Genomic DNA, 132050 nt, shown 5'->3' on the forward strand with positions numbered 1-132050 from the left:
AGAAGGGTGCAAGTCACCTCTGCAGCTAGTTTCCCTGCCCCAGCTTTTCCTGGGCTCCATCCCTCGAAGCTCCGGGTACCCCCAGCAGGGCATGACCCCATCGCTGTCCCAGCTGAGGGCTCCAGTAGGTCTCGTCTGCCTTTTCAGTTCGCTGTTTGCACCTTTGCGTGAGCAGTGTCGGGGCACAGTCCGCCTGCAGGGGCAGGAGCCCCGGCCAGGTATTGCAGGGGAGAGCGGCGCATTTGGGAAGCACTGGCAGCCGCTGGCAGCTCGGCTCTGTCCCGGCACTGCCCCGGGGGTCAGGGTCACACCTCAGCCCCTTCCCCTCGCTGTAGGTCCCGGAGGAAGCCCTGCCCTGCCCGCAGCCCTGCTCGGGTCTCGCCGGAAAGTCTGGGCTTCGCGCTGGGCGCTGCACGGGCCGGCCCAGCGCCCCGGCGGCCGCATTCGCTGCAGCCTGGCTGTGGAGCAGAGGTGCCCCCTCCTTCTCTCCTCTCCTGTCCTCTCTTCTTGCGGCTGCCGGGGGAAGGTTTCCGAACTCATTCGCTCCGTACGTGCGTGCGGTTAACCCCTTACTGCCCGTCCTGCAGCCCCCATGCCCCGCAGCCCCGCGCTCCCCTGCCGCCTGGTGCGATCGGCTCCGCCACCCTCGTGCCGTAGAACAGATTGATTTCCACGGCTGGGGACGGCTCCAGCACTGGGCTGGTGTCACCCAGACACCCAGCCCCCTGCGAGCAGCCTTCGCGCTCATCTCCTTCGTTCCCCGCGCTCCAGCTTGCTGCTTTTTTTTTTCTTCTCCCAGGAGTAGTAGCGAAATGTCCTGTCCTGCCTATTTGGAAATGGGAACAAATTGCTCCCCCGCCTTACCTCGCCCATCGCATCCCATATATAGTCATATCTACGGTCAAATGGCAGGCGGCAGCGAATGGGAAGGCTGTGCCTCCCAAAAAAACCCGGGGGGCAGTGAGACAGGGAAAGGGGTAGGGAGGGGAGGAGGGAGGGGAGGAGGCAAGGAGGGACGGAAAAAAAAAGGCCCTTTCCAAAAAAGTATTGGATGTCTTGAGGAATGCAGTCAGCCCCCTGGGAAAGTACATATCTGTGAGGCGCTCCCTGCCCGCCGCTTGCACTCGGCTGGCGCCCCGTCCCGCACGGATCAGCCCCGCCGCCCGGCAGCTCCGCTCCGCTCCCCCGGGGGCCGCGCCTGCGTCCGGACTCGGGGTTGTCCCGCAGCTTTTTAAGTTTTTCTTTCGGGAGCAGTTCGCGCGGGGACGCGCCCTAGCACACCGCCACCATGGATGCCATCAAGAAGAAGATGCAGATGCTGAAGCTGGACAAGGAGAATGCCTTGGACAGAGCCGAGCAAGCCGAAGCGGACAAGAAGGCAGCGGAGGAGAGAAGCAAGCAGGTCTGCACCGAGGGCCCGGACAGAGCAAGCGCCGGGGCGCAAGTCTTTCTAGACGACTCCTCTCTTTTTTTTCCTCCCCTCCTCCCCTCTTCTTCCCCCCTCGCTGTACCTTGTTGTATTCCACCCCCGCGCCCCTGCAGAACTGGTTGAACTTTCCTGAGGCAGAGCTTCAGCCTGGCTGCCGCCGGCTGAAAATTCCCGGGGGCGCGGCAGGAGGTCCTTCCCCCGTCCCCACCATTCCAGCTGGGGAGCAGGGCCCTGGGACAGCCGCGTGGCCTCTGTGCCTTTGTCATAGGGGCACGGCTTAGAGAGGCTGCCTGGAACACCTAGTTAGCACTGAACAGATGTGCTGCGATTTGGAAAGGACAGTTAAAGCTGTGTTCGCCCACTCCAGCATCACTCAGCAGACTTATCCAATTCTAGCTGCACCCCCCCACACCTTCTCCGGATGCATGTCCCCTTTTTTTGCCCTTCTCCAAGCCCCCTCCTTTACACCTGGGGCTTTATTCGACTGGGGAGGGGGACATAGTTTGCACGCTCCTGGGAGATCCTGAAGGAGGAGGGAGGAAGGGAGAATTATTTATAAATTAATTTCCCACTTTTCTAAGCCCAGGGAGAAACATATTTGTGCGTTATATTTCCTCTTGTGCACCTAGTTAGAGGATGACATTGTGCAAATGGAAAAGCAATTGCGTGTGACAGAGGATACAAGGGACCAAGTGCTGGAAGAGCTACACAAGTCTGAGGACAGCCTCCTCTCCGCAGAGGAGAATGCTGCCAAGGTATCGTGCCCTTGCCACAAGCAAAGAGGATCTAACTGTCTCTCCTTCTCTCTCTCTCTGTCCGTCTGTCCTTTTCTGTCTCTTCTGCACTCGCACCTCTCCCTTTGCACGATCACGCTGCCTGCTGCACCTTTTCCTCCCCGCCCTCCCCTCTGCACCACTTTCCACCCGAATCACAGCTGGAGGACGAGCTGGTGGCTCTACAAAAGAAGCTGAAGGCCACTGAGGATGAGCTGGACAAATACTCCGAGTCCCTTAAAGATGCACAGGAAAAGTTGGAACTGGCTGACAAAAAGGCCACAGATGTAAGTTACCACCATCCCTTTCACCACAAGCCCAATAGAGAAACCACAAACACCCTCTGCTCAGGACAGCCTGGACTGCTGCCCAGCAACACTCAAAAGCTTTGCTGATGGCAAGGTCCAGGCACCTCCTGGGCAGGGAGGTAGGAAACGCAGCACTGCCTCCCTGCATGAGGTTTGCACACTATCAGAGGCATTTGATTGGGTTTCTGCTCACTTGACATGTGCTTTTTGTGTGTACTTGCCACTCCAGACGTGAAAGTAAAGACATGGTGATTTATCTGTTCAGGTGATGGGTGAAACGGCTCAGGCTGGAGCAATGCTGTCTTGATAGTGAAACAGAATCAGAGAGTTAATGGCAAGTAGGTGCAGGAGAGGGAGATCCAGAAGAGCAAGGGCTGCTAGTTTTGTCTTCAAGAGAGCTGTTCCTTGGCATGCATGTGTTAGAACTGCTGCTAGAGACTAGTTTGGCTAACTGGTCCCTGAGATAAAAGGACCTGTCCTACTTTTTTTTTGTCCCTTGGAAATCAGTGGATTTTCTTGTCAAAGAAAAGTTCAGTCTTGTGTGACAGAAAATTGTCCAGAAGATGATCCTTGCTAGTTTTGCAGTTCAGAGGACAGGGATCCTGGGAGCAAGCTGGGAGATATATATAGCTCAGCACTTTATATGGTAATAAGGCAAGAGCTTGTGCCTCTCCCAGGCCCTCATCCCACCCACCTGTCTGTCCCTGACATGCATTTCATGTATCACATGCATGGAACTTTAAGAGTATGTTGTCTCTGCAGTTAAGGTCCTGGTCCCTATTGCTGCTGTTGGACAATTTGATTCTCCCTGAGTAAATCTCAGGTCTGAATTACAGGATTAGGTGAAAACACAGTATTTCCAAAGCAATGACCCTCCTTTTCCTATAGCTCAGCTTTAAAAGTCAACCTCAAAGCCATAATGAAAAGGAGTTGCCACAAATGGAGGAAGCAAAGGATTTCAGGGGGAGGAAGGATACTTTTGGAAAGGGAAATGTTACAAACAACAACTTTCCATGAAAGACAGCATGCTTTTATCTTGCTTTACTTCTAAAAGGAAGAAAGGATAAAAAAAGGTTTCGCTTCAGTGTAGCAATTAAGCTATATAGCTTTGAAAGAGAACCCAAGAACTTAACTAGAATTGTGCAAAGGAACAGGGGAGAGGGTTCCGTGTGTAATGTGGATCAGATGTCTGCTCTCTGCATGGCTGCCATAGGAGAGGCAGCTTCCTAGCAGGACGTTTATTTAGCTTGTTCAAAGGAACCGCATATAGATCCAGGGGAGATATTCCTTATATGGAAAAGTATGCAGACTATTTGGAAATAGCTTGCCTAGGATGAAGGCAGGAGAAATGGTACTAGATTCCCGTTTTGAAACTAAGGATCTTCCCAACTGATTCCCATGCCATCTTCCCCTGCTGGAAAGCAGCACTTGGAAGCTAGTTGAGGGCAATGTTATTTGCAGTCTTCTCTCAGGTGGAGGGTGGGAGAGTGTCTGGCTTGTTTTCATTGAGGTAAATGCCATATTTATTCATATGCATGGAATATGTCTGACATTTTAGGGACGTACTTCTTTTTTGGCAATGCAAGGGTATCTCTGGGGCATTGCAGCAGACCCAGTCACTATATGCCTTATTAGTTTGGATCATTCCAAGCCTTAGGAAGAGGGCACGGGCAGGGAGGGTGTGTCGGGTCGCTGGGATGGACTCGCCTTAGAATGGGATGAGTAAATCTTACCTCTGCGGTGTGACTCATCTCCCAAAAGCCAGGCACATCCCCCGAGCCAGCCCACCTGGGAGAGGGCAGCTGCAGCCCCCTCTCCCCTCCCCGTGTGTCAGGAGCCAGGCCGGGTGCAACAGCACCTGGCGGGTTGCTGGGTGTCATTTTATTACGCTGACAGGGGGGCGGTTTGCGGGGACAGAGGTGGGTCTTGACCCCGGTCCGGTCCGGGGGACCCCGCGCGGTGTGCCGCCAGGCGGCGCTGCTGCCCCAGCACATCCCCCGGGCACGGCCGCGCTGCCGGCCCGACCGACCCAGCCCTGGCCACGACCGGCCCAACCCCGGCCGGACCTGGCCATCTCCGGCCGCACCGGCCCGGCCCGGCCCAGGGTCGGCCCACTCCCTGCCAGGACCGGCCCATCCCCGGTCCATCCCCAGCCACGTCCGGCCGATTCCCGGCCAGGACCAGCCCATCCCCAGAGCGGCTGGACCGTCCTCCGTGCCCGCCCCGCTCCCAGCCCGGTGTCGGCAGCCCCGCCCCGGAGCGTTGCGGCGCGGGGGGACTTCCGGGGCTGCGGCGGGCGGAGGGAGGCGGCGCGGGCAGGGCGAGGCGCGGGCATGGCGGCGATGAGCTCGCTCGAGGCTGTGCGCAGGAAGATCCGCAGCCTGCAGGAGCAGGCGGACGCCGCGGAGGAGCGGGCGGGACGGCTGCAGCGGGAGGTGGACCAGGAGCGGGCGCTGCGGGAGGAGGTACGGCAGCCCCTCGGCCCGGCTGGGGCCCGCGGCCCGGGGGAGGGGGGGGGGGGCGCCGGGCGCTGGTGCCGCGTTGCTCCCCGGCCGGAGGGCGGGCGGCCGCTTCCTTGGCCGCCGTGTCCGACAAGATGGTTGTTAGCTGGCGGCGGGGCTGGGCGCGGGGCTCGGCCCGCAGTGCTGCGCTGCCCGGCTCCGTAACCCGAGCGCTCGTGGGGCGGGCCCAGGTGTGCTGCGCAGGGAGACTGCACCAGGTGTGCTGGCCAACAGCAAAACCCCAGCTGCAATGAGGTTGCACTCAGCGTAGATGTTTGAGATTACGGGTTCTGTATTAGGCTCCGAGCAAGCTTTTATGATTTTTTTTGTCCCTCAAGTCGTAGTTCTCTTATCCCGTCCAAACGAGTTCGTCTGTGGGAAGTCAGCATGGCGACTCTTGGGAAGTACGTAAGACTGAACCTGAGCTGGCCCATTGTACCTGACAACACCACAGTGTGAGCGTACAGCCCCAGTGGTTGTACATCTGTAGTGTGTGGTGTTCACCAAAGCTGCTCGCCAGGAGGGGAAAGGAACAGTAGCTTTGGTTTCAGGCAGCGGCAAGATCAGGTGCGAGTAGCATAGGCTTACGTAGCAGAGAGGTGTAATTATGGGTGGCAATCACAATAAAAAACCTGATAGGGCTATTGTTTGTCTTGCCACTGACCTTTGGGAGTTCCAGCAGCTGTAACTTAATGTTTCCTGCTATAAAATGTACAGTGTTCCTTGAGGCAGTTTTAGTGTCTTCAGTGGTTGAATAAAAGCTAAGCAAAAGAACAAATTTCTTGTGTAATTTATTACTTTAGAAAAAATGGTGATTATTTGATTTTCTTATACTATGGGCCTTTCTGCACATTCTGGGCAGTAAGTTCAAAGGCAGAGCCTCCTGATTACTTGCAGGTGATCTTCTCTATGGAGCAAAATGTGGCTACTTGGGCTTGTGCAACTATTGCATTCTTGCAGATCACTTGGCATATCCATTTTTTTCAGTGAAGGGCCATAAGTCATTAACTTATTTCATAAGGGTTTCTGTTTTTAAAAAACTTGTTCTTGTTTTCTAAGCTTTGTGGAGTAAAGGACACCAATATTCCTACTTTCAGTAACGTGTATTATTCTGAACAACGTATCAAGGGATTTCTATTGAAAGGGGAAGCTTTGCTGTTACCTTTTGTGGCAGAAGGAATGGTGCTGGAGAAGTGATTACAGCTTTCTGGTGAAGTCTTCCCTTAAGAGCTCAGCTACGTTGCAATAAAGCTTAGGACCCTAAAGGTTAATGTTAGTCTCTTCCCTGGAGTTGGTTTATGCGGATGATGTGGATTTCTGCAGAGTACATTTACATGGTATTTAAGTTTCTGTGTGGAGGGGTCAGTGCTGAGGTGAATAAAAGCAGAAAACTGAACTCCCAGGCACATGTAGACGTGTGCTTTTTCTACAGTGCTGGCTATGTATGAGAGTTTTTATTGCTGCAGCTGTATTTCTTGCATGCCTGAGGAGGGAGGCTGTGAGAGCACTGCAGCAAGGGAGCTGAGGTGTGAATCTGCCCCTTCCCTCAGTGTAATGCCTTACATGTATGCCATGTGACCAGCTAGGGTTGTTATGTGGGTTTTTTTTTCTTCCTGTGCAAGGTACAGATATGCAAACAAGGAAAAAGCTACAGCTGTGCCCCAAACATAGCACAACCTCCAGCTTTTGATTGTTAAACCAGATTGCTAAAAGTTTCAAGGCTGTGATTAGCAGCCATTCCCTTAGAAAATAATCTTCTGTTTGAAACACATGTATGTCAAGGGACTATTGGTAATTTTCAAAATGCATTTTTCTTCCTTCTGCAAAACAGGATCTCCCTTATAATAGTCGTAATTAACAGCCAATGGAAACTTATCCATGTCATCGCTCATTGTAAAAATATGTAGTTATAAGTGCTGTGGCAGAAACACAGGGTTGTGTTTGCCTGGTAGCTGTGGGAGTGCCCCGAATGTCACTGGGGTTTTTTCCTTCCTTGCCATATAAGGAGAGAAGTCCTGCTCTGCAGAAGAATAACTTGGGCCATATAAGGCTGGTTGGTAAATCCTTAGTGAGTTACTGGAGCAGGAAGTGAAAACTTGAACTTTAGCCACCCTCTGTTTTCAAAGCACATTTTATGCTCTTATCATGATGAGGAGTCTTGACATGATAATAATTAACTTATAACATTACAAACTTCCCTAGGGTTGCCTTTATAAAAGGTTATTTTCCTTCTCTCAATCTGAAAGTTCAAATTCTTACTGTTTTAAAGCCAGAAGTCAAAAAATGCAGGTTTGGAATAGTACTGTATGATTACATAGCTAAATGTTTTATGTTTGGATTAATGTGGATCTCTAAGGATGAAGTCTCTTCTCCTTCTGGTTCTGTGTGTTCACTGCCAATGTGTATTCATGTTCGAAGATAAAATTACTTCCCTGCTTATGTGTTACTTAAAATTACTTCCCTGCTTATGTGTGACTGAAAAGTCATTCTAGCAGGACATCGTTACTTTTATGCCAGAGATTGCTTTACCTGTCTGGCCTGTAAGTTATTCTTTCTTGTGTTATGGCCAACTATATCCAGCTACCTCTGGTTAGAAAAGAGAAAGTACCAAACTGATACCTGGGGTATCTGCTTTTGCCAGAGGGTTGGTCACCCCTTAACTAGACATCATAGGAAATTCAGATCTATACTTATATAAATCTCATATATGTTAGTTTTCAGTATTGATTGTTATTCTCTGAAGTAATTAACTTTTTAGAATAATTACCTTTTTATATATATTTTATGCTTAATATAGTTTTGAAAGAAAGTAACTTTAGTAATGAGGTTACCACATGAAGGCTGTTGCAAAACTTACTCTGCAGCTTAAGCAAGTGTAGGTTTGAGGCTTCCAGAAGTAAGAGCTTGTAATGATAAGAGGCAGATGAGTTGCAAGTGTTACACTGAAGGTTAAGTGAACAGGTAATTCAACAGAGGCAAATTTAGGGGAAGTTTGAGGATGGCACTGTGGGAGAAAAAAAAATGTTTTAAGCTATTTATGCCTGTACCAGGGCTCTTGCTGGTGCCTTTTTGGTCAACTCTTGCACAGCTTGCCTGTATACAAAGCGTCTGGTGTTTGGGCACTTCATAAATGTTCTCATGCTCTCTCTGTGTCAGCTGTCTCATTGCGAATTCTGATCCAGGTGTGTTTTTACATGTTTACACTGAACCCTTCTTATTGAACTCAAGGAAACATTGGGACAATTCTTACAAAATATGGTGAAAGGTCATAAACAATTGGGGTAACAGAAGAATTGAGTAATTAGTTTGTGTTGATTTGATTTAAAGAAGGGGAGGTCTGTAATTAATGTCTGCAAATACAATAACAGAAAATATTTGGGTAATGATGTATAATTTTTCCCATGCCATTCTTTCTAGTACAAATTGTACAGTCCTTGATGTGCTTCATTGAAAGGAAGCATTAATCACTTTTTTCCTCTGTTAAGCAATAACCTCACAGTTCAATCATGAACATCTCTGTGTATGGACTTTTTAGTGGATGAAGTCAGCAATTATGGAAGTGCTGTTAAATGGCACTAGCAGGTAATGGGGTAACCTTTTGCAAAGGAAGATGTTTGCCTTACTATGAGTTAATTGCTGTTCTTCCTGTGCTTAGGCTGAGAGCGAAGTAGCTTCTCTGAACAGACGCATCCAGCTGGTTGAGGAGGAGTTGGATCGGGCTCAGGAGCGCTTGGCTACTGCCCTGCAGAAGCTGGAGGAGGCTGAGAAGGCTGCAGATGAGAGCGAAAGGTGGGTGGGGCCACGCCTGAACGGATCGTTACCCTTGTGACAAAGATCATAATTGCCAGGGTGTGGATTAGCGAAATAAATGAAACCACTCCTGTGTCTCTGAACATGTGTAATCTGCTCTTCCTTGGCCTACATGGACTTCAGTTACAGCTTGCCTGTAGAAATGTCCAAAATATCTAGGCTTGGATTCTTTTTCAGTTGTGAAGGTGAGATTTAAGTGTGGTAGGTCTTTTGATGTATCATGTCACATCCTGTTCGGCCCAGCCCAGACTTCTCTAATTGGGTGACAACTTCTTGAGATACTCTCGTACTGTTGGGTGATTCTTGCTTTCATTGTGGGTAGAAAATCTAACCTGGAAAATAGCAGAGTGCTGGAAGAGGCTTTGGTTCTCCTGTTGGCAAGATTGGTACATGAAGGTGAGCAAAGGAAAGAGACTGATAATTCCTTCAGATTCCCAGAAGTCTGTAATGTAAGTTAGGAACTCAGGATTTGTGACTTTGGAAGATCTTCTCTCTTCTTCCAATTGTATTTTATACCTGTGATAGAACCTTTTATTGTGAAAGAAACCCACACATTCTACACATGTATTTCTACGTTACTAAGGATGCAGTCTGTTGGTAAGAAATCTGCCAGAGACTCACAGTGTGTTTTGAAACATCTAAGATAATTTTGGGTCAGACATGTGCAAAACACGATGTTTCTTGTTATGACCTACAGTAAGAGCTAAACAAATAAATCACACTTTTTCTTTCTTCCTTTCTAAGACATGTTTCATTCCCTGAACTTCTGAAATGTGAGTGCACAGGACTAATCTATGGTGTGAAGATTCAACTGTCTGACATGCTTCATTCACCTGAACACAACTGTCTGAAAGTCACATACCACAAGTAGTAGAGCTGGAGATAAACTGGCAAGCCCTGAACCTTGCATTTCCTGTTTTTCATGTTTTTCAGAGGAATGAAGGTCATTGAAAATAGAGCCCAGAAGGATGAAGAGAAGATGGAAATCCAGGAGATCCAGCTTAAAGAGGCTAAGCACATTGCTGAAGAGGCTGACCGCAAGTATGAAGAGGTCAGTTCTTGAGTGCAGGTCATCTTCTTCCAAAGCCCATTAGGCTGTGCCTGTAATTTTGTTTTTCTCCTTTGCCTTTTAAGTTCAAAAGATCACAAACACCACTCTTCACAGCTGTGGAAGGAAAACTAGGCACCCAGATACCTCAGGGAACAAGGCGGCAGAAGATTTGTGCTTAGATCTTTGCACTGAGATGTTGAGAGTATTCCCTAAGCTCTTAGGGAGAAACATATTTTAAAGTTGCCTTTTGGTAAATGAAAGGGAGATCTTGAAAAATATCAAATAACTAAGTCTCAAATGAATAATGAAGATGTCACATAATCAAAACTCACATGTTGACCATAAAATGACAACAGGCCCAGCCCCCTGCTCTGTGGGTTCTAGAAACAAGTGGTGTATACTGCAGCCACATAATAACCATGACTGTCCCTTGCCTGTCTTTGCAGGTGGCTCGTAAGCTGGTGATCATTGAGAGTGACCTGGAGCGCGCTGAGGAGCGTGCTGAGCTATCAGAAAGGTAAGTGTGGAACTGCCCTGAGATGTATGTGAGATGCTAGAAGAGAACTGTAACTGCATGAAATGTTGGCAGCACACTGTGTGTTCAGCTCAAAGCTATGTTTTGCTCATTTACTGTAATTGTTGAAGTAAATGGTCAGCGCTGAAGTAAATGTGTTCCTATGTGTGTGCGCGTGTGTTTTGTCACTGCATGCTGTACCTGCACACTGATTTTGTGAATGGCTTTTGTGCATTTCATGTGTTCACTAACAGCCAAGTCCGACAGCTGGAAGAACAGTTAAGAATAATGGATCAAACCTTGAAAGCATTAATGGCTGCAGAGGATAAGGTACTGATACTAATAAACAGTTTTTAGGTTTAACTGCAACCCAAGTCTTTCAGCTTCCGTAGCCAGTTAGCTCACTCAGTAGTAACAAATAAGTCCTTGCTTTGCTCTTTACTCTCCTTGCATCTTGCTTTGGTGGTTTTCTTTGGTCTCTTTTTTTGTTTATTTATTCATTTTTACCTTTAAATCTGATCTCCTGTGCAGCCAAAAGAAGCTGAACTGTCTCACGTGTAAAAGCTCTGTAAAAGTTTCTGTGTAAGCCAAGAGCTGTAGATAAATTTCTGTCTGGTCATCGTCTTAATGTGCACTTGAAGTAGTATTCGGCATCAGAAAGAGTTGCTTTCAATCTGTGATGGATCAGCTGCTTTTGACGCCATTCTTTTGCCCTGTAATTGTTTTCATTTTTCTCTATCTTTTCCCCCTATTTTCTCCTGTTTCTTTTGCTTGACTGAATCTTCCATCCGCCCCTTTCCTGCCTTCCCTCCGAAATAACAGCAAATGTGCTGAGCTTGAAGAGGAGTTGAAAACTGTGACCAACAACCTGAAGTCGCTGGAGGCTCAGGCTGAGAAGGTAGGCTAGAGACTTATGTGAGAATGTGTCCCTTACATTGTCATCTGGCCTGTGGGGTTTTCTTTATATGCTGGTCGCTTTGCAGCATTTCAGCAGGGCTGTTGTCAGTAGAGGCATTGGGATTTACTACTCAGTTCATATTTGGCTCTTGTTGGAACATAGCATATCTTCTTGTTCCAAATAGGTCAGTATTATTTGGCCACATACTCTGATGAGTACTCTGACAGGATTAAGTATTGCTTTTACAATGTCCTTCAACATGGCATTGTGTACTAACAATAAATTTCTCAGAAGGACTTTCCTCTTTAAAAGTGTAGTACTAATTTCTCCTCAAAGTTCCCACCATATTGCACTGGAGCATAACTCAAGGGAATTTTGACTCTTGTAACAAGTCCTATTACCACATGTGCACAGTTTTGCACATGGAATTAATTTAATTTTACTTATATTAATTTCTTGTGTACAGATGATCTATTACAAGAGTTTCGAATGTGGGGATATTTTGGTATATTTAGAATAGCCATCTAATACCCATGATGCTCTAATTACAGTACTCACAGAAGGAAGACAAATATGAAGAGGAGATTAAAGTTCTGACTGACAAACTGAAGGAGGTAAAATTAGAGCTGTTCTTTGCAATATATCTTCCAATACACCTTTGGTTTTTTGAATATAAACACAACTTTGATGCTGTAAGGGTAAACGTGCCATTTTGGAAACAGTTTAATGTTTCAGGAAACAGCTTAGTTTCCAAACCCTAGAAATTGGTTTGTATTAGCCTTACTATTTGCCTCCTCTTGTTGTACTCTTCCTCATTTGAACTGCTGCTCCTCTATTCGTAAGTACTGTATGTGTGTCTCCTAAAGTAGTCTGTGTTTGTCCTGACTTCAGGCTGAGACCCGTGCTGAGTTTGCTGAGAGGTCAGTAACCAAGCTGGAGAAGAGCATTGATGACCTAGAAGGTATGGGGGTTTGTTTTTCTACTTACTGTGAAAATATATATCTCTTGTTCTTCTCTTGTGTTGGGGTTTTTTCCAATACCAAATTTTACTGGGCTGACTTGTCCCACTTATATAAATGGGTCTGCTTAAAGAGTAAAGGAGGCAAAACATTTTCCAGATGAAATGTATTGATAACTTAAATGCTTCAGGTGAACAATGTTTTGCTCTTGCCTGTTTCTTTTTCTCTCATGTTCTAAATACTCCTTTCATTTATTGCTTTATAATCTTCTGCTTGGAGTATATAAATGTATAGGGTAAATGATCAGATGACAAGTGTTATTATCTTCTTATTAAAAAGCTTACAAAGAGCTGCATTATGTTTGCAGTAATTGGGAATGTAGTTATTGCTGTGGTAAGTGTGGGTCAGGGCAGGCATTTTGTGGCATAGACCAGTTGCTGGGTTTTGGCAAAGCTAATACATTCTATACATAATCAAAAGGACAGCTTATTTAACTTCAAAGAATTTGTTTTAAAGTTTTGATAAACCTTTTAGAACTGTAGCAGAGTAGTAGAATGTGCTTTCTGCCTGTGGAGAAATTCAGTAGGACTTTTTAATTAGAAGTTAATGTGGATTTCACCATTTAGATGCATTACACTGAGTCTAGGATTTTAAGAAGCTTAGTTGCTTGGCGTGGCAGGCCGGATTCTCCATGAAGGCTATGATATGCCTAAGTAGCTGCTGAAAAATTTATGATCCCTGACTCAGGAAGGAAGAGAATGAAGATAAGTGTTTAGAAGGAATAAAAATTGCTGTAAGAAGCTGAATTTATGACATCACACAAACCGGAGTGGTTTAAAAAAAAAAATGTGGTAGAAAATGGTAACATCCTCCTTGAGCCTCATTTTTTGGATCTTTTCTCCCTAGCTCCTGTGTGCCCTCCTAATATGCATTAAAACAAAAATCCAGGGCAGTGAAACATGGATTTTTGCTTCTTTTATACTCTTTCTTTTCTTGGTTTTCTTTGTATCGCAGGTTGTCCTATTGGCAGTGCAGTTAATGAACTTGTTGCATAGAACTGTTCACTATTTTCTTCCTTTTATTCTTCTCTAATTTTGTTTCGTCTGTCACAACACTTCTTTCTGTGCGCTCTTCCCATTTCCTACGGCTTCTGGATGGTATCCCATGCCACCACCTTCACCTTCCATCCCATGATCGCACTGCATTTCCTTGCACACCTCTGCCTTCCCTGGGGGAACATTAGATGAGCTCTATGCTCAGAAACTGAAGTACAAAGCCATCAGTGAGGAGCTGGACCACGCTCTCAATGATATGACTTCCATGTAAATGTCTTCCCAGCTTGTGCCTGCTCCTGCTTCCCTTCCCTCACTGATTGCGCAGTACCGGCCTTGTGAAATGATGCTCCCTGGGTAGTGGGAGATGCTTTCCTTTAGAGAGAATAGGTGTACAAAATACCATGAACAATTGCTTTACCGTGGCAAAGTGTGGGTGAGTGTTGTGCCAAGCCTGGTAAATACTCATGGTGATTTTGTAAGCTTGTGGTTACTCGTCCATTCTCTGTCTTCAATCCTTGTGTGTCTTGTGGTTGTCCTTTGTTTGCAGCTCTGTGTTTATCATTTCAGTTCACCTCTGTTCAGTCATTATCTACCAGGTCCATCATGTGCATTTTACCAAAGAAAATTGTCTTGGACATGTTGCATTCAGAGTGTATTTCTTTGCCTGCTGTCACACTTTTTGCTCTGGCAAAGTTACTACAAAAATGTCAGAGAGATTTAGCTGTATTCTCTGTTAATGACAGTAGAAAGTATTTATCTGAATTTCCATAACTGCTCTGAAAATTTCAGCTGTTATCACTAAATTAGAAGTGTGGAAATGGATTTAAAGTACTTTGTAATTTAAACTTATAAAGGTGATAATTGAATTGTAGGTTGCTTCTGCATATTTTGTGGATAGCAGTAGTAATTTCATTTCCATACACCAAAAATGGGGTAATATCAACTTGAGTCAGAAGGGGAAAAAGAAGGAGTGGCAGGAAGGCAGGAGAGTCACCAGCTGTAAGGTGTGACTCATTCTGGCAGTGTTGGGCACAAACTGACTCTTCCTCCATGGACTCTGAACAGAGGTTAGCTGGGCTACCTCCACCTTCCCATGATCAAACCCTTCACTTGCATGAACACTGTGCAGCTGACATGGGAGAGGGGAAGAGCTGTGGCTCTCAAGTGCTTAGGAGGTGCAATATTTAGTCCCAGAATTCCCTTTTGGAAGCCCTGGCATGCTTTCAACAAGGCATGAGGTTTGCTCAGAGCTTGAGACATATTTTGTGTGCACCCGTATTTTAAATGTTTTTTTCTTCATGGCTTTTTTGTCCCCATGTCTGTTCATTACTTTCCTCCCTCTCTCTACCAGCATTTTAGTAGAGGTCTAATGTTGCCTGTTTTGTATGCTTTGATTTTTTTTGTTTTTAAATTCCCTCCCAACATATGGTTTTGCTCAATGGCTTATCAAGCAAATGGATTTCTCTTTTCCTCCTCTGTGTACAGAGATTACAATATTTCTTGAATTTGGGATATTTCTTAGTGGAAAACAGACTTGAAATTGTACTCTGCTGGTACATGAGGACATGACTGTAGCATTCCAGTCCCAGCATGGTGTGCTGTTTCTCTAGCATAGTCATCTCAGCATGCTGGGCTCTGCTGTGCCATTGCTGCTTTTTTGGAAGTCTTTACTGCACCTTTTTTCATTTTCTACCTTATCTCACTTTTCTTTTCATGCAGATAATTTTCTTTGCTTCACTTCTCCAAAGACATCTCCATCGGGTTGGATAAAACATCTTTCCAAGCTTTGGATGTTTCATGGGTTCATTGTCCTGTCTTCTAGCTTAGTTGACTCTTCCTCTATCACCTGTCTCAGAACATGCTCTGTTTGTGCTCTGCTGTACAGAAACTACATTTCTCAATGTAAAATAAATATCCCAGCTGTATCCCTTTTGCTATTCCTTTGCCTTTTATTTATTTCAGTAACTATTTAAGTTATTAATAAAATTTGTGCTTTTTTGCCATTAGGGATTTCATTTTTTGATATTTTCATTTTTTAGCTGAAAACAGTTTTTCCTGAGTATTGACAATGCCAAGCCAGTGAGTGCAGTGTGGGGGATGGTGTAAAAACTGACCAGTTATTATCTTAGTTTTTCTCAAACTGCTGCAGATAAAATGACAAATAGATGTAATAGGAATTTTTCCAGTTGTTATTGTTAGGGCAATTTGCAAGGACACTCCTTCTTTGGGGTCACTTGGTCGTGGAAGCATGGCTGAGAGTGCAGTTACATCCTTGATGTAACCAGATTTTTCACTTTAAAGCCTGAAATCTCTTCCTATCTTGATGCTGAAAACTTCTTTAATTAAATGTGTTTGTTCATTAACTTACGTATTTGAGATAGATTTAAAGAGGCAGCATCAGAAACTTTTTAATTTTTTCACCCAGAAATAATCCTTGAAATGTCTTGCAAAAAAATTTCCCTCTTTCATACCTCAGTTATTCAGCAAAGATGTTGCTTGCTAACATTTTGGGGGTTTTATTATATGTTTTTCTTGAGTAGCATGATAGGATTGGAAGTTCATCGGGGAGGTTTCAGTAGCTTTCCACTTGTGCTTAGCTCAGGCTTGTGAGTTTGAATTGCAGACTCGTGAGAAATGTTCCAAAACTGGAGTGGAATTCTCATGATTATACTATTAATGAAATTATTCTGCTGCAAAGTGCAACATAGTGGATTTCAAGTTTGAAAGCCTGAACAGTGGCTTTCAGCTGATTTGTCAGTGTCTAATTAAGGATGAAGCATTAAATACTATCATCTTGTGCTTTTTTGTACTGTTATTTGCAACTAGGGAGCTTATTGGCTTATTTTAACTTTATTTACATCACAGTGAAAGAAGTTATTTTCTAGTTCACGTTAAAGTGAATCAGTTTAAACTCAATTGAATTTTGGTGATGCTCTTACTCTATGTATTGCTAAAGTTCTTAAGTCACCAAAGCTAAATAAATTCTTTATACCATAGCTGAAGTGTAGTTTTTAACCTGTAGAATAATGTCAATGTCTCTTTTAGCTTCGAGATTATTCAACAGTGCAGTCTAAACTAGATTTTTCTCCCCTCCTCAAAACTTGTTTTCCAAATAAGGCTTGCAAATGGATGCATTGCCTTCCTGGCCTACCATCCTTGGAAAATTTTGATATATCCCAGTTTTCTAGCCTATGACACATCCTAATGTTGCTGGCTGTGGGGAGAAACCCAAATACAGAATATATATCAGCCATCACAGATGGTTCAAGTAATAAAGTTCAGTAATTTGCTACTCCTCAATTGACTTACAGTAAGTGGCTCCATACACTGTGTGTATTGCAGCTGAAAAGCAATGTGTTGTGTGCAGAGGGTAACCAAATAGAATGGGATGTATCAAAGTTAACCAAATAGAATAGGATGAGCATTTGTAAGATAATTGAGGCTAAGAAGTTTGACTTCACAAATGTAAGAGTTAGGGGGAATGTGGTTGACTGTTGGTTGTCTGCTGAGCCAGAGTAAAATATGCTACAGCAACTCCAACTTCTGGTGTTTCTTAAGAAAAGTAAACAAAAAAGCAAAATCTGTTTTAGGAATCTGTCAATTTTTAACATAATGATTTTAAATATCAGTATTTTGCCTTTTGTGTCAGTCATCCATGATCAGCTCTCTGCACTGGAGGATGACAGATTGCAGATGGAGTCCTGGAAATGGGCAGTGCAATGCAGATCCCCAGGTATCTGCATATTAGAATTCCTGGCTGGTCCTGCTGCACTGATCTTCCCTCCAGGGAGCTGTTGTGGTTTACCACTGCAGTGTGGATCAGCACTCAGTAGTGATGTTCTATCTCCCATGCCTGGCTGGTTCCTTGCCTGAGGCTTCTTGCCAGGAGTGCAGAGCTTCCTCTGGGCTCTGCTGAGCAGAGGCTGAGCTTTGCTGGCTTTGCAGCAGAGCCAGAACTCCCTGCTGGGCTGCTGGGGCTCCTGCAGAGCCAGGCTCTGCCTCTGGAGGAAATGGACACACTGCCCAGGGGGGATCCAGGGCTCACTGTACACTCAGGAAGTGCTTTCCCTGCTTTATGAGGGGGGATTTAGTCATTTGGGAAGTCAGGAAATGCTGGAGATCTCTGCCCCAGTTAGAGAGGAGATTTCTGTGCTAATGGTAAGCGTAAGTTCACATTGTCATTTCTGAATAACAACTTTATACACTTTGCCAGACAAAGTGAAATTTTAGTTACTCTAAGGTTTTGATGGCTTTTTTTTCACGTATATGTGACATTACCCCAATGAGAGGGACAAGATCCATTTGTTACTGGTGCAGGAGCAGGGCTGTGAAATGTGCCCTGGCTTTACTGGGCTGGCTGTGGGAGTTTGGGCTGGGGAGGAAGCTGGGAGGAGTTGCTCACCACACAAGCATGTCCTGCAGACCAGCTCACTGCACAGCTTTGCCTTTGCTGTGTCCAGTGCCTGCAGGGAAGAGGATTCCTGTGGAAGCTGTTAGGCAGCTTGTGGAAAAGAATCAGAAACAGTCATTTCCTGTAGGGGAGTAATCTGGGATCAAGAGGTCAGGGGTGCAGTTGGGCTGTTGAGAAGAAGATAGACAGTTTGAGAGCATAAGACAGTCAAAAGCCATCGTGGAACATTTTTTCACTCTGTAGAGCAACTCTCACTAAGTGTGCTGTCACAACATGGCTGTTCAGCTGTCCTCTCTGTTTGCTGTTTTTGAGCAAGGTGTTCATCATTTTCATTTTCACCAAATGTGAGTCTGTTTTCTTCCAAAGTAAAGCTTGGCAATTCAACGGTTTCAAAATGTCTAGATTCCGGTAACGCAAGTATATTTTCCTACCAAAAATAACATTTCAGCCATTAGATTCCCTAGGAAAGGCATATGGGCTGAGTCAGACTGGGTGGTACTTGCCTGCTAGCAGCTCTCCTGGTGGTACTAATGCTGGCTGTGGTGCAGTTGCTTTCACTCTACTGACAGATGAGGTTCCACCACACCTTAAATAGTGTGCAGAGAAAAATGGCACGTGTAAAACAAATCTTCCACACACTGTATGGAAGACCAAAGCAGGACTTGCTGCTTCTAGGAATATAGCTGCAGTTCTTCCATTTCTATTCCAGTTTGTGTCTCACAGCTGTTCCCCACAGCAGGATTCTTAGCCAGTTCTTCATATGGTACGGTAGCTGTTCCTTGGAGTAGCTATGTAATTACTAGAGTTCTAGAAACAGAGGTAAAATGTTTCTCTGTATGTTACTGAACTGTCTGTCATGTGACCAGTTTCTTTATTAACTCTTATTTAACTGTTTTCTCTGTCTAATCTGTCTTCATTCTGCCTCTTTTTTCCCTTCTAACCTGCTTGCTGCCTGTACAGACCAACTCTACCAGCAACTTGAGCAAAACAGTCGCCTAACTAATGAACTAAAGCTGGCATTGAATGAGGATTAAACTTTAGTGTGACTATATTGTTAACTTATTTCAAAACACCTTCTTCCAAATTTCCTTTAAGAATTAATCAGTAAATGTAGAAATAAGCAAGAAACATAGGAATTGATTTTTTTTTTTTGAGCTCTTGATTCTGTGGCAAATTAATAGAAGAAATTCTCAGTTTCTCTTGGGAAAATATGAAAATGCTTCTTCTGGATGAGGCTTTTCATTATATATCTGCACACCTATTTTGGAGGGGCACTGAGCTCTTTGGCTGTGCAGTAGCTTCTTTCCACTTAAGTAAACAGCTACAGCATTTTGCTAACAGTATCCAAAAAGTAACAGCCTGCCTTGCAGAAAGGCACTCAGTTTATCTGACATCATGAATTGGCCCTAAGATTTTTACCACAGTGAGAGAAAAATATTCACCAGGATTCATATTTCTGTATTTCAAAACCAACTTAAAGGAAACTTACAGCTGTTTTGTCTGGAGACTTTGATGTGATAATTTTGCCTTACTATGAATTGGGCTTGTTTTGACATTAAAAAAAAAAAAAAAAACCAAAAACAAAAAGAATGGGAGCTCCATCTGACAATACCCGATCAGTTTAAAGGTATGCTTGCACAGTAGTATGAAGTTACTATTACTGGATCCTGGTAGGATGCACCACCAGAACATTATGCTCATTTATTGTATCAAATATGTGTATTAAATGACTGTCCTATAAAATGTGCATGCAACATAAAGCTACTAACTTTGAGTTTATTTATTTTCTAGAAGAGTTACATTTCTTAAAACTATAATAGTTTTAACTTTTTTGTTCTTAGTGTTTCTGAATTCTGTGAAACTTTTAGTTGTGCAAAGAAATTATTTATTTTCTTTATAGCCTATTTAAAGAAAAAAAAAAGCCATTAACTATCTCACATTCCTATAAGCAAAGGAATTCCAGAACATTGTGTCTGTTGGCAGTGCATTTTCTTAACAAATGCAGCTGTAAACAGTTCTAAACTTGCATTACTTGCTGTTTGTTTTATTAATGTGGAACTCTCTCTGGTTGTGTTACCAGGGAACATTGGTATTTATGAGCATGCACATTTCTTAACTTTCTAAACCCTCTGAGAGAAATGATGATTGCATGCCTTCATGTTCTGAGAATCAGTGCCTCCAAAGAACTGCTATTCATGTTTTAATTTTCTAATCCCACAACAGAGAAAGTGGCGCATGCCAAAGAAGAAAACCTTAGTATGCATCAGATGCTGGATCAAACTTTACTGGAGTTAAACAACATGTGAAAACCTTCTTAGCAGCAACCACACTATTTGTTTTTGTTATTTTTACACCTGCTTGCCGTGAAGCCCCATAAACATGTCTTTATTTTAGTTTCACCATAGTCACAAGGACATCTGCTAAATTATCAAGCAGGGGTCAGGGAAACACCAAAATGGGCAAGCCATATGCGGGTTATGCTACATTACATTATGGTTTAAACGTGCCATTTCCCAACAAAAATGTTACCTACACTCTGTAGAGAGTTCAGCAATTCAGTATGCTTAGTCTTTAAAGAATCCTGGCTGTGGCAGAAAGTGTCCCACCTCAAGTGCCAACTACAGTTTTTACGCAAGAAGAATGATTCCTGTTTAAGAGAGATCAGGTGGCAATGGTGCTATTTGAACAAAAGGTTCTACTTGGAGTCTTTTGTTTGATATCAGACAAGTCGGGAGTTGTCCAGCGCAGTAATTTATTTTTATCTGAATTTTATTGATCTGTGAGAATTTGGACTTTCTGTGCCTTCTAATTCAGTAAAACAAAGGTATGTAAGCAATGGAGACATATGAAGGCTTCTGAAGGTTTTAAATTGTGTTCTTGAAACTCAATACAGAAGTGTAGGTCAGCATTTCACCTTGAGTATTCATTTGATTGTATTTTTCATGTTGAAATGAAAGATTCAATAAATTCAGGACAAAACATTAATTTGGAAGAGATTGTTTTAAAATGTATTTTATTTGTGGGGACTTGGGGTAGGGGAGGAATTTTTAAACCGATATTCGCCTCACTTTTTTCACACTTTCTTTGAGCAGTCTTAAAAGTATACCTGTATGTAAACATTGTATAATGATATGAAATAAAATGCACATTTTAGGACATTTTTTAAATTTTGTTCTCCTGTGGTTTGTTTTCCATCACATGAGTTTCCTGTGCATCCCTGTGTAAACTCTGCACGTGTGCAGTGTCTCTCGTTGTGATACACTTAACACACTGGTTTTCAGTCTTTTCTGTGTTGTTGGCCAATGTATAGAAATGCAGTGGTTTGCACAGATGTGGGTCTGCAGCTGCTAAGAGGCCCCTTTTGAGGGCCATATTGCAGAGCCTGTCCCTGTCACTTGACTGCATGCCCAGGTGGGTGCAGCATGCAGTCATCCCCTAGCAGATGATGGAGCTTTCCAGAATTACTCATTGTTGACCAAAACTGTTTCGGGTAACACCATTGGAGAAACTCCCATAGACCTCTTTGGGAAATGAGTCCTAAAGGCCATGCTTTTGGAAACACTCCCATCTATTTGTATATCTTACCTGATAATATGTGTTAATTTACTTCAATACAGTGATAAACCTTTTAAAATCATGTATTATATTCATAAGAAGTCCTTTCAACTTTTCACTACTGGTTGTTAATTTCTACATGTGTATATATCTTTATTTGAATTGTGAGGTCTGTTAGTGGGCAACTTCATGACTTGAAAAATAATTTTTATTCCTTCTTTTTCTGTAGTACATTGCTGAAAGTTGATGCTGTTCATCCCTCTAGCAGCAAGGAGCTTGGTAGGAGACAGATACAGATAAGCTTCCAGATAACCAAAGAATTTCCAGTAGTGGACCCTTAGCAAGCAACAGAAAAGCAGGTGACTTTATCAGCCACTGCTGTAAGCTGGTGAAAGGGTAAAGTAATACATAATTTCAGGTTAAGTGGGAGTCAGAGAGGGAAAATATAGTGGTGTAAGTCTGGCTTTTTTTGATTGTGTTTAAAGGGAGGAACTTGGTAACATTACAAGCTTTTGTGTGATATACTGGCTGCTGCCAAGTCATCCCAAATGGAAAGGATTAAATCCCTGCCTCCGTGTTTCTCTTGTAAGTGTTTTGGGGAGAAAAACATACGTTACAAAGCTCCTGCAAGGCCTTAGCTCATACTGGAAGCTGACAGATAAAGCTCAAACACATTGTGCAGAGGTAAGTTACTCCAATCTCTTGCTCATTCCTCGCTTAGCACCAGGATGCAGTGTCAGGTAGTTGAGCTTTGAGTCCCCATGCACACGTGGCTTCCACTGGTGCTGCTGGAGCCAGGAGGGCTTCTCATAAGGAAGTGCTGTGCTGTGCTGTGCTGGGGCTTGTTTGTAGAGTAGGGCCCAAGGCCACCCAGAGAGTCAGAGGCTGTGCAGGAGTAGAACAGAGGAGTTCTTGGCACTGGGCCACCAGTCTTACACAGCTGAGTGTGCTGCCAGCTCCAGTGGATCGCTGTTATGGTCTCGTGGTATGTGCTTGAGTCCTAAACAATGTGTCTGAGTGAGATCAGACCCTTTGTTTGCTGCTTAAAATTGCTTTCCAGGAGACCACAAACTGCTCTGTGGTTTGGGGAATTGAGTTCAACTCTCACTGTGTGTAAGGGTACGAGGAGGCTGTGGTTTTCATGTCTCTTAATGATATCATGTCACCATTAATAGGGCAAGCATGTGCAAGCGAGATAAGAATTAATCTGAAAAAAATCTGTTTGCAGAGTAGACTTCCCCCAAAGTGCAGTTGCAGATGAATCCATAAAGCTTCATAATAGGTAAAAAAAAGCTTTCCAGTTTCAAGGAGAGCTGAATGGAACATTGAACACTATGAATCACACCAAGTGGCTTTTTTTGCTGACTAGCAACAGACACTTAAATACACATAAGGGTATATTTGCTGGAGCAGGAAAATCTGTTTCTACCATATCTCATAAGCCACTATGCCTTATGGGTTCTCTGTGAGCAGTGTCTAATCAGACAAAATTTAGTGAAGCTACAAACCATTGGCTTGTAAAAATAATTTGAGCCCTGATTTAACCCCATTCCAGCAAATGTGCAGCTACTTTGCTATGTTAACTCTAAAAATTTGTTGAATCACAGAGCCATGCATTGTTCAGCATTCCTCAAGATGCGTGTCCTGGTTCAGAGTTACCCATTTTTTCAATGCAAAACCACATTTGGCTGTTTGAAATATATCATAATTGTGCAGCTATGCTCTGTAATTTTCAGGTTGGTTTTTGAGCTGACCTCTCTCAATGAAATGAGTATTTCTGAGAACATCAGAACTGGCAAAACCTGCCTTCTTGCAGATTCCTGTCTCATGGTTGGTTATAAACTTGGAATTAATTATTTTCCAGATAGTTGTCTCCTGCTCCCTCTTGGTATTTCTCTGATACCAAATAATATGCAAGGCATGCTGCAGGGTGTGTTCCTTCCATCAGGACCCTCAGAGGCATGTTCTGTCTATCTTAATGGTTCCTTATGTTCACAAAACCTGCGGAAATGTAATTTGTCTTTTAGAGTTATGTGTGGTCAATCAGTTCAATCAAGAATTTTTTAATGGAATGAGAGGTAAAGAAAAGGAACTTGGATTAAGAACCAAGGCTAAAGCAATAGGCTGCACCTGTAGAGCAGTGCCTCTCGGCTCTAGCACTTGAGGGAGAAATCTGCATCTGTAAGGGATTATGTGTATTAACAATTTCTGTTGTTGTTGATGAGACTCAAAATCTGGGTTGTCAAACTTCACTATACTGTTAATATCATAGGAATGTCTGTTACACTGGGCTGTCTATGATTGCTGTAAAGTTCATAAGCAAAAAAAGAAAGTGATTAGCCAGCTAAATAATTTTAAAATTGGGGGAGGAAATACTTTTTACATTACTCAGTACATAGAAAAATAGAGTAATTTTTTCCTCAGGTGTTCCTTTGGGTTGGTTTCTTTCAATAATAAAACAGGAGCATCAGTGAAAGATTAAGTGGGAGTTGCAGCAAAAAGGCTAAAGCAGAGGAAATAAGGATAATGCTTTTTTTTTAAATGGATCATTTTTTGAAAAAGCACACAGAAATAGCACTTTTGGTGGAGGGAAGCTGTGTAACTTACTGTCTTCAGTGTGTTTTGTGTTCTTTCCAAGGCACAGAGAGTATGTACAAGTTTGCATAATCTTCTTGGCTTCAGTTGCAAACCCATCTAGTTTTCTGTAAGTCAGAGCCTTGCCAGTTCATAAGCTGCTGCTGAGAATTGCATAAATGCAGGATACCCGTCAATGCCAGCAGCTTAGTGAGCAATCTCAATAGTCCAGATGGAAACAATGGGAAACAGAAGCAGACAGAAGTCTTATATAAAATCCCTGCACTCCTTTCCATTTGTTACTTCCTGACTCATAATGCACCACAATAAAAGGACATCCCGTGGTATTTTGGATGTGAGTGTTGTGGAGCTGAAGGACACCTAAGCACCAGCTTCTTCCTGTCTCTCCTGGTTTGGGGAATAGCTGGATAAAGATTAAACAGCACCTTTTCCATTAAAAAATAGAGCAAACACACAAAAAAAACCCAGTCCTGCAGACCCAGCTGCAACTGCCAGTACCACTCATCATAACACACTGATATGCAGGGTTGTGAGAGCATTTCTCTATTCTTCAGAGCAAGAATATATGTATCATGGGTATAAAGGGTTGATGCATGTTTGAAGCCATGATCTGGCAAGGTATTTTGAATGCCCTCTGTTCCAGGCCTGAGCATGAGCTGCTTCTTGGGATTGTTCCTTTCTTCGATGTAGTTTTCTTTCTTTGCCCTGAGACTCAAAGAGAAATATCGAGGAAGAGTGCATGTTGTCTGTCTCAGCCAAAGCTCATGGCAAACAGTGTTTCTTTGGCTAAAACCTGCAAAGTCCTACACCTAGTGATAGTTGGCTGTGCCACTGAGGAAAATACTGCAGGTCTGGTGTCTCTACAGTACAATTTGTGAAAGAGTAATCAGGATGGTGCAACTGCAAAGCTCTGGTAAGTTGTTTTAACTTGAGACACATTGGTATTGATATTAATATGGTGATATCTGTGTGAGTTTCCAGTTTAAAAATAGAGCATTTCTTTGCAGGCCCAACCAATAGTTTATTATGTTTTTCTTGACAAGAATATTAGTTGGAGAAATAGCCTGGGAAAATGCTTCAGAATCTTTCCTGGATTATGTTTTTTTGCAGCCGGCAAGGATGAGCCTGCCAGACTTCCTTCTGCTTAATCTGGATTGCTCTGCTACTTCCTTATTTTTTATTGTACACATGTAGACTATGAAATAGGATAAAAGAGTGATGTAATTTATGCAGTCTGTCCAGAAAAAAAAATCTGGATGAATTAGGTGAGAAAGTAGGAAGGGAAACAAGAAGATAGAATTGCACGTGGGAGCTAAATGTTGGTCAGGAGAGTATATACAACATGAGGGTCATCTACAGGTGAGTGAATCCTCCCCCTCTAAGTGCTGCTGTGTAGTTATGCCTTGTCCTGCTCCCATAGCCTCCACTTGTCTGTGCAGCCACCTCATTCCTTTGCCACAGGGGAAGATGTTTGGCAAGGTCTAGGTAACAGGAAATTCTTTGTCACCCTTGTCTGGGTTTAAAGTATGCAGGAACTTTTTCTGTAAGAATCCTTTCAAGTTGTTCTTGCCACACTGGCAGAATATGAGTTAAATTTCTCTATGCTAGGACTTCATTATCAATTATCTTAACTAGGAAATTACAGCACTTCAAAAATAAAAATAAAAATGCAAACCCACCATTTTTTGCTGCTTTTCAGCAGATAGCAAGCATGCAGCACATGTGTGTGCTTTTATTACATTCATATGCTGCCATGTCTGAGTGCAACACATTTCCAGGAGATTAACAACTGCTGGGAAGGATTGTGGATAAAAGAAACAACCCAAACCAGTTGTTAGTCCATGGGAGGTGCTCAGTGCTGAGACTTACTGTCATAAATTGGAATGAAAAGCACACGGGCTTACGTGTCTGTGTGCAGGAGATACAGCCATTATTGCCATTTTGAGCAATTAAGTTATTAACTCCTCCCTCTGCTTCTCATCAGTGTATGAGCTGCCAGCACTAGGAGCACTACAGCTGGCAAAAGGAACGATAGGAAGGGTTTACTCCACATCCATTATATTTGTGAATCACAAGCTATTAACAGTTTGGATTTAATTAAAGGAAATCTAAAAAATCCAACTTTAAATTGAGTGCAGATTCTGTAGGGATTTCTGCCATTTCAGCTAAGTTGTTTTAAAGGTCATTTTCCTAAACCACCCAGGTGCATACACAGCTTTGGCTATACACACATGTGGAGCACATACAGCTAAGGCCTGCCTGTTTGACTAAGCCTTAGTCAAACAAACAGTTCCATTAGAGAAAAGTCTCAGTGTTGCAGAATTGAGCTTTAATAGCCATTGCACAATGAAAAGTTCTCTCTTGTGTCAAAGCTGCTGGGTCTTTAGCTGCTGTGACATTTGGTATGTAGCTTTTAAAAACCAAATGGCTACCCACAGTGAGCCTTGCAATGCTGTATTGCAATTTCTCAAGAAAGGGCTGATGTTCAGTGGTGCTGAGCAGTTCTTTTTGATCTGAGTAGGACACCTGCATACTGTATGAAAGGTGTGAGATGGCAGAAATCTCTTTTTAAACTACTTAAAACCTAGAAAGCCCTGAAATCTGTTTTCCCAATTCCTCTTTTGCCCTCATCTGTTTTGCCTTTGAATCAATAATGAAGTCATTACTCTCTAACATCAAAACATGTCACTATCAGTTACAGGTATTTCTCAGACAACATGGGGATTTACCTTTGCTTCTATTTTATTTTCCTGGTTGAGAATTTACAAGAACACAACAGTCCACATAAGAAATGCTTTTTACTCACACCTGTTGTTTAAATTTGCCAGGCACTCAGTCAAGTAGGAACTTGTTAGCTTTCATTACAGCCCTTGGAAAAAATGTCATCATCCACTAAGTAGAGCACAGCTTTCCCTCCAGCACCAGCACACCTTGAGCTTGATTCCCCTCTGATGGATGTGTCCTTATCTTGCTTACCTTCACACTGCAGATTGCTTTTCTTGGTGATGAAAGGATGAAAAGAATCCAAGCTGAGTGGCAGACATTAAGATGAGTGTGCAGATAGTAAAACTGTTCTACTGAGTAATGTTAATGACACTAAAGCATAACTGTAAATTAAGTGTGTATGTGTGTGTGTACCTGATGTACACTGCTATATACCAGAAAGTACAAGTAGCATCTAAAACAAGGAGATGGTCCTGGTTTAGTTTGAGGTCAAAGAAATAAATGATAGTATTTCCAATTCAAGCAGTTGATGAATTACTCCAAGTCACAAGAGAGATGAACTCTCTTACTGCTTAGTGCTTACTGGTGAAATCATTTATCCCAGGCAGTTGTCTTCCCCCAGTAGCAAAGTTTTAAGAATTTTCTTAGCTGTTTACCATAGCCCTGCTTGCAAAGGTACAAAAGAAATACCTATTTTAGTTTTTGCAATGATCCTATTGCAATAAATCTGTGCAAATGTCACTGAGTTGATTTACCCTGTATGGAAAGGGCATAAAGTAAAATCCCTGCTTACTGATTTGTGTAGCATATAGTAATTGTATATTTAGACATCTTTAGAGAGGCTCTTTTGAAATATGTTTGAGTTTGGGAAGAAAAATACGAAGCAAAGGAATGGAGTTTGTAGTATGCATGGACTCCCTCCCATAAGAATATGCAAACCCAGTGCCAAATGCCTCCACCCAAATAGCCGAGACGTTACTAATTTGATAAGAGTCCTTTTCCTGTTTTTTACTGGCCTGTGCAGTTTCTCAAGCTATCTGTACTCTGTTCCCACGAAGAGCAATTTTGGTGACATAGAACATGTCTGCAAAGCGAAATGGAGGTGTAATTGCAGCACAGGTAGGTGAAAGCACTCTAGAATGGATGGTCAGAGCAGTAAACGTGGAAAACAGGCTGCCAACCAGCCTGCATGTGTAGCTGGGTGAGTATTTGGCATAAACTGCAGAAAAGCATTTTGCTTATGACAGTAGTTGTCAGTAAAAATATGTGCTGGAGCTTCAAATAATGTTGAGTGGCTTGGAAAAATTGCTCGGCTAGGTACTGAGCAGGATCCAGAGTCTTCTCTCTAGAAGAACAGATAAATACAGTAAATGGAAATAGGACTGTGCTTTTCACACAATGCCTGAAGATTCACACAGAAAATCTGCAAACACATTTTTCCTCCTGTTGCTGTATCTATCCAAGCAAATGTGTCTGTTGTCTTTCTTCCTGACTTGCAGACACCTGCTGTGGAGGTGGCACTTGGTGCTGGCACTTCAGGATGGCTGAATGCAGTTGCCTGGCCCACTTCTCTCACGAGTAAGTCAGTGTCAGGCTTCAGAGTCCTCACAGCCACGTCTTTGACTCAGACTCTGGGACATGTTCATTTCATTAAGCTTTGTATTTTGGGGAGAAGGGTGGAAAGAGACGTACTTATCACGCAATTGTGAGGAGGTCTTCCTAGAGCAAGCCAGAGAGCCAAGTGCCTGTATATAGTAATTGTATGTTTGGGCATATCAGCCTCACAATACCTTATGGTTAAGATGTTTAATCTTTCCGGTGTTTTACACCTTCCATGCTTTGTTACTTTGTTTTGAAGCAATATGCTTGAGTCTGAAAAGATACAATTGGAAAAGTCAAACTCACTGATGCTGTGTGGTGCCTCTGGCACTGAGAGTAGTGGTGATACACTATTTTTATACAAGACACCATCATTTTCCATGGTGTCTTGTACCTCTGCCCAATGAATGGGAGAAAAGCTGGAGAGGGTAAAACAGTTACACACAGCAACTGAGTTCTAATGATGAATGTGAAGACATTCTCAGGCACAAAATTGTTCAGTCCACTCTGCTGTTCTCTACCAGAAGAGATTGTTACCTGGGGAAAAACTTTAGGGAACATAGAAAAAAATTCTGCATGTTTTCTTTTTGTTGGAGAGAGAGTGTGTGTGTGGTGGTTTTCTTTGTTTTTTTAACACTGATGTATTTTGCAAATGTTCCTTCCCTACATACTTTTGGCTGGTGACAATTATTTTTCCTCTGAGCCCCAAAAAGGTTCAAGTAGACCCTGAATTAAAACTATGAAGAAATCACCACTGCAAAACTGGAATCTTAAAACTAATGTTTTTGCAAATAAGAAAAATAAATGTGTGTGCCCTTTGGCTGATCTGTAACCACAGCATGGTCTTTTCAGCATTCCTTTTCTTAACATGCAAAATACTTCCCAAATTCCCATCCTGTTTTTTTAGGAACTGTGTCAGACTGCATGCAACTTCTGAAACCAGGGCAATAACAGTGTGGCACTATAAAACTTTCATATTCTATTTTATTGAAACTGTATAATGCCCAGGTGACACATTCTGAGTACACAGGAAAATTGAGTAAATTAAGCAGAGCTGATGATAAACATGTTGATCTCACTGTCTGAAGACCCACTGCTTTTAATCCTACTCTTTCTCTTGGTCCAGGCATCTTACATCTTTAAATATTTGTTCCTGACTAATGTTTCTCAGCTAAGCTGTTGGGGAATTCACCTACAGATGACCTTAGTTTAGAAACAAACAAACCAACCCAAACAACTCAGGGAAGATTTGAATCTTAAGCTGTGAGTATGCCCTTATTTCTGTACCTTCATGGGGAATGTGCCTGGTTTTATGGCTGGGACTAACTGTCCTATTATAGAATATTATTGGTGCACATTGGTGGGGTAGCACTGTTACTGCAGTGCTACACACAGTGAGATCATGCAGCTCTTACCTTACTTGATAAACTAATAATAATAATAATACTCTGAGGACTGCTATACTGACCAAGACCAAACAAAGAAAATGTATGAGGGTGAGGAGACTGTAATAAGAGAGTTCAGTAATTCTGTGACAACCAAGAGAGATCTCACTGCAGTGGAATCACTCCTTTTGCTGGCAGCTGGTTAAATGGGAAAGGTTTTTTACTGCCATCTACTGTACAAATGCTTCGAGCCAGAGAAAAATAAAAATTCTGTCCCTTGGTTCTCAAATAAATGAAATTGCTTCTGAAAAGAGAGAGATAAAGTAGAGCTTGATTTCTCTCTACATCTAATATTCCCTTTATATATGTTCTTTTCAAATTCAGAAAGAATTTGGGTCTTTTATATCCCTCATGTGCTGAGAGTACAAACATCAGTTTTGATGAAGGGAGTTGTTATCCCTTCATTCTGTGCATTTCCCATCAACATAAATTTTCCACATATCTATGTATACATAGATAATGTTTTTAATTGCTGTTTCCCTTTTTAAATTCATTTTATCTAGTACAAATATAAATTACAGTCCTTTTTGACAACTTAAGCTCATCTATTAATTATATTCCACTAGATCCAACACTTTTAGATCCAGAAATCTTTTCAAAAATAAGCCTTTAATTCTTGGAATCTAGTTGGAATAATGGAAATCCATTGGATTAATGGACCATTTCATTGTGTCACAATAAATCCAACAAAGAAAACAAAAGAGCTTCTTTACACTACTACTTTCTTCATTTTTAAAAGCCCTTTCCTACATATTCAACCTACAAGCTTCAGTCTGGGTCTGTGACAGTTACAAATGGTATGTAACAAGATGAAAGAGCAGAGATGAGCTCATGATTTCAGGTCTGACCAGCCCATTATCAGGGGAATGCTAATACTAATTTCTTGTTTTCTATATTTCAAACCGTATGTGTTGTTTGTTAAATACATTACCCATTTTTTCAATGGAAGGGTTAAATTTAGGGCCATGTTACTGGACAGTTTGTCAGTGAACTAGAAGAGCAAATGAGATCATCATAGCAAAAAAAAAACATGATCAAAGCCCAGACCTACAAGGAGGAACAGCCATAATAACATCTGTTAAACATTGCTGAGACATCAGAATCCACCAAACCATTTGCAGAAATGGAGGAGGATTGATGGAAGTGATAAAGTTGTTTTCAAAATGCCTGATTTTTTTTTTTTTTTTTTACCCCAAGAGTTACGTTTTAGGAAATGTTGATGAAGCCTTGTAATTTGCAAATGCCTGCTGTTTCCACAAAATGGTGACCATCAGCAGCAGAGTGAGCATCTTGCACCTTTTGATGGCAGCCTACACCACTGCAGAGCAGCACAAAAGCTGCTGCCCACCTTCCTGTGGTTCCCCAGCTCACATCGTTACAGTGTTTTGGAAAAGCCAAGGAATGCTGTAACATACAACTGAAGAGCAAGATAACTGGGAAGATACATCAGCCCTTTGCTTGAAGATCTTGCATTATTGAGCATTTGGTGTTTGTCTTAAAGGCTCTAAAACTTTATGGGATTCTTGATGGTGAGACTCCAAAGCTGGGCCCAAGTGGAGGTGAGTGAGCACAGCCCTGCCCTGCTGAGAGACCCATTGTATTACACCATTCTGTATCATCCAAATAAGGTATATCTCAATACAAATCCAGCCAGTATAGCCTGCCAAAGAAAAGTCAGCTGGTTTAGTGCTAAACCAACCATGAGGAGTTTTTTCCACCATGCCAGAGGGGTGTCCAGATTGACATTTCTGGCTGAGTTACATAAAGAAGATGGATTATAGCTATGCCTATACTTCTAAGTCACTGGTGGACAAGAATGGAAGAAAAACATTGTCTTTTTGTTAAATTAGAATTGGATCAGCCTAGTGCTTGCTGTCCTCATTTTCTACTGCTGTTAGTGGGAGTAGAAAATCCTCAAAACACTGTAAAAGTGTTACCTCAACTCAAAGTTAGCAAAACCAGCAGTTCAGGGGAAGATAAAACAGGTAAGAGCAGGTCAGGTTGTGCTACTGGACTTAGCACAAAGCTCTTCATTAAGGCAATCAGAGAAAAATGGAAAGCTCTGTTTCTGGCCCATTCAGAAGTGTGATGTCAAAGAGCGTTCATGCTGAGCAGGTTGATGTAAGAATGCAGAGAATCCTGCTGCAAAATGCTTCTAGAGACAGTTTAACACAGTGCAAATGACTTACAAGAAAGTAAATACAGCATCTTGTACCAGTTGGGTATGAAGTTTTACTGTGATAAGCAGTGGAGTTTTATTGAGAAAATACTAATGAGCAGTAAATGCCTGCAGTGAAAGGGGTAGCATCTGGTCTGCATTTGACTTCACACATGAAAGCTATTTGGTCTGACTTTCTGCCAAATTCTGCAATTTTTGAGATCATTGGACATGAAGAAGATTGAAATCCCTAGGTTAGCATCTCAAATAAATGAGCATTACTTGTAAGCAGAAATGGGGAGGCTGTCCTTTTAGAATTCTGTGTATGCCAGCTATGCCATCTGCACTGTTCTAGGCTGAAACCTGACACTACAGCCAGCACTGGAAGATTCAGCTTTTGTAAGTAATTCCTGACAAACCTAGATCAAATATGCTCATCTTGCAGTTAAAAGGTTTTATCTGTGTGTTAGCCTACCTTCTGTATTGTACTTATGCCTGGCATACATATAGTGGCTTTTAAAATTTGATTCTGCAAATATTTGCTGAGATAAGAAATAATCTTGTGGTTTGAAGTACTCCTCACCTTCTCTGTTTCTTACTCATCAGTGCAATGAAGGTGCTGGTTAAAACCAGGTTATTCTGTCAGAGCTGCATTGGTGCTGGTAGGAGTAACAACCTCACTTCCATCAGGAGGAAGAGTGATGGTGCTGAGCCTGCTGAGGGCTCTGGGCATTCCAGTTGTCTGGCAGAGATGACTGTTTCTTTGAAAACCTGTTTTTTCAAAGAGTAAGACTTTGGGGAGGATTCACAGGGCTCATTTTGTCAAATAGTACTGTAACTGCTCGTGGACACAGCTGGTGACTTTTAGTGGTTAACTGAAGGAACCAGCGCTTAGTCCCTGTACTTGGCACTGGTGAGGCCACACCTCGAGTGCTGTGTCCAGTTCTGGGCCGTTCATAATAAGGAGGACACTGAGGTGCTGCAGTGGGTCCAGAGAAGGACAGTGGAGATGAGGAAGGGTCTGGAGCACAAGTCTGATGAGGAGCAGGTGAAGGAGCTGGGGGTGTTTAGCCTGGAAGAGAAGGAGGCTCAGGTGTGACCTTATCTCTCTCCAACTCCCTGACAGAGGAGGGTGTAGCCAGTGGGGGTCGGGCTTTGCTTCCAGGCAAAAAGTGACAGGTTGAGAGGACATAGTCTTAAGCCACACTGGGGGAAATTTGGGACGGACATTAGGAGAAACTTCTTCACTGAAAGGGTGCTTACACCTTGGAATGGGCTGACCAGGAAGGCGGTGGAATCACCGACCCTGGAGGCGTTCCAGGAAAGACTGGACGTTGCCCTTGGTGCCATGGTCTGGTTGAGAAGGTGGTGTCTAGTCAAAGGTTGGACTCGCTGATCTTAGAGGTCTTTTCCAACCAGATTGATTCTGTGACTCTGTTCATCGCCCTCGCCCGCCAGCCGTGCCGAGTCCCGGGGAGGCAGCCCGAGTGCCGGGTGTCCCGCTCCGTGGGACGAGCCCGTTCGCAGCCCGCGGTGAATGCGGGGAGGTGCACCACCCTGCGCTGCCCTCGGCCGCCCTCCGCCAGGTCCCGCCCGCCCGCTGCAGGCCCTGCACAGCCCGTCCCGCCCGAGCCCGTCCCGCCGCGGCCGCGCTGCTCCGTGAGGCGGCGGCGCTCGATGCGCTCGGGGCTCGGCCCGGCGAGGCGGTGCCTGTGGCCCGGCGGTGCCATGTCCGCCCCGGCCATGTCGGGCCTGGCGCGGGCCCTGCGGCGGGCGGCGGCTCCCGGGCGGGTCTCCGCGCCTCGCAGAGGGGGCGGCGGGGCCGGGGCGCGGCCCTGGGGCTGGGGGCTGGCGCTGGGGCTGGCGCTGGGGGTCCGGGCGGCGCCGGCGGGAGACGACTCTGAGAGCGAGCGGGAGGAGAAGCCGCCGCCCCCGCGGGGCTTCGGCGCGGCCGTGGAGAGGAGCAGGGACCTGGTGCGGAGGATCAAGGTGCCGAGCGGGGGGACCGCTGGAGGCTGGCGGGGCTGTGGAAGTGTAGCACAGTATGGGGTATCTGAGAGCAAGGGGGGCCTTAAAGGCTGTCGGAAGGAGAGGCGAGAGCCATACGAGGAGCGGCTGAGGACACTTTGTTCAGCCTGGAGGAGAGGAGACTGAGGGGAGACCTCAGTGGGGGCTGCGGTTTCATCATGAGGGGAAGCGGAGAGACCGACTCTGATCTCTGCTCTCTGTGACGAGGGGATGGCGTGAAATTATGTCAGGAGAAGTTGAGGTGGATATTTGGAGAAGTTTTTTACTCAGAGGGTGGTTGAGCACTGGGACAGGCTCCCCAGGCAGTGGTCACGGCTCCCCAGCCTGACAGAGCTCCAGGAGTGTTTGGACAATACTCTCAGCACAGGGTGGCATTGTTGGAATTCTCCTGTGCAGAGCCAGCAGTTGGACCCGATAAACCTTGTGGGTCCCTTCCAATTCAGAATTTTCTATGATTCTGTTTAAAAAGCACGTTGTAGCTACTTTGAAAATCCAGCTGAAGCTCCTTTGAAATCCTGCGTGCCACTAGGTGGTGCAGTTTGCCGGTCGCACATTCATTCTGTCATGTTTTGTTTCTATTCCGGGTTTGTTTTTTGCGTGTCCTGTTTGCTAATTTAATTGGATTATTAAAGAAAAAATATTACTTTGTTATTGTTATTATGTATGTTTTCCCCAGTGGCTGAGTTAAAATGTCAGCTTTGCAAAAGGAGTTTGGATCAGTTCAGCCGAATTGCTATGTAACAAAACTTCAACTGTAATGACAACAATGTGCAGGCACATTTGTAGGTTTGTGGTGGCTTTTGCAGTTCAAGGATTTGGGAGGAGGTGTTTTCTAACTGTAAAGATCCTTTTAAATGTCTTCTGTCTGGTTTTTTTTGGCAGGATGAAGCAGGAATCCCAGGTATACTAGTTGGAGTTTCAGTAGATGGAAAGGAAGTCTGGTCAGAAGGTTAGTATGTGGGAATAGCAGTTCTGCATGCTGTCAAGAGCTGATAAACATTTTAAAAATTAACAATTCAGGCAAGCTAATCAGACTGGTATTTCATCTATTTAATGTCCCATCTGTGGACAGTGGCCACAAATGGGTGCCTAGGGATTATCAAGTGACACCTTCCTTGGCAAACTTCAATAATTTCCAGGAATTGATAATTTATTAACTTCATGAATAGGCTAGTGTGTCTCAGCAGTTATACTGGAGACTCTTTCTTCCATTAATTTTTCAGATCAGCCTTTGAACTCTGGGCATAGAGCTGTACAGTGGGCTGGTAGCACTGCATGTAGGAGGTAAAGAACTGTTCTCTCTACAGGAACTTCCCTAACAGTCAAAGTAATAATGGCTCATATTTGGTGACCTGTCTCCCATTTGTGGGTTGTGTAGTTTTACTGGGAAGGCACTGGGATTTAAGAGGTGTTATATATATAAATTTCAGAAATTGCAATTGATTCTTATGGTTACACAGTTTAGTTTTAAGTAGAGTGTGTTAGTACTGCTCATATCATCTAGATATTTGATGTTCAAAAGAACCCATGAAAATGTGTATCTATTTGCTAAAACATTTTCATGAATTTCAAAAAACCAAATGTGTTTTAGGTTTTTTGAACAATGTAAATTGTAGTAGTAAATGGCTACATATTTCATTTATGTTTTATAGAATTTGAAGAACAAATCTTTGTAAGTAAGATTGTTACTAACTTTCCTTTGATAGTCTGTTGTTGCCTTAATTTTTACATATGTATAAAGCTGATTATGGGTTTTAGTTTCTCTTTCACCGTGACAGAAGTGAGTTAGAGAGCCTCTGGTACCTTTTATAATGTGGCCTAGAAAGAAAATTGTGCTAAAACTCAATCACAAACTTTCTCAAATCAGATTGCTTTTCCTGGTCTCAAATTACCTAGCAAGGAAGTTTTTATAAGACTTCTGCAGAATCCCTTCCTTGACAAGCAGGAGAGTGCCTGAGGGATCAAGTGCCAGTGCTTTACCACCAGCACTGCCAGATCCACTGCATGTGGGAGCATAAGCCACGGCAGAACTTCTGTACCCTGCTGCACATGGAGAAAAAGGGGGCCTTGATAAGGCACCTGAGAGTGATAACATTGCTCTAGTAGAATGCTGGTTCCTCCCTTCTTCATGGGAGGCAAAATAGGAACAGGTGTAAGTTGCATGTATTCAGTGACCACAGTACTAAACCTGCTTTCTGGCTGAGGGGAATGGTGTGAGGTTTAGCAGGTGTTTTCACTGGGGGGAACAGCATCTGCTCTCACAAGCACTGTGCACTTGAGTAGCAGATACATAAGAGAAAGAGTCTTGGGCAATTGGCATGTCATCTGGTGTATTTCTTGTACTTTATCAAGGTTTGGGGGTTTTTCCTGAGCAGTTCATTGTTAGACTACAGTTTTATATAGACAGACATGCAGTGCTTGCAGGCCTTTCTTGTACTGAAAACTGCAAATATGTCATTGCTGCATTTTCTTGCTTTTATGCTGCAACATCACTTGTGCTTTCTTCAAACCTGGCTCAAACTGAAGACTATTTTGGCAGCTTGATCGTGCCTTATTAATTCCAGTTCTTGCTACCAGGCTTGTGGGTTGGTTACATAGGAAAACACTGTTACAGAGACTATTAAGCTGTATTTTAATTGAAGTCATGCTGAGTGATGTTGAAACATAGCGTGTAACACCACTGTTTTGTGAAACTTTACAGCTTAGGTAATTGCTATGAATTTGTGAGTGATTTCCTCTCTCAATTTCTGTATTGATAAAATAAGACCCTTTACTGCTTCAGCTATTAATTCAGAACAATAAAAGGAGTGTTTATGGCTGTTGGTCAGTTATTTTATGGTCTTCCCTTTGGGTGTTCTACATTGAATATTTGACCTCAGAAGTGTTAATTTTGGCTTAATCTTCAATCTCATTTATCATTATGTTTGTTACAGTTTTAATCAGCAACTTGGGATGCCATTGGCTAATCCAATGAGCTCTGATTAACTGCTACTACTACAGTAAAATGCTATTAACTGAATTGAAGCAGGGGCTGGGATAGTCTAATGCTTCATATCCCAGTGTAGCTGGAGGAAAAATGTTTTAAAGGGCCAGTAAATCTAATTCATTGCAAAGAATTAATTCAGCATGTTTTTGTGGAAAATACTTACCAGAGTGTTTTTATTTCCTTAAAGGTTTGGGCTATGCTGATGTAGAGAACCGTGTGGTGTGTAAGCCAGAGACCATCATGCGTATCGCCAGTATCAGCAAGTGTCTTACAATGATGGCTGTTGCTAAATTGTGGGAAGAGGGGAAGCTGGATTTAGATGCTCCAGTGCAGAAATATGTCCCTGAATTTCCAGAAAAAGTCTATGAGGGTGAAAAGGTATGTAACTGTTTACTGGTAAGAAGGTTTTTTTAAACTTTTTTCCTGTCACTGCATAGCTGTGCACAGGTGCCTGATCTGGGCCTATTTCTATAAAACACTCAAAATCATTTAGACAAGCATGGATGTTTGCTGCTCAGAAAAGCAAATTTGGATATTCAGTTTTATATCGAGTGTGTAGTGTCCACATATACTTTTTTTTACCACATTTAATATGTGATATTTAAAAGGTCTTACACCTTTGTCTGTTCTTTGTCATGGTGAATTTTACTTTTTTGGTGATTCAGTGTTTGTCTTTCAATGAAGAGAGCTCACATTATCCTGTCTACTTAGGTCACTATTACCACAAGACTGTTAGTTTCACACTTGAGTGGGATTCGTCACTATGAAAAAGATATTACAAAAGTAAAAGAAGAAAAGGAAAAGGCAAACAGAGCACTTAAACTAACAAAATCCCATCAGGATAAAGAACAAAAAGAAAAAGAAGGCAAAGGGGTTGAAAAAACTGATTGTGTCAAACAGAAGAAGGAGCACGATGGTGAGACAAAAAGCCGAAATTCAAAGCCTGGCAGGAAAGACAAGGAGTTTGAACAGGAAGAGTATTATTTGAAGGAAAAATTTGAAAGTGTGATTGAATCACTGAAGATATTTAAAAATGATCCTTTGTTCTTTAAACCAGGTGAGTTTCTATTAATACAGACCAAAAAGTGCTATTCTGGTGAGAATTTTGTTTCAAGCAGTTTTACATGTAATGGGGATAGTAAAGTCCAGTGAAGACTGTTTGTGTGGGGGTTTTGGTTTGTTTTGCTCTCCCCCTCTTTTTTTTCATGGGCCTCATTACAAGCTCAACGGAGAAATATTTGGTCTGTTCTGCACAAACCATCTGCTCATGTAATATATATATATATGTACATATAAGACTTTTCTCCCAGGAGCAGTAAGTAAAGTAGTAAGTTCCTGGATTTATAAATGCTAAAGCAGAATATAATTCTGGTAACAAATTTGTATCCACAAAGTATTTTGTAAGCAGATACCAACCTGCTGTAATCATGTTCTGAGCCTTCTAGATAGGAACGAAAAGCAAAAATTTTCACTGAGGCGCTAAAGTAGAGCTAGAAATTCTACAGAAAAACTATAGAATCACAGAATTATTGAAGTAATTTATTGTTGTGATTATTTAAATTAAGTCTAGAGAGGACTTTGAGGCACTTCAGGTGTAAATTCTCAATGAGTTAGGTTAAAAGGTAAATTATATGTATTGTTAATAATTAGTAAATAACGTGCATTGAAGGGGGAGAAGTTAAACACTCACCATCTTGGAGAGCTCTAGGAACCACTTCAAGTGAGAGATCTGTCTCAACTGCAGGCACTTTAGCAGTTGCTCAGTATGTAGATGTTTCATAAAAGGTATTGGCACAGGATGAGATCTTTAAAAAATGAAACATTTTTTTCTAAATAAATTATATTGTCTTAAATAATATGCATGTTAGTGTTCATATAATCTTTTGGGATATTCCAGGGCTAGAAATACTGTTCTAAGAGTGATAAATATCTTTGAAAAATGTGAGCAATACTGCTGTTGCCTTCCCATCTCCAGGGTATGGACACACTAATGAGTCACAGTTGCTGAGCATCTTTTAAGAAGTAATTTTATGGCTTGCTTCAGCTTTCCAAATCCAGACATCTTGTTAGACCTGGTGTGGTAAATCTTGTGGAAAGGATGTTAAATGTCAGTGTTGACATCTTGGCATGAAACCCGACTGTGCATAGAGATTCCTGGAAGATTTTAGTGCTGTTCTCTTAGCAAGATCTCTATCTACCGCAGTACAGAATTTCCTAGGCCTAGGATCAACAATGGTTGGTTATTCATTGCTATATATAGTTTTATTTGCACAAATGATTCCATTTAAGCATCATGCAATTAACATTGTTTTTTTTCCCTTTCTCACTGTTTCTTCAAGGTAGTCAGTTCTTGTATTCAACATATGGCTTTACTCTCTTAAGTGCTGTTGTGGAGAGAGCTTCAGGACAAAAATTTACAGACTATATGCTGAAAATGTTTCGTGATTTGGATATGATGTCAACTGTCCTAGATGACAATGAAGCAATGATATATAACAGAGCAAGGTAAACAAGGGTGGAACTCTTAATTTTTCCACAACAACTGTTGCCCTTTCTATTTTAATTAAGCCAGGTGAATTAAGAATGTGTGGATTCTTTTTTTTCCCCCAGACATTTGAATGAAGTGTTGTATGTTACCTCAGAGTTAGTCTTGTAGCTGGTTCCAATGCCATGGTATTGGTTCTGTAATTAGCATGTAAAATTACAGAATAAGGAATATGGATTTCCTGTTCAAAATGTGAATATGGGGGGTGAGGGGAGTAATAAGGGTGACTTCGAGTTTACATTTACTTTGGGTACAAGTAAGCACATAAGTGCAAATAGAGTAAAATAAGCAGTAACTATGAGATTATGTTGGAAAATATAGTTACCTTGGTTTGCTTCATATACTGGCATTTAGAGTTCCGTGGAATTGTAATAGTCTCACACAAGGTTTTCATAAATCAAATTGCAGTATGAATTTTGACCAGAAGTAAAGTTCTGTTTATCACAGAACATGCCTTACCAATAGATTTTTTAATTAATTGAACATATGAAAAAAAATAAACTCCCCTCCCCCAAAACGCCTACAAAAACAAAACAAAAGACACCACACAACAACAAACTCAGAGAAATTTATGTAACTGGCTAATCCATTCCAATATAGTGGATTAGGCTAGGGTTTCTTGTCTTGCTCTCCCTTATTTTACTGACCTTCCTGTCTGGGCACTGAAATTGATTATTGACTCCCCTGTTAAAGTTTGGTGTGGGAGAAGAATTCTATTGAATGGCAAAGCAGGTTATGGTGAAATTCTCATGAAAATGATACTCAGAATTTAAAAGTTTGGCTTCTAAAAGGTTTTCAAAGAATGATGAACATATTGAACCTGAGGTTTATAGTACCTGAATATTGATAGTGTGTGTGCACACAGCTTTACTGCTCTTTCTAGAGATGCAAAATTTCAGAGGCTCTCTGGCTGTAGACTCGGAGGCTCGTCTGGATGATAGTGATGTTGTCATAAATTATCAACCTTGTACAGTCAAGGTTTTTTAAAATGTGTGAATATTCATCTTTTTATAAACTGAAATATGGGATGGATCAAAGAATTGGGACAAATGCTGTTCTGGGAGTCTTTTTATAGGTACTTACTGTTAAGCAAAACCGAGATGCTGATGGGATTGCTTCCACAAATTGGCGCTTGATGCCTCAAAATAGAATGCTTTGATGTGTTGAGGTTTGTTTAATGGTTTAGTTATACTATATTTACCTAACAGGAAAATGCTTTAAAATCCATGTTCTATATCTTTTAGTGGTATAAGTCAATGTCTTTGTAACAGAGTTTTTTTGTGGTCAAAAAGCTCATTGTGGGATAACAAGATACTAAATCACTGTCAGAGTTGATGATAGTCTTGCATCCTGGATCATTCATCATTTTTCCTTTATTTCAACCTCTGATTTTCAATGTTCTAAGTTAAACAGAAGTTTGCTAAAAGCTTTCCCATAAAAGTGCAATCTAGACAGGGCTTTTCCTTTTCATAACTCTCAAGTACTACATGGACCTCATGTGGTCTAAAGACTAAAGGCTGAAATTCGTTGAGTTATATATATTTATTCGACAGTCCTTTTCATATGTTGTATGAAGTGAATCAAATCATGATTGGACTGTTTCAAAAGCAGAATTTGTTCTGCACTTCTGCTGTATTGTTCCAGATAATTCATGCTGCAGTTCTGGTTGGCAGTTTCTAATTTGTGTTATGCAAGACTTTAATGCTTCTTGCTTTGTTGGAGAACATGGTAACCATCATGGGGCAGTGGGGGGAAATCAGCCATAAATGGTAACAAGTGTTTCAGAGCAGTCTCCTAAGCCTCTGTGCCTGATAACCACGCGGTAGTTGTAGGATTCCTCTTTCCTTAAAACACTTCATATCTACTACAGGGATTTAAGAAAAAATCTGTGTTGGCTGATCTATTTATTTCTGTCACATCTCTTATTGTACATTGCCTTTATTCTTAGTATATCCTAAAAGTAAGTAGAAAGATTAGTACTTTCATTAAAACTAAGCTTCTAATGTAAGAAGCCACATTAATTTTTGTTTTCCTGTCTGAATTATTTGCTTTTCTACAATACATATATTAAAGAAAAATATATTTTAGTAAAACTCCAAAGTTTTGTGAGAGCAAGCTAATACATGCTCAGTTTGCTCTTTCAAGGTAGGGCAGCTTAAAATAGTTGTGCATAGTATATGAGAATAAGTTGAATTTTCTTGACTTGCAGGTGTTATGTTTACAACAAAAAGGGACGGCTGGTAAATGCACCGTATGTGGACAACTCTTACAAGTGGGCTGGTGGTGGCTTTCTGTCGTCAGTAGGTGACCTCCTGAAATTCGGAAATGCCTTGTTGTACAGTTATCAAGCCGGACAGTTTAAAAATAGGAATGACAAACTTCTTCCTGGGTACCTCAAGCCAGGCACAGTTGCAATGATGTGGACCCCAGTGCCAAAAACAGAAGTGTCGTGGGACAGAGATGGTAAATACGCCATGGCTTGGGCTGTGGTAGAGAAAAACCAACAGTACGGCTGCTGCAGACAGCAGAGACACTATGCATCTCACACCGGGGGGGCTGTGGGGGCAAGCAGTGTCCTCCTCATTCTGCCTGAAGAGCTGGACCCTGAAGCTCTTGGCACTTGGCCAGCAGCACCCCCGAGAGGAGTAGTTGTCACTATTATCTGTAATATGCAATCAGTTTCACTCAACAGCACTGCCTTAAAGATTGCAAGGGAATTCGATAAAGAGAAACGGGCACAATATATAGGTTAAGAGAGATGTATGTGACTGAACTCACTGTACTGAAAAACAAAGGGAGAATGGTGTAATTGGACTTGAAGATCACTAAGAATATGGGAAGAAAAAGCATAAAAAATTCACTTAATTAACCTCTGCTAGTGGTGCTAAAATTACCTGTAACTGGAATTCATCTCTCAGGGAAGTTCCTAACTTACAGAAAACGAGAATGTAACAGTTAAAGTTGACTTTCTGTAGTACCTGTGTAAATTATCATTATATTAGCAGGTTATTTTTATCAACTAGTGAAACACTTGACCAAGATTAAAAAACAGCTTTTTTTTTTTGCACTAAGAAGTACAAGTTATCTACCTTGAATGTTAAACTTTTGAAAAATTTCACATCTTGATTTGAGCACACAAATATGTTGCTTGTTATTCTCACAGTTCCAGTCTGCCAAAATTGTTCAGTATTACTTTTTAAAGAAAACCTGTGTCACCGTTGCTTTTTGTTTTCACATAGCACTTTCCTTATTTGCTTAAAAAAACAACAAAACCCAAACCTTGAAGCTACCTCCAGAGTGCAGATTTATACCAGAAGCAGGCTTTTGTCAGAGCTGTGGATTAAGAATTAGAAAAGAATGAATCTAGAGCAATGTAAGTAAAAATCTTTTTTATTTAGATGTTCTCCCATCCATTTTTACTGGACACAGAGACTCTGTGAAATTAGTTTACTGGGCAATAAAGGTATTATTTCTACAGTCAAATCTACCCAAATAGCACAATGTGGTAAGCTGTCAAATTGTCCCATTGTTTTTGAGTGATACACATGCTAACTTGGAGCCAGAAATGGCACTGTATTCTGTAATGTAGATACTCATTTACATACAGCAATTAGGAGTTTGAATAACTCAATACAACTTCAAGCCCTTCCTTGAAGCCAGGAGCAGAAGTCTCACTAACCAAACACCACTGTGGCAACTAGAGCACAGCTCTAAGTGCTGAATCTAGGGCTGGGGACTTCACCACCTCCCTGGCAGCTCCTTCCAATGCCTGATACCCCTTTCTGTGAAGAAATTCTTCCTGTTGTCCAGCCTGAACCTCACGTGGTGCAGCTTGAGGCCATGTCCTCTTGTCCTTTCACTTGATCCCTGTTTCCCCACGTGGCTCTAACCCCATCAGGGAGTTGTAGAGAGTGATAAGGTGCTCCCCCTGAGCCTCCTCTTCTCCAAGCTAAACACCCTCAGCTTCTCCTCATCAGCCATGTGCTCCAGCCCCCTCCTGAGCTCCACTGCCTTTCTCTGGACATGCTCCAGCACCTCAATGTCTTCCTTGAAGTGAGGGTCCCAGAGCTGGATGTGGGACTACAGGTGTGAGATTTTGTAATCTTCAGTTTTACAATGGGAATAAAGCAGCATCTGAAGTGTCCATATTATATATATTTTACAATGCCATGGAAGATTTCTGGAAGATTTATCTCAAAGATTTACCCCTACCTCACTTCCCCTGCAGTTACATCAGACAGTATTTCCAGGCTGAGACAAAATAAAAGTATCTTTCAGGAAAGGTTTCAATACTTCCTTTCCTGCAGAGTTTGGCAGCTCTGCTTCTCTGAATTTAAGGAGCAAGATGTCTTGGATAGCAGCTAGCAGAAGATAGCCCTACCTCCCTCTTTCCCAAACTAATGCTTTTAGTATTATCTTCAGAGTTGTGACCTGCCCTGTGATGATACAGCATGCTGCCATCTCTGTCCCATTATGCCTATGGTAATATTTATTACCCAAGACCAAGAAACTGGGAAATTCAGTATTTTGAGGGGTCAGTGTTTCACCTACATTTTTAATTGAAGCTAGTAGGACCAGTTTAGTATACTCTTCATAATTTTAATCATTATTGTGCCTTAAAAATTGTTTTCTTGGGATTTCTGGCCCACTCACCAAAACTTCACTTTTTTATTCAATAATAATGTATTGTCTTTATCTCAAGAGTATCCAATCAGTAAAGACAAGAGAGAACCCTTCTGAATGAACTTTCATTGGTCAGGCAATAGGTTATCCCCTCTTCCTCTGAAGTCTTTGGAATTGTCTGACAGTTCCATTACAGAAGTACTGGGGTTCTTCCCCCAGTCTTGAGCACCTACTAGCTGGGGAAACAGCAGAAGTCAGTGCTAGTTTTAGACAGAGATTGAGAATAAGAACTTGGGAGTTGTTTATGTGTTGAACACATTAATAGAAATAGACCAAACACCATGCTTTAAATACAGAAAATCTGAAAAGTAACACTTACTTTAGGATTTTTAACATATTTGTCTTGTATGATACACCTATTTTGCAAATGGTATTTCTTGTTTTTGAAAACCATTTTGCATACTTGAGAGAAAACAAGTTTCACTCACTGACTGTTGTGTGTGGATTTAGACAAAGATTAAGAATGTAGAAGGTGTAGGTTTACTGTTATGCTTGTCTGCATATGACCAATCACTAATAAATGTAAGTATCTGAAGTATGTATGAAAATGAGGAAGGGTAAGAACAAAGGCATTGCTAGTACACAGATATTAATGACAGTGTCTCACTCCTCGTGTAGAATATGTTTAGCCACCAAGTTTTATATGCATACCATGTTCTTTATACTTGATCTCCTGTAACTTAAGGCTTTTAGAAAGCCTGTGGTGTCACACATGCAGTACTGGAGATGCTCTGATGTCTAAGTTTCATCTTCCAGTACGTGGAACAAAATGGGTCACTGACAGTCTCTGCTATGGTGTTAAATTAATCATGAGTTTTTATCTTTTAGGGTAGAGAAAGCAGAGACATGAGAGACTAGGAATCAATCTGGCCTTAGCATATGTACTGAGGTCACAATTAATATTGCTGCTTTGATCTTTGTTCTGAAACCAGTTATTTGATGGACTAGCATTACATGTGGGAAAGTGTCTGGTCAATTAAGAACAGCGTTCATGATAAATTTACTCATGAGCAAACCTTTGTTGTGAAAGGCACTGACATAAACCCCTACTTTTCTTAGAAGGCATGTGTATTCCATTGGTAGACCTGTTTCTGTATCAAACACTTCCTTCTGCACCTGGTAATTACATGTTCGCTGTTTGAAATAACTGAAATAAAACTTACCTTGCAAATGCCATGAATTGCAGTATCTGGTTTTTTGGTTTTATTTTATTAACTAGTTTTTATTTTATTAACTAATTTCAAAACGATAAAAATAATAGTAGTTAATTAGAAAATCCCAACAATGTTAGCTCAAGACACCTGATACTTTTTAAGAGATGTAGGTACATAACTTGAGATGCTATTAAGTAAAATAAGATATCTGTAAGATACTGTGTGAATGTTTTCTCACAGTTAAAAATAAAACACATTTTTACCAGCCATTAAGAAAGGCATGGTTTCCAAAAACTAATTAAACCCATTTCCTTATTCCAAGAAGGCAATTATTTAATGCCAGTATTCAATACTGACAATATGTGTGGATTTGCTGTACTAGCTTTTTAATGACTAAATACCCTTCACACCTCTTAGTGTAGTTCTGTGACTTACAATTGTGTTCTCTGTACTGAATGCTTTCAGTACTTTGCAAAAGACTCTTTTTTTTTTTTTTGTATAGAAGTCTCAGTGTAGAATACCAAGTGCAGTCTTGAGACCAAATTAGAGGGAGGGAAAATCCATGCATTCCAGAGAAACAGCTGAACACAGTGAGTAGCTTTACTTTTTTATTTATCACCACATTACCCAAGATGGGAAAGGTACTTACAGCAACATTGAAAGCAAATGAGCCATTTTAAATCTTACCTAGCTTTTGCAACCCGTGCAGTTAGGGTAGCTGCAGTAATAAAATACACAAAATGCATTCTTAAAGCAGTTTCTGTCACTATATGCATGACACTGCTGCAGTTTATGATCAACAAGGGGAAGGATGCAGAAAGTCCATGATTTTTACTGTTTAAAAGGTAAAATTATAAAAATAGACCTCAGTTGTCTGCAAACTTACAGGAAAAACTTGCACTTCAAATAATTTATTGAAAAAGAGATTCCAGCAGATTAGTCAGCAGTAGCATGTAAATTGTACAAAATCAATCATAATTACATTGTTGTAGTAACAGGCATTTTTAAACTGGTAAGGCTTTCAGGAACACAGATCCAAAAATCACATGCTGAAGTGTTCAGTGTTGCTTTCTTCTAAATGAACAGCCTGCAAAGAAATCACATTAACAGAGATACGAATAGTCCTTAAGTTGTTTAGATTGCCTCGAAAAATTGTACATCCAATATAAGTAAGAAAATTCATGGATTAAATTTAAATTTGATGTACCACAAGAGGTGAAGATTTAGCACTGTAAGTATTTTCTAGCTCAACCTAAGCAACATGGCTGTCATGCAATGAATCTTAAAATAAGACTCAGGTGTGCTATTTCTTTTCTTCCAGATGCCCTTTAAAATTTCAGTCTCCTGTAACATCCCTTTTGGGGTTCCAAACCCCAAGCTGAAACAGCTGCTAGGCGTGTTGTCACCATTTCAACTGCTCAACAGCCTTACTTCAGGTATTCTATCTCACATTTACTACCCCTGTGTAGTAGCACATGGTATAAGCACTGCTACATGTAAGTTGTGTATATGTTTACCTTTTGCCCTTTAAACAAGAAATTAATAAAATGTGGATTCATTTTTAAATTTTTGAAGTCCTAAAGTGTTTCCAGTGCTTTTCATATACCCCAGACGCTGGGCTGAATTCAAAGATACTGATGTTATACCAGCTATCTGTTTATAATACCAGTTATCTGTTTATAATTATCAGTGGTTATTTGTTCCTTTATAATTTATACAAAACAAATTTTTGTTAAGTAACATGAGCCAGGGAACTGCTTTACAGTAGGACTGTTTAAAAACAAACAGACAAGCCATTACTGAGTAGCAGTGGCACAGAATTACTCTAGCCTGGCAAAAGTACCCTACTCCTTTGATGGTGCTTTTTAACACTCTAAACATAGCTCAGTGTTAAACAGCAGTATTTATTACATAAGCTAAAGGCAATGACAAGTCTCCTAAAATGAAGTGTCTTTGATGACTGTGTAGGTGTTTAGCTGCCTGGTATATCTGTATAGCCATTTAAAAACAAGCATCTGAAGAAAAATGCACAATTTTGGGCCCATTAACAACGTTTTTACTAGCCAGCTCTAAGCAATTTGTGAAGTAAGTGTTCCAGTACTGGTTTCCAAAATCAAAGCTAAAATATTTGCTGGCTATAAAATGCATTTATATAAGTGACATATTTAGGTTGTGTAACATTGCCCTTACCTTCTGTGAGCCTGGCTTTGCCCCCAGTTGGCTGACACAGAACAGTGGAGCACCCTACACACAGAACTACTGTCTGAGCATGGCTGAAGACAGTGGTGATCTTGTAGCATCCTGAAAAACAGCATTATGAAACTTTCCACTGGGTATTTCTAGCATAATTTTTTAATGTGTTAATTGAATCAGGTACTCTAAATGCATTTGTCCAAAAATATATCTGTATTTCATTACACAGCACACCAAGTCAAATGAAGCATTTGTTGCTTTCTGAAGTGCTTGCCTTTACTTACATGGATAGGAAAGCAAGTTAGGTAACTGAAACTGGTATGATTCCCCATATGAAAATCAACACAGCCTGCTGGCTGATAATCCCTAATTTGCCTACAGTGTCTCCTGCAAAGAAGGTGAGCAGTTCTAGGTTAGCCTTTTCTGCTGAACAGAACCCATGTAGCTGGAGAAATATTTAACTTGTAACAGTAGAACACTGCTGTTGACAAAGTGTGGCAGCTGGGAATATAAACACTGCTGTTCCAATCTGTGTTTGCTTTCCGTTTAATGATTGGTACATGTAAGGCCTGTGCTTGGTTGCATTCTATGAAGCTAACATAATACTTAAGTGGAAAGACTTGCACAGAATAACTTCACTGATTCCCTAGGAAATGCTTTTGTCTACAACTTGTAAATTCTATGACTTAAGAAAGAGTGAAAATATTCATACATGGCTTAAAAATGGGGTTTTCAGTACTTTTCAGGGCTTTTTCCCTGAAAAGTATTTTTAATTAGCCAAGAAGTATTTTTGGAGGGAGAAAACTTGTAAAGGATTTAATGTGGGTGTGGATATACAAAATAAATAGGGAAAGGTAAGCAGAGATAGCTTTCTGGTCCACATGTGCTGAAAATGCAAAGATAGAATATATGTTCTGAGGAGGGTCCTCTGACAAGAGGACTGCTTGGTAAGAAGAAGTACTATTAGAATAACAGATCTCTGCTTTGTTTAAATCACAAAGAGTAACTGTACAAATCTTTGTGAAAAATTGCTAACAGCTAAAATTTAATCACAGCAAATGTTGTTTTCCCTCTACTGAATGTGAACTTTCATGTTGATGAGTTTTTAATGCTTGTGGGTTTGGCAGGGAAATGAGCCCAACCCATTTCAGTAACTAGGCAGGAATTTCCAATACCACTGACCCAGGGACACATCAGGCCATCTATTTTCAGTGCCTTGTGCACAGGGCTCTGTCACTGTTGAAGCTCTCCTATTTTGCTCTATATATCCATCAAACACAAAAACCAATTAACCCAACAATAATGAAAATAACCAATGACCTGTGGGCCTATGTTGACATTAACTGTATCACAGTGTATGCACTCGTGTACACTGGTATGAAGAAAGTGTTAAAAAAAAAAAGTAAAAAATTAATGGCTTAGCCTTCAACCCTGTATTGGTTCAAAGTAACCAGAGTTTACTTTCAAGCTACTTAAATGAATTTACTTCACTTCTAGATGGAATGCAATGTCTCAGAGCTTCTTAGCAATCTAGGTTACTAAGAAATAATAAGATAATAAGAAAAACTGAGTACATCAACAATTTCCCACTTCTAGTAATGAAGATCACTACTGTAAGTCTAAGTGTTTTCTTACTGCTATAATCTTCTTATGCTGCAGCAGTTTCTAGTAAGTTACCTCATTACAATATGGATATAGCTGTGCTGAACAAAGAAGCTGTTCACTGGCAGAGCACATTCCTGTAACAGTGCTAGAAAATCCCATGGTTTAGTTTATAAAAAGGAAGTTGATTATACAGATGCCTCTGAGCCAAAGTAATGAAGATCTATGAAAAGTGGACATAGGCAACATCTTAAATATAACTCCTCCATATGAGATAGATGGCAGCTTAGCTCTTAACAGCAACATGCAGAAAAGGCAGTTGACTGTGTTTTACTTCCTATGTTTATGTGCAATATCCCTGCAAATATCCTTGTCAGAAGTTTTTCCAGTTGTTCTTCCAGAACTAACTAACTTACAAAAGGAGGAAAACAATGTTGTATTCTGTTTGAAACTTCTGCCATGGATGCTTTGAAGCATCCATTTAATCTCACCTGTTATACATGCAAATCTGGGGGGTGGGTTTTTCCCAGCTTGCAAGGGTTTCGTAAAGGAAAAAACCAACCAACAAATCCTCATGCCAGACCTCCAGAAAAGAAAAGGCTGATTGTTTACATTAACTTTTTCAAAAAAAGATTGACAACACTTTTACTGGTAAAAAACCCAAAGCAATATACAAACCTTTTTCTCTACAGAACAGATAAACCAAATTCAGGTAAAAAAAAAAAAAATACTCAGCCGTTTTATGAACAGCATACAAAATTAGTTTTGTTCCTTCTGTAAGGTATAAACATTTTAAATATTTACCTGGACATTTTACATCCATAAAGTAGGAGTTTGGGCTCTGCACCAGACGTTTCTTTTTGTGCTTTCTCTTCTCATCCTCTAAGGAGGGATGCACTAGGTCTTTGGCCAGCTGGGTGGGGCAAGAGCAAAAGCGCACTGCGCGTTACGCGGCCACATGGGCAGGCGGGCTGGCGGCCCGGAGCTGCCCCCGAGCGCGGCCGCAGCGGGGCTGGGGGAACGACAGGGACCAGGGCCAGGCCTGCCAGGGCCTTCGCGGCCGCAGCGGGTCTCGGTGGCTGCCGGGGGGAGGGACAGCGGGGACCGCGGGGACTCCGAGCGGCCGCTGCGGCGGCCAGAGAATGGGGCCGGGAGCGTCCGCTCCGCTCCGTTACCCGCCGCCCCCCGAGGCCCCGCGGCGCCCCGAGGACAGGCGGCACCGGGCGCGGGGCTAAGGGACACAGGGCATGTGGGTCAGGCACGGGGCTAGAGGACCGTAAACAACTCACAGGCATGTCGCCGCCAGGCCGCCCCTTCCGCGCGCTTCCGCTCGCCGCGGAGCCGGAGCCCGAGCGGAGCGGAGCGGAGCCGCGCCTCTGCTGCGTGTCAGGGGCGGGACCGGCACGGGGAGCGCTGCAAAACAGCCGCACGTGGGCGTCCCGCACACCGAGACGGGACACTGCCGTTTCGGGTTAGAAATGCTGTTTACAAGGCCATCTACTTCACACTAGATGCTGACTTGAATTATCGCTCACACGGCACAGGATCACAGAAGTGTCAGGGTTGGAAGACACTTCTGGAGATCATGCAGTCCAACCCCGCTGCCGAGGCAGGGCCACCTGGAGCAGGTGACACAGGAACGCTTCCAGGTGGGTTTGGAATGTCTCCAGAGAGGGAGACTCCACACCCTCCCTGGGCAGCTCTTCCAGTGCTTTGCCACCCTACACGTAAAGAAGTTCTTCCTCCTGCTGAGGTGAAACCTCCTGTGGTTTAGTTTATAGCCATCGCTCCTTGTCCCATCGCTGAGCACCACTAAAAAGAATCTGGCACGATCCTCTTGGCACTCGCCTTGAAGATATTTATATGCATTAATTAGATCCCCTTTCAGTCGTCTCAAGTCTAAACTGGCCCAGATCCTTCCGTCTCTTCTCATGAGGTGCTCCAGACACCTCATCATCTTAGTGGACCTCTGCAGGACCCTCTCCCTGCCTTTCTTGCTCTGAGCAGCCCAGAACGGAACACATGAATATTATTTCATACTGAATGACACATTGCATGAAGTTATGCCTGTGAGCATATTCTTTTGCAGTTTCCCATCCCAGTCAAAAAGAAAAAGGTGGAGGAATTTCTGCTAGTTATCATTCACACTCTTAAATAAATTTAAAGAACTTACGAGACATAAAACCATTGCAGATATTGGATTTTTTTTTTAAATCACTAATTTTTTTAAGTAATAGACAGTGTTTTTTCTATAAGTCAGTAATCACAAATGTGATCTGTAAAACCACTTGTGTTTATCCTGGAACATTTAAAAGTGCAGTTCAATAGAAATCCTCCTGGTGGCACAACAGACCTTACAAAAATCACTTGGCATGAAGTCTTCCCAAACGTCCAACGAGAACGTCAGGTTACTGCCTTTCCAAGAAAGAACTGATGCATTTAGCAAAAATTATTTTAAGAGTTTGCCAGGAGCACGAGTGAGGGTGTGCTTTTTAGAGGCATATCATTCTGACAGCAATATTCTCAAAGCCGGGCTTGGTGTCTCCACTGCTGACACTGTACACAACTTTGAAAATACTTTCCACCCCAAACCATTACATTATTCTGCCAGTATAGCCCCATGTGTTGTAGTGCTCTAAGCCATTATATTGGTTTTCTTCTTGCTATCACAGCCTTGTAACACTGTAATGCTGTGTTAGCATTTTTTCCCTGTGTGCTGGTGTGGTGATGACACACTGATTAAGGTATTTTGGAAGTATTTCTTGTTGTATCATGGGGAATTTAATTGGAAGGGCTCTGACTCATACTTTCCTCTGCAGGCTGGCCTTTGAAATTAGGAACATAAACCAGTTACCAGCACAGTTCTTAAGTCTTAGCTGTTCCTGCTACCTTCCAGTCCTTTTCAAATGCATGTTATTTATCTGCAAGCAGAATGGAAAGAGGAGAATCTCTCATGGCATTTGATTCAGTATCTGAAGGAGAACTATGTTTTTCTTTGTTTAATAAAATATCATCACAATGTATAAAGCACCTACAACAAAATAGAACTTCTGAAGTGCCACCCTTCTTCACTTCTTCCTCCTAGCTTTCCCTTAGATGTCTTTCCTGCAAAGAGCCTCTGGTGCCTGAGGAAGACTTCAAAGTCACATTAAAAATTGGCTTCAGTGGCAGGAGGGGCACACAGGATGATCTGAAAACAGGATGTGTTTTGGACACATTCCTCTGTTTGGTTCTCTATTTTGGTTTTGCTTGGAGATTCATTTCCTTTTTGGAACTGCTTGTAAGTTCAGTGACCTGCTGTATTAGCCAATTCTAATGCATTACCTTTAATCTTAACAATTGAAACTTTTTTTGAGGTGTACTCTTTAAAAAATGGAAATGTAGCACTGAGTTAAAGTTGTCAGTTAGCAAGGAAAGAAATGCTGTCTGTACAACAGTGGCTTGGCCTACTGAGACACAGATAGATTCAGGTCTAAGAGAGCAACTTCCTATTTCCAGCCTTCTCCCAGCAAGCAAAGACTTTGATCTCATTTTAGAGAGAAAAAGAAAGAAACGTTATCTGTCTTCTAGAATGACAACAGAAAAATTCCAAAAGCTGATCTGGAAATGTTTAAAAACAGCATAATGACAGTTGGGTTTTTTCCTGTGTTGAGAGTGTCAGTTGAGAGTGTATTTGAAAGCTGAATCTGTGTCTCTGAGGACATGCATTATGGTGGGTTCCTGCTGGGCTGGGACAGCCTGCAAGCCCTCACTGTGATGAACACCTGCTGCCCCTGGTACTACTCTATTCTGCTCCATTTGTGTCCTGCAGCTTAATTTGGGTGTCTCCTTAGGATTTGCTATATGATGTTGTGAGAAAAATGGCTTTTGGGAGGTTTTACTACAGAACCTCATGCAAACTGCCTGTGGTCACTGACAAAGTGTGTAGTGACTGATTTCAAAAAGCCAAATTCACCCTACTAATGCTTATAGTGGTTGTCTAGAATACTAAAATGGGGATGGGTGTCTGTGTAATACTATCATTAAGACCATTTAGTTTTCTTTTTGCTAACCACCTCTAAACTGCACTCAAAATAAGTAGGTTCACTTCAAGTGGTATGTTTGATCCAGAATGCGGTCTGTCTTGTTTTGCCTACGCTGCAGAGTTAAGAATTATAATTTTAATTGATTGTAAACTAATGGTGTAAACCATGGCATGTAATAATTTGGTTTAGATACCCTTATGCTCAGATAGTTTAGATTAGCATTGGAAACTGAAGAAAGTCTACTTTTAGCACTACCGTAAGAGCATACTTTGAAATTAATGGATTTTACAGATAATTTTACAGTGCTTTTTTCTTTCTGGAATTGAACTGTACATACTTTATGCAATTTCCCAATAATTACTTGATTTAAACTCTTCTATATAAAATTCTGCAGTATATAAATATGGAAAATTCATACATTTAGATTACTGTAGTAAAGAAGAATACTGTTCTTCGTACATTCAACCAGTGCATTGATCTTAAAACTAGGAGTTAAAAGCAGGACACATTAACATATCAAATGCAGTAAGACAAAGTGTAGAATGAGCATAGAGTTTCTACCTTCAGTGAAAGATGTGTTTACTGGAAACTGTATTTAAGTGACTTTCTTTTAAAGGAGCATCACATGATGGTCATCAACAGTAATGAATTGCAGAGGCACTGCCAAAGTCACAGTTGTTAGAGATATGCATCGAAAATATTATTATATTGGCTATTCGAGTTCAAAAGCTAAGGAGCAAAGCTCATGTTAATGACTTGTGGTTAGGTGGCATTCAGGGCAAGATTACTTCATAAGATTGCAGGAATTGGACCTGTTGATTCCAATTAGTGCCAAAATAACAGGATCTTGGTTCGACCAACATGTTTTAAACTCTATTGTTTTTTTTAACCTTGTGCTTAAGCAATGAAGATGCAGAATTTTCTACAATTTTGTATGCACTGAGCAGAAGAGCTTCATTAAAGACAGATTTTCACACAGTTATCTTTTTACTTAACCAGTCTCACCTTTGAACTGAGGATGGGGGAAGGATTTTTGAAAGCTAGAAGTAATGATGTCTATCATTTGAGAAACTAAAGATGAGAGTGGGAATGAAGTAGCAATATAATCTGTTTTTTTCTTTAAAATGTAGGTGTTGGTAAACAAGTGTTTTCTGGCCTTTTTTAATTCGAATGCAAAGATTTTTGAACTTACTGCATATGAGCAGAGGTAGTAATTACATTTTGCCATTCCTATTAGTTCCTTTCTTAAACTGAGGGCTTTGACAGATGCACCTTACATACACCCCAGTGACTAATGGGATTCTGCCATACCTTGATAAGAACTCACCTATTTATTGAACTGTGGTACTGATCTACTTTTATGACCAGACGACCTGCCTAGTGGGTGAGGGAAAGGCTGTGCAGTCTGCCTGGACTTCAGTAAAGCCTTTGGCACAGTCTCCCACAGAATTCTCCTGGAGAAGCTGGCAGCCTGGGGCTTGGACAAGTGCACTCTACTCTGGCTTAAGAACTGTCTGGATGTCTGGACCCAGAGTGTGGTGGTGAATGGTGCCACATCCAGTTGGGACCAGTCCCTAGTGGTGTACCCCAGGGATCAGTATTGGGCCCAGTCCTGTTTGAGGTTTTTATTGATGATCTGGATGACAGGATTGAGGGATGACAGGATTGAGGGCACCCTTAGGAAGCACATGGACAGCACTAAGTTGGATGGGAGTGTTGATTTGCTGGAGGACACAAAGGCTCTGCAGAGGGATCTGCACAGGCTGGATTCATGGGCCAAGGCCGCCTGTATGAGGTTCAACAAGGCCAAGGGCTAGGTCCTGCCCTTGGCTCACAACAGCCTCCTGCAGCACTACAGGCTGGGGCAGAAGGGCTGGAAAGCTGCCCAGCAGAAAAGAACCTGGGACTGCTGGCTGACAGTGACTCACTATGAGCCCAGGTGTGCCCAGGTGGGCAAGGAGGCCAATGGCACCTGGGCTGTACCAGCAGTGGTGTGGCAGCAGGACCAGGACAGTGACCATCTCCCTGTGCTGGGGGGGTGTCCAGCTGGGGGCTCCTCAATTCAGGAAAGACACTGAGGTGCTGCAGAGAGTCCAAAGGAGGACAAAGTCTTGGGAAAGGTCTGGGGCATAAGTCTGATGAGGGGCAGCTCAGGGAGCTGGGGGTGTTTAGCCTGGAGAAAAGGAGGCTCAGGGGTGACCTTATCTCTCTCTCCAACTCCCTGACAGGAGGGTGTAGCCAGGGGGGGATCAGGCTCTTCTCCCAGGTAACAAGTGACAGGACAAGAGGATATGGCCTCAAGCTGCTCCAGGGGAGGTTTAGGTTGGACATTGGGAAGAATTTCTTCACGTAAAGGGTTATTAGGCGGGGCTGGGTGATTAGACTGGGTGATTAGATTGGAATGGGCTGCCCAGGGAGGTGATGGAGTCACTGTTCAAGAAAGGACTGGACATGGCACTTCGTCCTCTGGCTTAGTTGACAAGGTGGTGTCTGGTCAAAGGTTGGACTTGATGATCTCAGAGCTCTTTTCAAACCTTAATGATTCTATGATTCTGTTCAGGAAAAATAGTAGGGTAGTAATTTAGGGATTGTAAAGGGTTTTGAAATGTACAAAACAGAATCAAACTGTTACAGTGCCATCTGCTTTTACACAGTGACAAGAGGTAAACCATAGTTTCAAATGTGTTCTATTTCCTATATGTTCAGTGTTCCCCTCAGTGGTTCTCCCATGCCAGAAAAGAAAAGAATTGTTGATCTATGTGACTGTAATGCAGTATAAACCAAATGTTAACTTTTCCAGTTTGGTGCAATAACAAAGACTGGGTTCCAAAGTGTTTTCATGGAAGAGGTATGGTAGAGGTGTGGTTGTTGAACCTTAGTAGCTTTGATAGTACTCCTCAAAGTTTTACTAATATATTACAAGGTATACAATTGAACAATTACAGTTTTTTCATATTCTAGCAAATCAAAAATTGTAACTTGATTTTTATATCTTGTTTTTAAAGTTCATGGTTAAGTAAACATCTGTCCCTTGAATGTGGCAAACTGGCACTTTTCCAAATCAGAACAGAACACACTATTTCAAAGCACCAGTATAATTGAAGAGGGAAGTAATTTGCATTATTTTTCTATAAAAATACTCTTGAGTAACAGATGGCGATCGCAAACATATTGCTCCAGAGACATATGAAAGCCTATGTGTTCCATAAAACTCAAGAGTGAATATTAACCCCAAAATTTCTCTCTTGAATGCTGAAATGTGTTTGTGTAGTAATCTTCAGTATGGCCATAATTACAGTACACAGCAGCTCATGTCTCTGAAAGTACAGCTACAGGGAAATATTTCAGAGATTAGTTTTTCATTTGCAGTTTCTTATAATCCAATTATTCATGTTAGACTGAAATAATTAACCAATTTGGTCTGACTGCTTCAGTGCCAGGTTGCCATTATAATTTATAAACTCAATTCTTGTAATAAGTAGTGTAACAACTCATCTTAACATTAAAACAGCCCAATTGCTAATTATACAGTACAAAAATGAACCAAGCAGCCATGTTTCCAAATTCTGGCCTGAACTAGGCAGAGGTCCTCAAGTGTGTTTAAAAAAAAAAAAAAAAGAACTGGCAATTCCTCCCATCCTTGTTTGGCAGCTTTCATTCTCCTCTATCAGATGATATCCTGGTCTTCCAGAGGTCTCAATCAAACAATTATTGCAAATAAAAATAATTTTTTTCACTTGAATTACTATGAAGCATATAAATGTATAAATATAAAATTAGATTTTGATCCAATTAACTGGTAGTTAAATTAGCATTCATGACAAGCTCTAACTGAATTCACCTTATACAGAGATTTACTTCACATCTGTCAATGGATTTTTCATGACTTGCTACCACAAATGTATTGGCCAGGAATACCACCAAACTGAGACTCTTAACAGGGGAAATTTGGATAATTAATAAGTAGGAGCAGAATAGCTTTTGCTTTTTCAAGGATTATGAAGGCTGAAGGTATTTGTTTGGAGTAACTCCTCAGTGCACAAATACAGCAGTAGCCAGGCATTACACTGGATTAGTCCTATTTTAGCCCATCAAATTGTTGTTTAATGCCGTGGGGTGATTTTTTGTGTGCTTGCAGGAGGCTAACCATGTCTGACAGAGCTTGTATATTCAAAACTAATTTTGTTTGATTCTCTATAGAACTCAGCATATGTATTTGCTAAGTTAACACATATACAAAAAAACCCCAAAACACCAAAAAAATCCAAAACAAAACGAAACAAACCCAAAAATGAAAACAACAACAACAACAAAAAAAAAAAAAACCAAAACAAAAAAACCCCCCAACAAACCGAAAGTTAGAAAGGACCTTTTACAGTCATAGGCTGGGTTATATTTAATAGAAACTTTAATGAATAATTTGGGGAAAATTTCTTCTTCCTGTTTTTGCTAAGATGGAGCTGAGAGCTGTTCTAGTGATTTATAGTGTTAGAGAGTTCTGTTTATAGCTTGTCTGAAGGCTACAATTTTTAAATTAAATTAAAGCAGTAACTCTTTGTTGTCATTTTGAACTGTTTCAGTAGTGCTATTTATTTTTATAGTGCCTTGTGACATCCTGTGGGGAACACACGAGAATGAATACAGAATGAGGCTGCCTCGCACCAAGAGACAATTATTGGTGGAAAAAAGATGGGGAATTGTTAGAAGTGTTTATTGTGGAGTAGGTATCTTGTTACAGAATATCCCCGTTTCCAGTGTGACTTGAGACCACGTGAAAATAGTTTTTGTGTTGTGTACACAAGTTTCTCACTGAGCTGACATGCTCGGGGCAACATACAGACATTTGAGGTCTCACATCACGTAGAGTACGATGCCATCATTTACCGTGCCACTCGAGCACATAATTACATGACTCTCTCCCCAACTCTCGGTAGTTTCCAGAGAGCCCTAAGCCCGTGGCGCTGTGCCCGCGCGGTGCCAGCGGCAGCCAGTGTCCCCAGCGCCCGCCAGCCCGCGGACCACAGCCCCCGTCGGCCCGCCGGTTCCGGCGCCGTGACGCGCCCTGCCGCCTCCGCCCGCCCCGCCCCGCCTCTCCTCTCCTCCACTTCCCTTCCTCTCCTTCCCTTCCCCTCGCTCCCTCCCGCCCGAGTCCCGCCCTCCTTCCCTCCCGCGTTCGCCCCCTCCTGCTGCGGCGGCGAGCCGAGCCCAGGCGAAGATGGCGAAGACCTACGACTATCTGTTCAAGCTGCTGCTGATCGGGGACTCGGGCGTGGGCAAGACCTGCCTGCTCTTCCGCTTCAGCGAGGACGCCTTCAACACCACCTTCATCTCCACCATCGGTGAGGGGCCGCGCCGCGCCCGGGCGCCGCCATCCCGGCGGGAGAGGGTCCTGCCCGGGGCCGAGCGGGGAGCGAGCGAGGGAAGGAGGGAGAGAAGCGCGGGGGCACCGCCCGTCTGGCCGCCCGGGGCCGGGGCCGCGCTCGGGCCGTGCGGGAGAAGGGGCCGGGGCGGCGGGAGCTCAGCCCGGCCGCGCTCGGGAGGATCGTCCGGCGGGAGGAGGTGCCGCGGGCCTGGCGGGGCCCGCCGGGTGCGAGCCGCTCGAGCAGCGCCCGCCGTGCCCCGCCGCAGCAACAGTTGTGCCGGGCCGCGCCGCGCCGCGCCGTTGTTGTGCCCGCGGAGCTGGTAATGCAGCCCTTCCTGCCCGCAGCCCTTCCTGCCCGCAGCGCTGCCCGCCTCGGGCACAGCGGCGGCTCTCGGGCTCTCCCGTTGCGGGCGGCTCGTGTTTAGGGGCAGATTTTCAGCAAGTGGCGGAGGCAGGGGTTGCAGAGCTGCCTGTGGCCCCTGCCGAGCTGCGTAGTGACAGTGACCGAGCGCCCTGGGCGGCTGGTTCTACTCTCAGCTCTTCCCCAACACTTCGATATGTGTGTGTGCTCACGAACAGAAAACTCATGGCTTTGAGATCTGGAGTGGTTCCCTTTGAGCTGCTTAGTCCACTAGAGTTAGAAGCTCCGTAGTGACTAGGTGGAGAAACCTCGACAAAAGTTGAGTGTTGTTCTAAATTTGGTTGCGAAAAGGGGTTTCTTAGCTTCACTAACCATTTTTAATGACAACGAGATGTGATATATCAAAACAGGTTGTTGTGACTTACATTTCTGTAAGATCTGTCGGTTTTAAAATACTCTGCTGAAATAAACATAAGCAAAATTTCAAAGGCCTTCACTGAGATAGAGCTGAATGGAAATTACAGTGTGGCAAGACTTGAGATTTATGGTCAGCTACTTGTAGCTGAGGTCTCTTCTAAAGTGAAGTACACTGTTTTGGGGGTGAAGGGGTGAACTGCAGTGGGGGTTACTAGTATTTAGGAGGGCAAAACTAATGCTGGCTTTAAAAAATAACACTAAGAGAATGACTAGACTCTTTATTGAAAATTAATTAATTTAAAGATGAGTTGGATTAGTGTGTGACTTCTTGTATGTTACCCTAATGCCCAATCATTTTCAGACATTTTATTGTGCAGAACTTGGTGCACGAGGAAGAAACAATCTTTATTTAGGCACCTGTGATTGACTAAATTAGGTGTGGTGTCATTTCCAATGCTTTGAAAACAGTTTTTTGCGTTTTTCTGGCACGTTTCTTTTCTCTCAGTTTCCAAAATGCTGTATCAGTAACTACAGCTGATTGAGGCCTGTGTAGCATTTTACCTTAACAGGTATTTTTCTGTACCTGTGGTAGAATAAAAGGCTTAATAGACATTAATAAATGCTGTATCATTTTAAAAAATGCCTACTTTGGTACTGTGCTACTTCTTTATACTTCTAAAGAGATAGCTAACATAAATGGGTGTGTCTGTCTTCCAACCATTTTCTTGACGTTTCTTGAACTGCTTAGCCCCTTGATAGATTTTTTTTTCCCTAATTCACTTTGAAGTCTTGAGGACTATGAATATGCTGTTGTTTTTTCTTACCTTATTCAGTAAGCATAGGATTTGCTCTCATTTCCTTCCTTTATATTTGCTTTTGCAAGGACCTTATTTTCAAAATGAATCAGCTTGCAGAAACTTACTAATAACTGAGGTGTACTTCTAATTCCATAGGTAGTAGTTGTGATTTCGCAGTTACATTTTCCTTCTTTTAATTCCAGTCCCCTTTTATTTTTTAGCAAAGAACCTCCAAACAGCAAAGTTGACAATGCAGGAAATAGTGAAACTGTTCATAAAAGTGCTGACGTATGCTTGAATAAAAATACTTGGGGTTTTTTCAGTCTTCCTCATGTATTGCATATATTACTTCTAGGTCAATCATGTAACTCTAATCTGTTCTTGAAGATGTGCTCGTGTGCCCTTTGCTTTTTTCTCTTTCAGTGGCTTCTCAATATTAGTTGGTTTTTACAGTCATAACTGGTGCATCTGATGAGCTTTGGGGAATTCCTTTTTTAATAATTCTGCCTTTTTTTCCTTGACTGATAAGTCAGAGTTAACCCATAGTTAACTGTGGTGTGGAGGGAGGCAGGGATGCAGCACTTTTCCCAAAAAGGCAGCTCTGCCAGTTCAAGGTTTAAGGTGCCCAGATTAGCATTCCTCGTTGAGTACAGAGTTTTCCTGGAGTATGAGCTCCCAGGCTGTTTGGTTTGTATTTTCTCCATGAAGTGGATTCTGCAATGTGTTGGTACTAACGATGTGTGTCCAATTAACAGTGATTTTAATTAGTATGTGTGATATTGTGTGCCCTCAGTTCTCCTCTGGTCTGTCTCTGCTAACAAGATCAGACTTGGTTTTGCTGTAGAAGTCTAAGAAGGCGTATGCTTGGGATGTGTTGACATCAAATTCTATCATTTAATCTTATGTACTTACATGCTATTTGTGAGTGAGGTGAGTCATTTAGAGTTAAACATTTTTTAATAGTTACAACTTTTTTCTTAGATTTTAGGTCCAGAAGTTAAAACAGTCTTTGTTGCCATGATGAAAGGGCCCAGATCATATCTAAGTACCAGATAACTTTCTTGTACTTTCCCACTCCTGTTGTGCTTTAGTAGTTTAACTGGGGTTAGACCAGAACAATGGAAACACTTTCCAAAAGGAAAAAAGAAGGTAGGAGGGAAATACGGAAATACTGTTTTATTATAGCATAATTGTTTTATTTATCCTCAATGCTCATATTATAGAAATAAGTCAGTAATGAATTGGAGTTACTTTGTCATTGTGTGTGGTATACTCAGGTTGTACTTAGCAGATTCTTTTCTGTTTTGCTGTTACGCAAAACATGCCTGTAAGGCTACAACATCCATGTAGATTGCTTGGAGGTTGGGAAATGCTCCTTTGACTTTTCTCCTCAAGACTTTGGTCATGCTCATAATCAAAATCAACCTTGTACTGATTCAGACAGCAGAGCCTTCCAGCCTGGTGTCCTGTGGCCAACAGTTGCATAAGAAGTGTGATAAAAGTGCAATGCATATGTATTTATAATTAATCAGACTTCTTTTATTCTTTTTTTGAGTGACTCTTGGTGCAAGAGCCTTCATGTCTTTGTCTTGACTACCTGGCATAACTAGTACCTTCAGCAGACTCTGCTACCCATTATGAGAAGTGTACTAGTGGTCTTTGGCTTATTGGAAGCGATGTATTTTCAATCTGTGAAAGCACAGATTGGCTGTAAACAACTTTAGACGAGAGGTCCTTGCCCTTCAGCAACTTTTTAATTTTTTATACAGGGCTCTGTAGCTCTGTTAGGAGAATTTCTAAAAGTGCTGGCAAGTCATAATACTGCTGTGGTCCCTAGTGAGGATCAGCTTTTCACTGTGAACATGGGATAAACTTTTTTTACAACGGGAGTGTGTTATGTAAGGTTTTGTTGTTCAGTTTGCTTCCTGAGTGGAAACTTCTGCTTTTGCACACTTCTACATGGAAAGTAAAATGCAGTTGAGTCAGCTCATTTTCATATTTAACAGCTCCTAAAGCAAAACTTATCTTGGAGTATCTCATGTGCATTTTGCTAGGAGTTTCAATGCGATATACAAGAATAAGAAACATTAATGTAGCAGTCTCTAAGTATCTTAACTTGCTGTTCAAGTAGTGCTGTCTGGTAAAACTGGATTTGGTTTATCATTTGAAATAATAAGGTTTATTTTTTGCATTCCTTTCAACTTTTTTGTATCAACTGGTTTCTGTGAGAGTAAAGTCAAATCTTTGTAGCTGATAGCATTTCTGACTTAGTACAAAGGCTTGCTGACTGAAACAAAATTTGTCGTATTTATTTTTTTAATCCAGGATGATATCAGCATTTGGCAGGAAGTTGCCCATGAGATAGTACTGTATCTGAGAGTTGAAACCATTTGTTGATTTTACAGAAGTAACTTTTCCTTAGCCTACATCTTCCAAAATAGGACACTACTCTGGCAGGCAAGCACGTGTGTGCTGACCTTTGAACACTTCGATGAAAATCCTTTGTCAAGCAAAATTATCAACTTCCCTTTTGCAGTGAAATTTCCATGTCTGTAATGTGTAATGGAAATTGTTTTAGTGTATTCAAGTCAAATCATGTCTCACTGAATATTTCTTCTTTTCTTCTTCACGGTTGCTTATTTGTATGATTGACAAAGGATTGGTTGTTGCTTTGTTGGGGTTTGGGTTTTTTCCTCACCCTCCCATTAAGCTTCAGCATTCCCTATCCTCATTCAATCAATTTCTTCTGGGCTTCTCCAGATGGTCAGAGCTGTAGAAGAAAGCACATCAATGATAGATGAGCAGCGACAGGGAAGCATCAGGAGAGCATTGTCAGGAATGCTTTATTAATGGTCATTACTACAGACGGATTGTCATTTGAACTTTGAAGGGACTGAGATGAGTTCACTCATGCTCAGGTGGCACCGTTACACTTATCTACAGAGGGGAGGTGTGTGTGTGCAAGGCTTGTAGCATCTGGGACTAGGGTATGTCTTCAGGACAGGGTTTACATGGAATAGGGACAGACAGACAGTTTTGTGGAGGTGAATAAGAAGCCAGAAGAACAATTCTGTTTTCAAGGTCTGTGGTGGGTGGTCAGCAAGATGGTATCCTGATATTGGACAGGAAGTTGTAGCTGAAGGTATTGCAGGTTAAAAGGATTAAAGTTTGTGTCTCTTGTGACTTTAAATTTGATACTAACACCTAGCTGGTAACAAAGGACATCTTAACTTTGATTTTCATCTGCTGATGAGGTTGCAGTACCTTACTGTATTCTGTAAAGCCAACAATGGAATTGAAATTGTGTAGCTTTTATTAAAAATGCTGCTGCAGCTTTTGAGCTGCACATTTTACTCTGAAACACTGTGACAGATGTCTAACTGTTGATGCCTATTTCTAATTGGCAGATGGAGGTCTGTCTTGGCTGTGTGTTACTGGTTATTTGAGTGACAGGAGGGCAGTTTAGAGCTGCTTTTGTGACTTGGTTTGAATGCAAAGTTAAGAACACAGACTAACGTTGAATAAGTGTAGGAACAAATGTATTGGTTGATGGATGCAGGCTTTGAGAGAGGTATTGAAGACATACAGCTTTTGTTTGGGAATTTTTTATGTACCTTTTAGGAAGGATGTCCTAGTCCTTCTGCAGTAGGACATCCTTTTAGTAGAAATACATCTTGAACTGTCTTATTTTAGAATCTAACTGAAATTCATAATCATAATAGTATATGCAATGTTTATAATGATGCTTTATTTCATGTTTTGTGGTAGAAGTTAGGTGGTTTTAATTCAAAGGATGTTATATTGCTTTTTATCTTTAATTGGATGTTATGGTTGCTTAAGTACCAAGTCATCAGGCTGACTAGATATATAAAATAGCTCTGATGCTTTCCTAATGTGGATAAACTAGGAATAATAGTAACAACAACCAAGTTGCACTGTGTAAGGCTTTTGTACAGAGTTACAATCATAGACTCAGGATATCCTGAGTTGGAAGGGACCCACAAAGATCTTTGAGTCCAACTCCAGGCTGAACAGACCAAGTGCCCTCAGCTGCTCCCTATAAGGCTTCCCCTCCAGACCCTTCACCATCCTTGTGGCCCTCCTTTGGACCCTCTCTAATAGTTTTGTGTCTTTCTTTTACTGTGGCACCCAAAACTTGATCTGGAGGCTTTTAGTTGCTGGACTTGCAACTCAAAACTTTGGTCAGTAACTTCCTGTCCCAATAGAGGTTGCAGTGGGTTGTAATTTAGTGCCTTTTAAAGGGTTTCTGACCAGTAATTGCATCTAATACCAGTTTAATCTTGTGGTTTGTAGTAAACTTTCCTGTCAAGTGTAAGGTATTACACTTTGGATTAGATTGTATGTTAAAGGCAAGTAAAGTACTGCATGTTTCTCTTCTAAAGAGAACAAATGGCTGACCAAGTTTAAGATGTGTTAAGTTTGCTGCCATTGTGCAGACTCTTCTGCATTGGACACTAAAGGATAAAAAAACCCTGATGATGAATGTCAGTGGCATTGTCTTATATGTATGGCAAGCAGACTGGTCACCAGTAGGAGTGTGGCACCAAATCTGGAAATAAGGAAAAGCAGGCTGAGTATAAGAAATTGGGCAAAGCTAAAGCCAGCCAGGGAACTCATACAGTGCTTCCACACACCCCCCACCTCCCAACAAAATCCTTCTTTCTTTTACCTGCCAGAGGGAAATAGCTTTCCTTTACTGAATCAAAATATCTTGTCTGTATGGTGTAACTTCTGATGGGATTAAAGATGGAGTAAGGTATCTATCTCAACCCAAGCATGGAAGGAAGGAGGAAGATACAGAGCAGCTAACTGCCTGGGAGAACTTCTCTGGCTTAGCAGAAGGGATGTAGAGAGGAGTACTTAGAACCTGCAAAGCAGGAAAAGCAGATGAAGAAATTAAAGAATTAATTAAAATTAAAAGTATGGCATTCATTAATAAGTTGTGTGGCTTTGCCTGTTAATATAGGTAGTAAAAACCTTTCAAAAAAAGGTCTGTTTTGGTCATTCAGGTAAGAAGTTAAAGCAGGCCTTCTTCTCTCATGTCCTTTTACTTCCCAAACAAACAAGCAAAAGATAACCCAACCTCCCCACATTCTTATTTACCCCCATGTTAAAACATGGACTTAAAAAACCTCTGATGAAAATGATGTTTTGGGGCTTTTGAGAGTGCTGTCTGTAAAAATAACTTGTGTAACTTTAAACTTTCTACTTTGACTTTTTGGCCTGATTTTGCTGCCTTACTAGGTACTTTCTACAGTTGCTTCTAAAACACAGCTATATTTCAGACTCTAACTGAAATTCTTAGATTAGATTATTTATCTTAACAAAGATAATTCTTTCTGGATGAGACATTTTGGTCTTCTTGGATCCTTTTGGGCCGAGTATCAGTTAAAGCCAAGAGCTGTCCTAGTGATATTGTTGATATGTGGGGTTTTTTGTTGCATTTTTATCTATGTTTATGTTCCTGGTAATACTCTTGTTCTCTGTAGTTTTTCTTCTGGTGTAAGCAGGTCTGTGCCCTCCAAAGTGAGTGGAGTGTTCATGCATTCCTATAAAACTTCCAAACATTTCATCACTTTTGTCTTTACAGTGGTCACATGTCATTTATACCTGCTCTAGCTTTATCCAATTGAATATTTTTTTATCTCTTGATGCCCTTGTGGCATCTCTGAACCTCTCAAGGAGGTGCTTGGCAGTCTGAGTTGTTGGGCTGCAGCAGTGATCACCTGTCTATACCAGCTGTTCCCATGGTGTTTTCCATACTGTGTTAAATCTGCAGCTGATGGGGTTTGGATGTGGTGCCAGTTGCAGGCACTGCTGGAATAGAAGGTCCAAAGTGCATTGTTTCTTCTGTGTGAGGGCATTTTATCTCTAAGTGGTTATGGACTTGCCAGTTCTTGCTTTGCTTTGTGAATCCTGGGACAGTTGGTGTGCTCACTTTTCATGTAGCAGCTTTTCTGTTTTAAACAGACAATGTTTGGACTCCCAAAGTCTTTATTTCTTCACTCTGAATAACCTGTTTTGTGTAGAGCCCTGAAACTTTTAAGAGGCTTTTTAAAAAAGAAGTGGCATCTCCATTTCTCACTGGACAGACATATAGGTTTACCAGGACCACAAATTAGGGTACAAAACTAAACCTAATCTTTTTGGCCTGTTCTTATTGTCATGACTGAATCATAGTATATAAAAAATAAACAATGAACTTTAAATCACGGTGGTAAGGCAGTACTGGTTGCATAGCATTTTTTAAAAAGCCGGTTTTTTAACCTTTTGGATGCCTAAGATGCTAACTTTGGATAAAGTAATTATTCTTTTTCTTTTTCCTAACAGCAATATTCAGTTAGCCTTATCTTCATTAAAGACATCATTTTCTGTGTTTTCTGCATCTACAAACATAGATGGTTTATGTGCAAGAGGTGTGGGATCTTTTTTTCCTGTTCTTGGGGGTTCCACTTTGGGGTTGGGATTTTTTGGGCTTCCTTTTTTTTTTCTTTGTTTTGTCTTTTTTTTTTTGTCTTACCTATAAATTTATGCTTTTGATAAGGACCAGTCATGTGCCATCTTGTATTAAGCACTGGACTTCTGAAAGAAGAATCAAATATTTGTATTCATAAGCCATCTTCTAGATGGGAAATCTGGTGTTCTTACCCATTAAAGCACGTGGCAGAGGTTTTTTTCATTATGCAGAAAGCTGTACACTGCACATCCCAGAGACGTGAGGGAAAGAAGAGCTTCAAAGTAGATGAGAGATGCACAAGTCTCCCCCAGCTGCCTTACAGGTTGAGTGAGGGTGGGGTTGGTCCCTGGGAGGTCATTGCAGCTGTTTCTCTTCCTACCTAGCTGGAGTGTGAAGTGCAGAGCAATTCCTGCAGTGCCCTGGAGCTGCAGCTGGGCAGGTGATATCCTGCTGTGGGATCCACACAGGAGCTGCTGCTACCTGTAGCTGCTGCTGCAAGGGCTGCAGCTGTGCCTGGTTCAACAGAGCCTGTGCTCTGCTACTCACAGGAGGAGAGATGTGACTGGGAGTACCTGTGCTCTCAGCTTATGCCATCAGTTGTTCGTACCAATGGTGGTAAGCTGAATTATGGAACTCACACAGATGAGTGAGAAAAGGGGGAAAGGATTTGTTTGTGACACCTGGTCCTGGCAGTTCCTACCCCAGTTTCAGCTGTGAAACTGCAGCCTCAGCTCAAGTCTGTTGGCCAGTTTTAGTGTTTGCTGCTCTCCAGTTGCATGTTGGCGTGAAAAGGAATATGTTCTCTAAGCAGCCAAGTTAATGCATTCCTCTTGGAGAGAGGCAGTCTATAAATAATCCTTAAAATAAACAAGCTTGGCTGTCTGTATCAGTAGTATGATTCTAATATATTTAAAAATTATTTTAAATGAAACTGGGTTACCCCCCAGTGTAGCTTATCTTACATTCAAAATAGAATGAGAGGTAGACTATAAGTTAATTTTTGTGCACTTTCATAGTATCTGGATTGTAAGTTCTAAAACATTCTGCAGGAACTTAGCTCTCTTGAAGTTGGGCTGTTGTGACAGTTAATAATTTCACTTGTGTCAAGTAGTATTAAGTTTCTACTGTTATGTTTTTTATAGTCTTGAGTTTTGTATTGAGTGTTTTTTGTGTTTAAAATCATGCATTTCAAAGGTTGCTCGAAGCAGTCTGTGAATTGAATTGAAAACTCAGAGAGTTTCAGTGTTCAGGATGTTGCAGTGTCCACGCTGAAGCACTGCAGTGCACAGTTTGGTGGCAGAACTCAGAGGAGCACTGGTGTGAACAAGTGGCTGGAGAGCACTGGATTCAGATCTTAGTGTGGTGATCAGATCACACTGTAGGTTATTGAGCTGTCAAAACCAGGGATGTTTCAAAGTGTAGGTTGGTCTAATTCTGTTGATTATAAATTGTGTTCTGAATCCCTTGTTCTCTTTTAAGTAGAAAGTAGCTTATCTTAAGAAAGGAAGCTTAGGGTGGCAGCTGTGCCATAGCTGAGGGGACACGTGCTGGAGGAAGTGGCAGTTTGCTTGGCACCCTGAGCATTGAGCTGATCTTGGTCATAAGTTTCAAGGCCTTAGGAGGAGGAAACTGCCTTATGTTACACATACACATGGCATCTCCGTTCTTTATTGCCTTACCTACTTTAGCCATTTGTATATGTTGGTTTTGCCAGTGTTTAGACTCTAAGAGCCTTACTGTATTAATAACTTCCAAGGTGCAAGACACTGCTCTGTGCCTTGTTGGGTGGGACACTAGTGTTGTGTTCTTTGTGTGGATGAAGAGTTAGATGAAGAAAGGCCAGTTAACCTCAGGGAGTCTATTCATCAGCCCACTCGAGGTTACTAGTGTAACCTGGGCTGCCCAGGAGGAGTGGAATACAGTTTGTCCCTCTAAGTTGTGAAAGAGTAACTAAAACTGTCTGCACTTGTGTTCAATTCTAAAATAATTAATTTTACAACTTTTGAAGAAATGTTGACCTTTACCCTGGTGTGTTGCCTCGTATTAGCCTGCTGCATTTTTGAATGGGTGCAATAAAAGACTGCTGCCTCTTTAATTTACATACTGATACAAGACATTGCTGAGATCATCTGAAAATTCTTTGGAGATGTTACTAGGGACTAAAGCCAAATGTTCAAGTTCAAAATTATTAGACTTTGTTCTTTTGTATGAGGCTGTATGACACACTGGTATGTTGCAAGGGTTCCCCACCCTGCCTTTTACGCTGATCTTGGCTCCTACTTAGTAATTTTTAATTTTTACTAGAATTATTCTGGAAAGATCTAATATAAAAGCAAATTTCTGAAGCTTCATTTATCTACCTTTATAGATTGAGACAGTATACTGATGTAGCACAAGAAAGTTTTGTATTGAAAACCACATAAAAAAATAGTTGTGTATTTAATCCAAACCCTGCAACACCTCCTGCTGAGAACAACAAATAAGGAGTAATCCCTGGGTAAGCTTGTGGGGAAAATCTGTGGGAACAAATTGATGTCCCTCAGCTGTTGGATATATGAGAAGTTTCTGGAGTTTTGTGCTGTAGGTCTGTCCATGGAAGATGATGAAACTCCTGAGCTCTGTTCCTGTGTGTACACACCCAGCTCCTGTGTGATCAGGGCTGGTATCTGGTGTGTGTCACCTCGTGGTGGCAGAGGTGTGTGACAGGGCCTTCAGAGCTCACAGCCCCTCAGAGTGTGTGCTGTGGAGATGCCCTGGCAGCAGATGATGCTGAACTGCTGCTGTGTCTCAGGGATGCCAGGCTTGTGCTGGTGCTCTCAGCTTCCAAGGCACCCTTGGAAGGATGAGCAGGACAGCAGCAGCTGGAGCAGCTGTGCTGTGGAGCACTGCTGTTTTCCAGCTCAGCTGCTCTTTCGTGCAGCTTCAGCCACTTGCTGCTCACAAGGTGCACAGCCTATAGGGAGAAGTGTTTTCCAAGTAATTCTCTCCCAGGAGTCAGCAAACTGAGGGTGAAGCATATTGGTTTTCAGTTATGTGCCTCTTCTCACTTCCTTTTTTTTTTTTTGAAGTTACAAATCTCCTTGCTTGGCTTGAAGGTGCTTTAAATTCACTTAACCCAAGTGACTGCAGAAACCATTTTCCTTTCCTTTTGTATCTCTTAAGACTCTTATATGTCTCACAGTAAAGAATTTGTAAGATGTTCTTTTCCAGCTTGGCCCATTGAAAAAAATCAAAACCTCACATGTAAACACAGTAGGCTAGGAAGGACCAATGCTGTGAAGTTGGATCAAACCCAGCTTGAAATTTGATGCATAAATTCCTATTTTTCTCATGCTGGTTTGCTTAAAAGGGTAATGAGACTTTGTGCCTTGACTCCTTCCCCAGTCTTGTAATGCATTCCTTTTTATTGTGGTCTGTGTCCAGTGGTGGTAAGTGCCACAAAGTTCTGTTTACCAGGGAATCCCATTTAAAAAAATGTTTTATTTCCATTTAATTCTTCCATTCTTACTTCAAAGGATTAAGGTAAGATTTAGAAAAGTAGGAAGACAGCTTCTTTAAGAGGGTGAGGCTTTAACTATATGCAGGTCATGCAAAACAGTTCCCTTTTTGTTTTAATAGACTGTGGTGCATCTTTTATGTTCTTTGATAGATTGGACTAAAATAAGACTGTTTTCTAGTGAGCAAATCAGGTATTCATTTTTTTACAGCTCCTTTGTCAATTTTTGTGTTCACTGACTTCTTAAAATTTCCTAAGCTTATATATTAAAAAAAACCCCACAGGTAAACAATTTAAAATACTAGTACATTCAATAATTTTTAAAAGTAAAATAAAATATTGATTTGTCAGACATGGAGAAATACCCTGCTGGGGTAGGCTATCCAGGCTAGTGTATGCTGTCAGAGATTGGTGTTTATTTGCATCCTGAAAGGTGTTGATTTCCTGCTACAACAATATAAGGTCCAGCTGCTGCAAACTAGTGTTGAGCCATGTGAAAAATTAACTTAAAGTACTGGTGAATTGGGTAATAAAGGTAGAGATTAAGAATTCTAATATTTGCCTGCCAGTGGCAGGACTTTTGGTTTTGGCTTGGTTTTTTAACACTCATTTGTATATGTTTCTTTTCTGTCTGCCTTTTCCTGTTCATAAAAAACATTCAAGAATGTGACCGTTCCAGAAGCATTTTGCTGAGCAGACTGAAGACCCTAGAACCCTTTACCTTCAGGAATTATTTTCTGGTACAGTTGGAACAGCTTACTGGCTCCAACCAGAATACTTGGGTTTGGTTTCTTTGGTTTCTTTGTGCTGTAGCATTTTCTGCAACAGTAATTTTGTTGAAAAGAAGAAACAAGACAATCTGTCCAAACAGTGGTACTATGTAGGGAGAAGTTGTAGTGGAGTCCTAGCTGGAACAGATACTGTAGCATGAAAAACCTGAGATATTGTCTCTGATGGCTGCAGGGTTTAAATCGGGGTGAGGGAAGAACAAAAGAGCAACAGTGATGCTCTGAGAGTAAGCTACTGTTCTAAAAACTAAAGTAACAAAATGAACTTTTTCAGCCTCCCTGCTCAGTTTGTCCTTCCATTCCTGTAACAATTGTGTTGGGCCAGTTTGTAAGGTTCATGGTAGAAAACCACTGGTACTAGAGCTGGAAAAGGAATCTCTCCATACATACTGCTGGGCAGCCCTGGATGGTTACTATTGTAATATTGTGGGCCCTTTCTAATATTTCAAGATGTCTCTTTAAAATGATTGCATTTCAGCTTAATTATGGGTGAAATCTGCCCAGGTGGGTTGGAAAAAGAAGAAATGTAGCTGGGGAGTAGAGTGGTGGAAGAGGTGGTGGCAGAAGAGCTTTGGGATATGAGATGGAGATGACTTCCTGGGCTAAACCAAGGGAGGCCAGGGGAGGCCAATCCCCTAGCCCGTGGCATTTGGCTGTGTGGCAGTGAACAGTGGCATGCCCTGAATTTTATTAGCTTTGCACAGCAATGCAAGGTAGACACAGCAGCATAAAGCTGCCGTGGTTTCCTGTGGGAATCTTCATGTGGCACTAATGATGCTGCCCAGTGTATTCTTAGATAGTGTTGTTGGAAGCTATGGAAGCAAATACCCTCAGAAAAGTGAGGAGAGAGGATGCATCCTTATAGTTAGCAAGGATCCGGAAAGGATTTTGAAGAACAATAAGCCCTCAGCTACTTTCATGCCATGCTGCAAGGGAAATGCAAGCAATTAGAGCCCTAAATAATGCACAGTTCAGATTGCAGCCTGGGCTCCATCCTTGCAGAATGCAAGTTTGTGGTTTCTGCAGCAAATGCTTCTGTATAGCTCTGATCTAATATTTACTGGCATGGTAGGTGGGCACCAGTGTATCAGACTTTCATGTGACAACTCCACTTTAGCAGTTAAAGATAATTATCCTGCTAGCATTTGCTCTCTTAAGAATCAATCTGGATGTGTGTTTTCTAAAAGCTTCTAAAACTTAACTTCAGATGGACATCCAAATGTTTCTGGGCTTTTTCTCTCTATTGGAAAAACAGCATTTCATATTGCATTTTAAAACTGCAAGCTGTGTGATCCTTTGCAATCAAACTTTGATTCACAAATGACTCTTCTTTATTTGGCCTGAGTAACTTTTCAAACTTCTGTATCCCAGTGTCTGACTGTACAAAAGAAGAATGAATAAATACAGGAAGTCTTCTGTCAGGAATTACTGTTGAAATGCTGCTGTTGGAGTGTTTGACATGGTGTAATTTCAGTGTAGCTGTAACCAGATCGTGGCTTGTACTTAGCCATGCAAGTGCACTTGGCAGGAAGTGGCAGCACATGTCACCAGGCTTGCTCTGACCATGTGGAGCTCACCACTTCCTGATACTGAAGCGACAGAACAAAAGTAACATCAGTTTTTGGTTCACTTTAACCTTTAAAAAGTTGCAGTTGCAGAGGTACTTACAGAGGTGCTTACAGCCTTTCGCCTTATAGTCTTATTTTAGCTTTGAAATGAATCTTTGAGAGTCTTAATGAAGTTCATACTAGAAGTCTTAAGTTCTGAGAAAAGGTTTTTTGTGCAGGTCCTGACTTTTAGAAGTGAGCAAAGGAATGGTTGTATAAATCATTTCAGTGCTGCAAGGGAAATGAGTAACCACAAGAAACCAGTCTGTGCAAGACCTGGATTGGTTGGTGCACATGGGAAGCTTAGGCTGCAGTCAGGAGTCCTTCTCAGAAAGCCAACCCTACAGGAGTCTGTGACTGCTTGTGCTGATGTGTCCTAGCTTCAGTAGTTCACAGCGCAGGCAGAATTCTCTTTAAACCACTGCAGTCTCTGAACCTAGTTTTCCTGATAGTTGTTGTACTAAAGCTTCAGGCCTAGACACAAATGAGCTTTTAAAACTGATTTAATTTGCTGTTGCATGAAACAATGCTCTTTCCAGAGAAATCCGTATTTGTGCTTTATAACCTTTGAGGCCAAAACAAAATCTATTCAGAGCAAAGGTTATTTGTTTTCAGACCTGAATACAATTATCTGTGATTTCAGCAGCTGTGATTGCACCTAGTTAGGAGAAAAATCTTTACAACAAGGGAGGCAAAATCCTCTCCAGTGTAAAATGAAAACACTTGCCAAACTTGTTACATGGAACAGGGTTTTTCTGAAAGTACATATAATTCTCATGTCATTTTTAGAAGAGTGTGAATTAATAAAAGTATCTTTTTTCCTGTAAATCTACCAGTGAACCTTGTGAAATTGCAATTGTAGTAGTAATCATAGCATTTTAAATTAATGCAATTAATTTCATATGCTGTTAAAGTGCTGATGTGATATTTTTGCTCATAATTTGTATTCTAACTAATGAGCTGAACTATGTATCCATGGCACATTAAGATTAAGTGGCTGAAACTTGGTTTTTTTCAGTATATTAAAATAGTAATATTGCATGTGAGAAGAATGAAATTCAAATAGCTAATGAACATCGATACTTCATATTCAGATTCTACTGTGGTGTATTAAAAACTCCCATAGCTTCCTGTTTAATGGATGGATGAATTCTTAAGGCTAGAAACAGCATTTTTCCAATTAAGATACTCTTGATAATTGTCAATTAAATTTCATCTTAAGAAAGTTTATTTAATTTGTTCTAACTTAACCCCATCTTTTTCAAACTACAACTAAATGACAGCTATTTTGAAGAAAAAGTGAGCCATTTGTTTCCAAACCAACTCATTTGGGGGGTACTGTCACAGGATTGAAGAATCTGGCAGTCTTGTAGGAGTGAGACTTGAGCAGTCTCAATTTGACCTATGTTGTAGTATAGACTCAGAGCTGCAAAAGTTGAAGTAGTTAGGATAAAGGATAGTCTGTTTGGAAATACATTTCACCCCTCTAAACCTTAAAAAGATATTAATAAGTCCTGAAATAATTTTTTTAATATTTTTTAAAACCTATGGCTTAAAATCTGAAATTTGTTTTCAAAATCAAGCTGAGAACTGATGGGTATCATGTGGAAGTGTAAGGGGAAAAAGGAGAGATACTTTATGGAGCTTCCTAGAAAATCTAAATTGTGCCTAAATGAGTGTTCTTGAAAAAGAAGTCTTACATCTCCTGTGTTGTATTACAATTTACTGTGATGTCTGATTAGATTACATAAAAAGTAGATGTTGGTTTTGAAAAGGAGCTAAGGAGTCCCAGGATGTGCTTTTAACTCAGAGCCACAGGTACCAGGGAATTCACTTGAACTGCAGGGACTAGTCAAAAGTTCAGGAGAAATACACATTCAGACTAGTGACCTTATTGGTGTAAAATGGGAGATTTGGAGATCAAGCCTTAATCTAATGATCTTGACTAACTAGTAGTGAGTCTGAGTTTGGTCTACTTTCATTGTGCAGAATAATTTATCCTTGAGATGTTGGACATAGCTGAAAACCTTTGTGCATTCTCAGCACTTTTAAGTGTGTGGAAGAAATGGCAGCTTCAGAATAGTTCTTTTGACTGAGTTTGCTCTTACCAAATTGCCAGAAGGAAACAGAACACTTCCTTTTCATTAATTGCAAAACTTAAGAGTATCTCTTTGTCTGTCAGGAATCGACTTCAAGATCAGAACAGTAGAATTAGATGGAAAGAAAATCAAGCTACAGATATGGTAAGTATTCCAATGTAATTCAATTTTCGGAGACTTGAGTTCACTTAGAATACTTCATAGCTTTTGAGCTTCAGTGTACCAGAAGTTTCATAGCTTTTATTCACTGACTGTCCATAACTTTTATGCTTTCTTCTAGCTTGCTCTTGGAGTAGTTCTGCTTCAGCAGCACAGGAAATAGCCTGTTCACATGCAAGCATTGCAGCAACTTTTATCAGATGCTGTCCTGTTAAATGTGCTCTTAACTTTTCCTTATGGAGGAGAAATATTAACTCAGTAGCTGTAAACTAAAATATGCAAGCCAATAAAATGTAATCTCCTCTGATACTGTGATACCTGTTTCTACTCACCAAGGCACAGCTGAGTGATAATGCTCCCCTTCCTTGCATGGTGGCTTAGTAGAAACTGAGTCTTCTGATAGCAGCAGATGAGTATTTTTGGAGTAGTGTTGCTACTCTTGCCAAACTCTTAAAATGCTGCTGCTCTAGGGCTCTGGCTGATTTCTCATTTTCTAGCAAAGATCATTGTGATACTTGCATGTGAGCCAGAATGCTTGTGACTAAGGAGGTGCAGTACTAGAAGTGGCTGGTAAAAATTTTGTCTGTAATATTAGTTTAAAAAGCTGGTTTTTGTTAGACCTGTGGGGCTCAGCTCTCCAGAGGTGTGACTGGTAGCCAAACACTTGGGTCTGCTGGTTCACTCACGGGCAGGTCCTGCTTTCAAGCACCCAGGACAAAACCCCAGCACACTGAGGTGTGGCTGACTTCAGCAGCAAACTGTATGTGACAGTGCACTATCCTGAAGTATTTTACTGCTGTGTGTTTTAACTTTTGTTTAAGACAGGACTTGGATGCATTAGAGCTTTTTTTTTTTTTTAATTACAGTAGGGCAGGCTGTGTAGTGCTGAGTTTTATTGCTTGCATGGAAACCATGAATGGTTTTGTGCCATTTTTCTGGTGCTGCTCTAACCGGTGATGTAGTGAGGGTAGCTTGGGAGTGACAAAGCTGCTGAGGCTGAAGAAACTTGTGCAAACAGCCAAAGGTGTATTCTTCCTAATGAACAAGTATCAACGCATTGTTACTGTGTTTAAAAAGACATCTCTGATGAGTGTAAAACAAATCCTTTCTTTCACTGAACTGTAGGGACACAGCAGGCCAGGAGAGATTCCGCACAATCACGACAGCTTACTACAGAGGAGCCATGGTGAGTGCTCACACTTCAGAAAATCAAACTCAACTAGTGGAACTGGTTTGCTGTTCCTCAGGTTGTGTCGTGTAAGTCTTCCACTGGAGGACTGGATAATTGTGGCTTGAGATGTGGGGGATGAATGATTTGGTTTGGGGTTTTCTGTTTGTTTTTCCTTTTTTAAACGTGCTTGTACTTGGTCTAGGCCTGCTTTTTGTGATGAAACTTCAAGCCCTATTGTCTTTTTTAATATAATTAAAATTTCTGCAGATTTTAATAAAATAAATCACCAAGCTTTAATCAGACAGGTTTTGGTTTTTTTTAATGCAGTCAACCCCTTTAAACACTTGAAGTGTTTGAAAACTGGATAATTAATTACTTTAATATTAAAAGTGTGTTTCACTGAATTGCTTTTCATTAAGCCAGTAGAGAATGCAAAGTCTGGGCTAGAAATACAATCACCTGCAACACCTAGTGTTACTTTTTCTTCCATTGAGGGTGACTTGAAGTCAAAGTGAGCCTGCACTTTTCATGGTACAACTGCTTGCAATGGTTCTTAATGCTGGGATTTAAGATACTTTGTGTTGGGACACCTTTAATTTTGACTTGGTGATTACTACCTGTGCTGTTGTTACAGGTTCTTACTGCTTTGTTTGAGCAGATCTGGACATTCAAAGGCTGTGGGTCCAAATAACTCCACTGTTACAGAACACAGGGGGAAATAATAATGGTTGTGGCTCTGTATTGGAGCTTTCCAGTGCTTAAAAAGGCTTTGGCAGTGAGCTGGTCTTCTCCTCAGTCCACAGCCAAGGACTTTTCTTTGTCCTATGAGGAATGATTGGAAAGGCCTCAGGAAATTGAAGTGAACCTTGCATAAGGACAGAGGTCCTTAATGCAGTGGCTCTGTGGTTTCCCATGCTGTGCTAACTGTTGAGATCCCATGCCAGTATATGTACAGACCTGTTGGAAAGAGAAAGCTTCTGGGAGAGCTCCAGGGGCAGCTTTGCTGTGGAAGTGTCTGCTGGCCCCAGCAGATTGGAGCTCACAGGTTTGGCGTATTGGACTGCTTAAAGCTGCTGCATCTAAACCTGACTTTAACCCTAGAATTCTGGTTTCTGGTTTAGTAGAATTTCTAAACTCTGCCTGACGACAGGCTAATAATTAAAAGCTTTTTATAGGTGGTGTGTTTGACCTCTAACAGTGGCAAAAGATTTAAATAGTAATGTTTTGGGTAAATTCCCAGCCATGGCGTAATGCCTTGAGAAAAGACTTACTCACCTGTAATCCTATGTTGAATTTCTTTGGAAGTATAATTAAACCTACAGCATACATCAAAAGTCAGCCAATAGTATTATCTCATCTAACTAGATTTTCCTAACTTTATTTAGGGAATTATGCTGGTGTATGACATCACAAATGAAAAGTCTTTTGACAACATAAAAAACTGGATAAGAAACATAGAGGAGGTAAGTGCTTTGTTCCATCTTACGGTTTCCCTGAATAAAAATCAAGTAACTACTCACTTTTATTATAGTTGTCAACACATATGGCCTTGCACCACTTGGAAGTAAAGTGTGTAGTGTTACATTTCCAGAATAGCCAAATGCCTGTTCATATGTGCAGCCTGCTACAGAGCTCGTGGTACACATTTGATCTATAACAATACTTGGGCAAATGTAATCTAAGAGTATTTATTTCAACCTATTTTAGTATTTTAATTGCTTATTTCAAAAGTCAGTCTCTCTCAGTAATGCCTTCATAGTAGATAATTTCTCTAAAATGAAATTGTCTGTTGTGGAGGAGTTTGACACACAAGTTTCTTTTAAACAATGATGCACTTTGTTCCTGAGAGATTACTTTTTCTTCTTCCAGCATGCCTCTTCAGATGTAGAAAGAATGATCTTGGGTAACAAATGTGATATGAATGAAAAAAGACAAGTTTCAAAAGAGAAAGGCGAGAAGGTAAGATTTGGTAATATACCCTGTTTAGAAGCCTACTTTTCCTAGGATTCTAGCTTCTGGATGTTCGGTATGTTTTAGGTGTATGAGAGAGAATGGGTCTCAAATCTGTTGTTTCAGAAACTTTTATATGTACAGGATGCCAAGTTTGGGGAGTTTTGTTTTTAAATAGCACTTGACTGTCTTCAAGTTTGAATAAATTTAATGGTACTGTTGTTTTGAGGGCAAGATCCTGGAAAGAAAGTTGACCTTTGCTATAGCATGAAGTATTCTAGATCTCAGTATAAAGTTTTGTATATAGTGTTTTGACTTTATGTGAGGGTATGGCCAGTTCTAGGATTTTATCTAATTGTCTTCAATGTTCTTGCAAGAGAAAATAGAAGTGAAATTTGTTTGATTTGGTTTTTAAAGCTTGTTGCAGCATGCAGCACCTATTCTATTATGAACCTATTTTGAAACTATGTAGGAAACATTGGTTTTACAAAGGAACTTCAAAACCACTGAAAAACTTTAATCTGTCTTCCAGTTAGCAATTGATTATGGAATCAAGTTTTTGGAGACAAGTGCAAAGTCCAGCATAAACGTGGAAGAGGTAAGAGATGGGTGTTACACTTGGGTGTTTCTTGAATTACTTCTGTGGAGATACGTTCCATGATCTGCTGGGCTTTCTCACCTAGCCCAGGACCTGAAGTCCCAGCTGTGCTCCTGGGTCTACTGCTACAATCCAACTGTTGCTCATTTTCTGGTAATGTCTGAAATAGTTTTACGTATGGGTGTTAACAGAGTGGTCTACTATTACTGTAGCAAGTGGTTGCTTTAGATATCTGTGTCTTGCTATTTAAATTTCACGTCCTTTTGGACAAGGAATAGGTGTCATTTTAGAACAGTGCTTTGTGCAGGAAATGGGATTCAAGTTTTTTTCAGGATAATGTGCTACTGTGTCAGGAGCCTTCAGGTTACTACTAAATGCGTGCTGTGCAGATGAGACTGAAAAATTGTGTGTTAACCTGGAACACCAGGTCATAAGCTCATGTTAGAGGAGGAAGAAGACTTACAATGTTATCTACAGATTTACAATCTGTTTTCCTGCAAATAAATTTTATGCTAAGACCACAAGATCCCTATTTATGAGAGCATAAGGACATAGAGTCCTTAAGTCCATAAGGACAAGAGCATAAGGACATAGAGTCGGAAGGAAGAGTGGCTCAAGTCCAGTCTATCTTACCATAAATCACTCCTGTCATCTCAGGGAGAGTGGGGGGAGGATCTGAACTGTATGAAAAGTGTGGACAAAAAATAGCTATATCCAAAGGTAGTTACATTGAGATTCATTCATCATTCATTGTTCTTAAGTGTTGTCACTGTACGTAATCATTTAAAAGCTTTAATATGGGATATTCTTTACAAGTCCTGCAAACACCTACTTAATTCAGATCGTGCATCTGACCAATTAATTAGAAACTGAAGACATTGTTACTTTAAAATAACATGAGGGATGTTGTGCCAGCCAGATGTGTTTTTTTCTGATTGCAGGGTGATTGTTTTACCGGGTAGAGTTAGAATGGACTGATCCTGGTGCAGCACCTTGAACTGATTTTCACAGAATCCCTGTGGTTCTTAGAGCAGGCACTGGAAGTGGGACCATGGGCAGTTAATAGCAGAGTGGATAGTTGAGTTCCTCTGGACGGTTGACTTGCTCTGTCATGACGTGGCAGTTTCATTTTCAACTCCCGCAGGTCATGAAATGCACCACAACACACTAAATAGTTTGTGCTTACTCTAAACTATTTGGCTTTCTGAATATTTTTTTTAAATTGTCATGTGAATGGTGAAGAAAGCATTAAAAAAACGCAGCTGGTGTAGACATTTGGCAATCCCTAATGATTTAGTTTACTTTCCACCAAATACTTAACTTGGGGGGAATTACATGATTGTGATATTCTTGAGATCAGAAGTGAATTAATTTATTTTTTGTGATTTATTTACATTAAATTAATGTCTGTCTTTGGATATATTCCAAACACAATGAGAGGGGAAGTGTTTACACTTCTTACATTCTGGAACTGTCCTTTGATTATTAGAATCTCCAGATAGCCTAAAGTCTTGCTTTTTCCTGCTTCTGGGGAATTGCAGAATTTTCTTTCTACAGAAGTTTCCTTGCTCCTTCATACATTGAAATCTGGGATGCTGAGATATGCCAGAGATTTGCCAGAGTATTTATTGCCAGGGTTTTTTGTTTTGTTTTGCTTTGTTTTGTTTTTAATAGAGATATTGGAAGCTTAAATAGCCTTATAGATAGTCCAGGAGCAAAGCTTTTGGAGGACAGAAAGCAAGCTAACCCTAAAGTGAATGCCCACTCTTGCCCTCCTCAAGAGGGTTTCTAATTCTGATGGACAGTTCAGTTTGGGGGAGAAATAAAAACAGGATTAGTATATGCAGCCTTCTCTTCAGCTGATTTTTCTTTCTCCCCCCAGAGGTATGCAATGGGAAGGTCTTTTTACTTGCTTCAAGGATTGGTGAGATGGAAACTAAAAATAAATAGGGTTTTTTTGAAAGGATGTTTACTGAAGTTTTAGGTATACAGATACTGTACAGATCAGTAACTCAAAGTGCTTTTAGTGGCCTACAGAACACTGTATTGTTAATGTGTCTGGCTATTCCAAATCTATCGTGTACTTAATGTGTCTTATGACTAACTCTTGTTTGTTTTGTCTTTATTTCCACTCCTCACCAGGCGTTTTTCACACTTGCACGGGACATTATGACAAAGCTCAACAGAAAAATGGTTTGTATTTCCAATTATCATGCAAACTAGATACAGTGAGAAGACAGCTATCATAATTGGCTGAGTAGTAGCCCTACCAAAAAACTCCTGGGGATTACTGTAGGGATTACAGATAAATCACTAGCAAACAGTGATTTATCACACTTTGTAACACATCAGTGCATAACTATTCATTATTTTGCATGAACATTAATTATTGGGCAGCCTGAAACTGATGTGTTCTTCCAAAATGCAATAGTGCGATCTGTGCTTTACTATGTAGTCTCTTCTCCAGCTAATTCTTGAGATCTGGATTGTTATGTAAATGTTTATTTTTTGTATAGAGAGTTTTACCAAGTGATTAACTTGGTAAAAACTCCAAGTGAGGAGCTTAAGCTGCAGCAGATCTTTGCTCTGGTTATTGCCTTGCAAGCAGGGAAGTAGGGAGGGAGACTAGGAAAGCTAGAGGTATTTTTTTCTGCATTTTACGATGTTGATACTCTTTTCTCTTTCAGAATGACAACAGTTCGACGGGGGCAGGTGGGCCAGTAAAAATAACAGAAAATCGATCTAAGAAGAGCAGCTTCTTTCGATGCACGCTACTTTGATGAACTTCTAATGATAGACTGCAGCACACTTAGAACCTTTTCTGCTTCTTTGAAAGCACAGGGTCACAAAGCCTCAGAAATAATACCACCAAGCTGCTGCTGAGAGCTCCATTGAACGTAGACTGCGATACACAAATACCAAGTGGATTTTGCTCACTAAGCCTATTGACCTGTCAGGCTCTTCTTTCTCAGATATGGAAGCTATGAAGTGGAGACACAAATGCAAGATTTAACTTGTTTTCCTTTTTTACTTTCTGTTTATTGCCTGTTGCAAAAGCTGCTATGTTTCTTTTAACTTTGCACATCCATATTGGCCTCTTACTGCCTGTTACAGCACAATCTTACATTTGTATTTGCACAGTTTGACTTGTAAGATTCTTAACAGATTTGTGCACAGTTTTCTTTTTCGTTTTAAACAAATTTATTTTCAAGCAGAAGAGCCAGGGGAAAAATTAAGTCTCACTTCCATTATTTTCTATGCTGTATACTTGTGGCCATGCAGTATGGATGTTGTCGCTCTTAGTGATGAGAATTACTGTAACAATTGGCATTTAACAATTTGTACAGATTTTGTCTCTTAGATGCACAAATCTGTTTATGCAGAAGCTATGGCTTCTATTCTGAATGTAGTACGTTGCTTTTCTTTCCTTACCAGACTTAGCAAAGTTGTGTTCTGAATTGCCAGTCACTGTCTGATTCACAGATGCACCTTTCAGTTATTTGAATAAACACAGTGTCTTTCCTCACTTAACTTCCCTTTGTTAGCTCAGACTGTCTGCACCTTTTTTTGTTTCTGATGAGGAAGTACACTCTGGATTTGAAATCATCACCACAAATTGGCCTCGTCACTATCACTTAAGTGGCTTGTGGAAGCTGAATGCATGAGTTTTGAGTAACCTCTCTGTGGATTCACTTGTTCAGAAATGACTGCTTCTAAAGGTGACTTCCATTTCTACTCTTAGTTCTAAGGGTAGTTTGTTAACATCTGTAAGTGTCGACCCTTGACAACAGAGGTGTCCAAACCCAAGCTTCCTGGGCAGTTGCTAAAGTATCTCAAGTTTTGGCACTAAGGAAGCCTCGCATTAGGGCTATAATGTACTCCTAGTTATGCAGTTAATGCTGAATGTGTGTCTTTGGTCTCCTCGAGCAGTTGTTTTTTCATCAAAAACTGGTACAAAAACAGTGACCTAGACTGTTAGAAGCAGAGGTGAAACATAGTTGCCTTTTTTACTCAACTGAGCATTGTATAACCTAGTCTTTGTTCTACTACTTTTTTATTGTCTTCTGATAAATTTCCTTAATTTAAATTGAGGAAAATTAAAATTTTAATTGAGCAATTAAAACAGGTGCTTTAGTTCTGTTGGTGTGCCAAACGTGGACCATTGTAAGCTTTAACTACAAGTTTGTGTCCAGCATGTTTGCTGTTAGGGGATGGGTGTGTTCTGTCATTGTCAAAGGAAACGTCTGACGTGCTTGCTTTTGCTTCACTTCGTTGTCTGGAGTTGTAAACAGTGAGTTGGTTGCTACCACAGATAACCACTTCATTTTGTTGTGTCAGGTACTGAATTTGTCATCTCTGAGTCTGTTCCAAATAGTTTGAAAGTGAACAGGCCAATAGCGTTAGATTTAAAGCTTTTGATTTTAAAAGGTTTAATGTTAGTAGCTGGTTCCATAAAAGTTTTCAGTGGTTATCAACCTGTCCCCATGTGTAGTTTAATAGAAGTTGTTCTTGTAACTAGATGGTGGATCTCATGAACTGCTGTTGCTGCACTAGAACAGAGAAACCTTCATGGCAACAAGGTTTAGTGAAAAAACAAAGCAACCCTAACTGCTCTGTTGTCTACCCTTGATGTTTTTCTTGGACAGGCTAAAGCAGTTATGTTTTCTGTATGGTTAAAAAAAGTGCTTCTATACAGAAAGTGTTGTGACACCAATTATGAATGTTGTTTATTTTCAGTAATTTACCTCTGACTTATTTGGTGTCGTAATACTTTGATTTTTATCTCAGGGGTTGTCTGCAAACCAAAACTGACATGTTCTGTGTTTGGCACTGTTTACAGAATGCTTTGTATTGTTTTTCCTGTCTTGGCTGTGTGGTTAAATGTTCATTCAATATTAGTCTCCATGAACTTCCCTTTGAAAGAGCCTGTAAGTAGTAGAGTCTATGAAGTGCTTCTTGAAGCAGCAGCAAATTGGGGTATCTGCTCTGTACGGGGGAGGGTGGGAGGGAGAAAAAAAAAACTTGCTATTTTCTTACATTTAGCTGTGCTAAACTGTACATAAATGTGAGGTAAGACCATAGGAAATTCACTTTATGCATGAGAAAGACTGCAGTAAATATTTCACTTTGCTTATTGTTCATGTACAGTTCATCTTTTTCTATTTGTAGAAGAATTTAATGCAATTTTGTTGTCATCTGCTGAAACTGAAGAATTCTAATTTCATGTGGTCTTATGGATAAGGTAAAATGCAGATTTCTTTCTTTGTGTCTTTGCCCCCACCCCACTTCTCCAGCAGTATTAAATGGCTGAGTGGCTGCACTTTATCAGTGTGCTAACTTTTGGTCAGTAGAGACCTTTCTGTGTACAGTCTGCCCTGGCAGACATGGAAAAATGTGCTGTATCTTAGCGTGCAAATCAGCTGTATGTTTTACTGGGATATTTTAGCTCTGTTTTCCTCTAGACAAGCGGGTGATGATAATGGTATGTTCTGCCTACGCATCAGATGCTGGGTGTTACAGGCTTTTCTAATATCACTATGATTGTTTTGTGCAGTCTCTGTTGCTACTTTGCTCAAGACTATATAATCTTAAGTTTTGAAGGACTCTTAACTATACCTCAGTCAACTAGTTAGTACTCTAATGCCCATTAGAATGAAAGTCATGTACTTATTGTGCATTAAGCAGCAAATGTATTTCTGTTTTCTTCCAGACATTGCCATTAACCTTTCAGGAAAGCAGACATTTTTTGGTGGATTTCGATAAAACAAAAATGCTGCTTATGCTTTGGAGTTTTAGGAGAACTTTCCCTCAGCCCCATGCCTGTGCACTATTTGTTGACCAATATTTTTCTAAATGGTTTTAAAGAAAAGCCAAGTGAAAAACACTGGTCTCAGTGCTTTGCAATTTTAGCTTTCAGTCTGTGCTCAGCAAAACATGCACAAGAAGATTTTGTTGAGTGTATATAGAATATGTTATTTACTTATCTGGGAGTTCTAATATTGCTAAAGCTTAAACCACTCATGAAACTTAATGCAGCTCACTTTTCTCTTTGGGGGACAGTCTCAAAAATGCTGATTGACTTTTCAGACCTGTAGTTCCTTTTACAGAAGATATTTCCCATTGTAAGTAACTTTTTCATACTAGTCTGCTGAAGTTAAGTGAATTACGTGGATCATTTTCACAAGTGAATAAAGGAGTCTTGAATGTACATATCACATTAAAATATTGTGAATGCATAATGATTTGAAAGTACATGAATAATATGTAAAATGCATAAATGTGTTATTTGTGAAAATGCATCTGTTGTTTGGTTACCTGTTAATGTAATGGAATTTTTGCAATGTTAAACTTGCTAAGGATTGGTCTGTAAGTGATAATAGGTCTTTTTTCTCCTCCATTCACTGAACTGCTTATACCATTCTCATAAATAAAACTTGTATTTCTTTCTTCCAAAAACCGCAGGATTTACATTGATTTTTCTCGTTTCTGGTGAATTTAACTATTTCAGTGCATTCCTATGGCCTTACGAACATTTTTGCAAATAAAACTTCAATTACCATTATTTTAATGCTATATAGCTACTAAATTCAGAATAAAAAGTACAGTCCTTGAGAAAATGCTTAATTTTGAAATAGAAGTGTTCTACTGTGTGTGTTTAAGCACATTTTACCTCTGGTATAAAGGTGTAATGTGAAAATCTCCTGCAGATAAAAGTGAACTTGTCATGTGGTTAACTTGTAAACCTAATCATTAATTGTGTATTGATGTATATAGACAAAAAAACCAAACCCAGCTCCTAAAAAAACCTTCATAGTCCAATAGTTTTATTATTTCATGTGAACTTTTTTACAATGTGTGTCTCAAATAAAAGTTACATAATGAAAAGCATTTTGGAGTATTCTGTATTAAATATTCCATGTAATTTTTTTACCGTTGGCTTTTCCACTCTACTTCTGATGTGTTTGTTGTGGAAAGGCGGCTGGCTGAGTTGCATCTGTAAAGCTTAGTTTAACTGGTGATAAACCACAAGGGTTTTTGTCTGGTTTTACCTGTTCCTAAACTTGACTGTTCTTTAGAGTTGTCCAGAAAAATCCTTTATTCCTGTAGTGATTACTTGAATCTAAGTATATTATTTTGATAAGCTTCCATTTCCTACGAAACCATTTTTCCAGACATTTAGTGTCATGAAATGCCCTTTCAAAGTAACTTCTGAGCAATGCCTGTAAAGGTAATATGAGACACAATTTTCAGTATGATTAAGAATTATCTACTGACTTAAGCTGTTAACATTTTCTGATTTGTGGTTGCTTTAAATCAGCATTATGTGAAAGGTATGACTGAAATAACCTGAAGCACAAATGTCATTGCATCAATATAGCAAATATTGTTTGTCCAGCATCCTGCAACACTGAGCAACGAGTCCCAAATTGAGGGATTTGACAAATACCTTTTAGCTGTTATATTAGCAATAGTTTCTGCCTTTCAAATGATTGTCGTTTGGCACCAGCTCACAATTGGTATGAAAATTAGCAAACCTAAGGAAAGAAGGGTTTTATCTACCCAAGACAAAAAGCAGGTTAATAGTTCAGACATCCAAGTGGGCACCCTAAGGAATAAATGGGAAACTCATGGATGACAGCTTCTAAAGTGTGTGCTTTCTAGTTAAGAGTTCCATCCTTGTTACACCTCACTATTTCTTGATTCTGGTTTGCTTTGTTGTGCTTGTTTTCAGACTGCTTCTGGCAGACGAATTTGCTGCTTTAGGAGCAGCTGTTTAAGCATTATCTTACATATCCCCTAGATCTGAACTGGGTTTAGATGCTCAGCAGTCCTTGGGTCCTCACAGTAGTTAGTGACATTTTAAGTACATTTGCATTCTGCATTTGTTAAAAGGAAATAGCAGGCATACCTACATTACATAAAAATGGTGATTTATTACAGCTTCCATCTGGATCTATTTTTGCTTGCAGACAGCAATTATGATACAAATACTGCACACTTGTAGATTACAGGCAAGTTGTTGGTACACACACAGAATATATCCGTCTTTTATAATCTGGTAAACTGCCTTTTTCATAAATTACTCTTCTTCCAAATTGGTTGACTAGTGGCTCTGTAGAATTCGTGAAATATACTGAAATAATCCATATAAGATTTCACAATTTTTCTTCAGAAACATTCTAATCTTCAAGAGGTGATATACATAAACGAAGCCTTTATGTTGAATAATGTTCTGTCCATCTGGAGTTTTAAAGAAAGAGCATGGCATGGAATGCAAAACCTACTGAAAAGTTGTGCTCTTGGATGTGTTGTAGTTGCTTCAGAAATATTTTACTGTCTTCAGCAGAGCACATCAGCAATAAGCTGCTGGTGTGAACAAATGCTACACGAATTCTTCTGAGCACATTTTTGGTACTTAGTTCAGTTTGTGAAATAAAATCAGTTATGAGCAGGATATGAGCATTTTCCCCATCTGAGGAATTAACAAATTTAATGAATTGCGGAAAGTGTATGTAACTTAAACTGCACTACTGAATACAAAGTGACCAAGAACTTTGTGAACGTGCATTAAGTCTTGAGAATTCCACCCTAGTTAATCTTAAATACCTTCCTTGAGTAGGTGTTTGCGATGACTTACTGCAATTGTGACCTTTTCTGCCTATGCCACCCTCCCGAGGTGTGTGACACACAGCTCTGCCTGGTGTCCCACGGGCTCCTGTTTGGCACTGGCCTCTCAGATCCATGGACTTGCTTCAAAACAGGTTTTGATTTCTCAGGGAAACGCTACCGTTGTGCTCGCTGACCTTTCAGACTTGGTTTACCACCTTTGCAGAACAGCATAAAGCGGTGATGTTCCTGTGACACTTCCTTTGGGACAGGAGCTGGCAAGGCCCAGGGCTGCTGCCCTTCTTTGCTGTGTTCTCACTTCCAGTGCTGCCTCACCCACAGACATATTTTTATATTCAATGGAAAAGTGCAGACTTCACTTACTCAATTAACTACAAGTAAAGTGCAAATTATATAAATTATTTTTAAAGCCAAGTTGAATGTCTAATTTATTTTCATGCTGTTCACAAATCTGTACTGCTAGTTTTACTTACTTTTTTATCTTTCCTTTTTTTTCTTCCCCCCCCCTCCAGGCAACATAGGAACTAACTAGCTCTGGTCTCTATTCTAGATGAAGAACAGAATTTCTTCAAGACGGCTGAACAAGTTCTGTCCCTGTCTTAATGCTGCCAAATGCTTCTGAGCGTCCTCACCCAAGCTGCAATGACCTTGTAACCCTCACACTTGAGCTCTGAACCAATAAAACACAGGCAAAAGGCAACCACATGTGTCTTACATACTCTTTATGTGTAATTTTTCAGAATAGCACTGGTAGATGTATTTGAAATTAGGAAATGGCTGAGGAGCTCCTTGTGCCAGGTGTGGGGATGGGCAGGCCTTTAAAACCAGCTCTTGATTAATTAGTTGAGTTCCGCTGTGTTGCTTAGGCAGACACGGTTGTGTTACTCTGCGACTGCTTCGTCTGCTTGAAGGGAGGGCAGGGAGAAATCAGCGCTGCACGAGGCAGGGCTGGAGCCTTTCCCCTTCCTCCTCTGCTGCGTAGGAGCGGCGAGACCCCTGTGCCCGTCCCGCCGAGGGGATGAGGTGTGAGACCATTCTGCCCGTCCCGCCGAGGGGATGAGGTGTGAGACCATTCTGCCCGTCCCGCTGAGGGGATCAGGTGTGAGACCATTCTGCCCGTCCCGCCGAGGGGATGAGGTGTGAGACCATTCTGCCCGTCCCGCTGAGGGGATCAGCGGCGAGATCCCCCCTGCTTGTCCCGCTGAGATTAGCGGCGAGGGCCCCACTGCGTGTCGTGGTGAGGAGATCAGCGGCGAGAGCCCTCTGCCCGCCTCGCTGAGGGAATCAGCGGCGAGAGCGCCCTGCCTCTTTCGGTGAGGAAATAGCGGCGAGGGCTCCCCTGTCCGCCCCGCTGAGGGGAGCAGCGCCGGCCCGCTGGGCCTCGAGCCGCCCGCGCCCTCCTCGAAGCCCGAGCTGGGCGCGGCTCGGTGCCGGCGGCAGCCGCACGCCCCGGGCAGGCGCTGAGGGAGGGCGGCGGCCCGGCGGTCGGGGCAGAGGGCGCGGGGCCGCAGCGGCTCGGCGCTTTCCGCGCACGGTTGCGGAGGGGAGGCCGGCGGTGGGGATGGCTTCGAGATGCGCTTTTGTGAGATGGCGAAGGCAGCTCCCGCCCGCCCTCGCCTCTCCTCAGAGCTCCTGCGGGTACCCCACGCTCCGTCCCCGGGGTCTGGCGGGGACTGCGGGCGCTGCTCCCCGGGAAACCAGCGCGGTCCGGAGCGCGGCCTGGCAGGCCCAGGCGGCTGCCGGGGACCTTGGCCTAGGCTCCCCACAGCGATCCTCGGCGGCCGTAAATGTCCCCAGCGCCGTGTCCCACGGCCTCGGTCACCCTCTGGGCGGTGACCCGTCCGTGCGGGGTATGCCAGCCAGCTGCGGGCTGTGCTAGTGTGCACCTCGCAGCCGTGCCGCGGTGCCTGCGGATACAAACCGCAGGGATCTCCACATGATGGTCACTGCGGTTTGGTTACCCTTGGGGCCGTTCCTGAGGAAGCTCCCAGTGCTGGCTTACGGGGAGCGGCACGGCCTGGAGAGCGCCTAGGGCTGCGAGGCCTCTGCCCTGCGATGGTGGCCGCGGTGTCCAGCCGGGCTGTCCCAGCGGAGGTGTCCCAGCCGAGGTGTCCCAGCCGCGGTGTCCCAGCTGGGCTGTCCCAGCCGAGGTGTCCCACGCGGGGCAGGCCAGGCCCCGAGCCTCAGCCCCAAGCCCTGGCTCGCCGAGCTGTGCCCATTCCGGCTCTGGTGGAATGGGCCCTCCATTTCCATAGGTACTATTTCGTGTGCACTTTTGTGCATGCTCATTTTAAGTCCTTGTTGTTTCATTTCTGGTGCCTGGCTGGTATTCCCAAGAGCCGTAGCTATGGCAGCAAACAGACTCACCAGGAGTGTGTTTAGAAGCTGCTCCTGATTTTCTCTGTTTTTCTGCACGGTGTAGTTAGGCCGGTAGTCCTTTCTCTTTCACCATTAATGAAGTTTGCTTAAATGGGTAGGGTTATTTAACTGGTTTTTAACCACCCTGTCCACATCAGAGATGAAATTGCCGATTTAAATTTCTCTTTAAAATTATTTATTGTTATGGGAAATGCACTTTTTAGCATGTATTTGTTTTGTGGTATTTACTCTGCAACTCTCTAATCAATTTATTTCCATCGTGGAGATCCTTAGTAGAAATTTCAAATACTAGTGGAAAATGCAGTATGTGTAACAGTTCTTCAGGTTTTTTGTCCCCTCTTTAGTTCAAGGGCTTTTGCCTGGCTGGTCTCCCTGCTGCTTTCTTCCTGTGTTTTGTTCCTGTGCAAACTGGGGGTGGCTTTAAGCATCAGTGTGGAAAACTGTGCTCATCATTGGAGTGATGTTTTCTGTGCTGCTGCAGGAACTATTCTGATTTACCTATGACAGGCTTTTGAACTAAGTCATGGTATTTCATATTCACTGGAAATTGCTTAAGTGTGGAATCATATTGGACAAACAGCTAACACTATTTAGTATCAGCAGTTCTCTTGTGGCAACATAATTTCTCAAAATTTAGTTTTGATAATAGAAAATAAAATTATTGCAGCCTTAAACCAAATAATAAGATTTAGGAATGGTAATTTTAAAATTTGTTTATTTGGTGCAAATTGGAGATCAAACACAATTAATAGGGTGATCTGCTTCAGTTAACCCTTGAACTTTCTTTCATAAGAAGGCCCACCTTTAGGAAAGAAAGAGAATTTAAAACAAAGTTTATATTTCATTTATCTCTGATGCTATAATTTCAATGTGCCTCACTTTTTAGGGTGACACACCCTAAAAATTTAGAGTGGTGGGGTTTGCTACAGACCTAACTTTTTTAGCAAAGCAAGAAACTGCTCTTTGTATTTATTAAATACACATGGAAAGCAGAGAACAAAAGAGGAAACTGGTGTAAATTGTCTGCGCAACCTCTTTTGCTTTTTCACTTTCAGTGTAGCAATTCCAAAAGGAAAAGCCCTCCTCAGTAGTCCTCAAGAGGGCACTTGGCCTCAGGTTGAGAACAAGGTTACTAAGGTTTTGTTCAATTATTACTTTAAGAAAATCATAGAGGAAAAAATGTACAACCTAGGAAATATTTCGATTTTGTCAATGTTTTTCTAGTGGATGAATTCCTGGGAGATTTTATAAGACTTATGCGATATTTACAGAAGCTGTTATAGTTCTGTAACAACAGCTTAGAAATGTTTGGTGCTGGTAGCCTTTAGGCAATCTGGTGGAAAAGTGAACCAGTGAACGTAAACTCACAGGATCATGGTGTCTGTGCAAATATGAGGTGTGATTATTAATTGAAGAGAAGTGGGTGCTATTTGAATTTATCAGTGAAAAATGAGATGCATCCAAAGTGACTCAATTTTCACTCATTAGTTTTGACAGCTGTGTGTGTTATTAATTGATAGAAGCCTCTTTAGTAAGTTATTGTTGCTATTGCTTAAAAAGACTTGGTGTCCTGGGAAGATATTTGGGTCAATAGTATGTAACTATTAAATTTATATTGTATGTGCCTGCAAAAATATTTTAATATACAAAAGACCATAGGTGCTTAGTTTGGCAGAAAAATATTCCTTGAGTATAGCACTTGACTTTCAATTCCTTGTTCCACAGTACGTGTTCTGGCATTCATGTTTATTTTTACATTTCCTTTTGCTATTGTTTCCAAACTTGACTGTGTGGTGTTGAGAGGAAGTAAAAGAAGTGACAGCTTTTCTGACTTTCTCATGTGTGAGTCACTAGATGGTGCCATTTCACTTCTCTGGAATCAGAAACTATCTTACATACTCTTTTTAGTAACAGTTATTGGTTATGTTTTTAAAAGAAAACAATTGGTCTTCTGAATTCTCTTCTTGAAACTATTGCTTTTTTTTCTGATACTATGCAATATAGGTGTTTTGATCAAATGAAAGTAATGTATTAATGAAAATGTACAAAATTTTAAAGTTCTTTTAAATTTTGATCAACTTTCAGTTTTATATTCATTTACATATTTTGCTGATGTAACGGTGAGACTGGACTTGACAAAAATACAGATTTTAAATATCTAATTGTTTGAGGGTCTTTAAGTATCTGCAGCTAATGTGAATTAGGATTCACATACTGCTTCAGTTGAGGCATAGTGGTTTTCATCCACCGGCAGCTGCTCTGCATGTCTCTGTGTACTAAGAACTGAAAAGCACAGAGTTGACAGTGGCTCATTTATATCTCTTGCTGTAGTCCTGGGATATCACAGAAACTGCATTGAGCAGTTTCATGTAACATGCTAAAAGTTGTTTGGGGAACTGTTGTTTCATAATGTCATGTAGAAAAGGTACATCACACAATTCGTGTGCTGACTGGAAATTAGGTACGAGTGATGGATATTATTTCCAAGTTTAACCACTTAATTTTCTGTTTAGCTTATCAGAAATGGAGAGGCTTCCAAAACCATTTTTGCAAAATGGCTTGGACACCTCTTTTGTGAGAACTGTAAAATTACATTCACAGCAATACTTGTTATTAATAAAATTGCTTATTTTGAGAGATCCTAATATTCGGTTTGACTTGCTCGCCATCAGTTTTTTCTCTGTGAGAAATGATGTCACAAATTTGTAGCTGCCATGTTGTGTGGTAGAAAGTCTTTTACAATTGGACAAGGTGCAGTGAGTTAGGTTCGTTATGGAGCAACTTAATCAGTTTGAGAAGAAGCAGTGAATACTTAAGTTGTGTAAAACTGTGCTGTTAACAGGTTATTGTTCTGAGCTGGAATGTGGGCAGAGCCTCTGGAACTTTTACCATTATCAAGCAATCTAAAGCCACCAAAAGGCCTAACTGGTTGGTTGTGAGCTGCTTGGTTTCCCAAGGCTTCCAAGTCACTCACTGTCCCTTTGTTACCTCTTACATATTTTGTGGAGAGCCAAGCACATCCTAAACGTGCACAGTAGAGAAATGGAGAGTTCAGCACATGCTGGTGCTGGACCCTTGAGCTGAGTGAGCTCCACCTTCCTGGCAGTGGGATGCCTCTCCCCCAAGTGTTGCCATGGAGGGCCAGCAAATCACTCATGTTTTTTCACCCACTCTGAAAGATAGACATGGTGGGAAATGTTGTGTGTGTGTTACAAAGTCTCCTGTGCGCTTTTGTTGGGCTTAATTAAAGTACAGGGAATTTGAAATCTGTAAACGTTTCCTGCTGAATAAGCAGCTAAAACTGAAACAAGGTGTCATATTTTACTTTTTTGTGATGTTTCTGATTATGTGACATTTTTGAAATGTAGAACATATAAATATTGCCTTCTTTTAAAGGTGTGTGTGGTAGGTTAAGCTCTAATATGCATTTTCTAATGATGAAGGAAAATGTCTTTTAAATAGAAAGAAAAAACCAAGAAAAATAAAGTGAAAGCCTTCATAAGATTTTAATATTCCTTGCAAGCTAATAATAAACACCTCAGTGTCTTGCTGAATTTTTTATCTCCTAAGCTATGTTTGTGGTTGAAAAAAAGCCCACACCACAATTAAGTTATAAACTGATTTTTCAAAATATACTCAATGCATAAGAATAACTATTTACAATTTCCTTTTAGAATTTCCGAAAATTTGATTACTTGCAAATAAAAAAGCCTTGCCAGTGGTGCTGGTTGTTCAGAGCCACTTGATGGCATCTGCCTTGTGAGTTCACCAGTTCCATTTCCTTCAGGTCTTGACAGAAAGGAAGTGAAAAGTGGGGCAGATCATCAAGTGCATGTAGAATGCACAGAGGTACAACCTGGTGATCTGCTTGTAGTGTGAAAGTTCATGGGAATATCCCACCCAGCAGCTGTCCACATCAGGGTACCCAGCTGCCCAGTCATGAGATAGAAATGTTTTCTATATCTTTGTTGCTTGCTGTGTTACTGGGTCTGCTGATCCTGTGCACTGAAATGCATGAAATGGGGGCAGACAGCTGCAGCCAGCACACTGATGTTTACAGGACCCTGGCTTTTTGAAAATCTCTGATTCCTTTAAAATGATGCCTTTTCATTTCAGCCTCCCCAGCTGTTTGACACCAAGCCATCTCTTCCCATGTGAAGAGCTTTGGATGTTACATTCCTGGTACTTGGTTGAGCTACCTTTATTTTTTAAAATACCACTATTTGTTTACTTTTTAATTTGGATTTTGTCAGGCAGCAGTTTTAAATGCACAGTTCAAACCTTCTCATGGGTACCACTCACCTGGGCATCTTAATAGTTCACTTGTAGCTTTCTGCAATAATAAGACAAATGATTCAGTATTAAATTTATGTGTTTGACTAAGGGTAACATTTAAAATTGAGGACTAAGTCTTAAATGAGATTTAGCATGTTGATCTTGCTACAGAATTAATGAAAATAACATCTTACATCAGCACATTAAGCTTTGCAATAGCAAAACTACTCTGTTTTGTTTCCACCATTTTAGCTGAAGTCCAGAAGGCTTTTTTTCCCCTAAAGCTTCTATATTTAACATGCTTTGTCAAAATTGCTTTTGTTGGGCATTAACTTTTAGATGTATATATTAAAAGTAGTCCTTTGGGGTTTGTTTCCATACATTAGAGATGATACATGAGGGATTTTTTGTGACTCAGTATTTCCTTGGCAAATTTTGAAACACATTTAGTTATCCAAGATGTATTGTACCCGTGCACTCTCCATAGTGGAGAAGGTGTAAAAATAAGATATTTATCGTGATCCCACTGCACACACCTTTTAGCAGGGTAGTCTTGTGACCTGTCAGGCAGTTCTGACAAAGCTCCACCAGGCTGACTGCAAACGTTTTTATATAAACTACGATAGGATGTCCTGAAGTAAGCTCTCCTTTCTGAGCTGAAAGAGAAAACCTGGTAGTTGCTGTTTTGATAACCACTTCCTGAGAGGAGGAATTCTTGCCTGAACGAGGAAGTGGAACAGTCAGTAGAGCACCTTGGTGAGGATATTTGTATTTGCTGACAGGAACTGAACACTCCTGAGCTGGGAGTGGAGATTACACTGTCACGCTAGGAGGGTGTTGTCACACATAGGAAGGGATTTCCTTCTGTCACAAGGAAATGGAAGAAGAGCTCTACACCCCTTGTGGCGTTTCACTCTTTCAGTTCACTGGTTCAAGTTATTTAGGCTTCATTTCTGCTATTGGAGTCTCAGAAACAGGTCATTCCATTTAAAAAAGAAGTGAATTGAGATTTTTGTAACTTGTAAATAAAACTTCGGTTTTATTTATTGTGGTAGCATGTTAACTACATCTGCCTTTCTGATCATGCCTGATTTTTTCCTGGACATATTGTGTATGTAAGAGTGACAAAAGAAATCTGCTTGAAACTATTAAAAAAATGATATACTTCAATAGGTTTATTGAATGACATTGACTGTGGGGACCAGAAAACATATGGGCTTAGATTCTTTCAGCTTAGGGACCACTGGCAGTGCAAACTGGTAATACAATACTAAAGAAAACCAATAATTCCCATATGCTTGCATTTTCAAAGGCAGAATGGATTTTATTGGAAGCTTCCATGCAACTAGAGAGTGTTATGAGTGGGAGTAGCAGGAATATGATTTGTGTGAATTCCTCTTCACTTTGTTCTTTTGCTTTAGAAACAATTCTGAAGGGGACTTTTTCTGCCAAATGTGTAATGTGCTTAATATGTTTCCTTTGCTGGTACTGTGAGATTTTCCTCACAGTAAGCATGTAGTGCTTGGCTGAGGTTTCTGTGTTTCTTTTTACAGGTGTCAAGGATGCTACATACAAAAGAGAGTGATTGATGGATGTTTCTAATCAGCTGAGGTGAAGATTTAAATAAAATGTTACTCTTCTAGAAGAAACAAGAGAAACCAAAGAAACAGCATAAAAATTTATTATTTAATCTTGTCGTTAAACACCTTTATTCAAAGAGTAAGTAAAGTTCCCTGTAGCACACAAATACTTTTTAAGTAATTTCAGACATTTCAACAAGATGATCTTTTACGTGCTTGTTTATGTGGGATGAAAATGCTGGCATGTGCAGTGTACTCAGTTGTAAGATTGTGCTCCTAAATTTCACGTACACTAAGTATTAATAAGTTATTTCTCCATGCACTCAAAAGCTTGCTGTTGACATCACGCAATATCCTTGGGAATGGAAAGGGAAGAGTCCAAAACACTCTGCTGAAATAGTCTGTATCTGCGATCTTGAAAGGAGGAAACTCATGTGATAAAGTTTATTTCTCTAAAACCCCCGATGTGGTGATGCTGCAATTGAATGTAAAAGGGATCTAAGTATCAAGTTCAGACTGAAATTTCCCCGGTAGTGTTTAGCAGCATTCAGACCAGAAGTTACTTTAGGTATAATCCTGTGACCTATCACTTCCTGTGTGCGTGCTGAAGTGTAGGCATTTCAGATCCTCACTGCAGATGTCAGATTCAAGAGGAATTCTGTATATATTGGGGTAGGCTGGATACACCTGAAGTCAATGACATTCCACATTGTCTTCAGTGGAATCAGGTTTATACTTGTCACTTCCCAAAATGCATAATGAGACTCGAGTAGCTTATGAGGTTTGAAACGATAATTTAGATTTCTTTCTAAGAATTAGATTACTAAGAGAACTAAATCAGAAAAAATATCTACTGTGTAATTGCAGCTGTAATATATACTGCAATCTATCAGGATTTCATGATTAAATAACAAGTCTGCTTAGAAGCAGCAGCAACTACATTATCTTCACATCATTCATAGACACACTATAAATAATAAGCAGGATAAAAAGACAATCTTCTTCTCTAATTCCAGTGACAGTCAGGGGCTGACTTCCTTAACAGATTTGTGAGGCGGGGTAATATCTGGAAAGTGAGCTGTTCCTCTAGCAGTAGTGTTTTCTCAGCACTGAGTTCCTGGGCTTGAACCCCATTAATAATCCATGTGGCTTTCATTGCATTTAAACTTCTTTTCCTCTAATATTACAATTCCACTTGTGAATGCACTGGCATCGTATGGTATTCTTTTAAAAACTGTATCTGCTGAACAACCCAGTTCAAATTCTGATGTCAAATACAGTTTGCCCTTTATCTTGTTTATATTCATGCTGCTAAAACCAATAACTTGTTTTAGCAGGGAAGAGTGCATGTAGCTTGATGAGTGTCTTCTGATTTGAATACCTGTGGGAAAACCTGTGTTAAACCATAAAACTGGAGTTTAGGATTAACTGTAAAATCAATTGAAACACCCAGACTCAGTAAGCAGCAGACATGAAAAGAATGTGGTGAGGAATTCAGCTCAGGGGGATTCATTGATCATATCTCTCTGGAAAACAAGAGAACAAGGGCTGCAGAAAACTTTTGGCTGGTATGTGTTTTTAGAACTCTCCTGAGGCTTATCATTAGCCAAGAACAAGAGATGTGTTTCACCAATCCAAAGTAAATCAGTGCTTTGAATGAAAAGGGGCTATTGTGAAAGAGCAGGGCATCAAATTTTGGAGATGTCTTCTTCCTCCTTGTACATGCCTGGTTTGTAGATGACTCCTCTGTTGTCTTCCACTCCCTTTTTGCAGCTAAAATAAAACAAATTTATTAAGTAATTGTAATGCCAATGAAGGAAAAGCACGATTAGTTACTTTAAATTGTCTATTATGCATGTATGAGATTGTTTTTCTCTGTACTACTGCAAATGTCACAGTACCTTATTGTTACAAATATTTCAGGAGAACACGTTTTGTATGCAGGGTCAATACTGAATACAAAGGGGTTAGGCTGTAGGAAAATTTGGAATCTTAGATTTTTTTCTCAGGATTTGCTATTTGGCTCTGTTGGCAAACAGTGGCTTAATGATCTTTTGGCAGTGTATATTTCTTCCTCTAAAATGTTGTGACCTTCGGGAGGGGTTTTCCTAAAATTCCATTCTTCTTGTTTCACTTTCTATTCTAGGAAAAAATGGAAGGATCCAAAAAGCAATTAGGAGCAGCAGTGCTAGCAAAAAGAACAAGAAAAGAACAAAGGGCATTTGAGAAACCATTTCAGAAAAACTATGTGAGTCTGTTATTGACTCAACCTGATATGATACAGGAGAAATAATGTCTACAGTAATAAAAACAAATCATAGTTTGTAGGAAGAAATCATGTCTCATAAAAGATCAAACCTTACCAGTGTGAAAAATGTGCAAAGTTTTGGACACACATGTGGCTAGCACAGGTTTTTCCCATGAGAAATTTTCTTGTGTTTTATAAATAAAGATAAAGTTTGGATGTTGTTGGAACAGTGTCCCAGAACTTGGACAGTGCAGGCCTGGCCAATCAGGCCTGGGGGAAGGCTTCTGACTGACCAATCTGGGTGACTTTTGAGAACTCTATATATGTGATGAAATCAAAACAATAAAGGTCATTCCTTCTTGCCACTGAGAACTGGTGCCTTCATTACTCTGCTAGCTGCTCAACAGCGACACACACAAGCACTTCTTTGTGTCAGAGGGAAAAAATTGAATTTTTTTGTGATGTGACAGCCAGCCATCTTACCGTTTCTTCTTCAGTAGCCAGAAGGCTACTGCAAGAATGAAGAGAACTCCCAGAATGCAGGCTATCACAACAGAAACCACAAAACCTAGGAAAAGAGGGAAAACATGCAAAACTGTCAATATCATTGCCTTGAGAGGAGAAGGTGAGTCTCTGCTCTGTTGGAACATTTGCATTCTGCATCCGCAACCTTCCTACAGCCTGGTCACACCCCTTTGTGACTATGGAATGGGTAACTTTGCACAGATGTTCCCTGGAATGTCCCAGTCCCACAGCTAGATCCACAATTGACAATGCTGTGCCATGAGACACGTGCTGAAATCACAATGTCAATGTGGAGGCATTGGCACAGCAGGTCACAGCAGGATTCTGATTTTTGTGCTATAGTAAATAAGAGATCTTGGGCAAAACCAAGAAACTAAATCCAGGCAACCAAGGATGTTAAATTTGCCGCCTTTTGTTTTTTCAAACAGAGCACCATTGAATGTGGACAGCTGAAGAATGATATGCTTTGCTGTTGAAAACATTGCTTGAAGGCATCAAAGAAGGTAAAAATTAATTCAGTATATTAGTGTGAGGAGCTGAGTGATCTCTTGTTTACATAAACATTTAAGCATTGTCATAATGCTGTATTTGTTAGTGACCTTCATGTACATTTTTGGCAATGAAAGTCCTTTTTATGTATTTTACCCTCCTCAGAGATCCTGGAGGTGAGCTCCCTTTTCTTAACTTCAGTTTCCTAATTTATTTGCACATTATTTTTTATATTTTATTGAATTACCATTTCTCTGTAACTAACATCTGGGCTCTGCCAGAGTCAAACTGATCAGTTTCATGTATTCTATCTAAATAGTTTCTCTTGTTAAATCAGCTGTGATAAAACACAAATGTAAAATGTGGAGTTTAAGTTTATAGCAAGTTTATAGCATTTAATCCATTAATTTGAAGTCCTGCTAAATGGAAGAAGCTCACAATCCATGGAATTGAAGAAGAGCTGTTTTACACAAGGTGAGTTTTGTTGTAGTAAAGGTGTGTCAGATGGGCAGAAGAATATAACAGAAAATAGATAACTGTAGAAAAAGAGCTTGTATTTTGAAGAGGACAGGTAGGAAGCATTTCTGTCTGATGAGAGGATCTTCTTACAAAATTTAGTTATTTAGTATTTCAGCATGGTACCATAATCAAAACTAGACACGAGTTCCTGTTTAACTCGTGGGCAGTGGGTGGTTTGAACATAATAACAAATTCCAGCTGCATGTATGTGAAGCCGATTTTATTGGAATAAATTGCTGACAGACAAAATATATTATAAACACGTGTGAGTTCTGCTGTGTAATCCTTTAAGATTAGAGGCTTTTTGAAATGTGGTTCTCATTTATAGTGAGCATGAATTTGGATATTCATTACTGGCATCAAAAATGTGGATGACTGAATACTTCAGTCATTTTCACTTTTGATCCAGAACGCAGACCAGTGGCCCCATCTTGTGGTGTCTGTGCTCAGGTGAAGGTGGCAGAAAAGTTCTTGAAAACCTGCTTAGTAGGGGCCGAGGTGTGCGCAACAGGATTTCTTTTACAAATTTCTGTGGTTGCCTGGCCCAAGCCATGACTGTGCATAGCCTCCCTTTCTTAATGGGTGTGCTCTGTTCCTATGTGTGGTTCAGCTGCCTGCATCAGGCTGGGCACTTGCAGCAACCAGGTGTACTTCATTGGGCTTTAACAGGAGAAGCCTTTTTTTCTTCTTTTTCTTTTTTCTTCAATTTCTTTTGCCGTTTAGCTGAGGGGCTGCACCTGTGAGGGAGCTTTTGTGACTGTAGTAAGTGGAATGTGAGATTACAGGGGCAATGAATACCTTTTTTGAAATGGGTTCAACATTTTTTCTATGGTTCACTGAGAGAGTCAATGAGCTTTTGTAATTAAATGTAGTTAGACTGAATGGGTTTTCTATTAAAGTAGCACTGAGCAATGTCTTTCACAGCCATAGAGACCAGTTCTGGGGTATGAACAGCAGGATGGGCAATAACCCCTACAATTTAACTCTGCTAAGTCATGCCAGCTTTGAAGATACATTGAAAACGCTTTTGTAGCTGGTGTCATCTCTGCATGGGAGCCAATAATGTGGCTTAGCAGAGGGAGAATCAAATGTTATTATTTGGTTTGGCTCTGGTTCACAGCAACAATTTTGAGAAAGTCACATCTGGGTCAAATTTTCTCCCATAAATGGAAATAATAATGCTTACACTATTTCTGTGAAGTGTTTGGAGATTCCTGGATGAAAAGCATAGTGTCTGATTTTCAGTTCCTGGGATCATGGATTGTAACTCTCTACCTTCTACTATTAAGTGCTGAGTGTGATTTATAGAGAGAATATGGTCAGGTGCTGAAAGGTCAGCTTAAGAAACAGATGGAAGACTGCATTTGACATTTCTCACTGACCAAACTGACTTGGAAGATCAGTGGCTCAAAGGTGTGGTTAAGAATTGACAATATACCCTTGCCAAGCCCACCAGGTATTGAATTTTGATAATCAGGAGGTAGAAAATGTAAAAATTGCATCACTAGGATTCTGTGGTGAACCTGTCTTAATCACAAGGAAGCTGTTCACTGTGGAACTTCTGGTACTTCAGGAAGTGCTTCTGTAGTGGCATTGCTATAGTACATTGTGCAGAGATTTAAGGTCCTGCAGAGGAAGCCTTAGTCTCAGAAACTTGGCAGCTGTATTGCAAATTCTGCTGGTTGAAATCATTGCACATAATCTGACTTGAGCAGAGATTTGAAGAGGATTACTAAAATAGCCATTCTGGACCCAACTAGCTCTCCAGCTGGCAGCCAGTGTTTGAGATTGGAGGTTTGAGAAGAAAGTTTTAACCTCTCTGTGGTCATATAAGAATGCCATGGGGGGCATTCTTCTAGTTGGCCAATCCATAAGAGCAGAAAAAAGACTGACATACTCTATTTCTTTCCCTCTTTCACTATTCAGTCATCTTTTGGTTTACTCAAAATATTGTTTGTGCAACTGGTACTAGTTTATATATTAATCATGGAGCTGTTAAATATTGTTAATAATTTGGTAAACTTGTAATTTTCTTGTGCATTATGTTTAGAATCTATCAGCAGGAGAACTACTAATGTAATTCTCATTTTAAGAGATAAGCAAACTTTTGGTGACAAATCTAATTCATCTTGGATTTAACAGGAATGTTTTGCCTGAGATTTGTATTGGCTGATCTCTGATTTTCACTTTTCTCCTTTATGGCTTTCTGTCTGCAGGGGGAATGGCAAGGGCAGCTACTGCAGTGTGCCTCCAGGGAATTGTTTCTGCAGTGGCTGTTTTGTGAAAATGCCCAAAATAGACAACTCCTGTGTTTTCTGTTCTTTCATCTAAATAGTGAAGAAACTGGCAGGCAAAGTTGAAATGATGTGCTAACGCACGTTATTAATTTGAAAGTTTACTGCTTGGCCAATCCTTTTTGTGAAGTCTGCTTTTTCTTTTAGGAACCTTTTACTCTCAATTTCAAATAGTGTAGTGGCTTGCCTCGATTCATCTGCCTTGAGTGTACATGCCAGCTTCACACATGCTTAAGAGTATTTGTTTGCAAGACAACAGAGAAGTTGGAACAATACATTTTGCACAAACAATATACTCAAAGGCCTTACTGTGGGGTACAGCTCTAATTCTCACCACAGATGCAGACTTTTGTGCAAAGCCCCCCCACCAAACTTATGAGTTGCCATTGTGTAACACTGCAGAGTTAAGCTTTTAAATCAGCTCTTCCTCATAAAATGGGGTTGTTTCTTTTCTAATGTGTAAAAGATCACACAATCCAGCGCTATGAATTATTTACATTTGCCAAGTTTGAATTCCTCAAGGACCTCTTCTGATTCTATGTAATCTCCCCAAAACAGCATCCCTGAAAGGCAAAGTTGTGACTCCTTTTAAATGTGTGGTCTGCATAAGATCAAGTCTGACATTGCTGAGAACCAGCAAATGTCACTGGTGAGACAAGGCCATCTTAAGCACTTTAAATTGCTGAAACAGTTCAGCTGTGGAGCTGTTTCATATTTGGAGTGACAGCAAATACTTCTGCCAAGCATGACAAGGCCAATCATGTCTTCCTTCTTTCATCTCTTTGCCTTTGATCAGAAGGGTTGTAGGGTTTGCCTGATACCCACTGTGGAAAAAAATTCTTATCTACTCCGGGAATACCTTATTCTTGTACAGTTGCCTGTGCACCAATGCAATACGAGAAGAAAAGGCAGCAAAGTGAACTGCAGGGAAAGGAGATTGCTGTGTTTTTATGGTGGCACAGTGCAGCAGGACTGCCATTCCAGTACTTCAGATTTACACAGATCACTGTGCACTGTTTCTTTGCACAGCATTCATACAACTCACCTTCACGGAAGGAGATAAAAACCAGTCTTTCATGGAATTCCTGAACGTTTCTGAAGTTATCAACCATTTCCAGGGGTTCTGGGTCATCCCTCTCTGTGCAGTACATGGCTGTTTCCAGTGCCAGTAACTATAAAGGGAAGCACCCGTTCAGCTCGCAGAATACAGAGAAAGCAGTGCCAGTGTGTGATCACTGGGAGTGTGTTTGAAATCAAAAGGGTAGTCAAAGGAAGGAGGATACTTCAAGTAATAATTAAGTCTGTTGTGGCCTGTGAGCCCAAATACCGAATAATGTGTAAACAGTGTGACATCACCAAATCCATACCTGTATTTTGTTTACATGCTGATAAAACTACTGCTTAGTATCAGATTATCTGCCAGGGAAACTGGATGGGAGGAAACATGGTAGACTTTTCCAGCATCCTCTCCCTGGCACAGTCTAAGTCCTAAGTATTAAAGGCTGCTTTTTGAAAGAACACTGTATTTTGGTAGAGATATGATCTGACAGAATGGACAATGGTAAGAATATATTTTCATAATGAGGAGCGTGCAGTAATTTGGTTTAAGATTTTGATATTAATATTTTCCCCCATGTCTGCAATTAGGTGAATCAGAAGATAGTGATTGTTTATAGTCTATGTAGGTGGCCACCTAAGGGCAAAAGAAATTAATTAGATGAGCACAAAAAATGTAATTTGGGGGAAAAGCTAGGGTTCAAGATTAATAAATAACACAACACATGCTTTTTAGAAACTATCCAACCCACCTAAGTCCATTAGGATCAGAGTAGCACTAAAATACTCAGTCAATAATGTTCAGACATGGAGCCCAAACAAAATAATCTGCAGGTAACTCATGGAAATACTTAAAGCAGGGAGTAAGTACGTAATGAAAATAAAAATTCATCTGACTTGACTGTGATTTTTTCGAGCTGATACTGGGAACTTTGCATTGCCATGATGTTGTGTGTCCTTTGTTCTGGCCAACTGAAAACATGGTAACAACAAACAGAATGGGATGTTGATTTATGTCAGTTCTGTGCTGTTCTTCCCACTGAAAGGATTTTAGCAATGGTCACCTTTCAGTTTTACAGGAACGTAAGAGAAATTCAGGAAATGAGAATATGTGTTTGCTGTTCTTTAGTAGACACCAATCAGGGAAATGTGTTCTATTAGAACTTGCCTGCTCTTGAGAAATTTTAACAGGGTGTCGGAAAACTGTCCAGAGAACACTCGGGTAGCAGGGAGGAGTTGTCAGGGATCCTTCATAGCGATAATACTCATCCAGTCTGTCAGGGAGCAGTTCTTGAATATTGAAACCAGGGACCAGGACCTTCTGATCTAAAAAAGGGGGTTCGTGTTAAATGTTGCATCATGACTACACAGGAAGTGTGTCAGGGAAGTGAATTTGCTTTTCATTGAGTAGGATATTTTCAATGTCATAACTCTAGGATAAGAAAAACACCTTTTAGCAGAGATGATCCCAGTTTAGTAAGGAACATTGCTTTTAAAGTTTCCAATGTGCTAATCCTGTCTTAGATACAAAATCAGGGTCCTCTAAGGTAAACTATGGCCATATCAACTAAAAAATGCCATTTGCAAGAAATAAGGCCCAGTCAGAATCACATGCATGCTGGCCATATGCTCTTCCCAGAAATGTACTGCATTTGGAAGCCTTTCACAGTTTGTGACAGGCTAGCCTGGGATCTCTGGACTTTCTTCAGCCAATTCAATCCCTCTCAGGGTGACATGTGATACTCTCAGCCATTCTCAGTCTGATGCAGCCACTCACCCTTGTATTTCACATTCCGGAAGTGCCTGAAGATCTTTTCGTAGGATGGGTTGAAGGGTCCAATCTGCAATGATCACACAATCAACAGCTGTGCAAATCACCAGTCTGAATATGAATCTGTGCTTCTGGCCTGTCATAAGGCAAGTGCCTCCACTGGCCAGGTATTCACAGAATGGCATAAGTATTTTGTAACTCAAAACATTACCTCTGTCCTCAGAGCCATGATTTTGCTCCTACTCCAGAGCTGTTAGAGCTGCTGTATCATAACACTGCCTTTACAACTGCAGTGCAGACCTTTGTGTGCCCTTGAAAGACCCTGTTGCCCTTCTCTGTTCAGAGTGCTGTGCAAAGAGAAGCCATTTCCTCTGAGAGCACTGCAGGCAGAAGTTCTCAGCTCCCAGGCTTCTCAGATCGTTTGGTTTCCAGTCAAAGCCACATTTTTCCACCCACAAATGTTTTTTAATCTGCTGCTCCTCACAGTCCAGGGAGGTAAAGAATGACGCTGTTGGGTACCACAGGACCACAACTCAACTATCTGGCAAAGGCTATAACTCAGCTGTCACACAAGACTATGTTTTTCAACCACTACCAGCAGCTTTCAGTCTAATAATCAATGCCTATTTTATGAATTCTTCAGAGCTGGTGCTTAGCAACTCCTCTGACAACCAGACATAGTAAACTGGTGTCCTTACATCAACTGTAATAGCCACCAGCTGTCTGAAAGCTTTTCAAAGACCTAATCTCCATTGTTCACTAATGCGATTTTCAAACACCATTGCTTAGAAATAACCAGAATCCCAGTATTATTCCCTAGCATAATATACAATACTCTTGACACTTTTCACAGCTACAACTTCCAAATGAACTGAAATTTAACACAAAATTACTGTCAAAATCTTAGAGGTGCTGGGAAGTAAGCTTGGGTAATACTGATGAGTGCTTTGTTTGCTAACTTTAACATTTTACTTTTTTGATGGAAATGTGGAAACTTGTGTTTTTGGTTTGTTATGCTGCAGAAAATCCTCACGTTTAAAAATTATCCTTACAGTTATCTTATTGAGGAGTTTTAATCCTCAAGAAAAAAGAGAATTGTATATGTACAAGCTACTAATTTTTTTTTTAAGGTCATAATTATCTTCATATGTGGGACTTCAGAGAGGAAAATTGGAAAGCTGTCCATCTGACATCTTAAAATGTCACTGAATGTACTCGTTTACTGTAATCCGTGATTCAAAGAATCTGGGAAGTTAGCAGGGAGAAGAGTGTGGTTAAATCCTAATTACATATAGTGGCCAAAGGCAGGGTTGTGCCTGCCTGATCCTCTGCTGTGTTCAAGCTGCTTCATGCTACAGTAGGCAGCTTTGAGTAAATGAGCTTGAAATTCACTGTTGCCTCTTGTTTGATAAGCTCTACCAGTTGTTAGTTTGTAAATGAATGCAAAAATGGATTTGACAGAGCTGAAGTTAATTTACTGAAAAACATGAGGAAATATTCAGAATTCTTAGTTTCTTAACTTTTTGTTCCTGGTTTTGTGTGTGCTGCTGGAATCTGACCTTTTTTTTTTTTTCTGGGTGGAAGAGAAAAGAAAGAACCTTTCTTCAGCCACTGTGTTGTTAAATAATCTATGTAATTTTGTACATTAAAGCTCTCTCATAATTGAATGATTGAAAGCATATTCTAAACAAACAGAAAAAAAAAGATCCTGCATCCTACCTCAAAGAGAACAGCCAAAACTGCCAGTCCATCTGCTTTGTCCATTGCTGCTGTTATATCTGGGTATTTCTCAGAGTTGTAATGTACAATGTGCAGCTACAAAGGAGGACATATTTTGTTACAATAACATCTGGGTCATGCTCACGTTTATGTTCCACAGCAAAAAAGAACCATTGCAGCCACCTCAGGATAAGACAATGCAGGAAGGTCCTTCAGGGGTTTCTGGGTGCAGTGGTTAAGATCTTTTTAGAGAAAGGCAGAAGGTCCTGGGACTCCCAGCCCTGCTGTAGCTGAGTTACACACACCCCACACCTCCCTGTAATGAGGGGAGAAAGAGAATCCATGACTTCAGCTTCAAGGCATCTTGACTGTAGTACTAATAAATTTTTCTGAAAAAATAACACCTTAGCACTCCAATATTTGGAATGCAAACCCCATTGCATGGGGGTGTTAAATGTAACTAGAGAGGAAAAGGATTCCTAAAGTGCTGTTACGCAAGCAAATTATTCTAATTTATTTTTTAATAATTTTTAGATAAATATCTGATTGGTACTGCTTATCAAAACCTATTCCCAAATCCATAATTTAGAATTAGAAAAGGTAAATAGTTCTTCGCTGTATAGAAGAAGGTGAGTAAAGGTAAACAGAGCAGAAGTGTCATGGAGCTGAAAGCTGAGACCTGATGCCAGCTCTGAGTTTAGAATCTAAATTCCAGCTCCCTGGCTTAGCACATCCAAGTCCATCTTTTTTGTGGGGCACAACCCATGTTTTTGGTGTAAACCCAGATCATAAATGCTTGGCTTAGAACCTCACAGCCTTTTATAATCATTTACCCAAGACACAGATATTGAAACAATGGGACCTGCCCAATCTTCTTTGCTGCTTTCCCTGACCTGAGCTGCTCTTACCTCTGCTGCAAAATGCTTCCCACTGACAGTGTGCTCGGAGCCTTCGGACTTGTTTCTGTTTCCCCAGTGCAGGTGAAGTTGGGACGCAGTGTATTCAAAAGGGAGGTTTCTGATGGACATGGTAGGTGACAGATACATTTTCACTGGAAGCAGATCAAAACCAGATGGGAACATGATGCCACAGCTCTCAAGAACAGGGCAAATAAAAATACTGTGTCTAAGTACATTATATATGGAGCATGAACAAGGCAGATTATTAACTTAAATCCATCTCAGACTCCGGTAGTTGCTAAACACTTTGGTTCTCTTTAAGCCTTTCTTGGTAGATCAAGAAAATTTAGAGCATACACATTTCTATTTTCTTAAATACAGGAATTGAATGTGGCAGTTGTTGCTAATGGAAATCATTCTTCTCCCTGAAAAATGTGAATTTATCTCAGACATTGAAGAGACAATTATTGATAAGTTGAAGCAAAATTTAGGCTCATGTACTTTCTGCCAATTCCCTTATAATGGTTGAAAATGGCTTAATAAATTAGTATTTTTCATGGTAATTTATATCTCCTGCTATATTGAGCTCCTTTGCCTCTTAACCTTCTTTTAGGTGCACATGACAAAACCAAATAAACTCACCCCTCTCCTCACTGTTCCCAAACCCAGAACACTGATGTTGAGCAGCAAGATAATCCCAGGCCTTAAGAACTAGCATTTTCTCTCTTGATGTGCTGGAGGGAGACCTTTGTATGCATAACCTTCCCTTCTGCTCACTAAGCCTCTCCAGTGGGGAAAGGCAGGGCAAGTTGTTGGGTTTTTTTGGTGTAGAAATTACAGTAGTGATTCTCAACTCAGCAGAAACTTCTCAGTTGTTCATTGGAAGTATTTGGTTCATTGGAAGTATTCATAAAGCAATGTCTTATGTCAAGACAGATCAATTGCTTTGCAATTTTTCTGTATTATTTTCCCGTGTGAATACAGTTTGTTTTGGGACTGTCCTGGACATGTTTTTCAGGGGAAGCAAGGCTCAAAACCTTAGTGAAGTAACAGCTGTGACCCTATGTATTTTTAGGCTGGTCCTAAAAAAGGTGTTTTTTGAGCTCTACTGTTTTCAGTCTAGCTGAAGTAGGTAATTGTGTCTGGATGAGCTGGCTGGTGAAGAGCATTAACTATATGTAGGAATGACTGACAGCACAATACTAAGCATCCTGCTGATTTCCTCTTTAGCTGAAAGAGAAGGTAGCAGGAGATGGTATAATGATCACTCCAACAGAGGCTAATTTTTTGTTACTCAGAGCAATTAATTTGTATCTAAGCGAGGTTCCTAGAGTAGGATGCATCTCTACTTCTTTCTAGGAGGGCACTGACCATAGAAAGGAATTCCCATTTTTACTGAGGGGGATATATTTTTGTCTTGGCTTTCATTAGGAAGTAATCAAATTTCATGTTTCAGGGTTAAGATCCGACAGTGATAGTGACATAGGTTCTCCAAGGAATTTGCTTTTACCTGTGTGACTGTTTTGTGAGGGACAGGCTCTCAGTGCTGTTCTTTTGGCTCCCTCTGCACTCAGGCACCCTTTAAGTACACAATGACAATATTTCCTTCTCTGCCTATTGCCTGTCACTTACATCAGCCCAGTGCATCCAACTGTGACAGTACAGTCTTTCACTCAGGACCAGGAGGGACTTTTAGGGAAAGAAGGCTCCCAAGGAAAAGGGTGTTCAGCTGTTCCTAGTCTAAGGCAACCTGGTTTTAATGGAGAGATTGATCAAGAAGAAAACCTGGAACCTGTCCCAAGAGGTTGGCCCTTGCTGAAGAATAGGCTTATGATGTTCAGTAGAGCAGGTCAACCTCACTGAAAGAATGATAAAAAAAGAGATTTTTGCTTGCTGGTCATCTTTTAACCAAGTGTATGAGAGCAGAGGCCATTTTATAACACAGGTTATTTTGATACTTATGCAATAAAGGAGGGTACAAAGTGGGAGGTTTTATAACTGTTCTTATTCTATGTCTTCAAATGTTTCAGGAAGGAATGAAAAATGGTGGGGCTGACTCACTGGTACTGTATAATTTGTCAGTATAGGAGACCTTTATGAGACAGCACCATCTCTGCTTTTACCTACTGTGCTGACACTGATTCATTCTGCTGTGGGGAGGGCATGTTTGTACAGTATTTCCAATTTGTCACTACCTATCCCTGTCTATCTTACCTTACACTAAAGAGGTTTCTATCTCAAGTCAAAAGAATAGATTGATGCTTCTACATTTTTTCTCTTTCCCCCATCCCCCCACATAGTTCAGATGAGCTGCTTTGAGGCATGTAAGAGACCCATTACTCATATTTTATCAGTTAATCTATTTTTAGCAGAATCACAAAGTCTCTTTCTGTTTTGGAGTACCATAACAAAAGTAATAAGAAAAGCTTGGGCATTAATTCTGACATGCCTAGAGTTTATTTTAAAATTTTTTACTTAAAATTTGACTTACTGGGAACTCATTTGTACTTAGTACATTCCCAAATTTCGGTAGCCTGTTCTGTAGATGTAGGTATGCTGATTTGAAGACTTTATAATCTGATTTGCAGCTTAATTTCATCTGATAATCAAAGTAGTTCATTCATGAAGTAAAAAAATCACTGAGTTCCTGCAACTCTTTCCTTTATTGTTCCTTGCTGTCCATGAGCTCCCTTACCTGAATGGCCATTATTGATCAATGTAAACTGGTCAGTGGAGGGCACATTATAGCCTATGAACTCTAAAGGCATGAGATTAGAATCATACTGGAGAATATCGTTGTGGAAATCAATTGGTGATTGGAATACTCCTCCACAAAATGGGTATTTCTTTGGCCAGGCCTTCTCTCCATCAGGACCTGTGTGAATTAAGAGAGACACATTTGCCAAACCTTTACTTTGCAATTAACATAGAAATTCCCCAGTGTCAGCCTTCACACAAAATTTGGAAAAGAAGCCTTTTCTGAATTTTTAAGACTTTTTTTTTTAAAAAGGCCCTCATTAAAACTGAGGTAATAAAGGGTATGATCAGTTTTCTTAGGGTGTTGTGACCTAGAGACAGGTCTGATTATATCACACCCTCACAGACTTTTCCTTACTGTACAAACTGTCTGGCTCTATCTAACAGGATTGCTTAACCCACAGTGAAAAGCTAACTTGCAAAAATGGAAGTTGTTATGGTAATTTGACCTGCAATAACTTGCTCAAACTCTGGTGAAACTTTTCTTCATCATAATGTTTTGCCTGAGGTAGGATCTACAAAGAATAGATAATATCAAGAGAATTTTAATTGTGCCTTTGATTTAATTACACATTAACAGCTAGCAGCTGTTTGCAAACTGTAAGCTGAGATTATTTGGATTTAAATACCAGAAGAGGTACTTGCAGCTTGTGTTTCTCCTTGTCTCTGAACATTCATCATGATTCTTTCCAAGGCAGGAAGGTCTTTAGGGATCACCCAGCCTGATCTGTATAAAACAGGGCCCTGGGACTCGCTGGATCAATTTCTACTTCAGTGAGGCAATTTCTTTCAGAAGGGAATAAACATCTACTCTAAGCATTGCAGATAAAAGATACTTCATTAGTGCCCAATGGATAATTACTCTTCTTGGCAACTTGCTTTTCACTGTGAGCCTGCTGTTCCCATACTTTTGTTACTCATTGAAATAACATAACATAGAGGATATAGTTTCTCACTTCTCTTTAACTAAGTAGATTGAGTCCCTTGAGTTTTTGATTAGAAGGCTTCTTTCCCAAACCTATAATATTCTCAGTGGCTTCTTTGAAGATCAGGTCATCAGTGGCAAAGCAAGGTATTTTCAGAAGGAAATTAACAGTCAGGAGGATACTGTTAGAGGCCCACTTTATTTACATGAAAGACAGTTGCCAAGTAAATGGATAGTGGGGGTAAATCTGACTTAAACATAGTGCATGTGACAGAATCAACATGATCAACTCTGGTGCTTAAAGCTAAACTTACTTCCTTGGTAAAGCTGTTTATTCAAGGCATAGGTTAGCTGGTGACATTGTTTGCAGTGTGGATACTCAGACTCAATAAGTGCTTTTCAGTATAAATAGCCCTTGCTGTTGCTGTAACTTAAATCTTTGATTTCAGTTCACTGACAATCACATGAATTTCTTTCCTCTTACATCTTCATGATACTATCTTAAAGTTGTTGAAATTCTTGAAAAAAGCTAATAAATGTTATGCTGACATTATTGGAGACTATCCTCTACCTGTTTTTTGTCAAATAACAAATACATCCAGAAGAGCATAAATCCCATACCATGGAGTTACATACTCAGGAATATTTCCCAGGAAAATATGCATCAGGATATACCAAGAAAAGATAGTTTCTTAGGTTCAAACTTGCTGTGCAGGACAATAACACTGAAATGTAACACTTTACAAGGAGCTAAGATTACAGCAATGTCAGAAAATTTATTGTAAAAAGACTTCACTATCAAACTTTTAAATGATTTTTAAAAGTTTGATAAGATAATGAGTTTGCAAGAAGATTTTAAAATATTACATATCATAGCTTTGGAGACTTGATAGTTAAACAGGTGACTGACATACAAAATGGAAGTCTAGTCCTAGTCAGGGAAAATCATGTCATGAAGTACCAATCATTTTTTCAGTGCTATGTTTGGGTGAATTGAATGTCCTGAAGAGCTGGCAACAGAATATGGGAACTTCCACACCTGTATCACTGTTTCAGAAGGAAAACTTTGTCTTTTCTATAAAATGATATCGTTATCACAGTCTTTATGTACTGTGCTCTTTACTTGCAGTTATCCTTTTCTTGACATAAATCTGCAGCTTTGCTCACAGGCCTTTAAGCTGCAGAATATTTTACTTCTCATTCCTTCATGTTTCTCATTCCTGCTCAGTTAAAAAACCTCAACAAAACCAAACAAAACCCCTTTTTTAGTACAAAACCAGTTTTTATAGAAACTCTGTCTTTTGTCACGTAGTCTTTCTAATTTCAGTGGCTCAGAACTGCCATCTCAAAGAGCTGAGCTCACTGAGCGTGGTTTTACATATGTGAAATTGAGATTTCCATGGTAGATAAACCACACAGCTGGAAGGCATTTCTCAGCTAGGTCTGCTGAAAATGAATGATTGATTGTGAGCCCGATTTTCCTTTTTCTGTGCCAGCACACTCAGATAAACTCAGTGGAAATCACATTGTGTTTACAAAGGCTTTGTCTGATCACTACTGAATAAAGAGCAGTATATGGATGCATTAAGATTGGCCTGTGGTACAAGTTCCAAAAGACATTAACATAAGAAGTATTGCAAAATTATCTTCAAAGTTAATTTCCTTTTTTTGTGACACATTTGTGACCCAGGCATTTCAGAAGTGTTTCCCTCTATGAGGATCCCACCAGGACTGTGTCAACAGAGCAGTAATTGTGCCATGGGCCTGTTCTGCCCCCTCAACACTGTAATTCAGCTGTTGGTGTGAGTGGAAGTAGGACCTTTCCTGCTTCCACTGTTTCCAGTGCTGCCAAGAACACTCCCTGCCGTAGGGAGTGCAAACTCAGGCTGCTCAAATCCAGCTTGTGGACTGCCTTGCTTGACATGAGTTTGCAGGACCATGTTCCCCTACCACACTGAAAACAGCCCTGAGCCTGACTGTGCCTTCATGGCTATTTTATAAAAGATGTCTGTAAATAATGCAGGAATAATTCACTGGATAGTCTGGCTGCCCAGTGAGCTGAGCAAAACACCCTCAGCACCAAGGCTGCAAGTGTCCATTGTACCATCTCCTTTGACAGCTTTTAGCTTTCCAGCCAGCCCAGTGCTGGTGCTGCTGGCAATGCAGGACAGATACTCCTTCAAGAACAGGGATGTCTGCTCCCAGGATGTATACGTTGGCTCATTTAAGGAGAAGATGGCCCTGTGAGACACCATTGGTACCAACAGACTGTTGCTGTGACAACCAGTTGATATTTCTGTTGCTCCAGCTTCTCACAGACCATCTAAGTTCTCTTGATCTGAAGCAAACTGGTGTAGTAAAATGCTTTGAGTCAGTAACACAGGGAATGTCTGTGGTATTTTTGCAGGCAGGCAGAGAACTTTGCCCTGTTTTCAGCCAGCTGGAAGCTGTAAAGCTGCCGTTTGCCCAGGGCTGAGTTAGTGGTGAAGGCTGAGAGTTCAGGCTCCCTGCCATGGTGACATGACCACATGGTTTCCATTTTGCTCAGAGCTCAGTGCACACCATTCTGTGCACACAGAGCCAGCATGTGTGTATCTTTCACATATGTGTCCAGAGAGAAGCTTGTGAGATAGAGGAATTGCCAAGGAATGTAGCTGGCCCTGCTGCTGCATTTAAGTGCTGTATGAAAAATCTAGGGCATGTTCTAGGGTGTTCACTAAAGCTGGCATTTCTGAAGGGGAACTGGAAGGGTCTTAGCACAGGATCTCTCCACCTCACTGAACTGAATATTTGGCAACAGTAGAATAAAAGAGTTTGCAAGTACAATTAGCCTGATGTCTGTTAACAGCAGTTCTCGTGTCTGCATTGCAGCATGAAGTTGGCTCCTGACATGCTAAAGTACATTAATAATTTGTTGGCACTATTACTGCTAAAGCATGTTAATGATTCTGTTGGCACCAATACTTTAGGCTTGTTTCTAAAGCTAGTTTTCTCCATTGTAGCTGCTTATCCACTCTGAAGGGATGATTCTGGTTCTCTGATTTCGTTTCAACCCACATACACTACAGAAACAGAGCCAGAGTCCAAATAACTGAAGCCTAACATCCACTTCTACCAGTTCTTTTCTGGGGCAGAGGACTTCAGCCTGCACCTCACAGCCAAAAGCTGCCTGCACGTGCTGTCCTGAGCTGTGGGGCGTCAGAACCACTCTTTTGGTTCTTTAATTGAAACCACTTTTCTTGTGATACACTTGATCTGCTTTGTCCATTTTACAGAAGGTGGAGCAGCCCTTCAGAGAACACAAAGCAAGCCTGTGTTACCAGGCACTGAGGGATCAGGTCTCTCTGCTCTGTGGTGTTTCCTCCAGGCACTTTTCCTTGGGCTGTGTACAAGGGTAGTGAAAACAGGAAGAACAAATAGCTTTGGTGCAGTTTGACTAAGGAAGAAGCAGAGGAGAGGCTTAGCCTTTATATTTGATGTATCTATTGTAGTAGTTTCCATTAGAGGTAAGGCAAACCCTCATTGCTTTGGAAAGCCTGTGCTGAAAAGATAAGGCCTGATCACATGCAGTGTCATCTTGCTTTGCCACTGTGCCCTGAGGTGCTAACACTGTATCAACATTCAGTTCTACATAATGTCCTACTCAACAAACAGAAATCTCTGACACTGAGCACCCAGATTTCTCCTCCACCCTTAATCTTGTACCTTGACCCTCATCTTGACATCAGTCTGCAATGTGGTTATAATGGCTGGATTTCCTTTCCCTTCCTATTTACTTAATTTTAGTGAGAGGCATTGCAAAGTGTTTCAGGGGCAAAGGTAAACAGTGGAGGATTTAGGATGTCATAAGCAACCAGGATTAGTAGAAGAGTATGGAGGGGCTCTTTCCTGGCATAGCACAGTCTCTCTAATAGCTGTTTTTCTCTGTGGGGATCAATGTTCTATCTCTGCTTTTCTGTACTATCCTATACAAGTTCCGTTGCCACTTTACATTTTTGAAGTTGCTTTTATATATTTGCTTTTATATGTTTTTCTAGATATGTTTTGAAATCAGTAGTTGAAGGAAAAAGATAATCTGTTCTGTGAACCTTCTCTCTATCCTCCTTACATTTAGAATGTAGAAATCAGACTGCAGTAGGGAAGAGCTTAACAGGAATTGATGAAGCTGGGCGCTGAGAAGAACACACTTTGAAATAAACACTGGTACCCAAATTCCCAGGAAGGGAGAAGTAACTAATTTAAACAAGCATTGCCCTGGGAAGGAGGGCAAAACTTCTGCTTTGATGGTGGTGACTGACGTGTTGCTTTCCTTATTACCTAGCAGTGTTATGTTTATTTGATGGCTGCCATCAAGGTGGAAAACCCAGGCTTGTTAATCAAGCTGTGTCAAGCTTTTTTCCTGCTGGGAATGTGAGGTATGTGTATGGACCCTGCAGACAGTCAAATACCTATAGACAGGCAGCTGACAGTTTTCCTTCTGCCTATGTGAAGCAAGTCAAGTAAGCTGGAGCACAGCCAAAGGGAGGAGTTCCTAGCAGCAAGTTCAGTCTCAGAGGTTCTTTGTGCTGTCTTGGAGCAGCACCAAAAGCTTAAGAGCAAGCACTTTTTTATGAGATTCACTGTACTGCCTACTTCTCTGTGGACATGTGGTGTGTAAAATGTTACTCTGTGTGGCTAGCACAGGTTTTTCCCACGAGAATTCTTCTTGTGTTTTATAAATAAAGATAAAGTTTGGATGTTGTTGGAACAGTGTCCCAGAACTTGGACAGCGCAGGCCTGGCCAATCAGGCCTGGGGGAAGGCTTCTGACTGACCAATCTGGGTGACTTTTGAGAACTCTATATATGTGATGAAATCAAAACAATAAAGGTCATTCCTTCTCGCCACTGAGAACTGGTGTTTTCATTACTCTGCTAGCTGCTCAACAGCGACATCTCTGAATGAGGAAATACCTGGCTAGAGGATTTGATCAATTAAAAGAAAAACGCTAGATAATTCTTTCTCTGAGCAGCCCCCAGGTCCTTCTGAGTTAGTAGCCGACTAAAAGGATTAGTTACAAATGAACACTGCTTTCCTGACTATGATTTATTCTGCTTCATCACTGGGATCTTCAGGGACCTGAGTCTTCAGTAAGACGATAGAGTTGACTTGCTGAGCTCTGACTCCACTTGAAAAAGAAGACTCATGTGGGATGGGGGAGAATGCCCTTTGCAGAACTGGGAATGTGCTGCTGGCCTGTGACTGGTGAGGAAACAGAGGGCTTTGGGGACCCTGGGCAGTTGTAGGGCCAGCTTTAGTCTGCTGAAGTTCCTGCCATTCTGCAAGGCAGTTTAGAACTCAGTAACTGACTCAGTCACCCAGATATGAGACCTGAAGGATGAGCAACAGATTTCAAGAAAACGGATCAGATCCAAACCTGGGTAAAGGTTGTCATCCCAGTTAAGTACTCACCAGAATACATTTGGCAGGTTGTCTTTAAAGTAGAAAAGAAAGCCACTATTTAGTATGTATGAATTAGTACTTACCAACATAAGACCATTTGGACCCTGTGTGGAAGAAAAGGAAATATTACTGTGAATACTTGATCTTACTCTGTAAAGAAACAAATTTCTACTTAAACCCATGACATGATTTTTTTCATTGTAGAAACCCGTGAATTTTGCAATATTTTTATCTATCTTTCTAGCCCAATCTGTTGAGCAAAACATAGCAAAACACAGACACTTCCAAATTTTATGCCATTTTATGAACCATTCTCATACAAATTATAATTATCTCTGTGATCCTGCCCATAGGGGTGACTTTCTTCTGATCACTTAAATCCCGAGCAAAACTGCTGTCAATCCCTGGGGTTTTTTTGTTGGTTTGTTTTTTTGTTTTTTGGTTGTTGGGTTGGTTTTTTTTTTTTTGTGGAATAGCCACAAACTTTGTATGTAGGTATACCCCTGTGTATTTTCTTTCTTGTTAGGAAGCTAAGGAATATAAGTGGTGTGTAACTACAATGAGGCCCCTGATGCCTTGTTGAGGAGTTTGAAAAATGTCAGTGGATTGTCAGTTGCTACACTGAGAAATGATGGACAGAAATTAATAGATAGACTTGAAAAAAAAGAGTATGATACATGAACCCATGTAACTCAGAGAACCCCAGGGAGGGTGAGTGAGTGTTAGGATGATCAATACTCATCCACTGCATAAGGAAGTGAATTCGGGACAGTGTCTCTACATGGATTTGGAAATGTCTTGACTTATTAAATGCTCTTTTTAATAATTTTTCTTGGTCCTGAAACCTACTTACAATCATTCATCTTGCTGCATAATAATGTTGCAGAAGGTGCTTGTCCTGACAGACCTGAACAGTTTGGGTTATCAGGCTAATGTTGATCTTTACTCTCTGGAAATTTAATTTTATTAATAAAAAAAAAACTCAGTGTGCCTGTGAATGTCTGCATGCATGCAGGCAAATATTGATCATTACATGCACCTGTCTGCTCAATTCATGGTTCTTGGCTGTATTTCTTGTGCTTCGAAGTGTGGTCACAGATGCAGCTCTTCCTTTAGAATGTTGTGTGAAATGTTTGGGAATTATTTGTAGGGATGTGCAAACCAACTGCACTTAGCTCTTTTGCAGTGATGTGTGCTAGGAGCACTAAACTCTGCTTTCAGTTTGTCAGGACCAGTGTGCCTTGTTCTTTTACACTGGAATTTTCAAAACAAGGTCTGTGTAATCATCCTGGCTCAAGTCCTCAGTTTCCTCTTGTAGATTCCTCTTAGATTTCAGGATGAGAAGCCTCATTCTTCTCTTGCCTTCTCTCTGCAGGGGACTATCTCTTACTAGGTTTTTTGGGGGATCCTCTGGTCATTCTGTAGGCAAAACTTGCATAAAGATAGAAACTGACTGGCAGTAGGTTTTCAAAATATCCTCATTTGAGCAGGGCTTGAAGAAATACTGGCTTAACTACCATTCAACAGCTCTGTGTCTGTGAACACTCTCCTGCCTCTTTGTTCATGTTGGGATCAGTATTGATGAGTAGCACAGTTACCTGCTCATGCATGGCAGAGGAGGTTCCTGGAGCCAGTGCATCTGTGTTTGACTGATCAATACCAAGGAAAAAAATACATTTCCAACATCACTGGGGAACTGGGAAAGTGGGAATGGTTGTAGGTGTGATGATCAACTTGGGAAGATGTGTGTGACAGGCAGATACTCTAGCTCTTGCCATTTCTTGGTACTGGATTTCTGAGGTAGGCATTCTCCTGAATTCCCTTTAGGATGTATCATAAGGCCTATCTTTTCAAAACATCCTTTCAATCCCAAACTTTCTGTGTAGTCACAGAAAGCACCTGGAAAGCATCAAGCTTTGTTCTGTTATTCAGGAAAGCACCAATCTCTAGAACTCTTCTGCCCTTCAGGTGAGAGATCCTGCTAGAGAGTATAGGTATTTTTCAGAGGATATATGCACAAAATAAGAAGATGACCTTAAAAGTTTGAGTTTCATGCCTTGTGCTGTTCATGCAAAAACACCTGGTAAAATGCATGTCCTGGCAGAGCTCTGCATGAACCGACAGCTCTGGATTATGTTTGAACCTTCCGGGTTTTTGTCCCCTGAATATATGTGCTGAGTAAGTCTTCTCACACAACACTTTACAACAATTCCCCTCATATCCTATAATGACACCAAATGCATTATAATTATACTTTGACAAAATGAAAATTGATTATAATCGATTTTGAATAGATGAACATTAACTCCTAAAAAGAGAGTGAGGAGTGCCAGCCTCCTGAAACTAGTCTTGTTTAAATATAAGAGAATGACTTCTAGTGTATGGGATGCTTCACAGGGATTGCTTTTTTTCCCTCTGGTTTAAAAATAAACAGGCAGAGGGAAAGGTGTGATGCTTCCACTAACTCTGAAAGGACCAGCCTCTGCTTCATTCTATGTGAAATAAAAAGATCACAAAGCAAAGCATACTGAGCATGCAAGAATTCTGTATTGCCAACTAAATCAGATGACAAATTTCTCTTCCCTGTCTATGTCAGAATACCTACTCTGAGAAACTGAAATAATGATACTAACTCCAAACAACTGCACACTGCAACAATATACAGCTTTGAGCATGGTATTGAATAGTAATAATTAAAAGATGCTTAAATTGCAATACCTAAGGTACAAGTGACAATAAAAGAGAAAGCTGAAAGACTTTACCATTCAACGGCGCTTGTGTTGAGAGCTGTATCTTTAGGAAGAGAATAAGCACAGTAGCCACTGTGACTATGCTGAAGCTCTTGGCTGACATCTCAAGGAAAGACTTATAATATTCCAGCAGTTCACAGATTTCTTTGCACTCTGAAGAAATTCCCTCGTAGACATGTGGCAAATAGCAGAATGCACATATACTGAGCTTCTGCTAATGAGTTATTGCCCTCCTCTCCCCTTTTCTCTCTCCTTACCTTTAGGACTGCTTTTTATAAAGCTCCTGAGACTCAACCCAAAACAAATGATGTAATCAGACCTGCCTCTATGTCACAACACCCCCAGAAAACTGATCATAGCCTTCATTACCTCAGTTTTAGTGAGGTTCTCACAGGGCAGACTCTAGCACTTAGAGAGGGAATTTAAACATGGAATTTAAACATGGAACTTGAGAAATTATTTACCAGAGACAAAAATGCTTAAAAAAGCTCTCCTCCTATGTGCCATACCACAGTAGGATTTTTCTAGCCTATTTCAGTGTCTCCCTCAGCTCCCATTTTTGGATTAGTCTGATGTAGTATAATGGACCACTGTGAGGACTGGAGGGAAGGGAAGAGAAGTGAGGCTCTGTGTGGGACTGGTAATAACTCAGAGGGACCATGGACACTTCCCACGAAGTGGGAAAAGCCGTCCAACCGTCCAACTTGTCAGGAACAGATTTTTTTTTGAGCTGAAAGCTCTTGGAATGAGGTGAGCACATGAAGAAGAGAGGAGTGAAAATTCATGAAGAAACAGCCCCAGAATCTGATATTATTCAGGACAATGTATGGAGAGAGGTAAAGAGGAGCATAGGGTATAAGTTAATGTCCTCTTCTGTAGGTGCTTGCTACATATCAGTAACAGCTTTTAGCATGTATTAATATTGATTGGTCAAACTCTATTTCCAATATCTTTATTTATCAACTACTGTTTAATTGCTCAATGTTATTACACTTATTTTTGCCTATCATTTATGAGGTTGGTAAGGAGATAGGAAAGTTGTCTGGAGCGTGGCTCACTTCTGCCTGGATCCCAGGCAGGGCCCTGGTGTAAAGCACAATTCTGGTCTATTGCTGCTGTTCATCCCTAGCCCAATCCTCCCATTCAAGGCTGCAGGGAGCAGCAGCAACTAATTAATGTTCTGTAGTATTTTGGAAAGCAGCGGTGGTTGAGAACACTTCCTCTTATACTTCTCCTTAGCATTTTTGTAAACCTAGATTGTAATTCTGCTTGTTTTGGTTCAGACAGGTGTAATCAAGAGGAAAAGGGTGTAAGCTATAGAGAAAATGTTTTTAACGTGACTTTTCAAGTGCCATTGTCCAAAGCAGAGGGACACTGTCTACCACATTTGTACAAAAGGCATGCTGAGTGTGTAAAGCATGTGGGCTACCAGCACACAGTTGGTGCTGCATGCAGGACCTTCCTAACCTGATGGAAAATTGGAAACATCATTTTGTGGATTTCTGTAGAATATGTGGTTTTGTTGTCAGCCTTCACATAGCTGGCAGCCTGTCTGACAGGCTGCCAAGCTTGGTATCAACAGCTGAAAATTAGCTCCTCTAAAAAAGACCGTGTTGTGTTGGAGGGTATGGACTGAGCTATCTGCCAGGCTGTGCTTTCTTATCTCCTTCCTTCATCTTTTCTGCCAGTGTTCTTGAAACATTCACCGTGGTGAAGTATGCTCTGATTCTTAGAATCTCCCTCAGACCATTCTTTCATTTTCACAATCTACACCTCTCCTGCCCCAGTTCCTGCTGTAGCAGAAGCCAGTTTGGCTTCACATCTGTGAGAGGAATTCCAGGAAGTGCTTGTGCTTTCAAGCCTGGCTGGATAGAAAGCTCTTTGCTTCCAAAATATAAGCCATAGAAAAAGAGAAAAAATATTCCGTGACACAGTTACCTGCCTGTGTTCTGCACAAACCACATAGGGATTGCATTTTATTCTGGTTTTAAGAAATTTTACGTTGCTAGCAGTCGGTTTTCATTTCAGCACCAGGCCAAAGCAGAGACAGAGCAGCATTTTCATAGACTGGGTGGGTGGGGTTTATGCAAAATAGAAGATTTGGATCCTGAGTATGAAAGGTCAGGCTGAAATTCTGCAGTGTGGGTTTATCAGTCTTTAACTTGCACTGTCCCCTAACTTTAGTGGTGTTTGCCAAAGCAGTAATAATGCACAGACTGAGGTGATAGTGGAAAACATATAGGACAAGTTCAAGGCAAATCTGTGAGATGAGGCATTCTCATTAGAGGGTACATTTAGAGTTTTCACTTGCAAATTTTGTGAGCATTTGACTCACCACACTCCCTCCCTCTTCCTGGTGTGTTTAGGTTTAAAGATGAAGCTGTAATAAAACAGAAAATAAGGTTCTGATGTGAATAGTGTCAAAGGTTGGAGGAGATGCTGATACTGCATTTCTTTAAAAAACCTTTTAGCAAACATATGAATAAATGGCCATAACAAACAGACCATGGAGCCCCTTGCATACTGTAAACAGAAAGCAAAGAAGGTCAGTTAGATCCAGAAGAAGCAATTACCTCACTATTTGCAGTAATTAAAATCAGTCTAGGTCACTGGGCCATCTCGTAGGGTCTCACCCACTCCCCAGTTTAGGAGGCTGGTGGATGTTGGGGGCAGTGCTGGTAATGGGGCTCAGTGGATGCAAGGCTCAAATCCTACAAACCCATGTAACTGCTGTCTATGAGCAGAAAGTTTAACCCCAGAGCTGTATGAGGAAGGACACAGCACCGACAGACAGACAGAGCACAGTTGTCTCAGAAACCCTGACAGTGCTTGAGGAGTCTTGGGTGTCAGGTAGTTTGCATGAGGAACCCCAGACAGCCTGGAAATTGAGCTCTGTTTTCACATTTGAACTGTGCTGGAATATAAACCTTGATGTTTATGTTTGAAATGTTAGTGCATACCTGCCATTGAGTCCGTTCTCTTGGAGTCTTTAATTGTGTAGATAAAACATATTGTTCAGAGCTTCAGTATTTGCTGTCTCTTTTTGACACTGACTCCCTTACAAAGGACACTCTATTATTAAACTGGCTGCCTCCAAATGATGAGATTTTATGAGTGGCATTTGTATCTCAAGCAAGTTCCTTGTTTCCTTGACATGATCTTCCTTCAAGCCTTTCAGTCTTTAAAAACAACATTTCTAAGTTACTGTGCAATTCAGGAAATTGTCCAGTATCTTTGCTCGTATCACATCTGAATGTGCATCCTGCGGTGCAGTGCATTATGGTAGATATTTTTCTGCTGTGTTTTTATTTTGTTTTTGTCTCATTTTCATTTTAGTTGCAAGTTTTCAAGGTAAGAACTGCTTTTTAAAAAACCATTCATATTGTAGATGATGCACAAAACCAAGATACTGATCCCTGGTCATTGCAAGCAATAGAGTTAGAGCAGGAATTCACAAATACAGTGTCCTGCCCTCTAAATTATATTCTGCCTCTTGAAATTCCCTATATGTAAGCAATTTCCCATCTGCCCTTCCCAAAATATTATGCCCATATGGAGGAAGTTTCCACTGTGGCAGAATAGCCCAATGAAGCCATATTCAAGGGTTCTTACATGTTCTGAAGTAGATGCAGTTTCTTCAGCATTTTTTTTCTAATGTTCCAATTTTTGTCAAATGAACTAATATTTGGATGTAGTGTCTGTCTTCCCTGAAGTCAGTTCTCAAACAGATTTACAGGAGCACCTAAGATCACATCAGGCACAGACCTAAAGCTCACTGTGAGTGCATTTATTGATTTTGTTCAGTGTATGTCTTCAGAAGGATTAATTTCTCTTGCATTTCTGAACTGATTTTAACCTATAACATTAAAACATGTAAAGTTTTGCTGTAAAGCAATTTGACTTCAGGTCCCAGCTGTTGGGAAAACCCAGCTTATGTTTAAACAGCAGACTAAACTATGGTGCTTAGAATAGGTTCAGCAGCACCCATAAAAGAAGCAGACTGAATGCTGTATTTACAGTGTCTGTGACTATAACCAGTTAGAAATATTGCTAATCTTGGCATGCAGGTGAATCCAAAGTACACATATATTGCCAGTTAATTTCAAGGCACTACATTCAGTTTCTGAGAAAAAGACCTGTTAAGTATCTACTTAGTTGCATGTGAGGAACATATGTAGTGAATAACAAGCTGATTATATACAAAGGTAATTAAGCTTTTTGGTGCTAATAGATGATATGACTTAACAGAGGTTCTCAGTCACAGGGATGAGGTGGATATGCTGCTTTGGCCTGTAGGGCATGGTTGTTGCATGCTCTGCAAAGGCTCATTCTGTTGACCCTCGAGGGCATGAGGGTCACCTCAGACACAAGTGGGTTCCTGGGGCCCATGTGGGAGAGTGGGCTGTGTTATCTGTTATCTAAAATAGGCTCCAACAAATTTCTTTGTCACCTACCAGGACGGTGACACTGCTGCCACATGAAAAGCACAAATGGTATCCTATGTTAGGAAAGGTTACCTAGGAAAGTTGCATGAAATAAGAAGTTCAAAGGCGAAATGTTCTTTGTGGTCACTGCTGTGACTAACAGGGCTTCTATGTACTAATTTAAAAACAAGCTGAGGATTTGCCTGTGTGGGGTGGATGAGAAAGGATCCTTGCAAGGTGGCAACAGCCCAGGACAAATTTCCAGCAGAAGTTTCCAGCAAACCTAAAATGTGAATTCAAAATGTGCTCAGGTGGGCTTTATATAACTACAAAATAATAGGTATAAGGTTGTGAGTCACTATATTTATCCTGTCTGCACACACTGAAAAGCCCAAAAGTGTGGTTAAAAAAAGGGCTCAAGCAAACAAGTCACGAAACAGAGTACAGCAAAGTGAGGCATTCCACTAAAGATGGAACACAGCTTTCTCCTCCTTGCTTTGTACCCCTGGATCCTGCCAGAAATACTCCTCAGAATAACAGGATCATTTTAGTTGCTGGCCGCTGCTGTCTGCTTCATTCACCACACATGGTCATGGTGTTGGCTCGAGCTAGGAGTAGCCAGACTAAAGTTGCTATAGGGAGGACAGAGGCATTGCACTGTCACTTCTGGCCTGTCTGGGTTCTAAGCTGGCTGGCTAGAGGAGAGTGATCTGGACAGGGTGCCAGGAGTCCCCATGCTGGGGATCAGCTTCTGACTCTGTCAATGACTTCCTTCTGCTTAATTCCTGTCTCTACACCTCTGTAAATATTTGGAGATGGTGTATAGTTTCCACATTGTAGCCAGACCCATAAGGCAGCATGAACTGGGGAAGTTTGGAAAAATGGGCAGTTTCCTCCTTCCAGTTGTGCCTTTGCTCTGAGCGTAGAGCATAGAGGTTCACTGCAGCTGCTGCTGCACAGGATGCAGATGCCTCTTGTCACCACTCTACCTTAAGCTTCATCAACACAGGATGGCTGGTTAGAGTCCAACCAGAAGTCCCTCCATTTCTTTTGGGTGTCTGTTGCTGAGGGATGTTATGTGCTCATTAACTTCTATGCAACTCTAATTTTTCTGTTGGGAAAAAACCCCAAATAATGAAGCCAAGTCCGCTTGTGACTGGGGGAAAAAAAAAAAAAGGAAAGGAAAACAAACCCAAGAACTCACTTTACAGCTTTTTCCAAAATACCTTTAAATTGTCTGGAGTGACTCACTGACTCTGCTTTTCATCAAGAGATTTAAAGGTATATTTAAAAATAAAACTAGAGAGATGAATATTAACTCTGCTTCAGCCTCAGCTCCAAATGTATTTATGGCTTAGTGTTCTGGGTTGAGGCTGTTCTAAATCAACAGGAGAACCTGTGCTTAAGAAACTACTGGATGATTAAAATAGCCATCTCCTTTTGTGCAGCTTCGTGCAGAAACTCAAGGCAAGCTGTGCTCCAAGCACTATTTTATTATCTTTGGAGACATGAAAAGCTTGTTTGGTTTGTCTGGCTGGTAAACACTTTGCCAGTCATATGTTAGCTTTAAAAGCCAACGTGAAAGAAGTCAGTGTTGTAGTTTTCCAGAAATGTAAATCCTTAATAGTGAGTTCAAAAATGAGGGAGTTAAGAGTGGGGAGAGAGAGAAATGGGGGGCAATTTTTTGCATGAGGAAGTTTTAAATTAAATGTATTCTGCTTTAACATGTCCCCAGAATATTTCAAAATATTAATTGACTCTCAGGAATGCAGGGAATCCACATCTGCTGGCCTGTGTTCCCTTTGGGAGGGCAGTGCACCAGGGGTGCAGCTGCTGGTTTGAAACCTCCCCATAAGGGGCTTTTTCAGGCAGCCCTGAAATGTGGAGCTGTTGGAGTTGTCCCACCAGCTTGTTTGCTGCAGCAATCTTGTGTATAGAGCTGCAATGTGGTATTTCATACACAGTGATAACCACATTATCGTAGCAAAAGGAGTCAAAGGGGATCAAAATAGCCCAGCGCTGTAGATTGAGAACATTCCTGAATAGCCTCTCTTATTACAGAACCAAGAAGTGCTGCAAACTGTTTGCTTGCAGAGGTGAATGGGAATCACTTCTTCACTGACAGGCAGTATATGAAGACTTTTTCCTCATTAGCTGCACAAATCTGTCCAGATGATGGCAAGCCAGAGGGAGTCTTTAATTTCACTTTTCATTTCAGCCCTTAGTGATGCATTTTCACAACGCCTGACAACTCATAGTCAGCTGCGTAAATATAACCTCAAACTACTTAAATGTTTATAGGTCTTTCTGAGGACAGAATAATTTGTAAACAATGTAAGAAGCATGTGCCAACAGCAGATACAAAAGTGCACATCCTTGCATGAAGAAGTTTGCAGGTTCTAATGTCTAATGTTCCTTGTACATAAATACCTTGTGATTTAATGTTGCTAATGCTCTTACAGCGCCATCAACAATATCTGCTCCTGATCCCATGACAAGGTGATGGACAGTTCCCTCTGTAGGAGCAGCCAGGGGTTACTCTGGGCATTGGCAGAAGAGCTGCCTGGACCAGCAGCCTGCTGGCAGCACAAGTGCCAGTGCCCCAGCCCCAGACAGGCAGGCTGGTTCTGGCTGTGGGTGTGTTGAGGCAGAAGGAGGAAGCTATGGCAGGATGGGTATGGCAAAGTTTGGAGTCAGGCTGATCAGCAGCCCAGTAACTTGCAGTGTTTGGAGCTTGGCAAGACTGCTTTTCACAGGGCGTCCTGGCAGCTTCTTATTTCAGAACAAGCTGAACATCTCCCTCTCCTTTGAGATTTTGCCATGTCAAGTTTCAAGTTCCAGCTAGAGCAAAAACATTTCAGAAAGCCTTGTTCAGTCCTTGAATTGACAGATATTAAGTGAAGGGAGTGAGGAAAGGAAATCTGGACCAATGGTCTCCTATTTCACAATTCAGATTGCTACTCAAGGTTGTGAATAACTAGGCATGAAGAGTAACATAATAACAAATAATGTAACCTAGTGACATGGCAAGAAAATTCCTGTTTCCCTGGTAATGAATTGATCTCCAAACGGGATAAAATGTTGTGTTTGTGAACTAACACAAGTCTCATTCAACTTAGGTATCAGTGAAGTGTATATACTGTCTTTGTGTATAATGGCAAGTTTTTCCAGGGATACTTTGCTTTGGAGTCCAAACCCTTCAGAACCAAAATGCTCTGAGATACTGGCACCTTTTGTGTTAACATTTACAGTTCTTTGTGAACAGTAAAGTAGAACCAAGGTCTAATATGTGTGCAGTCCAGTACAAAATTCCTTGTACAAAACTGGAAGCAAGTACATGCAGCAGAGGGACGGGTGGGATGCCTTTGTAGCTTACAGCAAACAAAGAAGCAGAAATAGCTTGTACAGTGCTTTGACTGTCAACAATCATGTTTAATGTAGCAGGAAAAGCGATATCATTTGTGTACAGTTACAGTTCACAGATACATATGATATTTCTACTGTAGTAATATTCTACAGATATAATTAGTATATACATTTAGATATTATCACAGAGGTTAGAGGTGAAAAATGTCATTTTAGTTCACCTAGTTCATCCTGGAGCTTTCAATTTGTAAGTGTTTGAGATGGGACTTCAGAAATTAATTTAAATATTTATTTTACAATGATTTCTTTACATCTTCTTTTCACTGGCAAGTAGATTTTGCATTTTTATTCCTAAATTTTATCTGAAATGGTATAATTCTTTACCATTTCATCATCTTCTCAATCTTCCCAGATTATTACCAGAGTAATATTTCTTATAATTTTTGTGTCTGGATTATTGTCTGTTGTCCATAGATTTGTTAATTAACTAATCACCGCAGTGAAATCAAAAACCTGAATGTCATTTAAACACGCAGTGCTTGTGGCTTAGAACAAGCTATGGGTTTGCCCCTTGTGACACAAGAGATAGGACAAGTGAGTTTTAGGTTCTGGAGTTACTTGAGCCCTTTTGAACAGTTTTCCCTTCCTTGATCAAATGAATTGGCTGCTCCCACTACGATATTTTCCAGGCAAAGAGGTACTGGTAGGCTTTCTTTCAGCAGGATGCTTGGAAGTTCTTTTCTGTGCTCTGATACAGAATGTAAGGTGAGCTGCCTGTTTTTTTTTTTTTTAGTACACCCGTAGTTCCTGTATTTGCCAAAAATTAGTGAGTAAGCCTTGTTTGGTTGTGGTGAAGAGAAATTAGTTACCTTGGCTATAAAATGTTCTATTCTGATTCAGATGGGATGAAATAAAGTCTGCTGATCTTTAAAGTAGCTTAAGCAGAAGCACAGAATCATTATTTTCAAGACTGCATTTGGAAATAATATAACGTAAAGTTTACATAACAAATATGGTAAAAGCTAAATGCCAGTGACATGAATTAATACTGCTGGATGTCACCCTGCTGCACTTGCGTTATTGAACAGGCTCTGGAGAACGATAAACAATTGATGAAGCTGGTGTTGAAAGCTGCAAGACATATAAGAACTTTCAGGCATTTGTTTAAAGCATGAATTAAAAATAACTCTTTGTCTGTATGAATAATACCTTATGAAAACCATTCAATTTATTTTTCACATCTTCATTGGTTTGTTCAAAAAAACCCACCCCAGAGATTACTCACATTCACCTTTATTTACCCCCTTACATTGTGTCCAAGCTGGGATTGTGCAGAACAGGCAAAGTTTGGGGCAGAGTTAAAGTGTTGCCTTTGTTCAGTGAGATGCTTGTGAAATCTTTGAAAAGGTATAGCTAGTATAAGCTCTTAGAAGTTAAAGGAATTAGATCTCAGATAATTATTTGAATTTTACTTTAAAAAATAAATACAATCTTCTGATGGAATCTGTGTTAGCCCAGTTCCGTTTGTACTGCTAAAGTCAACCTTATTTCCCACAACTCATTAAGAAATGAGGGATATTGCTGGAGAGAACCATAAATCCTATGGCAGTAGATGTCCCGGGAATTTCTTCCATTGCCGGTGGAAGCAGGGAGAGTGCAGAGCTCCTGTCCTTCGGACCCCTGGAACCTTTGCTCCATGCCTTGTGTCACACCGCCCCCTCAAGGGGTGTGCTCCGCAGTGTGCTGGGCGTGCTGGGAAGGGAGTCCTTGTCATTCACATGCTTTAATCCCATGCTCCAAATTCTGTCACAGATGCTTGCTCTGGGCATTTGCCTTTTAAATTCTTTGTCCTTCATCTTGGAGATCTTGCCCTCTAGAGAAGAATCTTGAACCTTGTAAAGGGACTTGCTTGTGTTCTTATGATCAAACACTGGAAAAGTGTGTGAGCATTATTTTCAGAGGCCATACTTTGTTAAGGAGACAATATACCACCAGAAATGTGCTTGTGGTATTTAATGTGCTCTAGTGTAGTTTCATTCACAGCTGCCTGCAGCTAAGTTTCTGTGCACTGCAGATGGCATAGAACTCACTGAGCTGCTTAGCCAACCTTAAGGATAGGTTTTATTAAGCCAAGACCTTGTGCTAGAACTTACCTATTTTCTGATGCTTTCTATTGATATTTTGCCTGCCAGCATCTGCATCAGAGCTGCACCTGCAGTGAGTAAAGAACTCACTTCCTTGTGGTGGGTTTCTGTGGTCTCTATCACTATTGCCATCATACCTGAAGTTTCAGTGCTGTACCTTTGGGAAATTAGAGGGGAAAGCCCAATCTATCAAGTTCCTACTAGGTCTGGATTGGCATGTGGTGTGTTCAGAGTGTTCACTGTGAGAGGCTGTGAGAGGCTGTGTGGTTCTTAGTTACCAGTTGGGGTTAAACCCAGTGCTCAGAGCAGAAAGCTTTCTAATATTCATTTCAGTTGAGTGTTCAGGGCATCTGCCAATCTCAGTCATTCTGAATGAGAAGAAATATGCCATGGGAGATGACATTCTTTCTATCTTTATGCATTTAATCTAGAAGTGGAAGGTGGATGTGTATCCATAGAGATAGGAAGAGTGCAATGTGTGTGCTCTGAACAGAGCTGGCCTCTTTTCACCGCTGTGGTTGAGAAGGACATTAGTCTTCTAACATAAGCAAACAGGTCTATTTGGTAAAAAAATGGGTTTAAATAATTTGCCAGGTGATATGCAAGAATTGTCTGACAAAGACTGAGTTATAATTCTTCAGGTCAGCATTCATTCCACTTCTCCAGCATCATCCTTCTTCATTCCACGCTCTCCAATTTTTACAGCAAACGTGGAAGTCATCTAAGGCAACAATCTGCTTCACTTGATCCAGTGAGTGATGTTCATCCAGGGATTTTGAGGGAAGCCAAGATCACAAAGAAAAATGCTGCTACTGCATCATTAGACCGTATCATAGTATATACACATGGGAGGCAAGATAATGTTTTCAAATATTTAGTATCACCAATTTTATTTCTGAGGAATACAGCAGAACTAAAGAACTCTCCAGGCAAACTTCCCCACTATAAATTCTTAGTATATATGCAAAATGCCAATTCAGGACCAAATTCTAAGCTCAAATGCTCTCAGGTGGAGCCTATAGCATAGATGGATGATTATGTAAATCCCAAAAGGGGATGTTGTGTGGAATGTCTCTTTTGTAGTAGAGATGAGGATGTGCTATATTAAATAGAAATTTCTAATATACAATGCTAAATCACAAGCTCTTGTTCTGCACTGACTGCACCCATTGTGAGTATGCCTGTAGGATTTATATTAGCTGTCATCTAAATTACTCTGATCTGGGGAAGGATGGGAGCCAGATATGAGACTGGTTCCAAATCAAGTGATTTGTATGGGAGAAATCCTACTGAAAAAGAAACCAAAAAGGAAAATGATACCCCGAGCTTCTACTCCAGTTTTCCTCTGCATTCAACATGTATGCCTCACTGCAAGCCACTTAAAAGTACCCTTGTTGTAAGCAAAGCTTTTGAGATCTGGGTGCTAAGAGTTGCATTAGTGATCAATTATTTTTCAGTAGGCTGAGGCTGCGTAACAAACATGCTTATGAAGTCCTTTTGCATCCTCAGATATGTGATAACTGCTATGCATCATGACTCCCTAACAGATAAAATCATCCTTACTTATCTTGGCAACCAGAGAAATAAAGAAAATCTAAAGGCTACCACATTTGCTGTGGGCATGGCAACTAAAACAAAGAAATGAGAACATTTTAGCATAGAATTACACTGTTCAAATTTCCCGTGAATTGCTGTCAACCCACAAATGAAAAAAGGAAGAAAACTCCATTGTTATCTTGCAAAGGCACAAGGTATAAAGTCAGTAACAGCAGTGCTAAAGTGAAACTAGACAACCAAAAGCATATAAACATGTTTATTTTACCATATTCAATGTTGTTAACAGTTTTCTTACTTCTGAAACACTAAATACACTGCTAACATAATCCACACAGAGGTAAGAACTGACTGGTTTGGTTAAACTGGTTTATACTGCTTGGAGAAGGCCAAGTGACCCTGGTACAGGGAGAAAATGAGAAGTGCAGATCTAATTGAGGTTTCTTACCCATTGTTTGTGTGTAAGGATTGATGGGGCATAACAAGAGGATTAAATGTGTGCATTGGTTAGAAAAGACAGAAAGCAACTGCAGTCAAACTGCTGCTTCAATTTAATGTATGTCTTCATTACACATTGTGGCAGAGGGTGGAGAGTAAACAAAAGGACCCTTTGGCTAATGTAAAGCATGTTAACATGACCACCTTTTTGCTCCTTAAATTTGTGCAAGTAATTCTTAGATGTATATCAAAGTTGTGTTGTATGAAACAAATTTAAATTTTTTTTCCCAATTATTTTTTCTCTATTTATACAGTGATTGTTAGAAAATTGTATAAATATATGGTTTCTGTACAACCTGTAATTTATATGTTGTGAATGTGATTTACCTCATGGATCAAATATGACAAGTTTGAAGGATGGGGAATATGTGAGGAAGATTTGTGGTTTTGTGTCAAGGTAACATTTGCAGCCATTTAATTCACAGTTTGGTATCTGTGACCTAATGCTGCTTCTAGCTATACAGCTAAAAATGCAAACTAGCTCCATGGAGTGTAGTCAAAGTCGTTTCTGATGCTGTGGAGAATTGGATCTTTCATGCTCTGAATTTTTCCCCCTTGTGTAAACAGGGTGAAAAAGAACAAAGGGTAAAGAATGGTGTTCTGCCGAGGAGATTAGTGACCAAGACATCTTTGATATGAATATTTAAAGTATCTCACTTGAAAATCCATGCAGAACTTCAGTTTCTAAAATGTTTTTCCATGAAATAGTGCAGCGCCACATAAAATACATTGATATAGATGCTTTCTGTATGTGAAGGTCACACAACAGGCAAAACCAGTGGCAAAATTGTGTTTCTCACATTAGTTATGGTAAGAGAAAATGTCTAGAACTCCTAATATGCAGGAGGAGTCAGAGTTCCTTAGACTAAAAAAATCCCCACTTTTATGCTGGTGGACTTTATTTGTTCTATTTGAAAAAGAACTACATATTGGTATTGCAAATTACTGAGTGATGAAACTGATATTCTGCATTGTCTGGTAAAGCTGTAACACATCGGTACTTTTATTACCACTTAAAGGTTACAGTCATAGAGTAGAAAATTCAGTAACAAGCTAAATTTGAGGCCAGGTAACTTTGGGGGAAAAAACAAAAGAAAGCTGGCACATGCCTCAGGCCATGCACCTTCCAGAACAGAACATTGGCTAACAGGCTGGACACGAGCTGCAATCACTGCATGCAGCTCAGAAAGCCAGCCGTGTCCCAGGCTGCAGCCAGAGGCCTCTGGGCAGCAGGGCAGGGGGGATTTTGCCCCTGTGCCCCGCTGAGGTGACATCCCACCTGCAGAGCTGCCCAGCGCTGGGCTCCCAGCACAGCAAGGACCTGGAGCTGCTGGAGAGAGTCCAGAGCAGCTGGAGCACCTCTGCTGGGAGGAAAGGTTGAGAGAACTGGGATTGTTCCGCCTGGAAAAGACAAGCCATGGCGTGACCTAATTGTGTCCTTCCACTACCTGAAGGGAACTTACAGGAAAGACTATATGGTAGAGCATTTAGTGACAGAGGACAAGGGGAATGGGTTCAGATTGGA

The 132050-nt window shown here is 41.0% G+C and overlaps 5 protein-coding genes across 23 annotated transcripts; 3 read left to right on the forward strand and 2 right to left on the reverse strand.

Annotated features, from left to right (window-relative positions):
* Positions 1 to 1083: 1083 nt before the first annotated feature.
* On the forward strand, positions 1084 to 20876 carry TPM1 (tropomyosin 1). 11 transcript variants are annotated; one of them, XR_014854346.1, is made up of 10 exons: positions 1084 to 1402; positions 2059 to 2184; positions 8667 to 8800; positions 9755 to 9872; positions 10319 to 10389; positions 11209 to 11284; positions 11836 to 11898; positions 12176 to 12245; positions 13487 to 13731; positions 15018 to 15223. XR_014854346.1 is itself a non-coding variant. In XM_085070874.1 (9 exons), the coding sequence occupies exons 1-9, from the start codon at positions 1289 to 1291 to the stop codon at positions 20013 to 20015; spliced, it is 855 nt and encodes a 284-aa protein (XP_084927000.1). In that variant the 5' UTR covers positions 1085 to 1288; the 3' UTR covers positions 20016 to 20876. The 11 variants fall into 11 exon arrangements, 5 of the variants coding, with proteins under 5 accessions (XP_084927000.1, XP_084926999.1, XP_084926996.1 ...); XR_014854345.1 differs by lacking the exon at positions 2059 to 2184 and adding an exon at positions 2364 to 2489 and having other exon boundaries at positions 1097 to 1402; XM_085070874.1 differs by lacking the exons at positions 2059 to 2184; positions 11209 to 11284; positions 13487 to 13731; positions 15018 to 15223 and adding exons at positions 2364 to 2489; positions 10641 to 10716; positions 19933 to 20876 and having other exon boundaries at positions 1085 to 1402.
* A 6713-nt stretch (positions 20877 to 27589) lies between these two features.
* LACTB (lactamase beta) lies at positions 27590 to 46747 on the forward strand. 5 transcript variants are annotated; one of them, XM_085070867.1, is made up of 9 exons: positions 27590 to 27702; positions 28083 to 28161; positions 29309 to 29445; positions 30825 to 31186; positions 34696 to 34762; positions 36987 to 37177; positions 37511 to 37856; positions 39139 to 39304; positions 41554 to 45203. In XM_085070867.1, the coding sequence occupies exons 4-9, from the start codon at positions 31142 to 31144 to the stop codon at positions 42095 to 42097; spliced, it is 1359 nt and encodes a 452-aa protein (XP_084926993.1). In that variant the 5' UTR covers positions 27590 to 27702; positions 28083 to 28161; positions 29309 to 29445; positions 30825 to 31141; the 3' UTR covers positions 42098 to 45203. The 5 variants fall into 5 exon arrangements, 4 of the variants coding, with proteins under 4 accessions (XP_084926993.1, XP_084926995.1, XP_084926994.1 ...); XR_014854340.1 differs by lacking the exons at positions 27590 to 27702; positions 28083 to 28161; positions 29309 to 29445; positions 30825 to 31186 and adding exons at positions 33164 to 33774; positions 45684 to 45771; positions 46503 to 46747 and having other exon boundaries at positions 41554 to 41807; XM_085070869.1 differs by lacking the exons at positions 27590 to 27702; positions 28083 to 28161; positions 29309 to 29445; positions 30825 to 31186 and adding exons at positions 33164 to 33774; positions 45684 to 46747 and having other exon boundaries at positions 41554 to 41807.
* On the reverse strand, positions 45777 to 50378 carry RPS27L (ribosomal protein S27 like). Its single transcript, XM_085070876.1, has 4 exons — positions 50266 to 50378; positions 49781 to 49889; positions 47372 to 47482; positions 45777 to 46268 (listed from the first exon to the last, which is right to left on the reverse strand). Exons 1-4 carry the CDS (start codon positions 50269 to 50271, stop codon positions 46240 to 46242), a joined length of 255 nt encoding a protein of 84 aa, XP_084927002.1. The 5' UTR covers positions 50272 to 50378; the 3' UTR covers positions 45777 to 46239.
* Positions 50379 to 58094: 7716 nt separating this feature from the next.
* Positions 58095 to 87612, forward strand: RAB8B (RAB8B, member RAS oncogene family). 5 transcript variants are annotated; one of them, XM_085070879.1, is made up of 10 exons: positions 58095 to 58340; positions 74490 to 74550; positions 75691 to 75751; positions 77122 to 77199; positions 77606 to 77695; positions 78219 to 78284; positions 80427 to 80477; positions 80972 to 80996; positions 83454 to 83526; positions 87425 to 87612. In XM_085070879.1, exons 1-9 carry the CDS (start codon positions 58217 to 58219, stop codon positions 83501 to 83503), a joined length of 606 nt encoding a protein of 201 aa, XP_084927005.1. In that variant the 5' UTR covers positions 58095 to 58216; the 3' UTR covers positions 83504 to 83526; positions 87425 to 87612. The 5 variants fall into 5 exon arrangements, 4 of the variants coding, with proteins under 4 accessions (XP_084927005.1, XP_084927006.1, XP_084927004.1 ...); XM_085070880.1 differs by having other exon boundaries at positions 87463 to 87612; XM_085070878.1 differs by lacking the exon at positions 87425 to 87612 and adding an exon at positions 83995 to 85172.
* A 7632-nt stretch (positions 87613 to 95244) lies between these two features.
* CA12 (carbonic anhydrase 12) lies at positions 95245 to 118751 on the reverse strand. Its single transcript, XM_085070881.1, has 10 exons — positions 118552 to 118751; positions 115873 to 115893; positions 109362 to 109541; positions 106676 to 106818; positions 105768 to 105863; positions 104055 to 104118; positions 103446 to 103603; positions 102267 to 102393; positions 97878 to 97962; positions 95245 to 96919 (listed from the first exon to the last, which is right to left on the reverse strand). Exons 1-10 carry the CDS (start codon positions 118640 to 118642, stop codon positions 96835 to 96837), a joined length of 1050 nt encoding a protein of 349 aa, XP_084927007.1. The 5' UTR covers positions 118643 to 118751; the 3' UTR covers positions 95245 to 96834.
* Between the last annotated feature and the right edge of the window lie 13299 nt (positions 118752 to 132050).

Source organism: Lichenostomus cassidix, chromosome 10 (assembly GCF_008360975.1).
Source record: "Lichenostomus cassidix isolate B80296 chromosome 10, HeHo_3.0, whole genome shotgun sequence".
In the NCBI taxonomy this organism is placed as follows: Eukaryota; Metazoa; Chordata; class Aves; order Passeriformes; family Meliphagidae; genus Lichenostomus; species Lichenostomus cassidix.

Excerpts from the sequence above, each read along its gene's own strand:
- TPM1 (XM_085070874.1), top strand. The coding sequence starts at position 1,289 with ATGGATGCCATCAAGAAGAAGATGCAGATGCTGAAGCTGGACAAGGAG. Across the intron at positions 11,899-12,175 it reads TGACTGACAAACTGAAGGAG|GCTGAGACCCGTGCTGAGTT; the intron begins GTAAAATTAGAG and ends TCCTGACTTCAG. Across the intron at positions 12,246-19,932 it reads GAGCATTGATGACCTAGAAG|AGAAAGTGGCGCATGCCAAA; the intron begins GTATGGGGGTTT and ends ATCCCACAACAG.
- LACTB (XM_085070866.1), top strand. The coding sequence starts at position 33,463 with ATGCGCTCGGGGCTCGGCCCGGCGAGGCGGTGCCTGTGGCCCGGCGGT. Across the intron at positions 34,763-36,986 it reads AAAGGAAGTCTGGTCAGAAG|GTTTGGGCTATGCTGATGTA; the intron begins GTTAGTATGTGG and ends ATTTCCTTAAAG. Across the intron at positions 37,178-37,510 it reads AAGTCTATGAGGGTGAAAAG|GTCACTATTACCACAAGACT; the intron begins GTATGTAACTGT and ends CTGTCTACTTAG.
- RPS27L (XM_085070876.1), bottom strand. Across the intron at positions 47,483-49,780 it reads TATGGATGTAAAATGTCCAG|GATGCTACAAGATCACCACT; the intron begins GTAAATATTTAA and ends GCTGTTTTTCAG. Across the intron at positions 46,269-47,371 it reads CAAAGCCAGGCTCACAGAAG|GCTGTTCATTTAGAAGAAAG; the intron begins GTAAGGGCAATG and ends ATTTCTTTGCAG.
- RAB8B (XM_085070877.1), top strand. The coding sequence starts at position 58,217 with ATGGCGAAGACCTACGACTATCTGTTCAAGCTGCTGCTGATCGGGGAC. Across the intron at positions 58,341-74,489 it reads CACCTTCATCTCCACCATCG|GAATCGACTTCAAGATCAGA; the intron begins GTGAGGGGCCGC and ends TTTGTCTGTCAG. Across the intron at positions 77,696-78,218 it reads CAAAAGAGAAAGGCGAGAAG|TTAGCAATTGATTATGGAAT; the intron begins GTAAGATTTGGT and ends TCTGTCTTCCAG.
- CA12 (XM_085070881.1), bottom strand. The coding sequence starts at position 118,642 with ATGTCAGCCAAGAGCTTCAGCATAGTCACAGTGGCTACTGTGCTTATT. Across the intron at positions 106,819-109,361 it reads GATCAATAATGGCCATTCAG|TGAAAATGTATCTGTCACCT; the intron begins GTAAGGGAGCTC and ends ATCTGCTTCCAG. Across the intron at positions 103,604-104,054 it reads CCGGAATGTGAAATACAAGG|ATCAGAAGGTCCTGGTCCCT; the intron begins GTGAGTGGCTGC and ends CCCCTTTTTTAG.